The sequence below is a fragment of the Onychostoma macrolepis genome, chromosome 19 (assembly GCF_012432095.1).
Source record: "Onychostoma macrolepis isolate SWU-2019 chromosome 19, ASM1243209v1, whole genome shotgun sequence".
NCBI lineage: Eukaryota > Metazoa > Chordata > Actinopteri > Cypriniformes > Cyprinidae > Onychostoma > Onychostoma macrolepis.
Genome location: NC_081173.1, coordinates 1,204,068 through 1,335,236, shown reverse-complemented (window position 1 = coordinate 1,335,236; position 131,169 = coordinate 1,204,068). Strand labels below are relative to the sequence as shown.

General features: G+C 38.9%; 6 protein-coding genes, 1 long non-coding RNA gene and 4 other non-coding genes across 17 annotated transcripts in view; 9 read left to right on the top strand and 2 right to left on the bottom strand.

Annotated features, from left to right (window-relative positions):
- Positions 1-10,885: 10,885 nt before the first annotated feature.
- 42sp43 (P43 5S RNA-binding protein) lies at positions 10,886-13,977 on the top strand. The gene is made up of 9 exons (XM_058753880.1): positions 10,886-11,107; positions 11,223-11,323; positions 11,588-11,684; positions 11,790-11,875; positions 11,964-12,037; positions 12,537-12,617; positions 12,745-12,974; positions 13,196-13,249; positions 13,539-13,977. Exons 1-9 carry the CDS (start codon positions 10,970-10,972, stop codon positions 13,776-13,778), a joined length of 1,101 nt encoding a protein of 366 aa, XP_058609863.1. The 5' UTR covers positions 10,886-10,969; the 3' UTR covers positions 13,779-13,977.
- Positions 13,978-19,874: 5,897 nt separating this feature from the next.
- Positions 19,875-71,293, bottom strand: LOC131525111 (SH3 and cysteine-rich domain-containing protein 2-like). 4 transcript variants are annotated; one of them, XM_058752477.1, is made up of 12 exons: positions 71,271-71,293; positions 71,002-71,086; positions 64,847-65,147; positions 64,036-64,130; positions 63,290-63,362; positions 57,317-57,429; positions 56,922-56,997; positions 34,124-34,179; positions 33,463-33,542; positions 33,235-33,286; positions 23,169-23,306; positions 19,875-20,093 (listed from the first exon to the last, which is right to left on the bottom strand). In XM_058752477.1, exons 2-12 carry the CDS (start codon positions 71,062-71,064, stop codon positions 19,995-19,997), a joined length of 1,146 nt encoding a protein of 381 aa, XP_058608460.1. In that variant the 5' UTR covers positions 71,065-71,086; positions 71,271-71,293; the 3' UTR covers positions 19,875-19,994. The 4 variants fall into 4 exon arrangements, with proteins under 4 accessions (XP_058608460.1, XP_058608461.1, XP_058608463.1 ...); XM_058752478.1 differs by lacking the exon at positions 71,271-71,293 and having other exon boundaries at positions 34,124-34,173; positions 71,002-71,237; XM_058752480.1 differs by lacking the exons at positions 23,169-23,306; positions 71,271-71,293 and having other exon boundaries at positions 71,002-71,237.
- A 3,031-nt stretch (positions 71,294-74,324) lies between these two features.
- On the top strand, positions 74,325-97,179 carry cratb (carnitine O-acetyltransferase b). Its single transcript, XM_058753703.1, has 15 exons — positions 74,325-74,653; positions 74,854-75,069; positions 76,221-76,339; positions 76,562-76,615; positions 76,862-77,027; positions 83,181-83,355; positions 85,166-85,256; positions 85,386-85,473; positions 85,940-86,040; positions 86,305-86,424; positions 92,338-92,460; positions 92,556-92,691; positions 93,353-93,415; positions 93,496-93,633; positions 95,202-97,179. The coding sequence occupies exons 1-15, from the start codon at positions 74,603-74,605 to the stop codon at positions 95,403-95,405; spliced, it is 1,845 nt and encodes a 614-aa protein (XP_058609686.1). The 5' UTR covers positions 74,325-74,602; the 3' UTR covers positions 95,406-97,179.
- Positions 97,180-97,731: 552 nt separating this feature from the next.
- On the top strand, positions 97,732-107,038 carry ppt2b (palmitoyl-protein thioesterase 2b). Its single transcript, XM_058754489.1, has 8 exons — positions 97,732-98,080; positions 98,491-98,644; positions 100,763-100,858; positions 100,965-101,072; positions 103,668-103,751; positions 103,912-103,996; positions 104,117-104,171; positions 105,112-107,038. The coding sequence occupies exons 1-8, from the start codon at positions 97,940-97,942 to the stop codon at positions 105,253-105,255; spliced, it is 867 nt and encodes a 288-aa protein (XP_058610472.1). The 5' UTR covers positions 97,732-97,939; the 3' UTR covers positions 105,256-107,038.
- A 3,241-nt stretch (positions 107,039-110,279) lies between these two features.
- On the top strand, positions 110,280-116,291 carry LOC131526358 (uncharacterized). 2 transcript variants are annotated; one of them, XR_009267434.1, is made up of 7 exons: positions 110,280-110,749; positions 110,917-111,022; positions 112,495-112,569; positions 112,897-113,016; positions 113,293-113,352; positions 115,810-115,929; positions 116,196-116,291. It is a non-coding gene; the product is annotated as an uncharacterized LOC131526358 (long non-coding RNA). The 2 variants fall into 2 exon arrangements; XR_009267433.1 differs by having other exon boundaries at positions 110,914-111,022.
- On the top strand, positions 112,623-112,752 carry LOC131526480 (small nucleolar RNA SNORA3/SNORA45 family). Its single transcript, XR_009267468.1, has one exon. It is a non-coding gene; the product is annotated as a small nucleolar RNA SNORA3/SNORA45 family (small nucleolar RNA).
- Positions 113,081-113,210, top strand: LOC131526481 (small nucleolar RNA SNORA3/SNORA45 family). Its single transcript, XR_009267469.1, has one exon. It is a non-coding gene; the product is annotated as a small nucleolar RNA SNORA3/SNORA45 family (small nucleolar RNA).
- LOC131526478 (small nucleolar RNA SNORA3/SNORA45 family) lies at positions 115,537-115,665 on the top strand. Its single transcript, XR_009267466.1, has one exon. It is a non-coding gene; the product is annotated as a small nucleolar RNA SNORA3/SNORA45 family (small nucleolar RNA).
- LOC131526479 (small nucleolar RNA SNORA3/SNORA45 family) lies at positions 115,994-116,123 on the top strand. The gene has a single exon (XR_009267467.1). It is a non-coding gene; the product is annotated as a small nucleolar RNA SNORA3/SNORA45 family (small nucleolar RNA).
- Positions 116,292-119,542: 3,251 nt separating the features above from the next.
- Positions 119,543-125,577, bottom strand: ddah2 (dimethylarginine dimethylaminohydrolase 2). Of its 3 annotated transcripts, none has more exons than XM_058754744.1 (6): positions 125,432-125,577; positions 123,676-124,209; positions 123,419-123,607; positions 121,957-122,076; positions 121,713-121,856; positions 119,543-120,741 (listed from the first exon to the last, which is right to left on the bottom strand). In XM_058754744.1, the coding sequence occupies exons 2-6, from the start codon at positions 123,964-123,966 to the stop codon at positions 120,625-120,627; spliced, it is 861 nt and encodes a 286-aa protein (XP_058610727.1). In that variant the 5' UTR covers positions 123,967-124,209; positions 125,432-125,577; the 3' UTR covers positions 119,543-120,624. The 3 variants fall into 3 exon arrangements, with proteins under 3 accessions (XP_058610727.1, XP_058610724.1, XP_058610725.1); XM_058754741.1 differs by having other exon boundaries at positions 125,333-125,475; XM_058754742.1 differs by lacking the exon at positions 125,432-125,577 and adding an exon at positions 125,094-125,315.
- Positions 125,578-128,647: 3,070 nt separating this feature from the next.
- LOC131526090 (protein Bouncer-like) overlaps positions 128,648-131,169 on the top strand; it is a 6,865-nt gene continuing 4,343 nt past the window's right edge. Inside the window, exon 1 of the mRNA XM_058754199.1 lies at positions 128,648-129,462. Coding sequence (XP_058610182.1) covers positions 129,408-129,462 — 55 coding nt within the window. The 5' untranslated portion in view covers positions 128,648-129,407. The remainder of the gene's footprint in view (positions 129,463-131,169) is intronic.

Sequence of the window (131,169 nt, the reverse complement as noted above, 5' to 3'; positions counted from 1 at the left end):
TGTCATATCATCAGCTGCTAAATTCAAATCTGCGTTCCTGGCTGGCGCTGAGCCAGATACAGATGCGTTTTTACAGCGCTGCGCGTTATAACCAATCACACACACACTTCTGTTGAGCTTATGAATGCAGTAACCAATCAGAGGCCTTCAGATGAGTCATCGCTAAAATGTTTTCTTCACTAGCTGGCAGACTGAATACCTCTTTCTGGCGAATTCTCTCGTTAGAAACAACAAAGTGTAGATGTGTGTACGAATCTGTAAGATATTCATTTCACAGTGTAAACAGCTTCAGTGATTTTAATGGGAGTTTCTGAGAGTACTTGAACTGTCAGTGAAAATGTTCTTTGATAATGTAAATGTTCTTTGCTCTCTTTCTGTACAATGAAAGTGTTATGATTCGTAGCCTAACTCACAATGTTTGTATTCACATTAACTTTCAATGTTAAATTCACATTAAGTATAAAGTCAGTCGTATTTGTTGCATACGGAGCCCGGGAAGTCACCTGTAGGAGAAAAAAAAAACAATCGGTGCCGACGGTTTTGCAGTCCGTTCCCTCAGTTTATAAACCATACTCATGAATTCTTAAACTGAATTCCCTCGGTTTAACAAATCGTGCCCACGGATTAATAAACCGTACCTTCAAATTTCCAATCCGTGCGCTCAGATTTTGTAAACCGTACCTTCGGTTTTTGAATCCGTACCCACAGATTCATAATCCGCGCGCACGCTTTCGCAATCTGTTCCCACCGGTTTGTAAACTGTACTCACGGATTCATGCAGCAAGCTCCTAGGTAGCCTACGTGTTAAGGAATCATATTGTATATTGTTTTATTGCATATTATTATGTGGAATAGGCCTACAGCAAATTGTAACAGATAGGAGTTGGAATACAACGATTTAATAAGAAATCAAAATCTTGTTTAATTTGTGATCATATTAGACTTGATTTTTATTGTATAATAAACCTGGCATTGTGACTGACTTTGGAGTCATTTGTTACTCTTTTGTAAGTCGTTTTGAATAAAAGCTTCTTTTACTTCTAAATGCATGTAAACTAAATATATAACAACAATAATAATAATAATAATAGTTATTATTATTTTTATTTATATGCTAAATAAATGAGTGCACTTAAGACAGTAAAATGTTTGTCATAAAATAATTCATGAATGCTTTATTTTTAATACATTTTACAGTTTTGGAAATGTGTTTGTGTACTATTCATTCTTAACATGAAGACTTATTTTGGTGATTTTATTATACTAAGCTTTTTCCCCCAGAGTTAGATACTGTTATTGTGGATGTGCCAGAACTTTCTTCAGTTAAACAAGGAGAAAACTGAAGTCATCGCATTTGGAAACAAAGATGAAGTTCTCAAGGTGAATGCATACCTTGACTCTAGGGGTCAAACAACTAAAAACCAAGTCAAAAATCTTGGGGTGATTCTGGAGACAGACCTTAGTTTTAATAGTTATGTCAAAGCAGTAACAAAATCAGCATACTATCATCTCAAAAACATTGCAAGAATTAGATGTTTTGTTTCCAGTCAAGACTTGGAGAAACTGGTTCATGCCTTTATCACCAGCAGGGTGGATTATTGTAATGGTCTCCTTCCAAAGAAGACCATTAGACAGCTGCAGCTCATCCAGAACGCTGCTGCCAGGATTCTGACTAGAACCAGAACATTTGAGCATATCACACCAGTCCTCAGGTCCTTACACTGGCTTCCAGTTACATTTAGGATTGATTTTAAAGTACTTCTACTCGTTTATAAATCTCTAAATGGCATAGGACCTAAATGCATTGCTGATATGCTCACTGAACATAAACCTAACAGACCACTCAGATCATTAGGATCGAGTCAGTTAGAAATACCAAGGGTTCACACGAAACAAGGGTCGTCCACTTTTAGCTATTATGCCGCCCGCAGTTGGAACCGGCTTCCAGAAGAAATCAGGGCCGTATTCTTAAAGATTCTAAGAATTCTCTCAGAGAGCTCCTAATTTAGCTCAAAAATTTCTAACTAGGAGTCTTAGCTTAAAAGTGATTCAGGACCAACCTGAGAGCAACTCTGAGCGAGGAAAAGACAAAAACTTTTATCTCAGTGAGGAGGCTGACCCCGTTGCTAGCTATGACACAGTCTTTTGAAGACTGTGATTGGTTGCTTGTCCAAGAAGGAAATAAAAGAGCGCTTTTAAGAGTAGGGTCTACTAAAAGCCTTCACTTTGAAATTACAGGCGTATTTTTTCCTGTTTTACCGTACTCTCTCTCTCTCACACACACACACATTATATATGTATATATATATATATATATATTCTTATTTTTTATTCACCACGCTGACATACTTAACATATTTTATAGGAAATGAACAGCGACACAATAAGATTATGAAAGTGCTGTAATTGTTTCTCCTTTTTTGCTGTGCATTTGTTAAATGAGCACTGTGCTACTCTGAACTGATTGCACTATGTATAATTATTTTCCATTCTTAACGGTTTTAAATTCTTTTTAAATCAATTTTTATATCATTTTGTTTTTATTGTTGTGATTATTATTATTTTGAATGACTATTTCACGTCCTTTTATGTAAAGCACTTTGGAATTACCACTGTGTATGAAATGTGCTATATAAATAAACTTGCCTTGCCTTGATGTTATTATTAAATAACTAGGCCTATTATAACATTACATTCAGTTAGAGAGCAAAGGAATGACAACATAACCGGTACATTATTTGTTTTGTATTGCCTTTTACCTTCTTCTCTCAAAACTCTATTATATTTTAGAAAATTCAGGAAATTTTCTATTCTTATTTTTAGCGTTCATTTTAAGCTATAAAACACAGGCGGCGGTTTTTTATCCTATTGGTGACTAATGTAAAATAAACGCTAAAAAGAAGACTATTTTGTGAGTGTGGATCGTGGTCTCATAGGCTACTATGACAAATAATATTTAATAAACACAATACAGTGCATCCCGCACCTAAACAGGTGGCGTGGTTGAATCTGCCGGTGGGGGCGGAGCCACAAATCCGTGAGTTTTATCAAATCCGAAGGTACGGTTCATAAAATCTGAGCGCACTCAGATTGGAAATTCGTGGGTACGGTTTATTAATCCGTGGGCACGATTTGTTAAACCGAAGGAACAGTTTAAGAATTTGTGAGTACGGTTTATATACTGAGTGAACGGATTGCAAAACCGGCACGGATTTTTTATTTTTTATTCGAAACATTCCTCTGTAGGAATGTTTCGAATAAAAAGGAAAAAATAAATAATACATAAGTGCTATTGTGGCTGCTGTGTGTCACATGGCGACCCCCCACCCCCACGTGCCCCCTCAAAAATAATGAGCGCATGACGCCCCTGCTCTTCACACAGAGCTCATGAAGAGGATCTTTTCCATGCCATAAACATGCACAGAGAAGCTCATCATCAGCACCAAATATACTGTACACATAAAAACATGTTACTAAATTTGAACAGTGTAATAAAGAAACATTTTGCCTTTAAAATGTGCAGAACAGAATGTGTATCCCTCTGCTGGCTACACTCTAAAACATTCTGGGTAACTTTTTTTAACCTTCAGCCTGTTGGGTAATTGTATTGGGTTATTTTAAATATTTTTACCCAGGTGATTAAAATTGAGTGATGCACTATATTTACTCAATAAAATTGTGTCAACAGATTACAAGCAATATTATTAATTAAATTCAACACATGAAAATGAATTAGAATTAATAAAATGAGATGATTACAAATTAACCATTCAAAATGAGTAAAATAGCACAAAAAAATTAAGTAAAATTTAAACAAAAATATTGGTTTCATTGGACAAAAAACACTATGCTAATGATACTATGTTATGCATGTCAGGCCAGTAGTTGGCGATCAAGAAACACTGCGCAAAAACGTAATATGCATGCACATGACGTTACCTTTTTCACAAATTCATGTTTTTGTTGTTTACATGGAGATGATACAGGCATCTTGTTCAAAAGCTTGTGTTTCCAGGCCCCCAAAACTGAATTATTGAAGACACCTGATGTTAACACAGAATCACTGAAGGAGAAAATCATGTTTTACCATTGGGTCACCATCACGGTGGTCAATGTTTGCTCTAGTTGGGCTCTTGACCCTTGACTCTTTAACATTAGATATTGTTTGGCTGCTGTAACTGAGTTAGACAACAGTTAAGACAAGCCAAGGGTGGTGTTGGTTATGTTTTGACATCATCATCATCATCTGACCTGAATCTCTGAGTTGGATTTACTGTATCGATTTCTGCCATTCTGTGATTGTACAGTGTAGTATCTGGAATTTTCAGCATAAACAGATTTTTAAAAGCTCTCCTGATCAAATAATAAAAAAGCTTTCATCTAGGCACACAGACATCAAGTATCAGCGTGAGAACCTCAACAATGGTGACCATCAAATGTTGCAGTGCATTCTGGGTGCCACCAATCAAAACTCATCAATAGCTCCCATCATGCATTACATATTTTTAGTAGTTTGTTTTGTGACGTTCAGAGCTGATCTGTTTATCACCGTTGTTGAGATTCATACTCTGATTCTTGATGTCAGAGTGTGCCTAAAAGAACAATTTTTTTTTTTTTTGGATCAGAACAATTTTTAAGTCAAGTCAAGTCAAGTCACCTTTATTTATATAGCGCTTTTACAATACAGATTGTGTCAAAGCACTTAACAGTATCAAATTGGAGGATAGAGTGTCAGTAATGTATAATGATAAGATTAAACACTCAATTTTCAGTTAAAGGCATTTCATTATTGAATTCAGAGATGTCATTATCTAGCTCAGTTTAGTTTAAATAGTATCTGTGCAATCAAATCGGTGATAATCGCTAGAAATTAAGTGTCCCCAACTGAGCAAGCCAGAGGCGACAGCGGCAAGGAACCAAAACTCCCTCTGAGACAGAATGGAGAAAAAAACCTTGGGAGAAACCAGGCTCAGTCGGGGGGCCAGTTCTCCTCTGACCAGACGAAACCCGCAGTTCAAAAGTTTATATTTCTATTTTAATTTTGTTGCAATTTCTAACAATAGTAGTATTATGTAGTTAGGTATTTTATTATATATTAGTTATTTTGTTATTTTGGTTGATATATCTGGGGATATATCTCTGGGGGTCATCCGGGCGTCCTGGTCTCCGCCGACGATCAGGGCCGCAGACATCACCTCCCGGCGCCAACCCACCATCTGATCGGACACGGACCGAGAAACAGACTAGGAAAGAAACAGACAAACATTAGCGCAGATGCCATTCAACTTACGATGTAACGAGTACATCGTGTGTTATGGGGAGTGTTCCCGGTTCGGTTGATCTAATTAATGCAGCCTAACAATCCTTTAACGGATTTGAATAATAGAAGCGTATTAATGTGTTATGTGTAAGCCAGGCTAAAGAGATGGGTCTTTAATCTAGATTTAAACTGACAGAGTGTGTCTGCCTCCCGAACAGTGTTAGGTAGACTGTTCCAGAGTTTGGGTGCTAAATAGGAAAAGGATCTGCCGCCCGCAGTCGATTTTGATATTCTAGGTATTATCAAACGGCCAGAGTTTTGAGAACGCAGCGGACGTGGAGGACTATAATGCGATAAGAGCTCACTCAAGTACTGAGGAGCTAAACCATTCAGGGCTTTATAAGTAATTAACAAGATTTTAAAATCTATCCGATGCTTGATAGGGAGCCAGTGCAGTGTTGACAGAACCGGGCTAATATGGTCATACTTCCTGGTTCTAGTAAGGACTCTAGCTGCTGCATTTTGGACCAACTGTAGTTTGTTGATCAAGCGTGCACAACAACCACCCAATAAAGCATTACAATAGTCTAACCTTGAGGTCATAAACGCATGAATTAACATTTCTGCATTTGACGTTGAGAGCATTGGTCGCAATTTAGATATGCTTTTGAGATGAAAAATGCAGTTTTACAGATGCTAGAAACATGGCTTTCAAATGACAGATTGCTATCGAACAGCACACCTAGGTTCCTGACTGATGAAGAAGAATTGACAGAGCAGCCGTCAAGTGTTAGATAATGTTCTAGGTTACATGTGGGGTTTTAGGTCCGATAATTAACACCTCTGTTTTTCAGAATTTAGCAGTAAAAATTACTCGTCATCCAGTTTTTATATCGACTATGCATTCCGTTAGTTTCTCAATTTGGTGTGTTTCACCGGGCCGAAGAAATATAGAGCTGAGTATCATCAGCATAACAGTGAAAGCTAACACCATGTCTCCTGATAATATCTCCCAAGGGTAACATATAGAGCGTGAAAAGTAACGGCCCTAGTACTGAGCCTTGAGGTACTCCATACTGCACTTGTGATCGATATGATACCTCTTCATTCACTGCTACGAACTGATGGCGGTCAGATAAGTACGATTTGAACCATGCTAAGGCACTTCCACTAATGCCAACAAAGTTTTGTAGTCTATTCAAAAGAATGTTGTGGTCAATAGTGTCGAACGCAGCGCTAAGATCCAGTAGAACTAATAAAGAGATACAACCACAATCAGATGATAGAAGCAGGTCATTTGTAACTCTAATGAGAGCAGTCTCAGTACTATGATACGATCTAAATCCTGACTGGAATTCCTCACAGATATCATTTTTCTCTAGGAAGGAATATAATTGTGAGGATATTTAAGAAACCCTTTGGATTATATTGAAAATTTCAGATCTTATACTGTAGAATTACAGTACTGCTGTAATCAAAGTAAATCTAATTCAGAGATTCAGGTCAAATGATGATGACAATACATAATCAACACCACCAGACCACCTTCTCATTTGGCTTGTCTAACTGTTGTTTAACTCTGTAACAGCAGCTAAACAAAATCTAATTTTAAAGAATCAAGGGTCAACAGCCCAACTAAAGCAAACATTGACCACCGTAATGGTAACCTAAAAATTCAGATTTTCTCCTTCAGTGATTCTGTTTGTTAAAATCAGGTGTCTTCAATAACTGTTTTGGGGGCCTGGAAACACAAGCTTTTGAACACAATGCCTGTATCATCTCCATGTGAACAACAAAAACATGAATTTGTGAAAAAGGTGACGTCATGTGCATGCGTATTACATTTTTGTGCAGTGTTTCTTCATCGCCAACTACTGGCCTGGCATGCATACTATTCATTAGCACAGAGGTTTTTTTAAATTTTTTTTTATGCTATTTTACTCATTTTGAATGGTTAATTTGTAATCATCTCATTTGATTAATTCTAATTAATTTTTGTGTTGAATTTAATAAATAATATTGCTTGTAATCTGTTGACAATTTTATTGAGTAAATATAGTGTATCACTCAATTTTATTGAGTAAATATAGTGGATCACTTCTTACAGTGTGGGTTCAGCTTGTTGGGTCATTTTATTGTTTTTTTAACGCTGGGTTTTTTTTTTTTTCTACCCAACCGCTGGGTTGAGCTCGTCTCTGGTGAAACTTCTCAACAACGCAGTTGCTGAGAGCACAGGCTTTTCTTTAAGACCCCAGCTAAAACCAGCCATGACCAGCCTGACCAGCTAAGACCAGCTAAAAATGTGGTCAAAACCCTACTAAAACCAGCCTGATAAACCAGCTATGACCAGGCTGTTTTTTCAGCAGGGGAGAGAGTGTTTCTCAGCGTCCGCTACCGATTTGGTGCACTCTTTCGGGGAAATAAAGGTTTGTATATATTTAATTTAATTTATAAAGTCTTTAATGTGGTGTAAATTATATTATTTTACGGAACGCAACATAAGGACGAGATGTCGGTCAGCTGCGTTAGCAGCGGTCGTTTCACGCTGGAAACGCCTTTGCCTTGCATAACATAAATGGATTTTATTCATTATAATACGAAGTGTAATTTAATTTGATGTTAAAATATGTTCTCTAATCTCAGTACTGTTTGTTTTTGGGCAGGTTTCGGAGTCAGTCACGCCATCTCTCAGCTACGAGTGAAACGCGAGGCCGCGGTCTAAAGTTCGCAGTTCCCCCGCGAACAGCAGCCCTTCACCGGCTGAGATTTCGGGGACCCACCAGCACGAGAATTAGCACTATTTCGGTAAAAAGCGATTACAGAGAACGGTTGAATACACTTGTATTAAAATGCTACTTTTAAGTGTGCCTTTTTTATTTCTAAAATGCTTGTTAAACAAGTTTAAATGTAATATTGTAAACTATGCTGTATTCACCCAAATAAATTAAATTTGTCCATGGGTGTTCTTGCTTAATAATAAATATTCCTCCAGTTGCCTCTAATTGTTGTTTCCTCTAGTAATTCTGTGTTTTTTTTTTTTTTTTTACATTTCCAGCCCATTTTAAGCCAGCAAGGGTAAAAACATGCGTCAAAATAACCCAGCATGTGTTCTGTCCAATATTTACCCAACGCTGGGTTTCCAAATAACCTGCAGCAGCCGAATATTTTCCTTTTTCTGGCAGACCAAAATCCAGCCATGTCTCAGCCAAATAGACAAAATTTGCTTAGTTTCTTTTGGTTGGCCAGAGCTCAGCCAAATGCTGTTTTACACCAGACTGTGAAAAAAACAGTGCCAGATTTGGCCCACACTCTGTTGCTATCTAGGAAGTCTGTTTACACCAGGCATCCTCAAATCTGGCCCACTCCTGCAGAGTTTAGCTCTAACCCTAATCAAACCCACCTGAACATGCTAATCAGAGTCTTCAAGATCATTAGACCATCACACGTAGGTGAGTTTGATCAAGGTTGGAGTTAAACTCTGCAGCAGATTGGCCCTCCAGGGAAAGATTTGAGGAACCCTGGATTACATTGTTTAATAAACTGCATTTGGGTTCTCACTACGCTCGCCTTCAGTGGACTGAACCTTACAAAAATAAAAAGTGAAAGAGGGGGAAAATCACATTATGAAATAGGCTATATATATATATATATATATATATATTTCTCTAGAACACAATGGCCATAATTATTGGTACCCCTAGAAAATCTTATGATTAAAATATCTCTGAAGATACTCCCATTCATATTTGCAATTTTTTTTTTTTTTTTTTTTTAATCACACCAGGGTGACGACATGAAGCCAGCCATGGCTTTCTGTTTCAAAGGGATATAAATATGAAGGACCACAATGACCAAATTCCTTAATTATTCATCACAATGATTAAAAACAAAGAATGTATTTCTGATGTGCAGCAAAAGATTGTTGAACTTCACAAATTAGAAAGTGGCTGTAAGAAAAAAATCCCATTTCTACCATAAGGGCGATAATTAAGATTTTCCAATCAACAGATGTTACAAATCTACCTGGAAGAGGACATGCTTCTATGTTGTCTTTACAGCAAGGCTAGGACATTATTCTGAGAGGCCAAAGACCCTCCAAGGATCACAGCTGGAAAACTATAGAAAATAGTTGAGTTTTGGTGTCAGAAAGCCTTGATATATATATATATATATCAAACATCATCTCACATGTTTTTTTTTTTTTTGGAGTGTTTTAAGAAAAATCTAGCAAAGAAAATGCTCTCATCCAAAAACAAACTCCAGAATATTTATTTGCTAGACACTACTGGAAATTGACACGGGACTGGCTTCTACTGTCAGATGAAACAAAAACAAAAAAAAGTTTTTTACGAACCCTATAGAAAATGAGTGGGGTGAACTGAAGAGGAGAAGCACCAACATGATCTAATAATAATAATTCATTACATTTACAGTGCTTTTCTGCTTTTCTAAGCACTCAAAGCGCTCTACGTTGTCAGGGGATATCTCCTCATCCACCAGCATGATCTGGAAATCTGAGGGTTCTGGAGTGATTGTGGATGAAGGAATGATCTCTGATCTCTTGTCAAATGTTCTTCAAAATCTTCAGGCATTATAGGAAAAAAATTAGAGCTGCTATCTCGGCAACAGGTGGTTGCAAAAAGTATTGAATAAAAGGTTATGGTTAATTGTGGCCAATGTGTGTTAGAGAAAACAGTTATTTCTTCTTCTTTGACGTTTAATGGCGGTTGGCAAACCAACTTTGGTGCATATTCCACCACCTACTGGGATGGAGTGTGAGGCATTGCTATCAGAAGTATAAAGTCCTACCTTTCTATATATATTTTTTTTACATAAGTTTTATTGCTTTCAAAAAAGAAACAAGAGCTTTATTTCCTTTGTAAGAATTGCTAAGTACGTTCTGCAAAGTTAAAGATTCTATGCCAACAGAAATGAAATTATTTTTCAGTTGAATTCTTTCACTTTCATATGCCAAGCAATTGATTATTACATGCTCTACTGTTTCTGGAAGTCCATATTTATTGCACTGACCAGAATCATGTTTCCCTATCATTTGAAGTGATTTGTTGAGAGTAGAATGACTAGTTCTCAGATGAGAAATTACTATATCTTCCGACTTGTTTTTGTATATTGTACAGATGACGACCTTTATTTCCTTTATCCCACCTCTCCTGCCACATATTTTTAATAGCCGTTTTAATTAAACCTTTCATTTCAGATTTACCCAAAGGTATATCTAAATCAATAACATTATGTTTAAGGGCCTGTTTGGCTATCTTGTCCACATCCTCGTTACCCTCCACACACCAACATGAACCGGCACCCATAAAAAAAAAAACTGAAAGTCTTAATTGGCAAATTCTATACAGATTTTGAAAAATGTCTATTAATATATCTTGTCTGGAATCCGATTTTCCACTTATTAAACTATTAAGAACTGAAAACGAATCTGAGCAAATTACTAGAGCAGACGGTTTGACTTCTTCTACTCACTATAATGCTATCACAATAGCCACCATCTCTTAATGAGATCCCCATCTTATCTTATTACGAAACATGATTAGCGCAACCATCTGCAGGTGGCCGGAGTGTAGGCTATATAGCTCACAAAGCCAAGAAAATAGCTTGTTTATTAATGTGAATTGAACGAAGCAACGTAATAATAATCACATTAAAACTGCAATGATATAGTTACATACGCATTTAAAGATGATGAACGCACAGGTGGTTAAGAAAGAGGACGCTGTGCCGCGACTGCAGCTGTTTAATTGCTCTTACACCGATTGTGGCGCGACATTCACTCGTCAGTGGCGTCTTCAGGAGCACGAGACCGTGCATACCGGTGCGGTGAGTCGTATTCATTTCTTTGTTTTACTTAAAATAAAAGACCGCGGTTATCATTCTCTTTATTCTCTTTTCTGCGTTTGATCAGACTTCCTTTTTTTTTTCCTGTTTCCTTCAGCGGCCTTACAAGTGTGTTGTAGAAGGATGTGGACGCAGTTTCACCCGTAAATCGCACCTGAGCCGACATGCTTTCATACACAGCGGGGAGAGAAACCTGAAGTAATGTTATTAAAAACGGACCGTTTATAATTTTGTATATCCTGTAGTGAGACCTGTGTAAACTACTTATTTGGATGACCTACTTGGCTAAACACTCAGTAGTTTTAAACTTCGTTATGGGATCGTATTAATTGAGATTCTATGTGGAGTGTCTTTACTTAAAATGAACTGGCATGGTGGGAAAGAAAAGGGGTTTTACATCTGTGAATAACGTTTTTCTTCCTTTTTGTACGTCTGAGAATGTTTGTGCTTCTGGTTGAGCAGGTGCAGTACCGCTGAATGTGACAAAAGCTTCTTCACCGCTGATAAACTTAAGAGGCACGTGCGCTACGCTCACGGCGAGAAACGCGAATATTTCAAGGTCGGACTCTTATTTTCTTCCCCACCACACGATTACTGACCACATTTTGCTCTTCGCGTCAGCACGCTTTGTGCTTGTAATCAACACGGAGTCTGTTTTTCTCAGTGTGAAGATCCACAGTGCGCAAAGACGTTTAGGAAACGACGAGCGTTAAAACTGCACCTGGCGACGCACGGCACATCCAGTTTCAGGTGCCTCTGCACAATGTTTTAATAACAAATGCTCTGTAACTTTGACCACTAAAAGTAAAATATATTGAGTCTCTTAATTTTTCTTAAGATGCTTGAAAAGCGGCTGTGGATTGAGGTTTGAGTCTCACGTTGCGCGGAAAGCGCATGATAGAAGACATTCAGGTGAGAATTCCTCAATTCCGAAATGTTCATCTCCTGGCACGAACTCTTTAACCCCGTTAATTAATCACCATATAGTTAAGCTCATTAGATGTTCTGTTAACACATTACCCAGTGTTTAATCCCAAATCTCTTTACTGGTTCACATCTTGGTAAGTATTAATGCTGCCTTGTGTACTGAACTTGTTTAGTAAAAACTAAAACAATGTAAAACGCAGGGAAGGGGAGTGCATATTCCTCAATCTTTGAGGTACAAACTTTAAGATGCTTTAGAGTTGAGATTGATGGCAAAGCCATACTGGGACTTAAATATATTAAATTGTGTGAAATCCATTTTCTGTGAATCAGTGTAGTTGGGCCAAAACCATAATCAAAGACATATAAGAGTAACCTACTGAAATATGCTACCCACCATATTTTAGTGGGTAGTATCAGAAGTGCCCAAGTGAGAGACCACTTCTAAAACAAGTTCAAAATGCGCACCCAGTATTTGTTTCTTCAGGTTATCGCTGTCGTCATGCTGAATGCCCCATCAGTGTGCACACCTGGAGGAATTTACAAAAACACATGGCAAGTCACCCAGGTAAACTGCTGAAACTGTGTTTGCTGCTTTGATGTAAACTGCTCTGTTTTCCGTGAGGAGTGCATGTGCTTTTTGTGCCAGTAATGGCTTGCCCAACTCCTCTGAAGAGGTTTCCTTCTGTCAACAGCATCATTCCCCTGTATAGCATGTAAAAAAACTTTCAGGAAGCGCGATGCTTTGAGGAGACACAAGCGGACACATGCGTTACAGAAGCCGGTTTTGCTCTGTCCTAGTCAAGGCTGCCAGGCATACTTTTCCACCACCTTCAACCTGCAGCATCATATTCGAAAGATCCATCTACAGCTGCTCTCACACCACTGTTCCTTCCCTGGCTGCGGCAAGAGTTTCGCCATGCGTGTGAGTACATCTGTGGAACATGGATGGATAGGATGGTAGAATGATCTTGTGAGATTTTCACTCTTAAAGCCAAGTAACCAGTGGTTGAGTTCTGCAAGTCACAACTCCAGTTTTGACTTCATTTTCCAAGTTTGTGTATTTGTAGATGTGTTCATAGTGTTTTTAGATTTGTGATTTATATTGTGCTAGTAACCCCTGCCTCACCTGTGCTATTTCAACAGGAAAGCATCGTCCGCCACATGTTGCGTCATGAACCTGATGTGGCCAAACTCAAGGTAGTACTGTCCCTTAAAGTCAACATTTGAAGTCGATCAAAACTTTTCATCAGAGGTGTCCTAAAGCTAAAATGCGTTATTTTCTTAGGACGTGTATGTATGTGTGTGTATATATATATATATATATGCGCGCATGCATAATCTTTGTTTTTTTTTTGGGGGGGGTCCACTTCAAATTGACTACTATAGTAATTAAAGCTGCTTAAGTTTGATTAATATCATGTGTGCTTTACCACATTTTTATTAAACCACTTAAGCTTCATTTTTAACTCTGGTTATTTGTGTTAAGCACCCACATAAGCGGAGCAGCAAGAGTTGGCAGAAACGTTTGGAAGGGCGAAATCGTCGTCCTCTGGTTGAAGACCTTCGCTCTCTCTTCTCATTACGCATGAAGATCTCTCCGAGGGCCAAACTGGAGGCTGATCTGACTGGCCTCTTTAATGAGCGTAAAATTCCACACCATGTTGATCCTGAAGTAAACCTCCGAGATCTGTTCAGTATCCGTCCGACTAAGGTGCCTGCGAAATAGAATATATATTTTTTTTTTTCCTTTTGTGTGTAAACACAAATACTGTGCTGACATGCATTCAGTTTAAAGAGAAAATGTTTTGTTTCAAGTGTTAATACCTGAGGTACATAAATTTGTTTGAGATTGACTACCATTGTTTGAGAAACAATTGAAATTTAAGTTCTGTCTGAGATTAAAAATAAAGGATTTAGTTTTGTCAGTCTGGCTTCTGTATTTTTATAGTGGCTGGGGTTCTTGAGTACTGGTTGTTTACACTTTGGAAGTTGATTTAAACTCTGCTCAGTGAACTGAATGTTTTGATTCAAAACGCGTTTACACTTGTTTTAGGTTTTGCTGTACAACACTACCTTAAATGTTACACTGCAACTTCAGATATTAGTGCTTTACCTTTTCTGCTTCTGTGATTGTTCCAATTGCATGGCTATGGTGTACAGAAGTAAAAAAAATTGTTCGTGTTGCAGTGAGAAGTTAAGCTTTTTCTGAATTCACTGAACTATTTGCTCTGCAACTTGAGTCAATTTTTCAACATTCTCAACACCACACTGCCGTTACTGGCTGTGCATGATGCTGTAAGTGTAACAAAATACACCCCAAACATGACTGTATCTGCAATGTAGAAATATGAAGATTGTCTTACTAGGTAGGGCATTAACAAACTAGACCAGTTAGAAACAGTTAACGATAATACACAATTTTTGGTTTTCATGTAGATGCCTTTACGCAAGTAAGCATTTTGGACACTTCATTTTGCAAAAATTTGGAGAAGGGGACATAAGGGAGGTACTACATCAGAGACTGATAAAACTCAGCTTTTCTCAAGTTATTTTGGTAATGCAAACCTTGGTGGGAGAAAAAGCAAGCTTTTATTTATTTTTATTTATAGCGCTTTGTACAACAGAAGCATCTTCACCGTATTAAACAGGAAGGTAAACAAATGTAAACTTGCTTCCAAATTCTGCTGTAAAGCAGCTTCACCAGGACAATATATTAGTGTCATCAATCAGCTTCAGTCAACTTAGTGTTTGTTCAGTCCAGTTCAATAACTGTGAAGTTCATTATGAAGGGTTGAATTCAGAAATTGCTCCACTGAAAGAAAATCTACAGAAGACAATAGTATCATTATTAAGCCTGGCTAAGTTCAGTTTTGAATAAAATTGTTCATTATTCATGAATTTTGCAACATTGACACCAAATTGAATCTCGCTATAGAGCAGAACACAAGTGTCATCATTCATCTCAATTCAGTTAAAGTTTTGTTTCCATGTTGTAGTCATCAGTTCAATGATATGAGTTCCTTTTAGACCCCAACAAAGCAAGCTAAGTTCCATCTGGTGACAGAAATGGAGGAAAAAAAAAAAAAAACTTTTGGAGAGGCCAGGTTCAGTGAGTTGACCAGTTCTCTATCCTAAATGAAGAGACACAAGAGATTCAGGGCTGGATGGAACAGGCAGAGATGCAGGAGGCTAGGGAAGATCTCATCCACATCAAATAAATCTTTGGGGACAGCATACCTTCAGTAGTGGGAGTAAGGGCAGGGCTCCACTCAATGCCCTCAAACTCCACAAGAACGGCCACAGGAATGGGCCGTGTTGCTGGGTCTCACACCTGGTCAGATTCCATGATGAGCGTGGGCTAGGGGATGAAGAGGGCCTCTGGTGGTTGCTCAAGCTCCGTACAGTGTAAAAAAAAAAAAAAAAGCTGAGCCAACTTAAAATTTTAAGGTAACCAGCTTCAGAAGATTTTTGAGTTTTCTCATCCTCATGCAAGCTCAAGAGTCCCAAGTCCCTTCCTGTCCATAAGTCATATACTTATAGAATAAAACTATAAGTGTAGCCCGATAAAGATGAATTCATGACAACATTGATAAAGCACAACTTCCTTATACCTTCAGCACTCATAAATCCCTATAAAAGAATACACAATACTGACATCACAAACTTCTTCAAGGAAAACCTTGCCAAAAGAGGTAGGTTTAGACTTTTTGTAGTCTTGTTTTTGTTTTACACACACACATTTGTTTTTGTGAAAAGTGGGGACATCCCATAGGCGTAATGGTTTTTATACTGTACAAACTGTATGTGCTATTGCCCTACACCAACCCTAACCCTACCCCTTACAGGAGACTTTCTGCTATTTCAGATTTTCAATACACTCCATTCTGTGTGATTTATAAGCGTTTTGAAAAGTGGGGACATGGGGTAATGTCCTGAAAAGTCACGTTCTCCTTGTAATACCTGTCATACCCTCGTCATTATACAAATTTATGTAAAACGCACACACACACACACACACACACACACACACACACAGAGAGTACTTTTAATGATTTTTAAATGTTTTAATACTCACCAAAGTCTCACTAAGGCTGCATTTATTTGATGAAAAATACAGTATAAAAACAGTAATATTGTGAAATATTGTTATAATTTAAAGTGTTTTCTATTATGAAATATTTAAAAATGTTTTTTTTTTTTTTAGCATCATTACTTCAGCCTTCAGTGTCACATGATCCTTCAGAAAACAGTTGTACTACTTAATATTTACGCAGAAACCATGAAATACACCATTTGGTGTGTGTGTGTGTGAGTAGATTCTCACTGGATCTTTATTATCTTGTAGTGAAAAATGAGCTTGCACATTTATTCTTATTGTAAGTACTGTAACAAATGTAATTCTTACTCGTTATACACATTGTAAACAGTTGAGGACATTCATAGTCTTTCTATTGTTTTCTTTTGTAATGACAGCACTTAATTACTGCTGCACTGTGCATCCCAAGCACCCAATCCATTTTTACCATGGCTTTGTATTCTGTTTTATTGACGTATTGATGTATTGTATGACGGGAGCTGACAAGCTCACATGACAGATCCAAATTGAGACAATTGGAAGCAGATTTAGCATTTGATAAACAATGTTTGAATTGCGCTATATAAATGCCTCATTCATTCATTCATTCATTCAATTGCAAAGTATTAGGGACAGCAATCTGGACCACTCTTAGCTATACCTTATCACTGTTGAAAATTCTTTACATCTCAGTCTATATGAATATAATTCTGAAGCTGTAATACACCCAGTGTTCGATTAGGCTAAGTAAAGTGTTTTCATGCAAAGAAAAAAATTGTCGCTAGACTAATGGTTGTTAACTTTTTTATTATATATATATATATATTTTATTTTTTTTTTTAAATTTATTTATTTTTTATTATATATAAAGTTATATCAGCTGGCAAACCATTAGGCAGTAAAGGCTTAAGAGTCTGTTTAAAGGGAAAGATTGCGATGGGGAGTTTGGTCAAACTATGGCAGCGATACAGCGAATGGTTGCGCTAAATCAAAGATGGCGCCATCTGCAGCCATTTACTGTGTGTGCACTAAAACTTTAGTCTCCTGGCTAATATGTCAGAAGCAGCTATTCTAAAAATCCCCCCCCCTCCCCCTATCTGAGGGTTGTTCCCCCTAAAAATATCATTACAAGCGACTCTGTGTATTAAAAATAATATAATGGACATATACTTAAAATAATTGCGTGAGTAGTAAAACAAAATAAACGCAAAAAAACATTTTAAGTTCAGAAATGTTTTGATTCCCCCCTCCCTTGCCTTACAGTGGTTTGGTCCACTGCCTGCTTTCCTCTTTTACCGATACACACACACGAGTCCAGCGGGAGAGAGCAAGTTCCTCAGTAACAGTTAGTTATGTGTAAGTAACTTAGGCTGTCAAGGCTATTTTATTATCTTTAAACATCGGGTGAAATGATTCTCTCTCTTTAATACAGATGATGCTGGATCATTAATAAATTAGTCATGATAAAAAAAATTATGATATCCAATGTTTTTTCTATGAGCGATTATAAGGTTTACAAGCTTAATACCGTAGTTTGTCACCCACTACAACTAACATGGTGATAAGCCTGTGTGTGAACTGATATTAGGCTAATATTGTAGACCTACCGATGTCTTGGGTTTTGCTCAATATGATGTTAAGTGGCAGATCAGTGGGCTTAATGCGGTTGAATATCTAAAGAGACGTACTCGGTTTCAGACGAAACCTAAAATACTATGGATGACGCAAAATAATAATTATAATATGACCGCGTGGTGAACCATATGAACCGAACTCATATTTAAACACGGTCCATGCTATGTACACATGCTGTGTACGCATAGCTATCCTTACAAGTACAATTTTGGCTGTATTATTTGTGTCCAAAACAACAGTGGGGAACGGTACAGCGGTGGGCAATGTAATCATGTACGAACGAACACCATGTAAACACCTGTTTATGTAACTGCATCACTCTTGGTATGTGCCAAATCACGGGACAAGTGCTACATTTTTCTGACCGCCCACAGTAAAGGTAAAACTGCCCACTCCCGGTAGATTTGCATTGAGTCCCACGGGATGCCAATCCCAATGTAGCTATCTACTCTCTTGTAGGAGTCTTTTGGGTTGAGTGTAGAGTGGTACTTCCCTTCTTCCCATCATGAGTCCCCCACTCCGCCATGGCATTACATCTCTCAGCCCCTATAGGAAGTGATCTTTTTGTCTTAATAGCATCCCTTCCCGTTGGCAAGCACCTTCGGGAATGCTGGTCTCTGTACTTTTTTGCCATTCGAAAGGAGACTTCTTGGTTAGAAGTGTAACCCTGGTTCCCTAAGAAGGGGTACGAGGCACTGCGTTTCATTGCCATGCCCTGGATCTGCCTACGTTTCCTTCAAACAAAGAAGTTGATGATGTATTACTGGTGACCTTTTATACTGATGGTCGTACATCATGGACTGTTGTTCCACATCACATCTTCATCAGATGCAGTGTCTCGTTCCCCTTCTCAGGGGATCACGGTTACACTTGTAACAGAGACATTGAATTTTGAAAACAATGAAAAGCTGAAAAGCATTAAATAGAAGAATGATTCAGTGGGCTTTTTAATGCTTTTAATTGTCCAGAAATTACGTCTCTTTAAACATTTTGGTTTTGCATACTTACAAGCTGTTCAAAACTGCCTAATTTGCACCAGAAAATTCACGAGGGTGTACTAATTGTTGCAATGCAACATTTTGTCACTTTGATAAGAAAATCTTATTTCCTGTAGCCTATAATTTTGGCATGCTTCTTTGGTAACTGATCAAGCAGACTTGCTTAAACATTGTATCTCCAAAGAACACTAATATGTCTTCTAAATAATGACTAAGACCTGAATGTGTTAAGTTTCAGAGGGGGTGCACTCGTTTATTCTGAGTATTGTAGGTTCTGTGGGTCTATAGTCTGTTTCAGGTAAAACACCTGCTGTATGACAGAAATAACTAAAAGAAAATGTTAATGAATAATGTTCTCATGAGAACATCTCACTGCACTCTACTGTTAGGCACATTTCGTCATCTCTGAAATCTGCCCTACTTTAGTGTACTGATTACTAAATACACACACATACACACATAATGTCTGTCAGAATGAGGGCAGGCAAAAATAGATGTACAGCAGTGATAGTGAAAAATAGGTTGTAGTCTATATTCGCTGGTTTATAAGAAATGTAGGCCACTTTTGAAATGAAAGTCACACTTTTATGTTTATGATCTGAAAAAAAAAATGTTTTAGTCGGTGTAGTCATAAAACGATGATTTATAAATATTAGTAGTATAGATAATCAAGCACATTAAAATAAGTGTTTGTGTTTTATAGAAGGAAATCCAACGCTTTGTCTTTCTTTGAAAGGTGTATGTGTTCATTATAAATCTTACAAAACATAAAATATTATCTGCCATTTTCTTTTAGTATTGTTCCATGGTAAAGGAACTGAAGTCCATGTTCTTAAGATATTGTGAAAGTTTATGTTTGATGGATAAGAACAAAACTGAGACTTGCCCAGTTCATAATATTTTGCAGAGTAGTTCCATATTTCAGATTAACCCTTAATCTTCTCCAGGAGTTGTTAAATTTCTGTTCCACTGCACTAGGAATTATATATGCCAACAACATATCATTTTCCTGAATAACAGGAATAAACTTATTTTCCCAAAAACCAAAGAAACATGAACATGATGGTAGAGAAGCATAAATTATGAGGATCCAATCAGATTGAACAAACCACGGCTCTTTAATGCAGCTAATATTTGTGTATACATTTGACATAATACAAAAGGTTTATGTGGCAAATGATGTTGCTGTATCATGATAAATGCTGTTCATGACTGTGGTCAACTTTATAAGCTGTTATATCTCCTCCAGTGAATCAGTCGGGACCAGACCTCTCTTCTTACCACTGCTTAGCTTTAGAAAGCCATCAGTTTCTTCATTTTTACCCACACAAATCTATGAGAAAAAGAAATGTGGTTTGAAGATGAAAAGAACAACAGTAAAATAAACCGAAGACTTTACTTAAATAGATATATGCCCCCATGTTTAATTTTCCTACTATTGATTTCACTAAAAACAAAGACATTGAATCATATAATCTTTTCATCTGTGAGATATGTTTCATCTGATCAGCATTCAAATTAAATAATCACATTTTTGTCATTGGATTATAGTGATCTGTGAATTTATGTTGAATTTTAAACTTTTTTTATATTTGATTTGTCGACACAAAATATTTAGATTTGTACAGTAAAACATTTAAAGTGAGACCTTTGGGGGAAGATGACCCCCCTCAGATTTGGGAAGAACAAATAAACAGTATCAGGGCCCCAGAAATCCTAGCAATGGCCCTGTCCCACTAGAGTGGCCAGACGACACATTTTCATGGTTTTTTCATGTTGTGTTACAAAAAGTAAATTAGCAAAGATTTCCACTTATATATACACACACACACACACACATTTTACGTATATTATATACATACATACACTGTAAAAAAAATTCTGTAGTTTTTACAAAATAATTTTGGCAGCTGTGGTTGCCAGAATAATTTTGTAAAAAATACAGAAAAACTGTAAACACATTTACAGAACAAACTGTACAATTTACAGAATAAAACAGTAAGGAAATTTGAATGTAAACCAGTAAATTCAACAACACACACTGCTATTAAAATCTGTTTTGTACCTTTAACATACTGTCAACCACCATAATAGTGCAGGTGGTAAAAGAGAAAGCCACATGAAGAATCAAAGCTCATCACAAACTTCTCCACAAGAGTCATTCATGCAAACACAAAACACCATCATGGTAACACACGATACTTAAATAATGCAATAAACTGTAATTAAACAACAGAAGATGTAACATAAAGCCCAAATGCACATAACTGATAACAAAAAGTATTAAAAAACATGATTATTTAAACAAAATACTTTCAAATGTGCAGTGTCATGCAGGGAATTCTGGGAATATCAGTTTACAGTTTTTGACTAAATTGTACATGAATTTGTTATTTTTACTTCTAAAAACTGCCCAATTAACAGCATTTTACTGTAAAATTACATGAAATGTCTGGTTAGATCTTTTACAGTTTTTTCCTGTATATAGTACGGGAACTTACTATTAACCTATTAACAGTTTTTTTCCCGTAGTGTTTTTACAAAATTTTATAGTTAAAATTACACTTATTTTTTTACAGTGTACATACATATATATATATATATATACACACAGTGCTGTACAAAGTCTTAGTATTTTATTTTAAAAAAAAATGGTTTTAAGGTAGTTGTTTCTATAAGTTTTTAAAGACTTATTTTTGCCTTTATTTTGGTTGGACAATTGGTTTACAGGAAGTGAGGTGGGAGAGAGAGGGAGGCGGGACTGGGAAAGGTTTGCCAGACAGAACTTGAACTCGGGAAGCCTGAAGTGCAACGACCTTACAGTATATGTCAGCACGCTGCCCACAAGGCTATCTGCACCGACAGTTATTTCCAAACAATCCTTTCTCTATAAATTGTAATAATCCAGTGAGATTTTTGTCTGACAACAGCCAGTGCTCCACACACAGATCTGATCTGATCATCATCCAGTCTGTCTGGAAAGACATGAAGAAACAGAACTAAGACATAATAAATCCAGAAGAACTGTGATAGCTACATGAAAAACTATGCACAAGTGTACAGAGGACAAAAGCTGCTTTAAACGCAAAGGATAGTCACGCCAAATGTTGATTTAATTTAGTTAACAGAAGTTAATTGATAAATAAAATCTATTTATGACATTATTTTTGACAGCATACTCATTTTACAGCATTTGTACACAAGTGCCTAAAACTTGTAACAGTACTGTAGCTTTGTAGGTAGGTCTCTTGAAGAGTCTTGGAGACATTGCCACAGTTCTTCTGGTTTTAAGCTGGGCACACACTGTGTAATTTTTAATATTCCTTTACAATTGTTACTTGTCAGACTGTACATGATGATCATGTCACACTGTGGGATCTCAGTTGTCATTAATGTCAGACTGTACAACAGTCAAGACACGTTAAAAACGGGTGTACGCAAGAAAACTTGTCTGGAGATTTACATTATGAACCCATACATGTTCAGTGACTGCGAGCTGCATTGCGCTGTAATGTTGGCTATCATGAAAAGTATATGAATGGCGGCAATTGCAGCATATTTAAGAAGAATAGTGTAAGCAGCACTACACACCCACATGAAAACAGCGGCACAACCGGTGTTTATCAGAGCAAAGGCAAAATATCATATGAATTCCGTGAGCGGAGGATGGGAGCGCCGGAGTTTATAGGGGTTGGAAGAAATCTCTAGCATTAATTCTGAAAATTGAAAAACGGAGACAGTTTGTCGTTTGTCGTAGGAGACATCACACTGCAGGACTGTGCACCAACACCCATTAATCGGCTGCCGGTGAACATGTCAAACCAGGATTTTAGCCTAGGATTACAGGAATTTTTTTGGATTTTCAAAATTTGTCTCAGACAACCAAATCGTGGCCAAAATCACACAGTGTGAGCTGGGCTTTAGTCGGTCTCGGTTTTTTTCTGTTTCTTCATGTCACTCCAGACAGACTGGATGATGTTGAGATCAGATCTCTGTGTGGAGACTCCTTGTACAAACAAAAATCTCACTGGATTATTACAATTAATGGCTAAATGAATGTTTGGAAAATGTAAACCGATATTTCCTACTGACACACTACAGCAAAAGATATAAATAACTGACTTTAAACCATTTTTTAGCTAGCGAAAATATTAGTGGCTTAAGACTTTTGCACAGTACTGTATATATGGTAACACTTTATATTATTAAGGTCCAATTCTCACTATTAACTATTTGCTTATCAGCATGCATATTACTAGCATTTTGGCTGTTTATTAGTGATTATAAAGCACAAATGAATGCCTTATTCTGCATGACCATATTTTAGATCCCTTAATCACAACACAAACATCAACTTAAGAACTACCTTACTAACTATTAATAAGCAGTGTGTGTGTGTGTGTGTTACCTGAGCCTCTTTAACAGTCAGGTGGCCTAGGTCTTTGTTGCCATGGACACTTTGCGTCACCTTCCAGACACGTTCACCTGGACGCACTCGCTGCACAAAATTAGCTGGGAATAATCCAACTCTATCACCACATTTTCCCTGTACACACACACACACACACACACACACACACACACACACACACAAACATAATGATTCCATAAGCTAGTACTCATTTGGAGGGAAATCACAGACCTTCCTTTATAAGTATTCCTGATAGACATGAACATTAGTTCTAATTTTGCAGACATTGTTCTGACTAGAATTAACTTTGCAAGTACATGTCAACTTGTAAAGTTAGTAGGATGCAGAGCTTAATTTGTAAATTGAAAGGTGTAACCCAAAGGACATAGAGGCTGCAGGTTCCCAGAATGTGCACAGAACACGTTTAAAATAACTTGCCATGTACTCAAATGGTATGTTCAAGTCCTGTGAAATTGGTATTTATGAGTTGGCAAGTTGTAATTACATTGTCAAGTGCATTCAAAGTAAGTTTGGTCGGAGCATCACTGGATGTTCCTGCCAGCAGAGTTAGGACCAAGTCATTGCTTTTAAGTCACAAGCAAGTCTCGAGTCAAATACCAAGTCCTCAAATTTGGGACTCAAGTCCTAGTCAAGTCTTGAGTCATCAAGTCCACAACTCTGCTAAATAGTGTTAAAGTAAATTATCTAATTAAGGCAAGGCAAGGCAAGGCAAGGCAAATTTTATTTATAGAGCACAAGTTTAACACAACTGTAGTTGATCCAAAGTGCTTTACAATAAAAATAACAATTTAAAAGAAAAGGAAGGGGAGACAACAGGAAAAACAAGTATCAAAAAACAATTAAAATGTAATTTCATAAAACTTCAGTTAAACTATTCAAAATACCTATACAACATCACTCAAATGCTAAAGAGTAAAAATAAGTCTTTAAGCTAGATTTAAAAGCATCCAATGATGGAGAAGCTCTGATGTTGAAAGGTAGACTGTTCCACAGCTTTGGGGCCACTACTGAGAAAGCTCGATCACCTTTTGTTTTACAACGTGAACGGGGGACAGATAAAAGTAACTGATCACTAGATCTTAGAGACCTAGAGGCTGTATATGGCTTAATGAGAGCACAAATATAATCCGGGGCAGAATTACGCAATGCCTTGTATGCAAAAAGAAGGATCTTAAAATCGACTCTAAACTTTATAGGGAGCCAGTGCAATGAGGCAAGGACAGGGGTGATATGGTCCCTTTTCTTAGTTCCTGTTAAGAAACTGGCTGCTGCATTTTGAACCATCTGTAATCGTGACAGTGTAAATTGAGGTAGGCCTATGTACAAAGAGTTACAGTAATCCAAACGAGAGGAAATTAGTGCATGAATTACTATTTCAAGGTCATGACAAGAAAGAAAGTTTTTCACCTTAGCCATTGTTCTAAGATGAAAAAAGCTACTCCTTACAACTGCATTTATATGCTTATCAAATTGGAGAAGGGGATCAAAATGGACTCCAAGATTTTTTGCATGATTGTGAAGGTTATTACTTAGACAACCAAACTGTGTTTTAATGGAATTGTTAGTAGCAGCAGGGCCCAGTAGAAGCACTTCAGTTTTATTTTCATTCAATTGTAAGGAGTTTTTTGTCATCCAGGTCTTGACTTCATTAAGGCATAAAAAAAGATGATCCAATGAAAAGTCATTTCCTGGTTTGATTGGAAGATATAGTTGAAGGTCATCGGCATAACAATGATAATTAATGTTATATTTTTGGAGTATTGAGCCCAAAGGGAGCATGTAAAGGGAAAACAAAAGAGGGCCTAAAATGGATTCCTGTGGAACTCCACAATGGATAGGTGCAGGCGGTGAAGTAAATGACCCGATATTTACAGAAAAAGTCCTCCCCTTTAAGTATGAGGCGAACCACTCTAAAGCTAGGCCCTGAACCCCAACAACATACTCAAGTCGTTTCAGAAGAATATTGTGGTCAACAGTATCAAATGCGGCACTTAAATCTAAAAGTATCAGGAAAGCAGATGACCCAGAATCAATGGTCAGCAGAATGTCATTTGTAACCTTTAGCAATGCCGACTCAGTGCTATGCAGTGCTCTAAAACCAGATTGAAATGGGTCTAAAATATTAAAATTATCCAGGTACAAAGTAAACTGTGAGAGTGCAACTTTTTCCAAAACCTTTGAAATGAATGAGAGTTTAGAGAGAGGGCGATAATTGTTATGCACAGTGGGGTCAAGATGAGGGCCTTTCAATAGGGGCTGTACGATAGCATGTTTAAAACTTTCCGGAAATACCCCATTTATTAAAGAGCTGTTTATAATAGCTAAGAGGGTGGGTCTGATTGTGTCTAAAACCTCTCTAAACAGACCACCAGACAATACATCGGACTGACAAAATATAATTTTCATCTGAGAAATTATTTTGAGTAATTGAGATGAAGATACTGGCTGAAAATATGTGAAACTACAGGATGAATGAACCAGATGAGAGTGATCTAAGTCAAGAGGAGAGAAGTGTGATCTAATATCTTGTACTTTCTGAACAAAAAATTCAGAGAATTGGGTGCACGTCTCAAGATTGACATCAGGAACTGAGCAAACAATTGGACTAAAAACAGAATTTATGGTTTTGAAGAGAACTTTGGGCCTATTGGCATTTTTTGCGATCAAGTTTGAGAAATATTTGGATTTTGCCTCCTTAACTGAATTTTGATAAACAGTTAATTAAGTTAAAGTTAATGAGATAATTAAGTGACCAATTAAATGATTAAATGATGACTGTGCATTAGTGATTAGTGATGTGACTTGAGAGCAATGACTTGGTCCCACCTATACCTGCCAGTCTGTTTAACTTTTGTAACATAAGATATAATAATTAAATGTTTAGCTGCTTGCACCTTCATGTTCCTGCACCATGCAAACTGAATGCTTTTATTTTGACATTGATGAGTACTGATATTAGACCACTGAGGCAGCTCAGACTAAAACATAATTTTTTTAATTCTTTGTCATCACAACAGACAGAGTGCAACTCAATGGATAGCAATAAGTGAATGAAAACAAAAGTTTTAAATCTGAAAGTGCACCGTGTATAAAGTTATTGTCTCTCAAAAGAAAGAGTCGACTCTGAATCATTGAAACGAGTCGTTTTTAAAACGAATCCCAAGCCGTTTCATGTTGATGTCAACATGAAACATTAGCATATTTCCCGCCCACTGCGCAGACCTGGGAAAACTTGATTTTCCGTTGGTCTGAATGAAAATGCAAATTCATTCTTTGCCAGTAGTTGCCACTTTTGGAGCGTTAAACACTCACAAACACTTCTTTAAATGAAATTGACCAATCACCGCAGATTAGCATCACGCAGAGGAGCAGTTTGGAAAAATGAATCGTTGAGCGAATCGTTTGGGAGTCGTTGAGCAAATAAGGTAGAAATAAATACATATCATAAGAAAATGAAAGTGTTTTTGACCTTACATGCATGTCAACCTGTTGTTGGGGACTCCCAAAACCAAAATATGGGGCACATAATAACCCATAATAGGGGCACTTTAAGAATCTCAAATATTAGGGACATGTCATTCACATAATGATAAGTCAAGTCAAGTCACCTTTATTTATATAGCGCTTTTACAATACAGATTGTGTCAAAGCACTTAACAGTATCAAATTGGAGGATAGAGTGTCAGTAATGTATAATGATAAGATTAAACACTCAATTTTCAGTTAAAGGCATTTCATTATTGAATTCAGAGATGTCATTGTCTAGCTCAGTTTAGTTTAAATAGTATCTGTGCAATCAAATCGGCGATAATCGCTAGAAATTAAGTGTCCCCAACTGAGCAAGCCAGAGGCGACAGCGGCAAGGAACCAAAACTCCCTCTGAGACAGAATGGAGAAAAAAACCTTGGGAGAAACCAGGCTCAGTCGGGGGTCAGTTCTCCTCTGACCAGACGAAACCCGCAGTTCAAAAGTTTATATTTCTATTTTAATTTTGTTGCAATTTCTAACAATAGTAGTATTATGTAGTTAGGTATTTTATTATATTTTAGTTATTTTGTTATTTTTGGTTGGAGACACCCAATAGTTCTTCTGTGGCTTTATAGTTAATATTTTCATTTACACAATTTTGCAAAATCAAACAATATCGTGTCTAATATATATCATAATATTAATATTCTTATTGAAATGTTGTAAATAAATATCACATTTGCAACTAGTTAGTGTTCAAAAAATGCTGGGAAATCACTCCACGTAACCCTACAAGAGTGATTACTGATAGACTTTCTGAAAAAAAGTGTCATGTTTTAGAGACAAAAAACACCCACTGATTTTTAAAGCTGTACATGTACAAAAAATGTACATTTCTATCAAAGTACATTTCTAGCACTTTGATAGAAATGTAGTGGAGTGAAAAGTATGATATAGTTAAAGTCATAAGTTTCCAGAAAAAATAATACTCACAAAGTACAGATACTCAAAAAGTGTACTTAAGTACAATACTCAAGTAAATGTACTTTGTTCACCTCTGATGCCTCTGTTCACCTCTGATGACAAGTGGCGCCGCTGGTGTGCATACACTCATAGAAAATTATGTGTTTAACTGGTAAAGCCATGCTATAACATCACTTCTGACAAGAGATAGTGGATCTGAAACACAGACAGTCAAAAACTGAGAGGTCCCGGATCCTGTTCTGGCAGTAGTCCATAAAATACAAGTGTATGGGTCCCTCAAAGCTGACACTTCAAAAACCATGCAAAATTAATACAATAGTGATCCATCCCAGTGGATGAATGAACCTCTTCTAAAGTGAAACGATAGGAGTGTGTGAGAACAAGTACTAATATTTTAAAGGGGTCATATGATACGATTTTCAAGTTTTCCTTTCTATTTGGAGTGTTACAAGCTGTTTGTGCATAGATGAGATCCCTGAAGTTACAAAGACTAAAGTCTCAAAACCAAAGAGATATTCTTTATAAAAGTTAAAGGTCCCATGGCATGAAAATTTCACTTTCTGAGGTTTTTTAACATTAATATGAGTTCCCCTAGCCTGCCTATGGTCCCCCAGTGGCTAGAAATGGCGATCGGTGTAAACCGAGCCCTGGGTATCCTGCTTCGACTTTGAGAAAATGAAAGCTCAGATGGCCCGATCTGGAATCTTCCCTTTATGTCGTCATACGGGGAAAGGTTACCTTCCCTTTCTCTGCTTTGCCCGCCCATGAGAAAATGAGCTACTACCGTGCGAGGCGAGCGCAATATTTTTTTTCCTCGAGAGACATCATGGCTTGCAAACGAGCGAAGCATGGCAGTTACTCAATATTTGGATGTACAAATGAACACCGTAGTATTTTTTTAGTTCCTTCATCCGAGCCTATGGCTAGCATTAGCTACATGATAATAACTGTAACAGCATACATAAACAAACCAACTAAAGTACCGTATCCAGACACAATATTTTAAACTAACTATTCGGAGACGTCCTGCTGTAGCCGCTGAGTTGCAACTTCTTCATCCGGTGCTTCTCCATCCGGATCAGATTCTGGGTCAAACTGAAAAGCTTGAAGAACTGTGTGTCTACGAGCCATTGCGATACATCCACTGTCAACATTAGCGCATGGCAGCGCAAGCTGGTTAAGGCCACACACCCACCCTCCACCTTGCCCCGCCTCTCTCCTCCTCATTAGCATTTAAAGCTACAGACACAGAAATGGCACATCCTAAGGAAAGCTCATTGTGGGACTGGCTCGTAGTGGCTGAAATTCTGCACCAAGGCTGAATTTCGGGAAACAGACTACAGATACAGTACTAGGGACCACTTAGGCCTATATAAAAGCATCCAAAAAGCAGCATGTCATGGGACCTTTAAGACTCGTCCACGCCCCCCTAAAACAGCTAATTTAAACATGCCCCCACATGTCTACGTCACGGTGTGGGGAGATTTGCATAAAACCGCCCATACATTTCCAAATGTATCACCAGACGCATTGCGCGACTATGACATTGGTGTCGGTATCAGATACCGTACCAATGGAAAGTTGTTTAACTTGCGGAGACTGCGAGCCAAAACAAAAGTCCAGGCAGCCACCGCCCGTGACTTTCTCTTCGCTGATGACTGTGCATTAAATGCCAGCACTCAGTCTGACATGCAGAGGAGCATGGATCAATTCTCCAAAGCCTGTGATGACTTCGGACTTGCAATAAGCACAAAGAAGACCGAAGTGCTTTTTCAGCAAGCCCCTGCAACACCATACACTGAACCAACCATCATAGTCAATGGCGAGAAACTCAAAGTGAAACTCCCCAATTGTAAGTCGCTTTGGATAAAAGCGTCTGCTAAATGACTAAATCTAAATCTAAATCTAAAGTGGCAGACAAATTTGTCTACCTTGGCAGTACACTGTCCCGTCATGTCAGCATCGATGAGGAAGTCAATTATCGTATATCCAGGGCAAGCTCTACTTTCGGCAGACTTTATGACAGAGTATGGGAAAGAAGAGGTATCAGTGTGAAGACCAAGCTCAAAGTATATTGTGCAGTTGTCCTGCCCTCCCTACTGTACGCCTGTGAAACCTGGACAGTGTACAGTTGGCATGCCAAACAGCTCAATTCTTTTCACATGCGCTGCCTCAGAAACATCATGCACATCAAATGGCAGGACACAATTCCTGACACAGAGGTACTACAGAGAGCAGAGATGGAGAGCGTCTTCGCCATGCTCAAGTGCTCCCAGCTCAGATGGGCAGGTCATGTCTGTCGTATGTCTGACGAACGCCTACCAAAACGTCTCTTTTATGGAGAACTGAAGGAGGTCAAGCGCTCCCAAGGGGGACAAAGAAAGCGCTACAAAGACTGCTTGAAGGCATCCTTGAAATGCTGCAACATCAGCCCTGACTCCTGGGAAGAACTTGCACAAGAGCGCTCTGCCTGGCGCACCTTGGTCAGATCTGGGGTGTCGGGGTACGAGACAAGTCGCATAGCAGAACAGCAGCAGAAGCACCAGCATCGTAAGAGCAGACTCGGCACCGCATCTCTGACAAATTCAGCTCCAGAATTTGCCTGTCCATTCTGCAACCTTTCAGAGCGAAGATTGGACTCATCAGCCATCTTCACACCCACAACATCCAGTGATTTGAAGAAGTCATGGTCATCTTCGCCAGTGAAGGATGGTTGCTGCCGCTGGCGCCATGTCGTGGAGACGATGTGTTTCGTTGTGAAAGCGAAACTACTTTGTTTGGGCTCCCAAAAGAGGACACAGCTAGAAATCAGTGGTTAAGATGTATTTACAACACTGTTCCAGAACAGTTCAACCCAAATATTCGATTGTGTGCATCGCATTTTATGGAAGACAATTTTCTGAACCTGGGAGTAGCCTGCCATCTGTGCTCAAAGACTGTTTCTATAAAGTGGGGCAATTCCAACTTTGCAAGGACAGTCTGGCGCTTCTGAATCACAGCCTGTAAGTATGTTTTCATATTTAAAGAATTTGCCACTTATGATTCAAACGCGAGTTTTGAGCTGTGTAGAGTAGTGCCTGGCTCCTTATCACCTCTTCTTCCTCCAGCTCATTGATCCCTTTGTCTATAGTCCCTCTGGCTCTACCTTTGCCTTTGAACCTTCGGGCCTTTGGCAGCACCTGGGCCCTCCAGCCCTTTGCATCCACTGGGTCCTCCACCTTTGTCCTTATTCCCACCAGCTTCACCTTGGTCTTCTGAGCCTGCGGCTTTGCCCTGGTGCATTATTTGTCTAGTACCACCAGACAATCGCTCACAATCTTCTCGCCACTTTCTGAGGCAGAAGTCTCCAAACTTATCCTTTCCAATCACCCTACTACTTGTCCGCTTGATCCAATTCTATCTCATCTTCTTCAAGCCATTTCTTCTTCAGTTGTGCCTGCACTCACATAGGGCTGGGCAGTATATTGAGTTTGTACGATATATCGATATATTCTTTATAAGCGATACGGTATGAGGCAATACCATTTATATCGATATACAGTAGTTTGATACGAGCGCATCTGAAAAATATAGCAGATGACAGACTCATCCGCTGCGGAGAAAGTGCATAATCCAATTTGTTCTAAACATATGACAAGCTATATATTCTTCAAGGTATCTTGGAGGGATGAGGTGTCCAAGTCACAACATCTAGCTACCGGGGTGCATCAGGGCTCAGTTTTGGACCACTTCTCTTCTCTGTCTACATGGCATCACTAGGTTGTGTCATTGAGAAATAGGACTTTTCATATCACTGCTATGCTGATTATGGTTTCAGCAAACCCATCACTTCATTGCAATTTCACCATTCGGCTAGGCGCATCAACCATAATAAATTTCACAGACAATTTGCAAATTGTTCATCAATTTGCATTGGCTACGAGTACCTGCACACATAACATTCAAGGCATTGATGTTTGCCTACAAAACAACCACTGGCTCTGCACTACTTCAGACTTATATACCTCTAGAAGCTTGTGTTCTACAAGTGAACAGCACATTATAGTGCCATCCCAGCACAAAATAACTTCCATGGACTTTTTCATTAACTGTTCCCTCCTGGTGGAATGACCTGCCTAACTCAATCCGAACAGCTAAATCCTTAGTCATCTTCACAAAATGGCTAAAAACACATCTCTTCTACACTTGACCCTGTAACACTAGCACACTCTTTTCTATTTTATCTACTTGTTTTCTTTTCATTTATTTACTTAAAAACTTGACCCTTTAACACTAGCGCTCTCTATTCTATTCTTTATTCTAACTACTTGTTTTCTTTTTATTTATGTAAAAAAAAAAAACCTTTCTACATGTACTGTGTTAGACTAACCAAGACTTGTCACAGCACTTACATATTATTGCTCTTTTGTTAGTTTTGATTGCTTCTATTGTCCTCATTTGTAAGTCACTTTGGATAAAAGCGTCTGCTAAATGACTAAATGTAAATGTAAATCTAAGAGTAAAAAATGCATACCTGACCAGAAAGACAGAGCTGTGAAAATATGGTGAAAATATTCAAATCCATGGTGTCATCTGGCTACAGAATCACTGGGCCTTTAAATCAAAATACAATATTCTCCAAATGGAAGCGTGAAATAAAAATCTGACTTTGCATTAAACATACTAGACCTCACAGAAAGAAATGTGTATGAAAGACCCTTGAAAAAGGGATGCCTCCACAGTTGGCAAAATGAATGTTTCTCTGAACAGAACTGACTTCAGAATTTATTGATGGCATTTTCTTTTCATACTACCTCCATAAAATGACTAATAAAATAATGTTTATAAGTACAGCACTGCTTTGTGTTTCAAAACCATGTTGCTGTCTAAAGTTCAAAATATTTTAATATCAGAATTTTCAACTGCTGATTTAAATTTTTTCCCCTAAAAAGATTTAAAAAACATTCATGAGTATCTTTACCCGAGTAAAAATCCTATGCCATAATTGATTTGAAATACATTATTTCATGCTAAGTGTACTTCAAATCAATTTACATATTTATTGACATCTCACTTAAGACTTAAAGATATAAAATTATAATTCAATAATAATACAAGCTTTATTTGGAGTATTTCTTTATTGCACAATGCTTAATATTATGCCTAAAATGTGTTTAATATAATTTTTAATAAGGACTGTATGATGTCTGTATAATATCAGTCTTTAAATGCAAGATATTTAAAGTGTACGTGAAGTATGCTTGCAATAGTTCGACTTTAGTACAATCAAACATACTTCAGCATATCTTTAGTTGGACCTCAGTATTACTTCCGCCCATTTACAGTACATTAAGCACAAAATTAGATCCAGTTTAGTATACCAAATATACAATTGGAGTGTATTTTTATTAAGAACATAGATATGTAAATGTATTTGTATTATACTTAGCACAAAATAAATGTATTTCAAATACATTTTAGTATATATTTTTCACTATGGTAGAGTTGATCTCCCCCATCTTTTTTTACCTTTCTGAAGTTTTCAGGCATGATCCATTAAAAACATACTATTCTGCTGAGAATATAGAGCTCTTTGAAGATAAATACCCACCTTCCACCATTCTTCATTAGAGTCATCAATCACCATAACTCTGTCACCAGGACTGAGATTAAAACAGAGAGAAAAGCCAAATGTGATGTTTCAAAATCATCTGTGTGCTGAATATGTGAATGTGTTAATAATACACTTAAACACACAGACATATATTTTCTCTCTCTCTCTCTCTCTCTCTCTCACACACACACACACACACACACACACACACACACTGTTACTTACTGTAATTCTAAATCATTTTGCTCTTGAGGGAGGAACTTGTAAAGTGCCACATAAGTGTGAATGGGGTGAACTTTAGGAACCTTAAGTGAAAACACAAATCAATATATAATCAGTTGTTTATTACTTTATATTCCTTTAAAAAATATATCAGCTGTGTTATATTACTGTTCTACTAACATGTTTGACAAAAACCAAGGCATTTCAACAAAAACCTTTTTGTTTGTTTGTTGAAAACAGTGATCAAAATTAGAGAACAGTAACCACTGTAGCATGAAAGAAGATTACAACTAAAATGTTGGAGGGTTACAGCTGTAAAAATGAGTAGAAAGTGTAGAGGCCTTTGCTTTGAATGACTCCAGCACATCTGCGGCAGCAGGATATCACTAGTTTCTCACACTGTGCGGCTGTGATCTTGGTTCACTCTTCTTCTAGTCTCTTCCACAGTTCGGTGACTGTGGTGGGTTTCTTAGCCATGGCTTTCATCAAGGATTTTCAATAGGGTTTAGATCAGGACTCTGGGCTGGCCATTTCATTATTTTAATGTTTTCAGCTTCCAGGAACTGCTTTACCCATTTTGCTGTGTGCTTTACCCATTTGTGTTCTCTAATTTTGATCTCTACAAAACAAGAACTGTGACAAATATACAGAAATGTCACTATACCTTGGAGATCTCATCCAGTTCAGAGTTAATATCCTCAGAAAGTGAAACATCTGTAACTGAAAGTAGTGGAATGATGTATAAGTATGTTTTTATCAAGCAACGCTGGACATTGTGTTGTCAGTTCAATAATGCCTAATTTGTTTGTCTAAAACATTAAGAGTCTTTCAGGGTTGATCTAAAAATATTAGAATTATTTGTATTGTTCAGAGGCAGTGGTTCTCATCTGGGGAGTTGCAACCCAGAATTTTGGGTTATATTCATTGACAGCCGGGGGACTATATCAAATGTCAGTAAAATAATGAAGTGAAGTGTGGCCAAGTATGGGGACCCATACTTGGAATTTGTGCACGCGCACACAGTAGTGAGCACACCCAGAGCAGTGAACAGCCATATTGCTGCGGCACCCAGGGAGCAGTTGGGGGTTTGGTGCCTTGCTCAAGGGTCTCACCTCAGTCATGGTACTGAGGGTGGAAGAGAGTGCTGGGCCCTCATTTATCAAAATTATGTACGCACAGATGTGTGCGTAATGAGTGCGTAAGAACAGTTTCACGCAAAGTGTGGGATCTACCAACTTGTACTTATACGTAGGAACGTGTATAAATATAAGCACAACTTATAAGCACAACGCATGCTTACACAGAGAATCTAGTGATAGAATGGCAATACCAAACAAGGAACAACTGAACAGACTACAACTAAACTAGGGGTGCTAATGAGGGACAGACAGGTGAGGAGGATCAACTAATGAGTACACAGGTGAACTGACTAACATAATTAAACTGGGGGGAAACTGGGTCACAGAACACATGAGGAATGAAAACGCAACAAAACAGTATGTGTGACAGCTACAAGATTTCTAAGGTAGTCAAAGAAAAAGCCATATACTGTCACAGCAAGGAAAAAAAGTGGGCAGGATCTAGACACAGCAGTTACCTTTATTAGAAACTAATTTTCATCTAGTTAAAGTATCCTGAATATTTAGTTTCTTTGACCATAAATAACAAACCTAGGACAAGATTTACTAACAGCTTGCACCAGCGCAAACCGTCTTTTGGCGTTAAAATAGTACTGTCAGGATTTACTAAGGACTCGCAGTGAAGAATTAGCGCTAAAAAGGTGTGGACACAGTTATTTTTGCGCCTGACGTTATTGAATATGCATTTGTAGGAGTTTCCCTTTCAGACCAAAATTTATGGGAGGAGAGTATTAAAATCAATCATGCTATGCGTTTGAGCTTGTCACTGTTTTTTGCGCCATCATTTAGCGCCCCCAAAAAAAGCATGTCTTAAAGCAGGCAGTAATTTGCGCTGGTCATTATGGAAATGATCTGGCTGCGTCTGTGTTCTTTAATGTGCGCATTGTTCATAAATCACCTGCAGAATTTCCCTCTACCATCTGTGTTTTTATGGAATTGTGCTCTAATGCTAATTTGCCCTGGTTAGTAAATCTGGCCCCTAATTTTGACAAGGATATACAATGAACTGAAAGAAACACAGGGCTTAAATAGATCAAAGTAATATCAAAGTAATGAATGAAATGGAGGAAGGCTCACTCGATGAAAGAACTACAGTGTTAAATGACTATATTAACTTTTGTGTGGAGCTGGTCATACCTACAAAAGCGATTAAAGTTTATGTAGCATTTAAGTAGCATTTAAGATTAAGGATATTAGGGTACTTAAACGCAAAGAGAGTAAAAAATTTAACTAAAGGAAATAAAAGAAGCTCATAAGAGGCGTTTGGAGGAAGCCTTTAAGATTAATAACAGTTAAAAGGTTTGGAACATCATGAAAACAATGACTGGATTGTCATCTTCAAACAAATCTATTATAACTGATAATGAATTTCGTTTTGGGAATGAATTAAATACCTTTTTTTACCAGATTTGTATCAATAGGTACACATGTCAAATGCAATGAAATAACAGATACTGTGGCATCATCAGAAAACATAAGAGATTACATTTGGGTCTACATCTGATACTAATATAACACCTGTTTTTATTCATAATAGAAAAATCAGACAGGTTAAAACAAACAAGTATTTAGGAGTAATGATTGACAATATGTTATCTTGGTAAGATCATATTGATGCTCTCTGTAAAAGAACAAAGCAGAGAATCTACTTTCTTCGTCATCTTAGGTCATTCGGAGTAAGAATGCAGATTCTTTTGTTGTTCTTTATGTCTGTGCAGTGTTCCCAACTTAGCAATTTTGTTGCTAAATTTAGCAACTTTTCAGACTACCCTAGCAACTTTTTCTTCCAAAAGCACCTAGCAACAAATTTAGCTATTTTTAAAATTTATTTGGCAACTTTTAGCTAGCAACTTTTGAGAAGTGACTCAAATGATAAAAAGGAACATTTACCATTTAAATTACACAAAAAGAGAAAAACAAAGATGCCTAGTAGTGCACACATCACGTGAATTAAGTTATTAAGTTAGTGCTATTTGCAATTGTTTAATTTAATAATAATAGTAAAAAATAATTTCATAATTTAATAATTGTTCATTAATGATACAATTTGTTAGTAGCTTGTACTTGTGATTGTTGTTCAGTTAAGTACACTGTAAGAAAAATATCTAGAAAAATGGAAAAGTTGCTAATAATTTTCCAGGACATTATCCGTTATCTGCTGTAACCTGAAAACACAAAATGCAATGCGTAATTAAAAATGCAGGTAAAAAACCTGTGGAAAAATCAATACAGAGAATTCCTTCAACATAGTAGAGTGTGTGCTATTTTACAGACTTTTCTTAGAGTGTAGCACACTAACTAACTACTAATACACTGCTTAAAACTATAATGGTTCAGAATGTGTAGTTTTACTTGCTTACTAGCTAATAAAAAACCTTAAATTGTAATCATTCAAAAATGTGTACATTTTCAAAAATTTTACATATTTAAACAGTTATTTACATTTTAATATTATATTATGCATTTATACTATTTTACGAACAAATTTAACATATATAAAATGTATTTTTTGCTGAGATTTGATGCAGTGACACAATTTTGCATTGTGATTACGTAATGACGTAATTTAGCAACTTTTAGCAACAAATCAACCTTCCTTTAGCAACTTCCCTTGAACAATAGTTGGCAACACTGTGTCTGTGATAATGAGTGTACTGCAATATTGCAACTCCATTTGGAATGGGAGTTTGTCTGTTATGCTAAAAACAAAGTTGTTCAATCAATTAAAAATTTGCTCAAGGATTGTAGGTCAGCCCCTTGAGAAGCTATATGACTCAGCTTATTATAATAATTTGTTAAGATTGGCTAATAATATAGTTTCTGATCCTAGTCACGTCCTGCATAATGAGTTTGAGTTATTACCATCAAACCGGAGGTACAGAGTCCCAAGATTTAATAAAGTTAGGCTGAAACACTCTTTTGTGCATCAGGCAATCCTAGAGTTGAATAAGAAACTTAATCAAAAATCAAGAGCATTGTGAACATGGTGTAGTTGTAAGTGTGGTAGAAGGGTAAGTTATAATGTAATGTTTAAGGGAGTGTAATGTATAATTTGTTTTGTACTTGTGTGGATGAAGTGCATGTTGTTGTTTAAAGGATGTTGATTGTTGTAAACACAGATACTGTTATGCAAGACACATTTCAGACCTGCCTGACAATAAAGTGCTATATCATATCATATCAAATGAACACCAGGTGTATATAGTAATCAAAGCATAACTAAGTGTAACAAAGAAAGCAAACTGAAAACTGAAACATGTGATAAACCCCACAACCCTTACACTCAGGACAGGAACCAGAGGGAAGGACGAGCCTAGCAAAGCCGAAGGAATGGGGAGGTGAGGAGCAGCTCCTACTTCAGAATAGGGTCTAAAACAGTTCTAGGAACTACCAGTGGTGTAAGTGTACGCTGATTGTCCAAACACATACGAAAAACCGCCTACCTGGGATTTTTAAAAAGCCATGTAAAGTTTTCCTGCTTTTTCAATTGCATAAATTGTACATCTACATTCCATCTCCATTATCACGAAACCCACAACAAAGACAGCTGTGATCACGGCATCCTCCATTCACCAATTGTTGACGTATGCAAATAAAGACGTCGCTGTCGGCCACTTCAGAGTTCCTGTTGCTGGTCCGAATGCAACCAGGAAAATGGCCCGAGGGAGAAATTGGTTGTCTAGGAACAACCCTGCTGGCAAGTTCCTAGAACTACGCGGTGTGAAAGCCCCTAAAGTGGAGCTGACTGCTTGACAGGCTGAGTTGAAGTTATGGGCTTGGAGGGTCGAAGTGGAGCTCAATTGACAATTTAAAAATTTTGTTAATGGCTTTGGCATGTAGGCTAATGGGGCAGAGGTTGAATGCCTCACATTTTACCAATATAAATCTGTGATGAAATAAGGAAATCCAGTACAGTAGGTGTATTTAGCAGGAGCATTCAAGAAATTGAATGAACAAATATAAAAATAAAACAATATATATATTGATTCATTAAAGCAACTGTATTAAAGTTTTTCAGTCAAGAGTATAACGTTTCTATAATGTGTGATTATATCCCCTATAGCATTCTACAACAAAAGCAATCAGAGTGCCTTGTTATCACTAGTTTTATTTTGATTTCCCGAGTCTGCTATCAGCTTATAGCCAGTTAGCATCGCCAGCGTGGTTGCTGCTAATCTCGCTTACATTGCTAATACTCTATTACACACATTACCATTGTTTCACTGTTACTTGCTTAAATGGCGGATTTGTGTCCACCTCTGAGTGCAGGTGAGGACACGTTCGAGCTACATTCGGTGCAGCTGGAGCTGGAGGCCGTGGAGAAGCAGATCCGCGACCTGGTGGAGAAGCAGGCCCAGCTGAGAGGCGGAGAGCCGCTGAAACATCCCGGGCTGACGCTCACAAGTCCGGGGTAAGTATACAGCGCGCTGCTAACACTCCGACCACCTCTACTCCGTGTGTTTCTCTGCACAGGCCCTGTGTGCACCAGCAGCGGAAGACGCGAGCCAGGCCCCGGGTGATGACCTCTCTCCCTCCGCCGCCTCCGTTCTTCGAGATCTCCACCCGGAACCGCTTCGCTCCCCTCCGCGAGACGGAACGCGACGCTGTGATCGTCGGAGACTCCATCGTCCGGCACGTCCGTGCTACGTTACCTGAAGGTAAAGTGCACACTCACTGTTTCCCCAGTGCTCGTGTTCTCGATGTTTCTGCGCAGATACCGTGAGAGTAGATACGAGAGCATCGCCGCTGTCATGCTGCACGCGGGGGTTAACGACACCAAGCTGCGGCAGACGGAGACACTGAAGAGGGACTTCAGGAGCCTGATCGAGACGGTACGCAGCACATTGCCCGCGACGACGATCATTGTGTCAGGACCGCTTCCCACGTATCGACGAGGACACGAAAGGTTCAGTAGACTTTTTGCTTTAAACGAATGGTTATTGTCATGGTGCAAAGAACAGAAACTGCTCTTTGTTAATAATTTGAATCTTTTCTGGGAGCGTTCTAGGCTTTTCCGTGCTGATGGCCTGCACCCCAGCAGAGTCGGAGCGGAACTCCTGTCGGACAACATCTCCAGGACGCTACGCTCCATCTGACTAGTAAGCCAATTCTCAAATAACTGCTATGATGGCTTTTGCTCTACCCTCCTAAATGACAGAAGTACTTGCATTGTCCAATCTATACAGACTGTATCTGTTCCCCGAATAGTGAGGTCAACATATAAATTTAATGTAGGATCTAGAAAAACTCTGATCGTGATTAAACCTGAAAAATGCAAAATAAATGAACAAAAACAATTTCTAAAGCTTGGGCTCCTAAACATTAGATCACTCGCACCCAAAGCAGTTATTGTAAATGAAATGATCACAGATAATAGTTTTGATGTACTTTGTTTGACTGAAACCTGGCTTAAACCAAATGAATATTTTGGTCTAAATTAGTCTACTCCACCAAACTACTGTTATAAACATGAGCCCCGTCAGACTGGTCGTGGCGGTGGTGTCGCTATAATATATAGTGATTTTCTCAATGTTACTCAGAAAACAGGATACAGGTTTAACTCATTCGAAATACTTCTACTTAATGTTACACTGTCAGATATGCAAAAGAAATCTCTCCTATCTCTTGCTCTGGCTACTGTGTATAGACCGCCAGGGCCATATACAGAATTCCTAAAAGAATTTGCAGATTTCCTCTCAGATCTATTGGTTAATGTTGATAAAGCGCTAATTGTCGGAGATTTTAACATTCACGTTGATAATACAAATGATGCGTTAGGACTTGCGTTTACTGACCTAATAAACTCTTTTGGAGTCAAGCAAAACGTCACCGGGCCCACTCATCGTTTCAATCATATGCTAGATTTAATTATATCGCATGGAATTGATCTTACTGATATAGATATCGTACCTCAAAGTGATGATGTTACTGATCATTTCCTTGTATCGTGCATGCTGCATATTACCGATATTAACTATATGGCTCCGCTTTATCGTCTGGGCAGAACTATTGTTCCAGCCACCAAAGACAGATTCACAAATAATCTGCCTGATTTATCTGAACTGCTCTGTGTACCCATAAATACACGTGAACTAGACGAAATGACTAGCAACATGGGCACTATCTTCTCTAATACATTAGAAGCTGTTGCCCCCTCAATATGAAAAAGGTTAGAGAAGAACGTACTGCGCCATGGTACAACAGTTATACCCATTCTCTCAAGAAAGAAAATCGTAATCTTGAGAGCAAATGGAGAAAAACTAACTTGGAAGTTTTTAAGAATTGCGTAGGAAAACAGTATGTCCAGCTATAGACAGGCTCTAAAAGCTGCCAGGGCAGAGCATATCCACAAACTCATAGATAATAACCAAAACAATCCAAGGTTTTTATTTAGCACAGTGGCTAGACTAACAAATAAACAGACGCTACCCAATCTAAATATTCCCTCACAGTTTAATAGTAATGATTTTATGAATTTCTTCACTGATAAAATAGATAACATTAGAAATACAATAACAAATGTAGGTTCTACACCGTCTAGTACTTCAGTTTCATTCACCGCTCCCAAAGAAAAACTTCAGTGCTTTACAACTATAGGACAGGAAGAACTAATAAACTTATCACTGCATCTAAACCAACAACATGTTTATTAGATCCTGTACCCACTAAACTACTGAAAGAGTTGTTACCTGTAGCAGAAGAACCGCTTCTCAATATGTGATGTTTTATTAACAAGTTTCGGGAGGAGCACGCACAGATAATTAACGCAGCCACTTCATCATCAGCAATCACACCATCTATCCAATCAGCTCGAGAGAGAACCCCTATAAATAATCAAAGCAGTCTTACTTCCATCAGTTCTAGTCTTTCAGCATTCGGTTCGCTCCTTTGCCATTATATCACAGACCCAATTTTTTCCCATCCAAACCACGTGACCTATACTCAAGATTTTCGGATCCTCTGCAGCAAATCTGCCGGCCCCAGGATCACTCCTCCTCCACCAGTCATCGCCGCCGAGCCCCAGGCTCCATCGCGGCCGCCGCTCTGCTCGACCAGCCACAAGAATCCCCCGACACCAAGGTTTAACCTCGCCTCCACTGCCTAACTTCCATCTTCCCCAGCATCCTCGTATGATTCGGCTGCGCCAATAAATTCCTCCGATCGGAAGTGGTGAGTATTTAATCCAGAGGCAAACGCTGATGAATTCCGACGCTCCGTTCTCGCAGAGAACAAACAAACGGGTTTGTACGATCTATTCGTCACCCCGCAAATCAGCCAACCTCACTCCTAAATCCACTCCAGCCGCCAAGGCGACCAATAGATTGAGCAAGCCCCGAACTCGTCTCGCTTGACACCATCATTGTACCGCACAAAACCCGGCTCTCCGCGAGCATCGGGTCGCAGAAGCAGGCCTTCAACGAGCCTGGGCCGCACCCACTTCTTACCGCAGCAAAGCCTCACTCGCTTCCCGCTTCGGCTCAGCCTTCACCGCGGCTCTTCCGGCCGTTTGATAAATGGATAAGTCAGATAATCAACAGTGAAACTTCTCTTCCACTATTGATCTTAACCAGAAAACAAAATTAATCTCAGTGGACCAACAGTAATGAACAATCATAAGTACAAATGAAAAAATTAAGGCGTACCATAAATAAACAATCATTGAACAAGTGCAACCTGCAACTTAATTCATATGAAGTGCATATGCTAGGCACCTCCTTCAGTGTCTAACATTACCAGCCGATGTGCCGCTTAGCTGGCTAGCTGTTTCAATATGTTTTCCTTTTGTGGGGTTAAGAGAAAAACGCATGCCTTTTACCATTTTTATCACTTTTAAGGGTTCCAAATAATTCTTAAAATGGCTACATTTCTTGCTAGTTGCTTTGAAAACAAGTTGCTAGGGTAGTCTGAGAAATCCAGCAACACAATTGCTAAGTTGGCAATGCTGCAGACTACCCGGACATTTCAGCATGTCCCGCCAAAGTTACAAACCACTCCCCCTTTTTCCGTAGCTGACAGCTGCAGAAGCAAGCATGTGGCTGCCTTCGCTTGCAGACCCATCTCAAACTTTCCTTCTACTTCCCCTAACCCTTTCCTTTTCAGCAGCCTCCAGATCCTGTAGCAGGTACTAACGCGAGGCCGCCTCTGCTAGCAGTGCAGGCTGCACAGGCTTTACAGCTTTTCTCTCCGAATGCCACAAACCCCTGTGTCACGCAGCTACAGCAGCTGAAGCAAGCGCAAAGCTGTCTCTGCTGACACAGGCCCTCACATGTCTTTTTGTCTTTTCCTCCTGTTAAGGGGTGGTCACACTGCTCTTTTCGCTCCATTGACTTCCATTCTCACGAATGCGTCAGACCGGAATGCAAGCCTGTGCGAAAAGTTTTCGCATTTCGCTGCGTTCCAAAGTTCAAGCTTGGTGAACTCTGCCCTGCGAATTCGCATCACGTGACACCGTGAGATGGCAGATTGATACATAACAGCATGACTGAAATTCAGAAAGAACATGAATTTAAAACTGCAGCGCTGCAGGAAAGTGGAGTAGATTGCATGTTTTTACATTTTAGATGTATTACAATTTGTTACATGTTGAATTTAGGTTTTTAAAGAAAAGACGCTGCACAGCGTGACGTCATATCACGACCGTTGCAGCATGCGAAACAATTTCGCATGATCAAAGTCTAGTGTGACCGCGGCTTTACTCCTAACCCCTTTCCTTTTCAGTTGCCTCCAGCTCCTATAGCAGACGCTAGCGTGAGGCTGCCTCCGTTAGTGGTACAGACCACAGGCTCTTCAGGATGTAACAAACTCCACTCCCTTCCCATGAATGAGCCACAGCAGCCGAAGCAAGTGTGTGGCCGCCTCTGCTGGCAACACAGGCCCACATATCTTAGTCTTTTCCCGCCACCACTAATAAACCCTTTTCCTTTTCAGTGACCTCCAGCTTCCATAGCAGATGCTAGAGTGAGGCTGTCTCCGCTAGCGGTGAAGACCCTTCCATATCAAAGAAGCTCACCGAACCCTCATCAGCAGACCCCTTCAAAGCCAGTCCATCCCTGTTCACTTGACCCTCGGACCCGCCATAGCCATCCTCTCTAACACCACCAAATCCACTCATAGCGGCTCATCTCCACTTCAACCATCCCAGCAACACCCCGCTCCCGCAAGAGACTTATCTGATTTTTCTCCACTGCCGCAGCAGTACTCGATTCCGCAGAAGCCCTCTCTTTTCAGATGCCGTAGCAGTGACCGCTCCCACAGAAGCCTTCTCCTCTTTTCACGTACCGTAGCAGTAACTGCTCCCGCAGGAGCTTGCATCTGTATTTCCTGCTTCCGCAGAAACCTCCTTCTCTTTTCAGATGCCGCAGTAGTGATCATTTCCACAGAAGCCGCCTCCTCTTTTCAGGTACCGTAGCAGTAACTGCTCTCGCAGGAGCTTGCATCTGCATTTCCCTACTGCCGTAGCAGAGCACACTTCCTCAGTAGCCTCCTTCTCTTTTCAGATGCCGTAGCAGTGACCGCTTCCGCAGAAGCCTCCTTCTCTTTCCAGATGCCATAGCAGTGACCGCTTCCTCAGAAGCCTCCTTCTCTTTTCAGATGCCGTAGCAGTGATCGCTCCCGCAGGAGCCTTTTCTATATTCCTCCACTGCCGCAGCAGTGTCTGCTCCCACAGAAGCCTTCTCTTTTCAGATACCGTAGCTGTGACCATTTCCACAGAAGCCTCCTCTTTTCAGGTACCGTGGCGGTAACTGCTCCGCAGGAGCTTGCATCTGTATTTCCCTACTGCTGTAGCAGTGACCGCTCCACAGAAGCCTTCTCCTCTTTTCACGCATCGTAGCAGTAACTGCTCCGCAGGAGCTTGCATCTGTATTTCCTGCTTCCGCAGAAACCTCCTTCTCTTTCAGATGCCGCAGTAGTGATCATTTCCACAGAAGCCGCCTCCTCTTTTCAGGTACCGTAGCAGTAACTGCTCTCGCAGGAGCTTGCATCTGCATTTCCCTACTGCCGTAGCAGAGCACGCTTCCTCAGTAGCCTCCTTCTCTTCAGATGCCGTAGCAGTGACCGCTTCCTCAGAAGCCTCCTTCTCTTTCAGATGCCATAGCAGTGACCGCTTCCTCAGAAGCCTCCTTCTCTTTTCAGATGCCGTAGCAGTGATCGCTCCCGCAGGAGCCTTTTCTATATTCCTCCACTGCCGCAGCAGTGTTTGCTCCCACAGAAGCCTTCTCTTTTCAGATACCGTAGCTGTGACCATTTCCACAGAAGCCTCCTCTTTTCAGGTACCGTAGCGGTAACTGCTCCCGCAGGAGCTTGCATCTGTATTTCCCTACTGCTGTAGCAGTGACCGCTCCCACAGAAGCCTCCTCTTTTCAGATACTGTAGCCGTGACCACTTCCACAGAAGCCTCCTCTTTTCAGATGCCTCAGCAGTGACGGCTCCTGCAGTAGTGACCATTTCCACAGAAGCCTCCTCTTTTCAGATGCCGTAGCAGTGACCGCTTCCACAGAAGCCTCCTTCTCTTTTCAGGTACTGTAGCAGTAACTGCTCCCGCAGGAGCTTGCATCTGCATTTCCCTACTGCCGTAGCAGAGCACGCTTCCTCAGAAGCCTCCTTCTCTTTTCAGATGCCGTAGCAGTGACCGCTTCCACAGAAGCCTCCTTCTCTTTTCAGGTACTGTAGCAGTAACTGCTCCCGCAGGAGCTTGCATCTGTATTTCCTTACTGCCGTAGCAGAGCACGCTCCCTCAGAAGCCTCCTTCTCTTTTCAGATGCCGTAGCAGTGATTGCTCCCGCAGGAGTCTTTTCTATATTCCTCCGCTGCCGCAGCAGTGACTGCTCCCTCAGAAGCCTCCTTCTCTTTTCAGATGCCATAGCAGTGACCGCTCCCACAGAAGCCTCCTCTTTTCAGATGCCGCAGCAGTGACTGCTCCCTCAGAAGCCTCCTTCTCTTTCCAGAGGCCGTAACAGTGCCCTGCTCATTTCATACTTCCGCTGCAGTGCCCGCTTCCGCAGAAGCTACATTCTCTTTCAGATGCCGTAGCAGTGCCGTCTCAATAGAAGCCACATTCTCTTTTCAGATTCCACAGAAGTTCTCACTCCCGCAGGAGCCTGTATCTCTACCGCCCACTCATCTCTATTTTCCCACTGCCGCAGCAGTGCCTGCTCCCGCAGGAGCCTGTATCCCTACTGCCGCAGCAGTGCCCACTTCCGCAGAAGCCACATTCTCTTTTCAGATGTTGCAGCAGTGCCCGCTTCCGCAGAAGCCACATTCTCTTTTCAGATGTTGCAGCAGTGCCCGCTTCCGCAGAAGCCACATTCTCTTTCAGACACCGTAGCAGTGCCCGTCCCAATAGAAGCCACATTCTCTTTTCAGATGTTGCAGCAGTGCCCGCTTCTGCAGAAGCCAGATTCTCTTTTCAGATGTTGCAGCAGTGCCCACTTCCGTAGAAGCCACTTTCCTTTGTTTTTCAGATGCCGCAGCAGTGTCCACTCCCGCAGTAGCTAAACTCTCTTCTCTAAAGGCCACAGCAGTGCCGTTACTCCAAGCGACGTCCAGCACCCCACCAACATTAAGCTCTGCCGATTTTGGGGGGTATCAACACACCTCTTTGGCTGCTGTCCCGTGCTTATTGCATCTTTGGGGGGAACACTCTGGGTCCGGGCTAAAGGCAGAGCTCGGACCCCTCTTCCCGTACAGGGGGAGTACCCTGGGCTCGGGGGTAAGTACCAAGCTCGGAGCCCTCTCCCTGGACAGCACGCCAAATACGCATAAACCTTTACTCAGTTTATTATATGTAAGTGTGAACTCGTGAATATTAACTCATCGTTATCTTTAGGTCACATCCCAAAACCATTAAAGCTGGCGGTTATTAAGCCTCTTATTAAGAAACCACAACTAGATTCTAGTGAACTGGCAAATTACAGACCCATTTCAAATCTGCCGTTTATGTCTAAAATTTTAGAAAAAGTTGTGTCTGCTCAATTGTGCTGCTTCTTGCAAAAAAAGATCTCTATGAAGAATCTCAGTCAGGTTTCAGGCCTCACCATAGCATAGAAACTGCACTTGTTAAAATTACAAATGACTTGCTTCTTGCGTCAGACCAAGGCTGCACCTCATTGCTAGTTTTACTTGATCTTAGTGCTGCATTCGACACTATAGACCATGACATACTCATAGATCGATTACAAAACTATACAGGTATTCAAGGGCAGGCTTTAAGATGGTTTAGATCCTACCTGTCAGATTGCTACCACTTTGTTTATTTAAAAGGGGAGTCATCTCAACTATCACCAGTAAAGTATGGAGTACCACAAGGATCTGTCCTAGGTCCTCTGCTATTTTCAATATACATGTTGCCCCTTGGTGATATTATTAGAAAATACGGGATTAGTTATCATTGTTATGCTGATGATACTCAACTATATATCTCAACAAGACCAGATGAAACTTCTGAACTATCTAAGCTAATAGATTGTGTTAAAAATGTAAAAGATTGGATGACCAATAATTTCCTCCTATTAAATTCAGATAAGACCGAGATATTACTTATTGGTCCAAAAAACAGTACTCAGAATCTCTTGGATTACAATTTCCTCTAAAGTAAAAAAATCTGGGTGTTATATTAGACAGCAACTTGTCCTTTGAAAATCATATTTCCCATGTTACAAAAACAGCATTCTTCCATCTTAGAAACATTGCCAAGCTTCGAAACATGCTACCTGTTTCAGATGCAGAAAAGCTAGTTCATGCATTCATGACCTCTAGACTGGACTATTGTAATGCACTGTTAGGTGGTTGTCCTGCATCTTCAATAAACAAGCTACAGATAGTCCAAAATGCAGTGGCTAGAGTCCTTACCAGGTCAAGAAAATATGATCATATTACCCCAATTTTACAGTCTCTGCACTGGCTACCTATTAAGTTCCGGATCAATTACAAAATATTATTACTTGCCTATAAGTGTTACAGTCAGGTTCGGACACAGAGGTAAGTGGTGAAACAGAAATGTCGTTTATTGAACAGGTGAGACACTGCAGTGTGATCGGGTGATTTAGAGGTGCGTAGATGATCTTGAAGAGTGTTTTGCAGTGAATGATGATGAACGGTGACAGAGTTCTTTTCCCACAGTGTGGTCGGGATGACGAGATGAGGGGATCCGCCGCGACACACTCTGACGATTGGCGATCTAGGAGGAGAGGACAACACAAGGAGGCAGAACACAGGAGGTAAGGTACACAAGGTAAGTAGTAATCTTGGAAGGATATATCTCTGGGTAGTTAGTCCAGCGTTGAGAGAGTCCACATTATGATTAACGAGATCGGACAGAGTGGTGTTGTTGGTGAGGATCTTTTATGTGGGTGCTGATGAGGCTGTGATCAGGTGCAGGTGTGCGTGGTTAGTACTCTGGTGAGGTGGAACGTTGTGATTGGTGGGGTGTAGGGCCTGACAGATCCGTGACAGTACCGCCTGCTCCTGAGGGCCGCCCTTGGCGTCGTGGTGGTCTGCCCCTGCCTCGGGGTGCTTGGCGATCTGGGTGTGTTGAGTGGAACTCTTCGAGCAGAGTTGGATCCAAGATGTCGTCTCTGGGTACCCATGAGCTTTCCTCAGGACCGTAGCCCTCCCAGTCAACGAGGTACTCAAGTTTACCACCACGACACCGGGATTCCAGAATCTCCTTGACCCGATAGACTGCTCCTTCATCCAGGATTAGCGAGAGAGGGAGTTCCTCGTCTTGGTCAGGCCCTGTGGAGACAGGAGGAGAGAAGGGTTTGAGCAGTGATACGTGAAATGTTGGGTGAATTCTGTATTGTGGTGGTAATTGTAACTTATATGTGACAGGGTTAATGCATTCCAGGATGGTGAAAGGGCCAACGAATCTGGGACTGAGTTTCTTGCTAGGCAGGCGCAGCTTGATGTCCCTGGTTGACAGCCAGACCTTTTGCCCTGGTTGGTAATCGGGGTTTGTCGATCTTCGGACGTCGGCTGTCATTCTCTGTCTGCGCACTACCTGCTGGAGCTGATGGTGTGCTGCGTCCCAGACTCTCTCGCTCTCTCGGAACCAGTAGTTGATGGCGGGACGTCGTATGGTTCACCTGACCAGGGAAACAGGGGAGGCTGGAAACCGAGTACGCACTGGAAGGGAGTGAGTCCAGTGGAGTTTTGGCGAAGCGAATTTTGGGCGTACTCGGCCCAGCCTAGAAACTGGTTCCAAGAGTTCTGGCGACTATGGCAGAAGGTTCTCAGGAAGCGTCCCACTTCCTGGATCTTGCGCTCGGTCTGCCCATTAGACTGTGGATGGTATCCGGAGGAGAGACTGACGGTCACACCTAGGAGGGAGAAGAATGCCTTCCAGACTCGTGAAATGAACTGGGGTCCACTGTCTGACATGTTATCTTCCGGGATGCCATAGTATCGGAAGACATGGTTAAATAACAGTTCGGCCGTCTGGAGTGCCGTGGGAAGGCCATTGAGGGGTATGAGAACTTGGAGAATTGATCAATGATGACTAGAATGCAAGTGTTTCCATCCGAAGCTGGTAGGTCGGTGATGAAATCAACTCCTAGGTGTGACCATGGGCGTTGAGGTATGGGTAATGGGTGAAGTTTGCCGGCTGGGAGATGACGGGAACTTTTGGAGATGGCACAGTCTGGGCAGCCTCGCACAAACCTTCTCACATCCCTGGCCATATTAGGCCACCAGAAGCGGTCTCGTAGCAGCGAGAGAGTTGCGTTGGCCCCTGGGTGGCCAGTACCAAGTGAAGTGTGGGTGGTTCGAATTAACGGAGTTCGTTGGGTTCTGGGAACGTACTGGAGACTTTGAGGGCAGCCTGGCGGATTGGCGGGTGGAGTGGTTGAGGCAACTGGTGGAGAGGTCCATTGAATGGGGCTGGCTATGATTTTGGAATGCAATATGGTCTCGGGCTCATCGTTGCTGTCGTCTGGGTTATGGATATGGGATAGAGCGTCTGCCTTGACATTTCTGGTACCTGGTCGGTAGGAGATCTTGAAATGAAACCAGGTGAAGAATAAAGCCCATCTCGCCTGTCTTGGGTTGAGTCGTTTAGCGTCATGGAGGTATTGTAAATTTTTATGATCAGTTAGGACCAGGAACGGGTGTTTTGCCCCCTCCAACCAGTGCCTCCATTCCTCTAAGGCGAGTTTGATGGCCAACAGTTCCCGATTGCCAATGTCGTAATTTCTTTCCGCCGGGCTGAGTTTTCTGGAGAAATAGGCGCATGGATAGAGTTTGGGAGGCTTCCCCTGCTGCTGTGACAGGACGGCCCCTACGCCCGTGGTGGACGCATCTACTTCCACAACAAATGGCAGCTCGGGGTCTGGGTGTGCGAGGAGTGGTGCGCTGGTGAAGGCATGTTTGAGATTATCAAAGGCTTCTAGGGCTTTCGGGTTCCAATTGAGAGTCTTGGCTCTGCCTTTGAGTAAGTCTGTGAGTGGGCTGGAGACGGAACTGTAATTGGCAATGAAACGACGATAAAAGTTGGAAAACCCTAGAAACCTTTGAAGTTCCTTGATGTTGGTGGGAGTGGGCCAGGTGGTGACTGCTTCCACCTTCCCCTTGTCCATGCGGATGCCACGGTGGTCAATGATGTATCCAAGGAAGTGAACTGAGGGTTGCTGGAAAGTGCATTTTTCGGCTTTGAGATATAATTGATATTGTCTGAGTCTCTGGAGGACCTCCGCAACGTATTGGCGATGGTCGGCCAGGCTCCAGGAGTAGATGAGGATGTCATCTATGTAAACGATCACAAAACGATGTAAAAACGCCCGGAGCACCTCATGCATAAATCCCTGGAACACTGAGGGAGCGTTGACTAGCCCATACGGCATCACCCGATACTCATAATGGCCGGTAGGGGTTACGAAGGCGGTCTTCCACTCGTCTCCTTTTCTTATGCGGATGAGGTTGTAGGCGCTGCGGAGGTCCAGTTTTGTGAATATGGTGGTGCCGCGGAGTTGTTCCAAAGCTGCTGGGACAAGGGGAAGAGGATATCGATATTTAATGGTGATGTCGTTGAGTTTCCGGTAGTCAATACAGGGGCGTAGGCCGCCGTCCTTCTTCGCAACGAAGAAAAAGCTGGAAGCAGCAGGGGAGGTAGATGGAACGATGTACCCTTGTTGCAAAGCCTCCTCAATGTACTCCTCCATGGCCTTTTGTTCTGGTGGTGAGAGGGGATAAATTCTTCCTCGTGGTACTGGCTCACCCGGAAGGAGGTCAATTGGATATAAGGATATATCTCTGGGTAGTTAGTCCAGCGTTGAGAGAGTCCACGTTACGATTAACGAAATCGGACAGAGTAATGTTGTTGGTGAGGATCTTTTATGTCGGTGCTGATGAGGCTGTGATCAGGTGCAGGTGTGCGTGGTTAGTACTCTGGTGAGGTGGAACGCTGTGATTGGTGGAGTGTAGGGCCTGACTGATCCGTGACAATAAGGCACTAAATGGTTTATCTCCTGCGTACCTAACTAGTCTTTTACCACGCTACAATCCCTAAGGTCGCAAAATTCTGGACTTTTGGTAGTACCTAGGATAGCAAAGTCCACTAAAGGAGGTAGAGCTTTTTCACATTTGGCACCCAAACTCTGGAATAGCCTTCCTGATAATGTTCGGGGTTCAGACATACTCTCTCTGTTTAAATCTAGATTAAAGACACATCTCTTTAGCCAAGCATTCACATAATGCATCTTATAATCTTGTGCTGCATTTATATCTGATTAAATGTACATTATAATTCTTTAGATTGGGTTGAACAAATCATTTTTGCTTGAATAGAACAGCAGCTACGCTAATTATGTCTCTATCTGTTTCTCTGATTCTGCCACGGGATGTAACTAGGAATTACTGAAGCATCAGTCTGGATCCAACCCTTAAAAAGATCCGAGATGACCAAACACCTGAGAAGAGATGATGGCAACACCCCAGAGGACCACGGAGGATGCCAACCCTCAGACAACACATAATTACCAAGTTAAGTCTGTCATAACTTAAATATATTGGGTTTCTTCTGTGTGTGTATATGTATGTATGTATATATATATATATGTGCATGTGTGCGTATGTGTATGCATATATATATATAGTAGAAACTTAATTTCCTGTAAAGCTGCTTTGCAACGATTGTATCGTAAAAAGCGCTATACAAATAAACTTGAATTGAATTGAAGAGTAGTGAGTAGTAATTTTTCTCTTTGTGTTTTGGTGTTTTATTAACATTAAAGGAATAATTCACCCAAAAATAAAAATAGTGTTTTATTTTTATACCATCATTTACTCACTCAAAAGTTGTTTTAAACCTAAATGAGTTTCTTTCTTCTGCTGAAAATAAATGTTATTTTGAAGAAGGTGGAAAACCAAACAGTTGCTTGTCCACAGTGACTTCCATAGTATTTTTTTTTCCTACTATCAAAGCCAATGTGGACCAGCAACTATTTGGTTACCCATATTCTTCAAAATATCTTCTTTTGTGTTCAGCAAAAGAAAGAAATTAATAAAGGTTTGGGACAACATGTGAGTGAGTAAATAATGACAGAAATTAAATTTCAGGGTGAACTATCCCTTTAATGACAAGAGGCAGCATGTTAGTACTGTCCCATTAAGACCTGCACACATCCGTTTTCTCTCAGCTGTTTACTTTCACTTTAGACATAACCAACTGAGTCTATACATAAACCTTGTGTGTTTTGACAGTATTAGCGCTAAATATAATTTAGTTCAGTGATCAGGCGCTGTTTAACAGGTTTTTAGTGCATGTGTGTACATGCTCAGAAAAAGTGCACGTCAGACCAGCGCGTGAACGAAACGTTTAACCAGAAAGGCTTTAAAGCAGATGCAAATAATGTACTTTTGTAATTGCAAATAAGTGCAGTGTCCCGTGAGAGTGACTCTACCGCTGACTTAACACTGATGTGAAAGTATGTAGCATTGTACAGTATACTGATACGGCGGCGCCAGAACTGCAGCTGATAGAATGTGCGCTGTATATTTCTTCAAAAGCAGATCATGGAGACATTTTTATTGTCCACAGTCAAAAATCGTCATATCTCACACCCCTACATCCACCTACGTACCAACCCAAACAGAAGGTCTGGCTTTCCACAAGGGACATTTGGCTCTGACTTCCCAGCTGAAAGTTAAGTCCCCTATATATTTGTTCCTTCACTATATTATAATAAATAAATCCAGACACATATTTTAGGGTTGTACTTTTAGGGCTGTGCTTTGTGGTTAGAGTCCTGTGTACACTGTGCTGAACATCCTGGAATCCCTGTGCCAGAGGGGTTGTCTCAAGCACCTCTTGGACTGGAAATGGTACAGACCTGAAGAGAGGTTTTGGGTAGTTCGGGACTACACACTGGATCAAACCCTGCTTTTTACCTTCCACACATAACATTGTCACTGCCCAGCTCTGTGTGGACGCCGTTGTCTGACCCTGCTGGGTCCTCCCATGATCCTTGCCCTGCCAGCTCCAACCAAGCTCCTTGCCCTGCTGGCCCTACCTAAGCTCTCTGCTTTGCTGGCCCCACTCAAGCTTCCTGCTTTGTTGGCCCAGGAGCCTACTTCAGAACCCGCTCTGCGGCAGCATCCGCTTCAGTTCCTCTCTGGGCGGTGGCGCCCCCTCCTGAACTCTCAGTCTGCCCCGTCATGGCTAAGGAGACTGTTGCTGAACTGTCTGCCTGTCCTGTTATGGCCAGCAAGGCTATTACTAACCTCTCTGTGCGCTTCGTTGCAGTCCTGTCTGAGCCACCAGGGGTCATCTGCCTTGTCAGCTCCACTGAGGTGGTCATCGGCTCTGCCCTTGCTGCCTGCCAAGCTCCCGGCTCCACCCTGGTCACCCGCCCTGTGTTGCTGTTTGGCCAGAGCCTCACTGGTCTGTCCCTCCGGTCCCGTCCTGGCTGTCCGCTGGGGTTCCTGTTTGGCCGCAGCTTTGCTGGTTTGTCCTGCCAGCCCTGCCCTGGCTTCTTGATCTACCTCTATCCAGGCCCTCTTCCACTACACGGGCCTGGCTAGCCACCCCTCCCCCTGATCCACCTCCATTCCGCCTCCCTCTTGGATTTCTTTGACTTTGGTTTGAGCATCTGGAATCTGCTCCTTAAAGCGGGGGTCATGTCACAGCCATCTGCTGGAGTGCCCTTGCCAGCCACCAGAGCGCACTCTTCTGGAATATTGTTTGTTTTGTTCTGGACTTCATTTCCCATCACCCTTTGCTCTGTCAATCAGATGTCATTATTTCCAGCTGTGTGTGATTAGTCTTGTTAGTTCCTCCTATATATACCATGTTCTGTGTGACCTTTGTTGCTGCAGTTTTTATAATTTTTTTAATTTTTTTATGCATTTAGCAGACTTGACTTACAGTGCATTTAGGCTATATTTTTTTTTTTATCAGTATGTGTTCCCTGGAAATTGAACCCACAACCTTTTGCGCTGCTAACGCAATGCTCTACCACTTAGCCACAGGAACAGTTGTGTTGTGTTACCTTGTGTTCTGGTACGCCATGTTTACGTGTTCTGTTTTGTGGATCACCTTTTTGCCATTGCTTTCTGCCTGTTGCCCTGTTTTTGGATATTGTTTTTGGATTATTAAACTGCACTTGGATCTATGTTTTCACCAAGTGATTCCGTGACACCAACATTCTTCAAAATATCATCTTTTGTGACAGAAGAACAGAAGAAAGAAACTCAGATATGTTTGGAACAACCTGACAGTGAATAAATGATGACAGAATTTTAATTTTTGGGCGAGCTATCCCTTTAATACAGCTTTACTACTTAGAATAGATTTATACAACTTGAATAGTCTCCAATGGAATTGAATGGTCTTTTATCAGAACATCTGCAAATTGCTTCAGAGACCTTCTCTCCAAAACTGTCCACAGTGGTTTGATGATATTGAAATCAGGTCATTTGGTATGCCAGGACAGATGTTGATGTTCATCCTTTTTTAACAATTAGTCTGATGTTACCTGCATATGTAAGATCACTCACTGTGCAGGACCGTGATTGTTATTTAAATAAGTTAACTTTAACGGACAAAACCAGATTGGCCGGCCTGTACTCACTCAAAGGATGGACAATCTGACAGGATTAACGTTACCTCCGGTTGAGTGACTCACATCTATAGAGAAACCTAACGTGTAGTAACAGGGTTAGTAACAATTTGCTGGCCAAAATGGTGCCCTAAACAGGATTGTATTGTTGTGCCCCTCCTTCAAATATTATGGAAGAAACAAACACCTACTATAGGGATCAAAATAGAACTTTAATAAAATATAAAAGTATATAAATAAATAAATTGTAATTAAATTGTATTATTTACAAATCTCAATTGTAGCTCTAGACAGTTACCTATGGCTATTATTTTATTAATACAGTTGTCTGATTTATTTTATTATCTCTAACATTCAGAAATCACACAAAAGAAAATTAAGCAGTTTTACTACGATAAAACCATGGTTAATTTTAGGAAGGGTTGTGCTGTCCACATGTTTTTTGTTGAAAAAATTATAGAGGCTGTGTCATCTATAGCAAAAATGAAAGATTAAGTGGATATTTGAATTAAATGTTTAGTCAATAGCCTATTAAACAAGGATATGATCGTCCTGTAAGTGTAACAGCAGCAATTACCTTTGGCGCCCTTTACAGGCATTTATAACATGTAATGTTGAAAAAATAAATAAATAAATAAATAGACACCATCATAAAATTTATAATGGTTTTACTAGTTATAATGGGACTTGTATTGGTTTTAATGGACACATAATGGACCCTGTTGGTCTCTACTGGTAATTGGTCACCTTCGATTGGTGGCTTGTAAAAAAACAATAAATCCTAATGGAATATGTCCCAAAACACACTACAGAAAATCACTTTTGTAATGGTTTTAATGGTTAAAGGTTGATGGTTTGTAATGGTATTTGTGATTTATTTGTGATGGTATTAGAATTTTCTGTGATGGTTCTATTGTTTTTTTTTTCAGCAGGGTTGCCTCATTGTTTTTAAATAATGCAGTTTAAGTCATTTTAAAGGCTGTTTTTGGCTTAGGTTTGTTTTTATAACCACAAAAAATTATGATCTTAATACTTCTTTGTATATTATTATTTGAAGTAACAAAACCATGGTTAATTTTCAGTTACAATGCCTACAAGAACCATTATTATTATTATTATTATTCGTGTTAAAACCATGGCTAATTTTCATTAGGGAACATGGAAACTCGGAGAGAATATTAGATGCGTTGGTGGTGGTGAAATTATTACCGACATTAAAACACGTTATTAACCTCAGCACCCAAAAAAGTTTCACAGGATTATGAATGTAGCCTACATGAAAGTGACACACAGGCTTTGTTTTCATCTTTATTTTTTCTTGGCGCCGGATTTCTGATGTTTTTTCACGGGCATAGTTGTCCATCAATTATAATCATTTGCATTCAGCTGCAAACATGAGGTGTGGGCACGGATGCGGGAATGGCGCGTCACGCTTTATTTATTTAATTTTTTTTTTTGAGCAACTGGGATGGTGCCCCCTGGGAGTTGGTGCCCTACGCAAACTGCATACTCTGCGTATAGGGAGCGGCGGTACTGTGTAGTAAAGAGAAACTCACCTATGTCTATCTAGTCATGAAGATGTATATATGTATATATTTCAATTTCAGCAGGCAACTATTTTTACAGCTACATGAGAGTGAACCGGGTCAAAATACAAAAAGTAAGTTAAACATTCAATGTGATGGAAATATTATTTGAAGATGTATATGTCATGTAATGGCCAAATAGTTATTTTAAAGTATATACATCCTGTAAATGATGTAAGTTAAGTATACGGTGACATTACAGTACCTTTACAATACTTTACATACAGTACATTTAAAGTAAATTAATATTTTCTAGAAATAAAAATTCCAGAAACGAATTTTGAACTAATTATTCTTTCTTACCAAGTTCTTAGAAATTCCAGCCACTATCAATCACAACAATGTATATTACATATAAATCGTCAGTTTGTTGTTTTACACACATGCACACAGACATTTAATACACGACATAGTCGTGCAATGCATAAGAAATCTTTAGACACGTAACACAAACCATAATCCATAACAACAAAAGACAATACTTTATTTAACCTTTTCTGATAAGAAGTGTGCGCTGCAAACACAAGCATTTTTGGCGATCGTTTCTGTCAAGTTCACTCGTTTTATCACGTTTAACCACAGCTGTCATTGTTTTTTTGTGAAACCAGTTGAGAACCACTGATCTGTCACTGTGCAATGTACTGTATATCTCTCCATGCATACACTATTAACTTTGATTATTTTACCCTTCCTCTGGTTTTCAGTCAGTTTCTCCCCCTCAGTGGACACATACTCATCCTTCTGCTGACCGTCCTCTTCATCCTCAAAAGCACATAAAGAGTTTCAAACAAAAATGTTCAATGAGGAAGTGAATGTTAAAAATATAAGTTTCCATTCAGTAACTGATCTATTTTCTAACAAATGCATTTTTAAAGAAAGATAAAGAAGATACAGTAATAATTAGAACACAATTTGCAAGTTTAGGTGCTAAACAAAATGCTTGTAAAACATAAATTACATTTAATCATCAAAAAAAGTTATTATTTCTAGGTTTATGTTCAATACACCTTTATTAAATCTAAATGTCCAACCAGCCACAACTATGAAACCTAAACCCGCTTGTGGTATATATGGTACACACCAGGCTTTGGGTCGGAGATTCACAGAAACTGCCAAAGCTAGATCTGCTGGTGCTGGCCAGAGAAGTTCCAAAGCGGAGTGTGGCATACACAGGGTCCAGCAGTGCTTTTGACTCTATCATATCACAAACACATATGCCCAAAGAATGAGCTCTGTACACATACTCATGCTTGAATAGTTAAAGGCATGGGTAGTTATTTTTGGGACCCTATTTGCTCATGCATTTGTAGGAGTTTTACTTTTAGACGCAAAATTTACAGGGGAGAGTATTTAAATAAATTATGCAATGCGATTTATTGAGGTTAATTAACGTCTAAAAATAGCATGTCTTAAACCATATGCTAAGTTGAGCTGCTGTTAGTAGATTGCATTGGCCATTATGGAAATGATACGGATGCATCTGTGTTAAAGATAATGTGCGCACTGTCAGTAGATCACACACAGAACCTTCCACTCCCATCAGCGCTTTCATAGGATTGCGCTCTCGTGCTAATTTGCCCTGTTTAGTAAATCTGGCCCTAAGTGTAAAAGTAGTAAACTTTAAGTACACAACTTGGCATCTAACTTTTTGTGTATACTGTGAAATATGCTACAAGTAAACTTACAGGTATACTGAATGAGTACTATCTATACTTCTAGCCCGCTTTTTAGTTTTTGAAGTATACTGTGAAGTATACTCTCAGCAAACTAAATTAATAGTTTTTATATTGCAATTATTCTTGTAAGTTAAGTGAACTTTTTATATTCATAGTTTACAATGTATATTATTTCTACACTCTAAATTTACTATGTTCATATTTACTATACAGTAAGGTACCTATAGGTATTCATTTTTTTAATACTAGAAATACATCTCACTGTACTGTACTTGAAGTAGATTTGCAATGGACCCCTATGTATGGCCCCACTTAAGCCATACATAGGGTTTATGACAATGTTTTATGTATTACACAAAGAGACTTGCTCCTTTTGCTATTTGACTTGAGGTTTTGTATTGAGATTTAAAATGATTTATTCTGGTAATGGCTTATAATTGAAGCCAGTGTGAATGAAGAATGTTACAATACTTGCATACCTTTGTGTGAGAAGAAGAAATGTCAATAAAATTAGCTGAATGTTTATCTGTGTGGTTTAAGCGCTGTGTACAAAAGATCATGTTCAGTTCCACCCATGTACTAAGGGGGTTGGACAAAATAACGTGGAAACCTGGAAAACAGGCAATATTTCATTATTAAGATTATTAAAAGCTGTTTCACCACCATTTGCCTTTAAAGGGAAAGAAGTTATTTTGATGAATGCTTGCAACCAAACAGTCGACGGTAACCATTCACTTACATATTATGGAAAAAGAAGAAAAAATACTATGAAAGTCAATGGCTACTGTCACATGCCTGGTTACCAAAACATCTTCTTTTGTGATCAGCAGAAGAAAGAAACTCATATAGGTTTGGAACAACTTGATGGTAAGTAAATGATGGCGGAATTTTCATTTTTGGGTGAACTATCCCTTTTATACAGCTTTAATAACTTAGAATAGATTTATACAACTTTTTAATAGTCTCCCATGGAATATTTTCTATCAGAACATCTGCAAATTGCTTCACAGATGTTGAAAGAGGAAATTGCCAACTTACTCTTCTCTCCAAACCTGCCCACAGTTGGTTGATGATATTCAAGTCAGATTATTTGTTTGACCAGGACAGATGTTGAAGTTCATCTTGGTGCGCCAATTGTTCAGGCTTTATGATCATGACTCCATATTTTTTCACATTTTGTCATTGGATGTTTGTGAGTAAAGTTTTAGCAATTGCAGTTCTTTTATGGATACTGTAACTTTGCTACAGTAGTTCTGTGCTGTTTGGACACAATCCTTCTTAGTGTCTGTGATCAGGCATGATGGTAAAAGCAATTCTGCACAAAATGATGGCTCAGTCACAATAGCATGTCAGTGCAATGGTGTTTATTCAATCGTGATCCAATTTTCCCAAACTGACATACACAGTATTTCACAAAAGTGAGTACACCCCTCACATTTCTGCAAAAATTTTAGTATATCTTTTCAAGGGACAATACTATAGAAATGAAACTTGGATATATTTTAGAGTAGTCAATGTGCAACTTGTATAGAAGTAAAGATTTACTGTCCTCTGAAAATAATTCAACATACAGCCATTATTGTCAAAAAAGCTGGCAACAAAAGTGAGTACACCCTAAGTGATAACCGCTATAGATCGTTTAACCATGCAAAGCCACGTCCTATTCATCATGTTTATGTTTTTGTCTGCTTGACAGGACTATACCAATTTGTGTATCTTGTTTTAGAGAAGTTAAAATTTGGTGCTTTGAGTACAATTCTCTCATACTGACCACTGGATGTTCAACATGGCACCTCATGGCAAAGAACTCTCTGTGGATTTGAGAATTAGAGTTGTTGCTCTCCACAAAGATGGCCTAATCTATAAGAAGTTCGATAACACCCTGAAACTGAGTTACAGTACAGTGGCCAGGGTCATACAGAGGTTTTCCAAGATGGGTTTCACTCGGAACAGGCCTCGCAAGGGTCGATCAAAGAAGTTAGGTCCTCATGCTCAGTGTTGCCAACTTAGCAATTTTGTTGCTAAATTTAGCAACTTTTCAGACTACCCTAGCAACTTTTTCATCCAAAAGCACCTAGCAACTAATTTATTTAGCAACTTTTAACTAGCAACTTTTGAGAAGTGACTCAAATGATAAAAAGGAACATTTACCATTTAAATTACACAAAAAGAGAAAAACAAAGATGCCTAGTAGTGCACACATCACGTGAATTAAGTTAGCTGCTATTTGCAATTGTTTAATTTAATAATAATAGTAAAAATAATTTCAGAATTTAATAATTGTTCATTAATGATACAATTTGTTAGTAGCTTGTACTTGTGATTGTTGTTCAGTTAAGTACACTGTAAGAAAAATATCTAGAAAAATGGAAAAGTTGCTAATAATTTTCCAAGACATTATCCGTTATCTGCTGTAACCCGAAAACACAAAATACAATGCGTAATTAAAAATGCAGGTAAAAAACTTGTGGAAAAATCAATACAGAGAATTCCTTCAACATAGTAGAGTGTGCGCTATTTTACAGACTTTTCTTAGAGTGTAGCACACTAACTAACTACTAATACACTGCTTAAAACTATAACGGTTCAGAATGTGTAGTTTTACTTGTTTACTAGCTAATAAAAAACCTTAAATTGTAATCGTTAAAAAATGTGTACATTTTCAAAAATTTAACATATTTAAACAGTTATTTACATTTTAATATTATATTATGCATTTATATTATTTTACAAACAAATCTAAATTAACATATATAAAATGTATTTTTTGCTGAGATTTGATGCAGTGACACAATTTTGCATTGTGATTACGTAATTTAGCAACTTTTAGCAACAAATCAACCTTCCTTTAGCAACTTCCCCTGAACAATAGTTGGCAACACTGCTCGTGCTGTGTGTCAGGTGCAGAAGCTGGCTTCAAAAACAGATGCATGAGTGCTGCCAGCATTGCTTTAGAGGTTGCAGAGGCAGAAATTCAGCTTGTCAATGCTCAAACCATACGCCACACACTGCAACAAGTCAGTTTGCATGGCCGTCGTCCCAGAAGGAAGCCTCTTCTGAAGCTGGCTCACAATTAAGCCTGCAAACAGTTTGCTGAAGACAACCTGTCCAAGAGCATGAATTACTGGAACCATGTCCTGTGGTCTGATGAGATTAAGGTAAACTTGTTTGGCTCAGATGGTGTCCAGCATGTGTGGTGACGCCCTGGTGAGGAATACCAAGAAAATTGTGTCTTGCCTACAGTCAAGCATGGTGGGAAACATGGAGTCCAACATGTACTGTGACATTCTGAAGCAGAAGATGATGCCCTCCCTTCAGAAACTGGGCCAAATGGCAGTTTTCCAACATTGCTTGGAAACATTTGCCTTGCTGATGAAGCTGAAGGTGAAGGTGATGGTGTGGCCAAGTATGTCTCCAGACCTGAACCCTATGGAGCACATGTGGTTCATCCTCAAGCGGAAGGTAGAGAAACACCATGTGTCTAACATCTAGCAGCTCCGTGATGTCTTTGTGGAGGAGTGGAAGTGGATCCCAGCAACAACCTGTGCAGCTCTGGTGAATTCAAAATATTGACACTTGGGACACAGTTTTGACATGTTCACGTAGGGTGTACTCATTTTTGTTGCCAGTTATTTGGACAATAATGGCTGTATGTTGAGTTATATTTAGAGGACAGTAAATTTGTACCTCTATACAAGCTGCACATTGACTACTCTAAAATATATCCAAGTTTCATTTGTGTAGTATTGTCCCTTGAGGAGATATACAAACATTTTTGGTGAAATGTGAGGGGTGTACTCACTTTTGTGAAATACTGTATGTATGTATATATTATATATACTGTCGCTCAAAAGTTTGGGATCAGTAAGCTTTTTAATGTTTTTTAAGATAGTCTCTTCTGCTCATCAAGGCTGTATTTATTTGATAAAAAAAACAGTAATATTGTGAAATCTTTAGACTGATTAGAATATTAGACTGATTTCTGAAGGATCATGTGACACTGAAGACTGGAGTAATGATGCTGTAAATACAGCACTGCGTCACAGAAATAAATAATGTTTTAAAGTATATTAAAATAGAAAACTGTTATATTAAATTACAATAATATTTCACAAAATAAGTTTTTTTTCTGTATGTTTGATCAAATACAGATACAGCCTTGATGAGCAGAAGAAACTTCTTTAAAAAACATTCAAAATCTTACTGATCCAAAACTTTTGAGCAGCAGTGTATATATATGTGTGTGTGTATATGTATATATATATATATATATATATATACACACACACTTCTTTAAGCTAAAACTAAGGGAGAATGTTTATATAGCTATATATTAGTGCTGGGCAATGATTAAAATGTTTAATCAAGATTAATCGCATGATTTTCTGCGATTAAAGGGATACTCCACCCCAAAATGAAAATTTTGTCATTAATCACTTACCCCCATGTCGTTCCAAACCCGTAAAAGCTTCGTTCATCTTCGGAACACAAATTAAGATATTTTTAATGCATTCTGACAGCTCTCTGACCCTCTCATAGACATCAATGTAATTACCACGATCAAGGTCCAGAAACATAGCAAGGAGATCGTTAAAATAATCCATGTGACATCAGGGGTTCAACTGTAATTTTACGAAGCTACGAGAATACTTTTTGTACGGAAAGAAAACAAAAATAACGACTTTATTCAAAAGTTCGTCTCCCCCACGTCTCCTCCGCGTCACCTTAGCATCATTTTGGAGAGCATCCAGGACGCAAACTGCGTATGCTGTTCCGTGTCAGCTGCGCCATGCGGATACGTTTTCTTAATCTAAATTAAAGTACCCACCTTATTTTGCAAGGCGGAAGCTATTTTCTGTTAGATTTTCAATTTATTAGTCACCATAGGAAAATAACTATAAGAATAACAAAGTGTGGTAAATGGAAAAACCATTTGAGCTGCAAACCAGTGTGCTTATGATTACAATAATATATAAAAATAATATCATAACAAATACCAGCAGCATAATGGACTGTTTTTGTACAGCTAAAATAACTGGAAGCATATACAGATATGCATCTGCCCCAAATACACCCCAAGTATAATATAGCCATTTAAATATAATTGTGTTACTTTTATATATCTGATATATCTCTGAAGCACATAAAAGTAGACTAAAAACATTCTCCCTTAATTTTAGCTTAAAGAAGTAACAACACATTTGATTAAATCTTTTTTGTAAGAGCATAAATAACATCTCCCACACCTAAACCTAAATCCCAATTTAACCCTTGATGCTAAGTAGAATATATAATAAACACAACTGATCATTGCATTAATAATCATGCTATTTCATTATTTTACACATTAAATCAGGTTTTCACTCAAACACACATACCCTGTGTCTTCACAGCATATAACTGATCATTGGTCAGTACAGGTGTGCTTAAGTTCCTCTTGAACATGCCAGACTAGAAGAAAGAAAGAGAAATACACAAAAGAGAAAGAATTCATCTTTGTTTTACATTTTAAGCTATTAAATATCTCAATAGTTAATTATATTATTGCATATATGAATATTAATGAGCCAATCGTGTAATTATTAAGATTAAAAATATATACATTGATCCAAATTCCTACTCAATGCGTCATATACTGACATTTTATTAATACAACTTATCCACTACCTGGTAAGAATGTCACTAAACATGAATTACAATTAAGTAAACGTACGATGTTCATTTAAACACTTTTTTTTTTGGAGATTTGTAACATTTAATTAAAAAAAAAGAATTCCCACAAAAATATTAATTATATTTAAAAAAATGTATCACTGATTTTATTTGCATGCAATCTTGTGCATTCAGCCAATGAATGTATTACACAGCTAATGGCTCTATCAAAACAAAAAATAATGAATGATGTTTTTTGGGGGAAAACGCAACTTTGCTACCTCAACATGCTTCCTCAGATTTGATGGTGAACTTTTGAACCCAGACATTCACCTGATGAAAGTCATAACTGAAGTAGAACTGTGTGTGTGCTTGATGCGTGAAAACAGTTTGTAGTACCACACAACTGACAATAGCGCAGTAGAAATGAGAAACCTTACTGCAGATATGAACTAGCACAAGTCAAACGTACCTTTCCTTGGCATGGTTTCTCTGAGACTTCAGAGACACACCAAAGATGAGCTCCCATCTTACATGTTCTACAGCGCAGTCCCTGTTTAGAGTTGCCTAAAAAGACATGGGAAAGATACTCGTGTGCTTTAGAATTTAAAAGAGTCATTACATACCTTTTTATTGTTTTAATATGTTCCTTGAGGTTCAGTCATAATGTTAGTAAAGTTTGCATTTGCAAATAATTTTCCACCCTCAGAATTGTTTGTTATTGCATCATTCTCCTGGTCACCTAGCTGCTGGGCAGGCAGTGGAAATGGTCAGTAGCTGTTGATGTGTTATGGTAGAGATGGTCTGGTGAAAAGTGCTAAATGTACACACTTCTACTTTCTCATTCCAGCATGAAAATGATCCCACAATAACTGCACAAAACTCATCTTTCCTGGAAGGTATCTCAGCCAGGATGACAGATAGCCACAGTTCAGCTATTCAATACATCATAGTCCCTCACTAAAACTGAAACTCCTACTATTGTCTCATGGTGTCTTACTTTATTCTGTCCTACTGTAGCTCATACATTTTATGAGCAATTCTGGAACATTGAATTGTGGCACTTCTGTTACTGTCTTTATGAATCACTTACGTTTGTTGTAGTATTTCTTATTTTTAAGCTGCTTTGGACATAAGCTTCTGCTAAATGAACAAAAGCAAATGTAAATGAGAGTCTTATAGAGAAGGCAAAGGAAAGGAGGGAGGAAATGCCAAGTCTGGCAAGAGTTGCTAAAAAAAGGACAGAAGTGCAAAAATAGAAAGACTTTTCATTCCCTGCTTACCTGCAATAATGAGCTTGCACAGACTGCAGCTGGTGGGTCGACGGAACACATGCTCGAGGAAGGAGTGTGTTTGTGCTGCTTGCGGCTGCACACCAAATGGAGCAGGTCTAGAGCTGATGCTGGGGGAAGGCAAAACAGCACTGCTGTTACCAGGTGCAGGCCTGGTAAACAGACACGGGGAAGAAGGCAGGGCACCAGAGAAGAGCTCTGTCGGTGGGTAAGCATCGCTCTGAGAACGCTGGAAGAAGTTCTCCACACTTTTACTCCGCATAAATGTGAGCGAGCGTTTCAGACGCAGCAGCTACATATTAGAAAGAGAGAGAAAGATCAACAGATAGGATTATTAAACAAATATATTTAAAGAAAAGTAATGTCTTGATAATTAAATGTGTTACATAGCCCACTGAATCATTCACAGACTTAATGCAGGAACCACTTGTGAGAGAACTGTCAGGAGACTTATGTGTTTGCACAGAGGACAATGGTACAAGTAACACAAAAATTCAAAAACAACGGACTTATGACAAGGACGCTGAAATAAACGGGCCTTAACCATAAGCTTTCATTTCGTAATGCTTTTTTTTTTTTTTTTGTTTTGTTTATCTCACAGAGTAAGATGCAGCCTACAGAAGTGACATACATGGTTGTTGTCCACACCGAAAATACTCTCTGTAACAAAAGCACAAGAAACTCTAACAGATGTTGCTAGAGAAGGAGTACAGTGAGAAGTGTTCCTACAGTGAAGTTTAGTGGTAGTAAAGCTCTCATATAGGGATGAGACCACGGGAACCAGGTGAGTCCTCTGCCCAATCTGATTTTTCTGCAGCCTGGAATTTAACTGCTGGTTTGGTCTGACCCCCGACTGAGCCTGGTTTCTCCCAAGGTTTTTTTCTCCATTCTGTTACCGATGGAGTTTTGGTTCCTTGCCGCTGTCGCCTCTGGCTTGCTCAGTTGGGGACACTTAATTTCCAGCGATATTGTCGACTTGATTTGACAGATACTATTAGAACAGAACTGAGCTGGATGATGACAACACTGAATTCGATGATGAACTGCCTTCAACTGAAAATTGAGTGTTTACTATTGTCCTTTTGCATTATTGACACCCAATTTTCCTATTTAATACTTTAAAGCTGCTTTAACTCGATTTGTATTGTTAAAATAAATCTATCTGTCTTCTTTTTTATTAAAAAAAAAAACAAAAACACACACACACACACACACACTTTACCCTCTAACAATTGCATATTTATTCTCTAACTGCTAGCTTTTCTTGAAAAACTAACATAGCTTTCTTTTTTTCTATTCTATCTACTTGTGTCTTAAAAAAACAACAACCTTGCAACGTGTACTGTGTTAGGCTAACCAAGACTTGTTATAGCACTTGCATGTTGTTGCTCTTTTGTTGGTTTTGATTGCTTCTGTTGCCCTCATTTGTTAGTTGCTTTGGATAAAAGTGCCTGCTAAATGACTAAATGACTAAATGTAAATGTAAAAGTGCTATATAAATAAAGGTAAATAAAGGTGGCATGCATGAGTGCTGAAATGTGAGGGAGTTGTGCTTTATCAATGCTGTCATCATTCACACACCACTGTGTGATGAAATAAAAAAACCTGAAACAGAAGATCTCTCCTCATTCCCTGCATTGTTTTTTTTGTTTTTCTTCTTCTTCTTCTTTCTACATGACAATGGCTATATACATTCTCCTAACGTGTAAAAGCTTTTGTGGACAAGTGTTTCACCCAACCTTAACACTCTTGAGCACCTGTGGGAGATTGTGTAGAGACAATTTGAGCAACTCTCCACCACATTAAAGATCAGGAAAGTAATATGTATGCTAATAAGCAATTAGATAGTGAACAGTGTTCCATTATCTAAACTGTTACAAGTAGGATATTTATTAAAGTTATAGAGGACATATTAAGTACTACAATGTTATATGTTTGATTAATTTAACCAAGGGTTTGGCTAATTGGCTTATTTTACAGATAATAATGACATATATGTCTTGGTGTGTATTAAGTATTTAAAACATTTCAAATTTGCAATATTTCCATGAACCGTATCACTGATCATTAAGTACAATTTCTTAAGGTTTTTTTATTATTATTTTTTTTTAACCAAAACACATTATTCTGTGAGTTGAGAGAATCATCCAGCAGTCATTTTGCCACCCCTCTCATATATCCACTCTTCTACTAAATGTTTAGGAAATCAAAAGTGTAAATGCATCCGTTTGCATAGTTTTGTGATTCCCCTTTCATATCGTTCTCCTAAACGGCTCCTGAACATGAACTTCTCTTCTCCTGCTTCAATCCCCTCTATCTGGTCTCATAGATTAAGTACATGGAAGTCGTCCACTACGTATCGCGGAGTTTCTTTATCGTCACTAAGGCAACTAGAAAGGACCGGAGATGTCACTGTGCTTAACAAGAATGTGCAGCATTGTGGTAATTTTGCCCTGCTCAACACTCGGTCTCTAACTGGGAAAGGAACGTTTCTTGACACTTCATCTCTGAAAATAACTGTGATATGCTGATGCTCACAGAAACCTGGCAAGCATCTAATGACTTTGTTGAACTTAATCTGCTCTCTCCTCCTGGTTTCGGTACTTTGACTAAGCCCGAATCGGAGGAAGGGGTGGGGCTTAGCGGTAGTCTATCGCCAGAGTCTTCATATTGAGCTGTCTCCTTTCCACGAGGTGACATCGTTTGAATATTTGGCATTTAAAATCACTGGTCACACTTCACTGCTCATAATACTGGTGTATCGTCCTCCTAAAATGAACATACAATTTCTATCAGATATGTGTGAATTGCTGACAGTTGCTTCTGCCCAATCTACAGCTATGCTATTGCTAGGGATTTCAATATTCATGTTGATACTGATACTGTTCATGCCCTTGAATTCATGTCTGTCCTTGATTGTTTTAATCTGCAGCAACATATTGATTTTCCAACTCATGTACATGGCCACACACTGGATTTGGTTTGTTCTACAGGTATTGACATTATTGCCTCTAAAGGCTCTGACATAGGTATCTCTGATCATAAACTGATTGAATTTTCTTGTGATTTGTATACTCCAAAATCTGTTGCTAAATCTCCGATTGTTTATCGTGCTTGGAAGTTGGTTGATCCACTGTCATTCTCTGCTGCTCTTAGTGATTCCCCCCTTTCTGGTTGCTATAGTCTTTCCAGTGCTGAAGACATTGTTAATCTCTATGATGAAAGTATTTCTACTATTTTGAATCAATTTGCACCCTTAAAATTTAGACAGGTCCCTTCCTCGCGTTGCTCCCCTTGGTTCAATACTGAGCTTAGGGCAATAAAAACCAAAGGCCGCCGGCTAGAAAGGCTTTATAAGAAAACTGGCCTTGTTGTTCACTCCTTGGCTTATACTGAACACATTAAGCAGTACAGGAATGCTCTTAATGCAGCCCGTTCATCTTATTTCTCCACTTTTATTAATAAGTCCAAAAACAGGCCTAGAACATTATTTACTTCAATTAAAAAGTTAATTCAGCCTCCTTCACGGTCTCTAGAAAGCTCTGATCAAATGTGTGACGCTTTCCTGAACTTTTTTCAGAGTAAAACATCTTATACCTGTCTACACCCTACCTCTGCTCCCACTACTGAACTTCTCTCTTCAAGCCACGCTCATAGTCTCCCTAGTTTTGACTCTATCGCCCCACAGTGGTTGATGAGATGATCAGGCTGTCTAACTCCTCTACTAGTCTTCTTGATCCTGCACCTACCCTCTTACTAAAGAATTGCTTGCCTGCCCTGTCAATACCCATCACTCATTTCATTAACATGTCAATATCATCCGGAACTGTACCTTCCAAGCTTAAGATTGCTGCTGTCACTCCAGTTCTTAAAAAGCATGGTCTCGAACCATCTTCCCTAAGTAGCTATAGGCCTATTTCTAACTTATCCTTTCTCTCTAAGATATTAGAAAAAGTTGTTGCCTCCCAGTTACAGACCTACTTAACTGAACACAACCTCTATGAGCCCTTCCAGTCTGGTTTTCGCCCATTGCACAGTAATGGAAACAGCCCTGGTTAAGGTTATCAATGATCTTCTTTTAGCTTCTGATTCTGGTGCTCTTAGCACTCTCCTTCTATTAGACCTCAGCTCAGCTTTTGACACTGTTTCTCATGAGATACTCCTTTCACGACTTTCAGAAATTGGAATTACTGGCACAGCCCTTGATTGGTTTTCCTCCTATTTGACTGGGAGGCAACAATTTGTTATATACCAGAATCACAGATCATCTACCAAATTCATCAGCTCTGGTGTACCTCAGGGTTCTGTTTTGGGCCCTCTCCTCTTCACCATTTATATGCTACCTATTGGACAAATAATTAAGCAATATGGGTTTAACTTCCACTGCTACGCAGATGACATTCAGATTTATTTTAGTACACCTTCCACTTCAGTGTTTCCTCCGCCTTCATTAACAAATTGCATCAAGGAACTCAAGCTTTGGCTAGAGGCAAATTACCTTAGATTTAACTCTAATAAAACTGAGCTAATTCTGATTGGCTCTAAAGCTGTTGTGTCAAAGCATTCTAGTCAACTGCTGGATCTGGATGGTGATCTGATTATGCCCTCCACTAAAGTTTGCAATCTTGGTGTTCTCATTGATTCTACTCTTTCATTCAACGATCATATTGGTAAAGTGGTTAAGACAGCTTTTTCCATCTACGTAATATCTCGCGTATTCGATCCTCTCTCAGTCAGCAAGATGTTGAAACTGTTATACATGCCTTTGTTACATCCCAATTAGATTATTGTAATTCACTTTTTTGTGGCATCTCAGCTAATAATATCAAACGACTACAGTATGTTCAAAACTCTGCTGCTCGCTTGATTACTCACACTAGAAAGAACGATCACATTACCCCTATCCTTTATCATCTTCATTGGCTCCCGGTTTCCTTGCGTATAAACTTCAAGATACTAATTCTCACTTATAAAGCCCACCATAACATTGCTCCTCCTTATTTATCTGATTTACTTCTGCCATATGTTCCTGCCCGTTCATTAAGATCTTCTAGTGAGGGATTGTTAGTCACCCCTAAATTTCGTCTGGTGACAATGGGAGCTAGGGCCTTCAGTGTTGTTGCTCCCAGATTGTGGAATGCTCTTCCCAAACCATCCGTCAGGCATCCTCCCTTCTCTCCTTTAAAACCTCTTAAAAACATTTTTTCTGACTATTACTCTTCAAGTCATTGACTGTGAACTGTACCCTGTTATGGATGTTTCTCATCATTCTTTCTGTTTGTAATCTAATCTTGTAAGTGGTTTCTGTATATTACTCAGGGTTTTTTTTTTTTTTTTTTTTGTGTATTGATGTCTATTGTCTCTGTTCCTTAAGCCTGATTTGTAAAGTGACCTTGAGTGCTAGAAAGGCGCTATATAAATAAAAATTATTAATTATTATATATTTTAGTTTTCCCAGAACCAACGTGATTCGATCCCAAATGGTTTTCCCCTAAAGTGTAAATAGGGTCTGGGATTTAGCATTTAATGCTCCCAGCTTTACTACTAGGCCTACTAGCTTACTATTAATAATTCATGTTATAGACCTGATTAGTTTGACTAGTAAAAATTTCAGGCCTACATATCTGTAATTCAGTTATCACTGTGTCCACTGTCTTTTATTGATTTTTAATTTTTAATTTCGATGATTTTAGATATCTACAGTTGAGTTTTATATTTATTTATTTATTTATTTATTTTTAATGAGTAACAGGTCTAATCACGGGACTAGCAAAATTTAATTAAAATTAAAAGTATATTAATCATAGTGGAAAAAGATGTAATTAGGCTATGTTTGTAAAATTCCAAAATTATGATGACAATTTATTTTAAGATCTCTACAAGTGAAATCATGACTAGTCCTATAGCATTACATATATCATCAAATTAGCCATTGCTTTCAAATGTACAATAGGTATTTTAGTGATCTGCACTGTAGACACAACGTAAAGACAGTCTGGATCAGGCTATATGTTCTTCATTAAAAGAATAATAATAATAATAATCCTGCTGGAATGAGAGCATTAAGATCAATGTTGTCTTGACTCACTTGAGAGGCAGTCGCTTCCCAACTTTCGCTAATGTGATTCGGAGTGAATGCGGTTTACCTTCTCCGCGGGAGTTCCGGAGTCTGCGGTCCGCTGCTCGCGGTCTGTGCCGCTGCAACTCATCCACGATCCGCGCTCAACACTTCTGCCGAGAGACAAGCAGGCAGCTGAACCCTCAGCTCAGTGTGTGTCTCACTTCAAACTCAGAAAGCACCGATGGAAGACATGCATTTAAAATATATCACTGAAAACGTTGCGTGTGCGTGTGTTCTGGGCGCATCACTGCACTGAATGTAATGCAGCTAATGTAAAGACTAAAGTAAACTTACAGTCGCCTTTAAGTAAATGATCCAGTTTTCTTTAGACCACTCCTACCAGCTATTCTTATACTTTTGGCTGAAGCCATGACCAGTCTCTCTGTGATGAGAAATAGTTCAGTGAGATATTGATAGGCTACATTTATATTTTTGTAGGCTAGATAGATAAGACTGGGGTGTAAACCCCTAAAAAGCTCTTGGAAAGCAAAAGTCTACCCAGTAACCAGTATCCTGAATTTAGGTGGGACAGATTCTGGGTCGCATTTGAGGCTATATGACTAACTAACCTATGTTTCACATTCAGACTGAACACATGCAGAACACAAGTAGCAGAGGTCTGGTGACCCTGCGTAGTTCAGCCCGAGGGTGGCGCTCTAATGATGCAGGCTCTACACGCAGAAAGAATATTATCTTAGAATGCACACCTTAAAGTAGTGTGTGTGTGTGTGTGTGTGTGTGTGTGTGTTTGAATATTGATTTAGATGCGGAGCGCATAGAGAACTGGGTTATTTAACAAACAAACTAGGCTATTTACAGGCTATGTTTTATTTAAATTTCCTTACATACATTTCCATACAGAAAAATATGAGTTTAATAACTCAAGTCGTTTAGTCATTCTTATGCCATCCCAAATGTATGACTTTCTTTCTTTTGCAGAACATCAAACTAAGAAAAGTACAAATCTCATCTCTGTAGATCCGAAAGTGAATGAAGACCCAGATGGAAGCTCAAAAATCAAAGGCGGCATAAATGTAATCCCTACCTATGGCTTCTGTAGGCTACTGAAGAAAAATACAAAAATAAAAGAAAAAGAAAGAAACTAGAAACATTAATAAACTGTATTGTTTATTTAAAGTGCATTTTTACCAAATAACACTGCTCATACATAAAGAAATAAAATAATTTTTTGCTTGACACAGGCTTATGAACCCATTACTGACTGGAGAAATTATTGCGGGTTACTGTTTTGTTTTGTGTGTACATAACATAAAATATGGGGCATATTTTTTAAAGAGATAAACATTACAATATGTCACAATAAAAATTAAGGTCTTCATAGTTGTTTTTATTTATAGTATGAATGAATGAATGAGGCATTTTATATAGCGCTTTATTGTGTATTGCAATACACCCAAAGCGCTTTACAATCATGTGGGGGTCTCTCCTCAACCACCACCAGTGTGCAGCATCCACTTGGATGATGCGACGGCAGCCACAGGACAACGGCGCCAGTGCGCTCACCACACACCAGCTACAGGTGGAGAGGAGAGAGAGATGGAGCCAATCAAGTGGATGGGGATTATTAGGAGGCCATGATTGATAAGGACCAGTGGAGGCAATCTGGCCAGGACACCGGGGTTACACCCCGACTCTTTACGATGAGTGTCATGGGATTTATAATGACCATAGTAAGTAAATATTGACTAACAAAATGTTTTAACAAAAGCACATTAAACTCATTTATTATTTTCCAAGGCCCATATTTACAAAATATAGACAGCTGGGAATCCATACTCTGGTCTCATGAGACCAAGTCCTTCATTTTGGATCTAGCAGCATCTGAAATGCTATGGTGCTGCTAGAGGTACAGTGAGAAGCGCCTGGTTCCCTAACACTGGAAAAAATGATTCATTGAATTTAATACATTTTTTAAGGTAAGTGGTTGCAATCAATTTATTTTAACTACGTTTAAATAAACAAATTTAGTTGACTAACTTTCAACATTTTATTTTTATTTAAATGTAGCTAAAATAATTGTTTTGCAACCACTTACCTTACATTAAAAAAAAAATTAAGGTTAAGGTTATCTTTCAGGATGATGAGACAGTTTGTCAAAAACTTGTAAAGAAAGGTCAGAGTTGTAAAATTACAGAGGATATATTAAGTACGAGAAAACTGTATGTAATCGAGGGCGTACTCAAACCTTCATTTAAACAAAATTAGCTAATTTAGTTATTTTACAGGTGTTAATGATATATTTATCTTGTATTAAGTATATCTTTAATATAAATATATCAATAATAATATATATATTTAATTTCAATTTTGCCATCTTTGCACGAATGATCATTAAGAAAAATAATCTTTTGCATTTGCTCAGAGGGCAGTCTGTATCTCTTTTATTAATGTTAGTTTTCAGGTTCTTACACAGACAGGTCATTTAGCTTCAGACAACCTCAGTATATTATCAGGAGTATTTTTATTTTTATCTGCTTTATTTATTTATTTTATTTTTTTGACTCTCAGTGTTCATTGACTCAAGGACCATAAATAATCTTTAGTGTTCTGCTAAGGAAAGTCACCTGTATCTTCAATGACCTGAGGGTAATTTAAATAACAGCAACATTTGTTTATTTATTTATTCATGTGAACATTTTCTTTAGCCCTGTTTTCTAATGTTAGCCCATCCCTAACCCAAAACCTTAAATGTGGGAACCCAGGACCCTATATCATTTGTTCATTATTCGCCATAAAAATCATGGGAAACACAGGGCTTTAGAAACATCTCTGACCCTGCAGCTCAAAAGCAGTCATAAGCAGCACAGCTATATTTGTAGCAATAGCCAACAATACATTATATGGGTCAAAATTATCCATTTTTCTTTTATGCCAAAAATCATTAGGATATTAAGTAAAGATTATGTTCCATGAAGATATTTTGTAAATTTCCTACTGAATATATGTATCAAAACGTATTTTGTGATTAGTAATTTGCATTGCTAAGAACTTCATTTGGACAACTTTAAAGGCAATTTTCTCAATAGTTGTATTTTCAAAAAACATATGAGTGGTTTTGTCCAGGGTCACATATATTGTCGGGCATATATATATATACTGTAGGGCATTTCAGGTCACTCAGTCCTCATTCTGAATTGACAGGAAAGCAAGTTCCCTTATCACTTATCATCTTTAATTTTACTTTAATATACTATAAGATGAACAGTAAAAAAAACACAGTGTCCTGATGTGGTGATATGTCTGGAATACTGACAGAGGATCCGTGCATGCTTGCCTCAGCCCTTGTCTTCAGGCTCTGAATGGATGTCCTTGTCCTCTCTGATTGTTTCTGCGCACACACACGGAACAATACGGCAGTCCGCACTAAACACAGCACACGTGTTTGCGTCCACACCCCGAGTGCGTGCTGCAGCTCACGAACTTAAGCCGAACGGACAACACTTCAACTGTCACAATAGTTTACTGCCGTCTTGTTTTGTGCCTTAGAAAAACGCGTTATCTTACCGTAATATCATCGATGAAGATTCAGAGTCTCCGTGACGTTCGTGTTTGCGCAAGTTTGAGTAGTTTGCTACTTCACCGCGAGCAACAAACAGCGTAGAGCAATGATTTTAGTGAGATTACCAACAAGAATATGCTCTTTAATCATACTCAGGGTAAGTGTTGTGTAGTATGGTGCACGTGCTTTTGTGGGTGTTAAGCACATATACACATTTAAAAGGCATGATTATTAGAAACAAAACTTGTAAAGCATTTATTTATTAACACACAGATGCTAACTTCTGTCTTTGAGTGCATAAGGATATGAGGGAAGTGACTTTGAAGTGAGAAGCTGAGTTCTGTGTTTGTCCATCAGGCCGCGCTGAGGCAGGCCCACTCCTCGGTTCCGCCGCAGCCGGTGCCTCCGCTCCTCCAGACGCTGCAGCGCTACCTGACGGCCCTGGAGCCGCTCCTGCCGCCGGACGAGCTGCAGCACACCCGCAAGATCGTGCAGAAGTTCGGCTGCCCTGGAGGTCTGGGCGAAAAACTGCAAAGAGAGCTGAATAAGAGAGCAAAGCACTCTCACAACTGGGTGAGAAGAGAACAGCACTAAATAACAATAGAACACGTCAATATCATGATTTATTTGGATAGACTTTAGTACTGTGGTACTTTTTTTGTTTAAATTAGAAATACCATAATAGGCCTAGTGGGTGCCTTTCAGTTCTTAAAGGGGTCATGACATGAGAAATCAAATTCGCCTTGGTATTTTGGCATATAAGAGGTCTTTGTACCATTAAAACATCCTGCAAGTTTCATAGGTTAAAACCTCCTCCTCATTACAAAGCATTTAGGTGTGAATCCTCACTGGTTTCAGGATTCAATTCGATTATGTCAACAATTCGATTCAATTTGATATCACAATTATATCAAATTTATTTTGTGTATTTTTATTAAATTATATAAGCAGGCCACTTTTTAAAATAATTACAAATTAATAATAAATCAAAACAATTGTTAAGAATTTAACCAAATAAATATAGCTTCAAAACATACAAGCAAATACAAAAAGTACTTTCAGTATCTGAAAGTTTACAGACAAACATAGTTATGTTTTTTTTTTTTTTTTCCTCGGTATAAATGCTGTTTGATTATTGCTGAAGAGATCATCAGCTTTCACACTAATGCACAGATTGTGTGTACATCAGTTTCGTGTCACAGAAGTATTCGGAGATGCGAGTGTATTTAACCGCTGCCGCGATCGAGCTTCAGGACAAACAAACACAAAGAGCTGTGAAAGTCTGTCAGTGCATGAGTTTTGTGCATCGAATCCGTGCTGCATTTCCAACGGCAGAAATGAAAGCGTATCTACAGTAAAACACAATTTATGTGTAAGAACTTTATTGACATCATAAGTAAACATATTAAAATAGGAACATATCAAGGAACATATTAAAATAATGAAAAAATCCATGTTATGACCCCTTTAACCTGTGCATCCTTATCTTCTTTCCTTGGGTCTTACCTTCTCTATTTTAGGAGGATGCAAGGATGATGGCATTATAAGAAGAGTATTTGTAAAAGAATGTCTGTCTCTCAAAACCGAATGAACCGCCTCATTTTTGGCATCACAGTTGTGTGCAGCAGTTTTCACTTGAGATTGTGATTGTGCATGTTTAGTTTAGGCGCATTAGCAGGTTTGATCTGGTGTATTTTGTGAGTGTGTGTCTTGACTTTCTGCAGATTTCAGATTGGTGGGTGCAGTGGGCATACCTGGAGTGCAGGCAGCCCTTGGCAGTGCATTCGAACCCTGCCATCTCTTTGCCCAAACGTGACTTCACTGACTGGAGAGGTCAACTAGTGTACGTGACAGCCAGAATCTACACGCACTCAAACAAACACTCTTATAGAGCTACTGATATAAATGTCCTCTCTAGTGATCTTAAGTTTCCTTTCGGATGGTTCAGATAATTGATTGCACCGTAAAAGCATTAAACAAGCTGTTTTATCTGATATGCTCTTTGATCTGCGTATTTAATCTACATGTGGGTAATTTCTATGTGTCTACATTGTTTCCTGTACAGGTTTGCATCGAAGCTAATTGCAGGAGTGTTGGACTTCAAAGCTCAGGTGGACAGGTCTGGACGATATTAACATACAGTGGCAGATTTACCCATTTATGTCCGAGCACCTGTGCTAATTTAACCACTAACCTTTAACTCACGCTGGTCTGCATGTTTCAGTCAAGCAGTGCCAAACACTGGAACTTAATATCCTGATATTATTTCTAAATATATCATACTGTTGCTGTCTGTAGTTCAATGTGACTCCTATCTCTATTTTTCCCTTGATTTCTGTCCACATGTCCTCTCTTGCTCATCCAGTGGGAGGCTGGAGGTAGAGTACATGCGCGGACAGCCATTATGTATGGAGTTGTTTCCTCTGTTGTTCTCCTCCTGTCGAATCCCAGGACCCAAACATGACCATGTGATTCACTATGGACGTCCACGCCGTGGCCCAGCTCACATTACAGTGGTCAGGAACTACCAGGTAACCTAGATTACCTAGTAAGATGATATGATCAAAATAGATAAAATCATGATTCTACAACTCAGCAAAAAATCTTTCCATATGTTTTTGTCACACATGTCCACACTAGGGATGCAGCGATTAACCGGTTTTACGATTAACCACGCTTTAAAACGTCACGGTTAATTAATCGTAAATGCTCCGCTACACCGAGTGTTTCTGTTGCACGGAATGGAACTGTTGAAACAAGAGCAAAACGAAAACAAAGTTACACTAGCGGTGCACCAGCTTAAAATGCTGTGCTTATCAGAGACACGGAGGCTACTGGATTAACTATGACAGAGGAACCAAACAGCGATCCTTTATTTCCACCAGAGAAATGACTGAAGTCGATAGTGTGGGAGCATTTCGGGTACACCAAGAATGACCAGGGCGTCATTTAAATAGTGCCGTAAAATTTGCTAAAGAGCGAATACTTAAGGGATAATGCACAGCTAGCCAACCTGTTCTCCTGTGCAGTAAACGATTTTAATGCACGACGTGAAGGCAAGGACCACCTGACGCAAAGTTCGTTAGCTCTAACATTCTGCCGCTTCAGAGATGAAATAGTGCGGTGAGAGAGTGTGTGAATTAGCCTACCTGCATCTGCGCGTCACTTTAAACAATGAAGATTTGAGTTTAGTTATTTAAACAGTCATTTTACCCCCTCTTTGCTGATTAATATAATGTAGCGATCCAGTATCTATAAGCTATTTTATTAATGAAAGTCGCTGGGCAGCGTTCACAACACGTTTCTGTCCTCCTAAATGTTTGTGTGGGCAGCTCGATCTCGATCTCACAAACCAAAATAATAGATATTTTCTCAGGCCTTATGTAAAATCAGATGAATAAATATTATTAAAATGAATAAGTATGGATGACAGTTGATTACAATAATAGTTTAGTTTATTCCCCTCATTAGTAACAGTGCCCTCTGTGGGATAAAGTTAATATTAGTCATCCCTGTTATAGTATTATTCACAAGTGAATTTATTTTTCACCATCTTTCCAAGTTCTGTACCTCAGGTCCAAAAGAAATGTAGAAAGAATATACAAAATGAAAACACCAAATACATTTGTGATCTATTTCCATTCGTTATTTTCAAAAGGGAAATACTGACATGGATGTTTACAGAGCAGAGGTCACGTTTTTTAATTTCAATGGGAGAGATGTAAATTTTTTTGTGCTGTATTATTGTTTACTGTGTTATTTCTGTTTCAAAAGGCAGCAATCAATAACACTTTAATATCTAAAGAGTGTTTATGTGATTTTATGTTGTGAAATGAATACATGCATAATAATCGTGTAACCGTGATTATTCCTCAGACTATAATCGTACCAACAAAATCTATAATCGTTGCATCCCTACTCCACACGTCGGCGGCAGTTTGCCTGATTCAGCATGATTGGTGCCGTCAGTGAGAGTGAGAACTCTGATTGGATGTTCAGTTTAACGAACGAGTCGGTGCCTGAGAATTAAAGCAGAAGCTGTTCTAATGTTTCATTATCTTAACCGAGCATTCCAGTTCACAAATATTTCCGTAACAGCATGAGCCCCTTAAAATGAAGAGAGTTACACATGAAATGTTTGTCACACTTAAAAGATTCAGATCATCAAACTTATTTTAATATTACACAAATATAACCTGAGTAAATACAAAATGCGGTTTTGAAATAATGATTTCATTTATTAAGGGAAAAAGTAATTGCCCCTAAATCTAAAAATAAAAATGTACGAAAAAAACTTTTCACAGCACTATAACTGATATTCAAAATGGTAAGCGAGCAATTTGTTTACGTTTTTCCGCTTCTTTTGATTGGCAGATATGTACTATTGATAGCTGCAGATATAGACAGTTAATTCCTCTCACGCAGGCGCAGAACGCACGTGTTTGTTTGCAGTCATCAAGCACAGATTTTTGGTCCAGACTCGGCCAACGCAAGGCGACAGCACCGTCAGCTTTCATTGCTGCTAGTTCTTTGAAGTCGGCTTGCTGTGTCTCTGGATTTAGGGGTCCAGGGGCTCTTGGGCTTGAGTCGGGCCCTACAGTTCTCAACAAATGAGATCAACTCGAGCATCACTTTGGAGTAGTACAAAATACACAAGAATACACAAGTAAACTATGAGGTTCATAGAAAAAAAATAAATAAATTCAATATGCTTAGCCCAGTCCAAGTTTAAACCTTGGACATTTTTGGGGCACTTGACTCACGTGTACATTTGTTTTGTGTACAACCTATTCTAGCAGTCAGCATCAAGTACCATATATCATTATAACCAGGAGAAGTTTCAGGCTTGCTAATTTAAGTCCCAATCTTGCAATTTTTTTTCTCTAAGAATGGATTTGCCAGAATTATAAGAAAAAATGCAAGCAAAAGTTTGGTGTTTGTTTTACTGTGAACTCAAACAGAAACTCCTGAAGTTTATACATTTTTCTTTAGGTAGTTATACTGGGATGTTTTACACATCCAAATGAAATTTTGTCTACATCTTACATTGTCTATGCAAGTTATAGCCATGTATTATTAATTTAGGCCTTTTTAACATGAAAAACAGGTCATTTATTTGCTGACAATATAAATAAACACAAAAGTTCATGGAAAAAAAAAAAGTGTGTATATATGTATGTGTGTGTGTATGTGTGTGTGTATATATATATATATATATATATATATATATATATTATATATAAAACACAGCTGGGTAGTAACTGATTACATGTAATCAGGATTATGTAATCAGATTCCAAAAATTAAGTACTTGTAATTAGTTACATTTTAAAATACTCGTAATCAGACTACAGTTACTTTTTTATGGATTACATATTATTCACACAATAGAAATATATTATTCATAATTCATTGATTCTCCCTAATTTCTCTTTTTCATCTTTTACATTTTCCTTTCTAAAATAGCCTACCGATTATATATATATGTATATATAGTCCAGTTTTGTGGACATTCACACAGAGATCAGTCATTAGTCAGGTGGTTAGGTCAGGTGACCACTGGATTTACAAAAATCATTTCGGGTTTAAGAAGGGTTTCATTGCATCAACTACTGATGAACACATTAATTTTTATTTGAATTATTACTCTGTAGGTTTTTTAACCATGTATTATTAATTATAACTAATTAAAATGCACATATTCACGTTATTTCTTAGTTACATGTAATGCAGGCATTACAAAACTTTTTTTAATCTAAACCTTATTCACCAAATATATTTGCTTTACCCTGAGATTTTAAAATAAATATTTCAATAATTAAGTATCACAAAATGAACTGAAACTCAGCATATACTGTATAGGCTAAGTCAGTGGTTCTCAATTCCAGTCCTGGGGACCCCTGCTCTGCACATTTGCATGTCTCCCTTACTTAACACATCTGATTGAGATCATCAGCTTGTGAGGGAGAGAGCCATGAACTGAACATACACCATAATGGCAATTATTGTCATAAATTATTATCAGTAGCTCATATTTAGGCAGTCGCATGGATTTTTATGTAAAACAAAGTCTATAGAAATACAAAGACGGTTCACTCCTATACTTATGAATGGGACAAACTGTAACGCACAATATGGAGGAATAGTCCCACCTTCTAAATGAAAGAGCCATATTTCCCATAGAAACCTGGGGCACATTCAAGCTCAAGCGCAACGTTTTGCTATGGTTTCTGGGTTGAACGACATTTTTCCTGGAAACAGTGTGCAGCGGGGTTTGAGATGTTTTCTCGAATTCGAATGCCATGAGTTGCGCGCTTGAAAACAAAGCCCCCAGATAGTGACCATGTGCTGATTCTGAATGCGTCTCACATAGACTGACAAAGGAGTGTACTTTAAACTTTGATTGATTGTGTTTATGCGGTGCGATATAACATGTCTTCGTGTTTCGTTTGTTAAAAAACGCCTTATTTTTCATATATTTCACCTTTATTGTAAGCCGCTTTCTCCTCTGTCATTTGAACGACCAGTTGACTTCCTGATTCTATGAAACCACTCCCTCAGAAACAGGCAATGGGCTCAGATTGGTTAGTTGGGCCAGTGTGTTTTGATTGGCTAAACTGCGTACTGCACATTGTCCGGAAACTTCACGCCCATTACCTTCACTGGGCGACAGTTGCACGTGCTCCGGTCAAATGTAAATAATGGTGTCAATATTGCAGTATCAGTTTGAGCCAGAATCAGACCCAGAAAGCGGTAATGAAGAGAGTCAAGCAGAACTTCCGCAAGCACGGCTCTTACAAAACGTTTCTGAATGAAAGTTTGCTGTTGTGATTACATAGAATTTTTTGAAGTTTGTGTTTGTCTTATACTCACAAAACTAACTGGCTACTATAACCAAACAGCGTTGGCTTGTGTTTACGTTCTTGATCAAATCGAAAAATTACGTCATAAAGTATACATGGAAAATACATTTACAAAATTAGTACAGAATTACAAATTCGGGTCCAAAATGTTTGTACGCGTTTGTCAAAGACACACGAAATAGCATTTAACTAACTGGCTACTAAAGCCAGCGTTGGCATTTGTTTGCGTCCTTGATAAAACTAAAACATTACGTCTGAAATTATACATGCAAATACATTTAAAATGATTAAATCTTACTTACAGGTTGTGGCCCAACAACTGCTGCTTCTGGTTTTAAAGTTGGAACTGCTCCATGTTTTAGTCATAGTTTCTGTGTGAATCCGGCATTGAACTCTGAACTCTCTTGATTCTGGAAGGTGTCTTCCGTAAAATGCGCAGCACAGAGAGCTAAATTAGGATTGTAATTGTCAGGAACATAATCAAACATAAATTTTAACCATTGTTGACGAACTACAGCATCTGTAGGAAGCCCAAACACAGAAGACCTGACAGCTGGGTGAAAATAACACCGTTTCGACGGCATGGCTACAACTCTCCACTATAACTCTTCCTCTTCGACAAAGCCGCAGAACATGGCCTTGCCCCCTCTTTGGCATGTTCCGGAGGGAGGGGTTGATGCAAATGTATGGGTTTATTACGTATGCAACCCGGGAAGTATCTCGTTGTAGTCCCATATGAGTCGTTTTTGTAGGCATTAAACTTCCTGATTTTTAAAAGACGATGTCTCCGCTTACTTTGAACTTTCGGCGCAGCAACTTTGCAGATACTGTTTATGCACCAACAGCAACATTACACACTATTTAAAATGAAAAAAGTGAAATCGCAGTAAACCACCCCTTTAAAGGCTTGCGCACTCAACTGCTTGCGAAATGGAGCTTTGTTCTCGTGTATCTTACCTCTCTCATTCGGCACAAATCCAAATATTCCATAATATTTCCATATTTGCGATGTATCTGAATGCAAAACTATTGTTTATTATGTAAATGATAGGCTTTGTACAACATGGAGGCAGGCGCGCTGATGTTTGGTTCACTGTATTTTATTTTGATAAAGTACCAACTGCGCTGTCAAGTTAGCAATGCTGGAACTGATATGTTTTGTGTGTCTGTGCACGATCACTTCAACTGTTTCCTTATACCAGCAGAATCCACTTTAAACACTCCGTCATTTATTGTCTTATTAATGCATCATTGTAAAAGGTCTACTTTTATTTGTGTACACTCACAATGAAAACAAAACATTGTGCTTTTGTAAAATAAAGAAAACAAATAGGATGTCACTTTCTGCCATTTGAGTTTCCTTTCTGTGAACAAATTAAGCGCGTCACAAAAATGAACTGAAACTCCGTATATACTGTATAGGCTAAGTCAGTGGTTCTCAATTCCAGTCCTGGGGACCCCCTGCTCTGCACATTCTGCATGTCTCCCTTACTTAACACATCTGATTGAGATCATCAGATGAGGGGAGAGAGCCATGAACTGAACATACACCATAATGGCAATTATTGTCATAAATTATTATCAGTAGCTCATATTTAGGCAGTCGCATGGATTTTTATGTGGAAATAGGCTAGGCTTAAAGTCGTAAAAATTAGCAGAATATTTGTTACCTTCTTCTGGGGAGGTTGGGCAGAAACAATTTGGCGCCTATGGTTCTTGTAATAAATCGGGTTATATACACATTAGAATTATATGAGTATACAGTTTCTTTAAAACAAACAAACATGTATATCTTAGTGATTATTGAGTGGTTGTGTGTAGTTTTTCCAGCTGGATGTTTACAACAGCGATGGAACACCATTGACAGAAAGTCAGATCCATGCTCAGCTGTTGCGGATCCGCTCTCAGTCATGGAAAACCGATAAGGAACCAATGGGGATTTTGACCAGCGAGCATCGTCACACCTGGGGTCAGGCTTACACGCGCTTGCTCAGAGGTAAACCTGACCTGCACACTCAACTACTGTTAAACATAACACCAGAAAAGATCCTTTAGCGAGTTATGCACAGTAGGGTTGTAATATACGAGGCTAGTCTCTGGCTTCACTCATGTGACCCATTGTGGATTTTGAGACCAGTTACATTTCACTCTTTACCATCTACAGTGGGGCAAAAAAGTATTTAGTCAGCCACCAATTGTGCAAGTTCTCCCACTTAAAAAGATGAGAGAGGCCTGCAATTTTCATCATAGGTATACCTCAACTATGAGAGACAAAATGAGAAAAAAAAATCCAGAAAATCACATTGTAGGATTTTTAAATAATTAATTGTTAAATTCCTCGGTAAAATAAGTATTTGGTCACCTACAAACAAGCAAGATTTCTGGCTCTCACAGACCTGTAACTTCTTCTTTAAGAGGCTCCTCTGTCCTCCACTCGTTACCTGTATTAATGGAATCTGTTTGAACTCGTTATCAGTATAAAAGACACCTGTCCACAACCTCAAACAGTCCAACTCCAAACTCCACCATGGCCAAGACCAAAGAGCTGTCAAAGGACACCAGAAACACAATTGTAGACCTGCACCAGGCTGGGAAGACTGAATCTGCAATGGTTAAGCAGCTTGGTGTGAAGAAATCAACTGTGGGAGCAATTATTAGAAAATGGAAGACATACAAGACCACTGATAATCTCCCTCGATCTGGGGCTCCACACAAGATCTCACCCCGTGGGGTCAAAATGATCACAAGAACTGTGAGCAAAAATCCCAGAACCACACGGGGAACCTAGTGAATGACCTGCAGAGAGCTGGGACCAAAGTAACAAAGGCTACCATCAGTAACACACTGCGCCGCCAGGGACTCAAATCCTGCAGTGCCAGACGTGTCCCCCTGCTTAAGCCAGTACATGTCCGGCCCGTCTGAAGTTTACTAGAGAGCATTTGGATGATCCAGAAGAGGATTGGGAGAATCAGATGAAAACAAAATATAACATTTTGGTAAAAACTCAACTTGTCGTGTTTGGAGGAGAAAGAATGCTGAGTTGCATCCAAAGAACACCATACCTACTGTGAAGCATGGGGGTGGAAACATCATGCTTTGGGGCTGTTTTTCTGCAAAGGGACCAGGACGACTGATCCATGTAAACGAAAGAATGAATGGGGCCATGTATCGTGAGATTTTGAGTGAAAACCTCCTTCCATCAGCAAGGGCATTGAAGATGAAACGTGGCTGGGTCTTTCAGCATGACAATGATCCCAAACACACCGCCTGGCAACGAAGGAGTGGCTTCAGAAGAAGCATTTCAAGGTCCTGGAGTGGCCTAGCCAGTCTCCAGATCTCAACCCGCTGTTGCCCAGCGACAGCCCCAAAACATTACTGCTCTAGAGGAGATCTGCATGGAGGAATGGGCCAAAATACCAGCAACAGTGTGTGAAAACCTTGTGAAGACTTACAGAAAACGTTTGACCTCTGTCATTGCCAACAAAGGGTATATAACAAAGTATTGAGATGAAATTTTGTTCTTGACCAAATACTTATTTTCCATCATAATTTGCAAATAAATTCTTTAAAAATCCTACAATGTGATTTTCTGGATTTTTTTTTCTCATTTTGTCTCTCATAGTTGAGGTATACCTATGATGAAAATTACAGGCCTCTCTCATCTTTTTAAGTGGGAGAACTTGCACAATTGGTGGCTGACTAAATACTTTTTTGCCCCACTGTAGCTGCATAGTTCCACTGTCTCGAGTTTTATGCTTGATGTAAACATTTCGTTTGTTTATTTTTATTTTTTTTTCCCTCTTCAGATAAAATCAATAAAGAATCTGTGAGGCTGATAGAGAAATCGATCTTTACGCTGTGTTTGGACTCTCCAGTTATGAGGATTTCTGATGACAAGTAAGAATTGATTGATTGTGGATGATACTGACAGTTATTAGAGCTAAGCAGTGTATTTTCATCTAACTGAAAACAAATCTTTACCGGTGATTGTTTGATGTGGTGCTAAGGATGTTGGTTGTTTGGCAGGTATTCTAGTCGAATGGCAGCACAGATTTTGCATGGCGGTGGGACTTTCTCAAACAGCGGCAATCGCTGGTTTGACAAGACGCTACAGGTGAGCTGCATGGCCAAGGCCTGGTCTTAATGCTCTGGCATTTAAACTAGGACTAAACAAGGACCGGCTCTCGTTAATAGTTAAGGATGGTGAATGACCCTTTTTTCAGGTAATTTATTTGCAAAGCAAACCCTGATGGCACAATTAACAAAGTAATTTGTGTATGGAGAATATATTAATCATCATTACTCAACATGTTTAAAACAACATGTTCAAGTAAAGATTGCTGTTGCAGTAATTTATGCTGTGAGTGTCATCCACACAAATTGCAGAACCTAATATTTAAACAAGCTTTTTTTTTTTTTGCTTGGAACTGAATTCAGTAACGAGTATAAACCATGATTAATCTCATTTAATATTTTAATCAGTTTCAGATTTTCTTAATTTTCATTAACCTATTTGTTTTTTTCCCTGTATCTGTTTATTTTTGTTTTATTTATTTATTTCCTCTCTGTTCTGTGTTCAGTTTGTTGTTGGTGAGGATGGGTCTTGGGGTCTCTTGTATGAACATGCGACAGCTGAAGGTCCACCTATAGCCACATTGTTGGATCATGTACTGGAATACTGGTATTTACAAACCTAATAATCATGCCTTAAGGCAAACTCTTCTATGCATTTCTAATCTCTGCATTGCTTTATTAGGCAGCATCTCAGTAGCCAAATTGTTTTGTTTAATGGTGTCACTCCTACAACGTTTTTGAAGAATCCTCGTCCTTGTCTGTTGGAGGTTTGTGAGGAGAGGTGCACATGCACAGACTCTCGGCTAGTGAGATGCCGCCCTAAAAAGAGATTAGTGTGGTAACAGTAACTGACAATGTTTTTCTCTGTTAGTAAGAAACCGGACAGAATGCGAGCTCCTTTGATTCCTCTGCCCATGCCCAAGAAACTCTACTTCTACATCAATTCTGAGATCAAATGGGATCTAGAGATGGCCAAGCAGAACCTGGATATGTGAGTTCAAATGCCTGTTACTGTTTTGGGCTCTTTTGGTTAGTTTTAAGATCAGACACACCACAGCAATCTGGTTTATCTGCAAAGGCTTAGCTGTGCTAGCTGGGAGTTTGGCCAGATATAGCATTTCAGTAGTCCAGTCTTGAGCTCACAGGAGCTTGGACCAGTAGCTAAATTTACTAAAGTAATAAAATGATTATCACAATACTGTACTTAATGTCTCCTAGTAGTATTGTGGTACAACTCATATTGTTATCAAAGTGCTATTCTGTTGCATTTACAGTTTACAGCAGTGTTGCCAACTTTACTTTACTTTATATAGTTTGCGAAACTTGCCAGTACGGCTCATGAGCACGAGGTCTTCCTTTCCAGTCACATTTACAATTTTTCTGTATCTTCTCTGATTTCTCTGTCTTCAATATGAGCTAGTATATTTTTTTTGCTCCATGTATATACAGGTGCTGGTCATATAATTAGAATATCATCAAAAAGTTGATTTATTTCACTAATTCCATTCAAAAAGTGAAACTTGTATATTATATTCATTCATTACACACAGACTGATATATTTCAAATGTTTATTTCTTTTAATTTTGATGATTAGAGCTTACAGCTCATGAAAGTCAAAAATCAGTATCTCAAAATATTAGAATATTACTTAAGACCAATACAAAGAGGATTTTAGAAATCTTGGCCAACTGAAAAGTATGAAAATGAAAAGTATGAGCATGTGCAGCACTCAATACTTAGTTGGGGCTCCTTTGCCTGAATTACTGCAGCAATGCGGCGTGGCATGGAGTCGATCAGTCTGTGGCACTGCTCAGGTGTTATGAGAGCCCAGGTTGCTCTGATAGTGGCCTTCAGCTCTTCTGCATTGTTGGGTCTGGTGTCTCTCATCTTCCTCTTGACAATACCCCATAGATTCTCTATGGGGTTCAGGTCAAGCGAGTTTGCTGGCCAATCAAGCACAGTAACACTATGGTCATTGAACCAGCTTTTGGTACCTTTGGCAGTGTGGGCAGGTGCCAAGTCCTGCTGGAAAATGAAATCAGCATCTCCATAAAGCTTGTCAACAGAAGGAAGCATGAAGTGCTCTAAAATTTCCTGGTAGATGGCTGTGTTGACTGTGGACTTCAGAAAACACAGTGGACCAACACCAGCAGATGACATGGCAGCCCAAATCATCACTGACTGTGGAAACTTCACACTGGACTTCAAGCAACATGGATTCTGTGCCTCTCCACTCTTCCTTCAGACTCTGGGACCTTGATTTCCAAATGAAATGTAAAATTTACTTTCATCTGAAAAGAGGACTTTGGACCACTGAGCAACAGTCCAGTTCTTTTCTCCACAGCCCAGGTAAGATGCTTCTGGCGTTGTCTCTGGTTCAGAAGTGGCTTGGTAGCCCTTTTCCTGAAGACGTCGGAGCGTGACTCTTGATGCACTGACTCCAGCTTCAGTTCTCTCCTTGTGAAGCTCTCCCAAGTGTTTGAATCGGCTTTGCTTGACTGTATTCTCAAGCTTGCGGTCATCCCTGTTGCTTGTGCACCTTTTCCTACCCAAATTCTTCCTTCAGTCAACTTTGCATTTAATATGCTTTGATACAGCACTCTGTAAACAGCCACACCTTTCAGTAATGACCTCTGTGACTTACCCTCTTTGTGGAGGTGTCAATGTTCGTCTTCTGGATCATTGCCAAGTCAGCAGTCTTCCCCATTATTGTGGTTTCAAAGAACAAGAGATACCCAGAATTTATACTGTAGGGATGGTCATTTATTCAAACTCAAATGTAAATATTCTAATATTTTGAGATACTGATTTTTGACTTTCATGAGCTGTAAGCTCTAATCATCAAAATTAAAAGAAATAAACATTTGAAATATATCAGTCTGTGTGTAATGAATGAATATAATATACAAGTTTCACTTTTTGAATGGAATTAGTGAAATAAATCAACTTTTTGATGATATTCTAATTATATGACCAGCACCTGTATACGTTCGATGGCTGTTTCTGGACGTTATGGCACATAAAGTTTAGAGGTCGACCGATAGTGGATTTTACCGATAGCTAGGTTGGACCACACTGGCCGATACAGATTAATCAACCGATAGTTTTCTAAATGGATACTGAAAGAAAGCTAGTGCTTTACTATTTAAAAAAAAAAAAAAAAAAAAAAGCAGTAACAGTACTGAACCATACTTTGTAAATGAATAAAAATATTAATATTATTTACTATATTGATCATTAAAGTTATTTCATAGTTTGCTAATGTTAAAAGAAGAAACTTTTAAAATTTAAAAATGTAGCCTATTAGTAGTTAATAGTGAATGTTGAAATGAACACACTAACAAGGAACAATACTTCTACGGTTTTCATTAATGCTACCAATGGACTCTTATTGTTAAGTACTACCATTTAATTTCAACAGTCATGCTTAAAGATGGCCATCTTTAAATATCAACACAAGGCCATAGCATTAAAATTACATACATATGGATATTGTATTTGTACTCACACACTTTATTTGCTTCTATTTTTTAACATTTGATAATTGTCTAATCCAAAAAAAAAAAAAAAGTTAGTCTAACACTAACCAAAGGCGCAGGGCTGCGTCTAGGAGAACTCAGAGGTATCACTCACACACACACCAGACGCTTTGCGTTCAAATCAAGTGGCGGTCTAAAACTATTTATTTAATCACCAAACGGACATAAGTTTGCTCCAAGAATGAACAATGTGGCATAAATGAGTTTGAAGTTCGGTGTTTAAAAAAACAGAGCAAGCAGAAAGAGAACGCGATCTGTATTACAGCTCTCTACATGAAGCATGCAGACTTTATTAGAGCCACAGAAAGACAAACGTTTTGCTGATAAATGCACAATGCATAATTTATAGCCTAGGGTGAAGTGATTATGTACATTCACAACGATTTGGGACAAATATAATGTAATTTAATAGAAAACTATGTGACTGGCGCTCTGTTCCGCGGCAGGCTTTTCTGTCGGCTGTGTTTAAATGCGAGTCTGGAGTTTCCCGCTCTGTGCAGCGCGCAGTGTCACGTGTCAAAATAAACAACACGTGCTGTCAGTGATTTCCGCCTCTAGAGGCCGCTCTCATACTGTATATGACAGCAGACCATTCTCAGCCGCTCCATCAACGGTTGGAAAACTATCAGCATGGATTTTTGCCGATAACCGATAGTTGCGGCAATCAACTATCGGTGCCGATGAATCGGTCGACCTCTAATAAGTTAACACTTCATGTTCGAAAAACTCACTGCACCAAAGCAGCTTTACAGTGTCAAACAAGAAAATGGTTTGTCAGTAATGCAAGAGGACAATAACAGTTATTTTTTCAGCTATAGTCAAGTCAAGTCACCTTTATTTATATAGCGCTTTTACAATACAGATTGTGTCAAAGCACTTAACAGCATCAAATTGGAGGATAGAGTGTCAGTAATGTATAATGATAAGATTAAACACTCAATTTTCAGTTAAAGGCATTTCATTATTGAATTCAGAGATGTCATTGTCTAGCTCAGTTTAGTTTAAATAGTATCTGTGCAATCAAATCGACGATAATCGCTAGAAATTAAGTGTCCCCAACTGAGCAAGCCAGAGGCGACAGCGGCGAGGAACCAAAACTCCCTCTGTGACAGAATGGAGAAAAAAACCTTGGGAGAAACCAGGCTCAGTCGGGGGGCCAGTTCTCCTCTGACCAGACGAAACCCGCAGTTCAAAAGTTTCTATTTCTATTTTAATTTTGTTGCAATTTCTAACAATAGTAGTATTATGTAGTTAGGTATTTTATTATATTTTAGTTATTTTGTTATAGTCAATTCATTGATTCATTGATTGTTATCATCCAGGTCATCTCTCTTCCGATAGTGCCTGTGCAATCAGTCAAGGGTCCCCAACTAAGCTAGCCAAAAAGCAAAGAACCAAAACTCCATCGGTGACAGAATGGAGAAAAAACCTTGGGAGAAACCAGGCTCCGTCAGGGGCCAGTTCTCCTCTGGCCAGACGAAACAGCATGGCGTGGTTTAATTCCAGGCTGCAAGACAGCTCCGATTGAGCAGAGGACTTGTCTGGTTTCCGTGGTCTTGTGCCGATGGTCTTCGTAGGGGATCTGTCTCTGGGGTGCATCTAGTTTTATATGTTTAATAGGGAGCCAGTTCAGTGTTGACAGAACCGGGCTAATGTGGTCATACTTCCTGGTTCTAGTAAGGACTCTAGCTGCTGCATTTTGGACCAACTGTAGTTTGTTTATTAAGCGTGCAGAACAACCACCCAATAAAGCATTACAATAATCTAACCTTGAGGTCAGTTTACATTTCTGCATTTGACATAGAGATATATTTTTTTAAGATGTAAAAATGGCGTTTTACCAATGCTAGAAACATGGTTTTAAAAGGAAAGATTGCTATCAAATAGCACACCTAGGTTCCTAACTGATGACGAAGAATTGACACAGCAGCCGTCAAGTGTTCTAGGTTATTACATGCAAAGGTTTTTGGTCCAATAATTGAAAGCTAACACAGTGTTCCTCGTTTAAAATAATGTATTCATCTGGTTTTAGCCAGGTTTCTGACAAACAGAGCACATCTAGGTTATGATCAGTGATCATAGGGATCTAATATTCAATAAGCCAAGCTTTATCGTTTGTTTATCTGTATCATATCTGTTTTTTTATTTGTTGAACAATTAAATTGTTACTATTACTTTGGTTTGGATGTTTTCTGTATTTTCTAGTTCGGGGAACAGACACAGTCTCTATAGTGTGATTATGTAGGTGAATGAGTTTCTATGTGCTGAGAATTAACTGACTTCTGAAACGTCTAAAGCTGATTTCCGGAAACTTTCCAAAAATCCTGGAAAGTTTTCCGAAATTTACTGGAAATGTTTCAGCTTTTTGCAACCCTAATGGAAATTACCTTTGCATTTATCTTTCTTGACATTTAAAACCTTGGATGGAGACATTCTCTTTATCTCTAATTTAGTGTGAAGACAGCACAGCACAGATGAAACAGTGATAGAAAATGATTGAAATGAGTGTACAGTATATTATATAATGTAATAATTTATGTAGTAATAGATTTTCATCATGTAATATGAAATGTGGCCCCTGGACCACAAAACCAATTTTTAGAAATTGAGATTTATACATCCATTGATGTATGGTTTGTTAGGATTGGACAATATTTGGCTGAGATTTTGAAAATCTGGAATCTGAGGGTGCAAAAAAATCTAAATATTGAGAAAATCACCTTTAAAGTTGTCCAAATGAAGTTCAAAAATGAAGTTTTGATATATTTACAGTAGGAAAATATCAAAATGGAACATGATCTTTACTTTGGCATAAAAGAAAAATCTATAATTTTGACCCATACATTGTATTTTTGGCTATTGCTACAAATATACCCCAGCGACTTAAGACTGGTTTTGTGCTCCAGGGTCACAAATAGAGTAGGCTAATACATATTAAATAGCATAATTTAAGTACAACACAGATGTAGCCTATGTTTGGTCTATGTTTCATGGCGCACACACATTAGGTTGCTATTAAAAATTCTACATTCGTCAGCTATGTTTGAATGATAAAAGCCAAAGCCAAGTCAAACATTAGTCTGTGTGTGTAAATATTTGCAGTTTAAAGAATGTTGGCCTCAGCAGTATTTTGAGGCTATAACGTGAAAACCTTCAAAACTGGCAGTTGTTGAGGTAGTGAGCACTGAATTTGAACTGTTCTGGTTGGTGCAGTACGACAACAACCCAGGTGTACCATAATGGATTGAGTTTTCTTTGCAAATTTGAGAATGACGTCGTCTCTTACATTTATTAAGAAGTGGAGGAAATCAAGAACTGAATGCTGATAATAATATGTATTTTTAAAACAAAATTCTTCCCTTAGTCTCATCAACGATTTGGACATCAAATGTTTTAACTTCCAGCGCTTTGGAAAAGAGTTTGTCAAACAACTTAAGCTGAGTCCGAACTCCTTCATCCAGGTGGCGATTCAGCTGGCCTACTACCGGTGAGGCTTTTAGAAGACGTTCAGGCGTCATCCAGTAACAACAGATGATAAAAGTGAATAAATGAAGTGTGCGTTTGGCTCCTGTTCTCTGCTAGAGTCCACAGTGAAGTGTGCGCCGCCTGCGACATCGCCTCTCTGAGGATGTTCCGGGGGGGAAGAACAGACTACATCCGCTCTCCGACCAATCAGATGCTGAGCTTCATACAGGCCTTTGACGATGATGCCGTTTCTGTGAGTTATGGATCAGTAGATCACAGTTACGTCACTCGCAGCTGTGCACGCATTGTGGTGGCAGAAAAACACTGATAACTAGTTGTATTATTGTGCCTTTGGATGTCAGAGTCGGAATGCGAATGATTTTTATAGAATACTGTCATCAAAGACTCCAAACGCAGATGTTTAAACGGACGAACTACGAATGAAACCTGCTATGATTACTTTTAAAGCATAAATTTGATTTAAACAATAGGTCTATATGCAGTTCATTGGGGACATATTTTATTTACAGTTACAGCATGAAATACTATTTAAACCTATAACGTTTTGCATCTATTTTTATTCTTGCAAATGCAAGTTTATATCTCGTAGTTCTGACTTTATAACTAGGTTTAACTTGAGAACAGCGAGTTTGTCAATTCTGAGGAAAAAAGCCAGAAGTGTTGGACATAAACTCATGATTCTGAACCGAGGGGAAAAGAGAGATTTTTCTTATCAGAATTGTGAGATATAATCTCTAAATTCTTTTATTCCATGGACTGCTACATTAAAACTGTCATTTTCTGCCACCAGATAGGCTCCAAACACCGAAATTGGTCTATTAGCATGGTGGAGAGGAGACCACGTGAGATGTAACGCTGGTCATTAAGTGTGTGTGTGTGTGTGTGTGTTTTAGAGAGAAGCTAAGGTGCAGCTGCTGAGAGGGGCTGTTGATGCGTACAGCATCCTCACAGAGCAGGTGAATAACATGGACACTTGTGACTCCCTGCCCACATCCTAATTTATGTTGACTGCATAATGAGTGTCATTTTTGATCAGTTGCTGATGGGGCAGGGTATAGACCGCCACTTGCTGGGTCTTAAACTTCAAGCCATCGAGGAGGGACTGAGCGTGCCCCGAATCTTCATGGACACGGCCTATGGACTTGCCACTCACTGGAAACTCCGAACAGGACAGGTAACTTTTAGTTACATTCAAACTAAAGCTGCCTTAAAGGGGTCATGAACTGAGAAACTTTTGACATGTAAGAGTCTATAAAAACATCCTGTAAGTTTCAGAACTCAAAATTTTCTCGTTAGTCTAAAAACAGCTTATATTGAAGGCAGTCTGCCAAAACAACAGCTGAAAGAAGGTGCCACTCCTCCTCTGCAGAAGATGATCAACACCTGCCTCTACATCACTGCCTGTTTAGCCCCGCCCACCGATTCTACATCACTGCTTGTTTAGCCCCGCCCACCGATTCGCGCACGTAGTGTAAATAATGAAAAGTTGAGGCGAACACGCAGCGCAGAAACCAAACGATAACGATGCTCTGAAGACGAGACGCTGTGCCAAGTTGTGGAAAAACGGTCTTTGCATTGCCTTCCTTCTGATCCCAACGTTAGGAAAGAGTGATTTAATTTTTTTTTTATGAAGATCCGGACCACGTCAGTAAGAACTCAGTCCTTTGTTTACTTAATTTCAACTCGGATTCGTTTACAAACAAGGCACAATTCGATGCAGGATTTTCAGAGAGATTGAACCTAAAAGACGATGCTGTGAGACTATATTGGATTGTGATTAACTGTTTTTATTACGTGATCACTATTGCTTTGTCTGTTAAACAGACCGTTTGATACGAGTATTTATGCGTTTTTGATCTAAATCACAGCAGCGTCTATCTGTGAGGAATGTAGGCTGTCAATCATAACTATTAGCCAATCACAGCAGTGGGCGTTTACTTCTGAGTCTACAATCCTCCACAGCTATTCAAACAGAGCCTTCTGATGAGGGGGCAAAAACAGGACAGAATTACAGCTTATTATTTCTAAATTATGTTTTGAGACGTAAAAATCTTGATAACATTAAGTGGACCTCAACTCAGAGAACAGTACAAAATAAAAAACAGAGGCAGTTCATGAGCCTTTTAATTCATTCTCAGATCATATTTCGGCATGAATGTTAGCACCAAAATTAAATAATAACAGTGCAAACATTTCATTCTTCTGGTTTGAAAACCAAAACTGAAGGAACGTCACAGAATGGAAGATTCATGTCTCTTCATCCCCATACTGAGTGCATTGCAGATCTGTTGTGTTGTGGCTTGTTACCCTCTTCTCACCATAGACTGTAAAAATGAGAAATGAAGCCAAAATATCCCAGATATGGCAGCTGTCATCTGGCGTGGATGATGTTGTTTGGAGCCAGAGTCTGCAAAGTAGTAAACTTGTGGAGCCGCGGTATCAAGGTCTTATTAGAACAATGAACACTTTTTTTTTTTTCACACGGAAACCATATTTGGGATTTATTCATTTACATTTTTTTACTATTATTAATTCATAAAATGTATATAGATTAAAAAAAAACATTAATTCGTTCGATTGGCTCAGGTCCCATTCGTTTACATTGAGGGGTGGGGTTTTTGACCTGTCCTGGCTGCACTTTTCGTTCCATGCCCGTTTAAATTGTTGAGTTTACACAGCAGGCCTAAACGTTGAAAAAAGGTCATAAAGTTAAAAGCACTTGCATGTTGCTTCTCCTCACAGGTGCCCTCCAACACAGACAGTGTGATGTGTTTTGGACCGCTGGTTCCAGATGGCTATGCAGTCTGTTACAATCCACAGCAAGATCACGTCCACTTCTCTGTGACTGCCTTCAACTGCTGTGAGGAAACCAACGCAGAGAAGCTGGCTCTCACATTGGAAAGATCGCTGCGTGATCTCCAGGAGTTATTTCAGCCCACCGTCTAGACATTCAGAGATGGTTTTAACACTCTAATCCAGCGTCGTGGCAGCTTCAGGAACACAGTCTTTAATACGAGGTGAACAGAATGCACTCCTGAACGTGCCAGGCTTTGTTAAACGAGTGGAATTCATGGAAGCTTGAATGAAGTACAGCACTTTTGAGCACCTGAGATGCAGGTGTACATGTATGATGGACCATTTGCTAATAAGAAATACATCACTATTTTTGGTATTTTAAGAACAGCCACGAAAGCTTAAACCAGTAATCTAATGTAATACCAAACTTAAAGGCGCTTAAAATATGAAATTATCTCATTTTGTGCATTTGGGTTCCTCTACAGCATGTAGTTTCAACTAAGTCTGATTTTGTGTGACATGTTACATACCAGCAGTTCAATTTGATGAACACTTCTTCCTCGTTAAATGTGTGCTTTGTCAGGAAGTGGCCAAATATTTAAATCACACGCATATGTTCGTGTGAAATGACTGATTGTCTTACAAAATCAGTTCTTGTTACTGTTTAAGCATACAGGAGATGTCTGTTACTCATTATGTCCTAAAAAAAAAATAAAAAAATAAGAAGTTTGTTGTCTGGTAATTAATTGAGTACAGTAACAAATGAGTTTTCTTTTAGAAACCTGTGCCAGAGTTCTCCAAATCTCAGGGAGGACAAGGAGTAATTCCTGCTAGTTGCACCAAAATGGTTTCCGGACCTGTTACAATATGGATAATCTTGCCATATTGATATAAAAATACAAAGTGTAAGAAAATATATTCCATTCATTTTAATTAACAATATTCAGTGCATTAAACATTACGTTATGTGAAGGTTTCTCAAAGGTTTGTAAAAGTACTTTTTTTTTTTTTTTTTTTTTTAAGTATTTTATTTGTTTACTTGCTTGTTATGTGACCATTAACCAACATCAGAGAACCATGAACATGCAAATGTGATAATTATTAAAATATGTATTTTGAATATTTCAGGGGAATTCAAGTAAATATATTAGGTGAAAGAGCTTCAGATTACAAAAAAGTTTGGAAATGCCTGGAAATGTTACATGTAAATAAGAAATAACATTAAGTGTTTGAAAGACTAGTGACATAGTAATAGATTGTTAAATGAGTTGATGTGTTCATCAGTAGCTGATGCAATGTTGAAACGCTTCTTAAACCTGAAATGATTTTTGTAAGTCCGTTGGTCAAATGCTGTGCAAATCCTGACTAATGACTATTGCGTGAATGTCCATAGAACTGGACGACTTTTTAAGTGTATTTCAGCTGTAGGCTATTTTACAAAGGAACATTTAAAAGAGGAATTAGGGAGAATCAATTCTGAATAATTTATGTAGCCATGTAATCAATAACATTTTAAAAACGAGTCTGATTATGAGTATTTTAAAATGTAATTTTATCTAGAAAGCTCTGCTGGCTTTCTCTTTGGGGTGTTTTGTAAAATGCAATTAAATCAAGAATCTGTGATTTTGTTCGTTCTCTTTAACTTTTATTTAATTGACTAAAGTACAAAGAAAAGATTTCCAGTGTTTTCAGTGGCCACCTTAATTTCATTTTGTAAATCTAAACAGATTTTGATAAATGCAACAGGAACAAACACACTCCTCACGCTTCTGTTCACAAAAAACTGTGCGCTCTTGTTAATGTTTTGGATATTTTAACAAATATTTAGCAAATACAGTCTAATCAATTCTCTCTTGATTTTGTTGACATTTTTTGCTCCTCCTGAGGTAAACATCTTAGAAATCATACTAAGTGATGTTTTTTTTTTTAGCTAAAAATGCAGAAAGTGTGAGGGGTAGATTTAGGGTAAGGGATAGAAAATTCAGTTTGTACAGTATAAAAACCTTTGTGTATGGAATGTCCCCATAAAACATGAAAACCCAATGTGTGTGTGTGTGTGTGTGTGTAATTCACATTTTTAAAAGGCAGAGCTGGGTAGATTACTTACAAATTGTAATCTGTTACTGATTACAGATTACATGAAAACTAGTTAGTAGCATAATCTAGGTTACTCATATTAATGTAATCTGACCACTTTTTAGACTTGCATAATAACTTGCATAATTATTTGTTTCATGCATGGTCTAATTGCTTTAGAGGTGTTTTCCACACCTCAAATTCAGAAGCACGGTTTGCAAATGTATTTACAGCTAAATGTTATGAGATTTTTAGAAAGGAAAATCAAAAGAGAAAAAAGAGGTATAATTTCCTTTTTTTTACCACAAAAATTATGAAGCAAGCCTCTTATTTGCCACAGAAGCTAGACTGATGTGCAGAAAGCTTCACCGTGTCTGGGAGGGCCACTGGGCACGGATATGACGTAGCGAACGCTTGTGTTGATGTACTAACCGGAAGCAACACAAACAGATACATATATAGACCTAAATATGAGAGACGGAGCCGAGCGCGCAGAGAGACTCGCGTACAGGAGCATACACATAGATCACTCATAACGTTATTATTTGGTTTTATTGTAACTGTTTTAGACGTTCATCTAAATAAGTCGTGTTTTTATTGTTATTGTTATGATGAAGGGTGCGTGTGTGTGGCCGCTGGTCGCGGTGTGTGTGTTGTGTGTGTGTGTCGCGTATAAACCGGTGATCATCATTCATGGGCTCTTCGACAGTCCTGCGGATTTCATCAGCCTTCTCCGATTCATCAACCTGGTAAATCATTCATCTGATAATATTATTGTGTGTTTCCTATCGTTACTCTGTTTCACATCTGTGCATTTGCACAGGGTCAATATACAGACAATAACTCCACAATAGAGACTTACATTAAGGACAAAAAGCCTCTTGCAACTCCAAGATATGCCAAAGCATATGTGGTTTACCAGTTATCAAAAATAAATAAAAATAGCATAGCCCTATTTATTATCTTCAATGATTATTAAAAAGATTATTTACTGAAATAAAATAATATAATATAATTTATTGCTGTTTTGTTGTTGTAGCTCATGACTGAGGATGGAAATAACATGTGACAGGATTCAAGCAAATCCACCACAGGCTGCAGAGCACAGTTTGTGGTCTGTTCATGTGTAACTGATTTGTGTGTTTTGTGTGTGTGACAGTCTCACCCGGGCACTAATGTGACTGTCCTGGACCTGTTTGACCGCAGCGCCAGCTTGCAGCCGCTCTGGAAGCAGGTGGAGGGCTTTACAGAAGCCATATATCCCATCATGCAGAACGCAGCCGATGGCATCCACCTCATCTGCTACTCGCAGGGTTTGTAGCCCACACACTAGTGTTAAGCTGAGTGCTATATTCTGAATATACACATGGCTGGAAGCCGCTGTTGTTAGGCACAATGTGCACCACACGCTGCTTTGCAACATCATGACATAATACTGCACATCAAACCATCGTGTCTAACCCCAGCACAGCAACAGATTAACTTTTTATTTTTTTTTTTAATCCAAATTTATTACTTACAAATGATCACACTTGCAGCCTCACAGAGCCATACATTCAGAAGAGAACCGTGGTCTGCAAACAAAAGGAGAAATGTTCTTCACAATTATACTGTATGTGCAATTCAAATACATAAATCTTATATTTAAGCCTAACCCTGAGATAATAAAAATATTTCCAGATGAACTACAGATTAATCTATATACCAAACAAATCTACCGAGAGGTTTGGAAACTTTTCTTTTGGTATCTTAATTGTTAAGGCCCTGTATGCTTCACTTGCAGAGAAACAGGGATTTCAGTGTGGCTCCTGGAGTAAATTGTTCAGTTCAGTCAAAAGCTAAACATGGGTCACTTTGCATACAGATGATACTTTTTTCTTTTAAAGAGGAATGTCTCAAGAACAAATGCTGATTAAATGTATCTTCTTTCCATCTATCAAAACAGCTGCATAGCACATAACTGAGTGCCACAAATATACTTTTCCCAAAGTTTGTGCATGTACCTCTAGAAGTATAATCTTTATTTATGACTTATTTGGGATATAATGCAACAAAGATTGCTAAAGTCAACAGATTTGACTAATAGACCTACCAGTCTCGGAGTAAAAATAACAATTTTGCTGTCATCTTTCTAAAGTCATTTTTACCTCCCTGTAATTTGGCTCTGAATCTTGGGTGAAAATTGTCATTTTGACCCTCTCTACAAAATAGTACATTTACTTTCTTCATATGCTTTCGTTTATATGCTTTTCGTTCTGTTTGTCTGTCTTCAGTATAAATAAATCAGATTAAATAAAAATGCTAATTATACGTCTGTGTATAAATGCTACAATTTTGCATTAAAGTAATGTGAATTTGGCTAATTGTGCTTAATTGTCAGGAAAGTAATATCACAATACAAACATTTTAATGGTCTTAAAAGTTTATTTTGTTTAGTCCTCTGATGCTCCTTGTCCACTTTTGCCTGAAAAACTTACATTTAGCAATAGCCAACAATACATTGTATGAGTCAAAATTATTGATTTTTCTTTTATGCCAAAAATCATTAGGATATTAAGTAAAGATCATGTTCCATGAAGATATTTTGTAAGTGTCCTACCGTAAATATATCAAAACTTCATTTTTGATTAGTAATATGCATTGCTAAGAACTTCATTTGAACAACTTTAAAGGTGATTTTCTCAATATTTAGATTTTTTTGCTCCCTCAGATTACAGATTTTCAAATAGTTGTATCTCAGCCAAATATTGTCCGATCCTAACAAACCATACATCAATGGAAAGATTATTTATTCAGCTTTCATTTAGATATTTGTATTTATTTATTTATAATTGGAATGGTGTGAAACTTGGTGACCTTTGTGCTACTTGCTATGTGAACATTGATGGGGTGAAACTAAACCATTGAGTGCAGAACAGACACACAGGCCTCTGGTGGTTACACCATACATATGGATATGATTTTTCTGTCCAGATAGTTCTTCGCACTGGATTTTAAATGCCTTTTAATCTTAAATACTGCATTAATGGGTGAAAAATAATAATAATGCAAATATATAACATATATTTTAAATAGAAATAAATTGTGTAATTATGAGGCAACACAAATATCGTTTAGTAAAATCCTCTCCAAATACAGAGGCTAAATCTAACTTTCTGTTGGAATTCTTTTGTGAATTTAACCTGGTCATATTCTTGAAAGTGTTCTTTGTATACAAATATTTTACTGCTATTACTTAACTCTGTTCTAAAGTTTTACATTTTTTGTGTTTGTCTATAAAGTTAGATGTGTTTTTAGATGGCAGACTCTGCTTTTCTGCTTTTTACTTATTTTTGCCACCGTCCTCATTTAGCTCTTACTCTTGGTTGTTTTTATGTGTCACCTCGGCTTATATAAACGTTACAGTGAGGGCTTGTCTGAATCTGTTTCAGGTGGCCTGGTGTGTCGAGGAATCCTGTCCACTCTTCCAGACCATAATGTGCACTCTTTCATATCTCTGTCTTCTCCGCAGGCGGGGCAGTATGGAGGTAATTACTTGCTGAGAAACACGTGTACAGACTGCTGTCCTGGTTAAACGCTGAACTGAAATGCCTCGACTCATTGAGGGTTTCTGGGTTTGCTCTTCTTTTGTAGACACAGACTATCTGAAGTACCTCTTCCCTCAGTTTGTCAAATCCAACCTGTATCATGTGTGCTATACTGCAGTGGGCCAGAAAATATCAATCTGTAACTACTGGAACGGTGAGTGCGTGAATGAATCAGAAAACAGACACATAAATCATGCTGGTACCCAAACTATTAATGGGGCTTGGGGCAAAATCCCACCAAAAAAAGCCTCCCAAATTCGTGATACAGGGACAGAAAAGTGTCCCTGCACAATTAAACTAAATTGATTGCCATTTTCAAGATTAATACTGATGGCGATTACATCATTGCATTTAAATCTGTTCATGTTGTATCAGATTCTTTACACACAGTTTTTTGCAGTGTTGCACATTACAGCACACGACATATGGTTGTGAGTGTGTGAACGCAGTGAACAATCAGAGGCGTTTCTTGCTAATTTCATCATCATAAATAACAAATTGCAGATACGCTGTTAAGTAAGAGATTTATTTTGCCGTGTAGACGCTTCAGTGATGGGGAATCTTTGGTCGCTTTTCTGTATTACATATGTATTTTGTTTTTTCAAGTCTTTATATTCCAATGCATAAAAACAAACCATTTCATAAATGGTTAATTTTTTTTGTTTGTGAAGCCTACAAGAATGACTTAGACGAAATGTACTCCGTTAACCATCTTTAATAATCATTATTACAAAATCAAGGGTAATAACTGACAATAATGATTAAGAAGTGGAATCAGGTGTAGCCAAGCTTCAGGAAGAGTTGTCAGAAAAAGCATTGTAGAGACTTGAGAAGAATTGCATATATGGTTCTTACAGTGTTAGGAGGTTCACTTAAAACAAAACATCGTTTGCCGTTACAAAAAAGTTATTATTAATGATTATTTATATGACTAAAAAGTATTTTAAAAGTATAGTAGCAATTTGAAGTTTAAGTTGAAACGGCTTCAAAACTATGCAGATTGAAATTAGAAAAGCTTCATAAACATCTTTTGTTGGTCTCGAGTGACGGTTAAAGGAATGATGTAGCCTGAAAAAGTGATTTTCTGAAAATGATTGGCTTTGATCCCTGAAGTACCATCATGCCTTACTTGCCAAACTAAAATGACTGTGAAACATATTTTATTGGATTGTACTGTTTTTAATGTAAATAGACAACGGTTTTATTCAGAGGTGTGTTTAACTGATTTATTTAAAAATGTATTACCTGAATGTGTTTTAGAATTATTGTCTAGAGTACATCTGAAATGTCTTTTATAACATTTTGTTAATTGTATACCTTGCATAATGTATTCTGAGATCGCCATGAAAATAGCCTTGATGCTGGCATGGTGTTAAACAGTGAATACATAAATAAAATAAATTGATCCCTGAAGTCATGCAGGTTTAGAATGACGTGAGATTGAGTAAATAATCGTAGAATTTGTTTCTGTGGGGCTGGAAGCGGAGCTCGTAATACAAATGCGCTGTTTGTTGCTTTCGCAACGCTAGTGTTTACATGCTGTATGAGATGTAAACAGTGACCACGTTATGGAGGATGATCAGATATTTGTTTAGAAACCAGACAACAAACGAGTGATTAATCCTGAGTGGCGGCTTCACTTCACGCACGGTTCAGCAAGGTTAACTACTGTACTGTGTAAAATACAATAGTTTACCTTACTTGGATATAATTAGTTATATTTACTTACTTGTTGTTATACTTACTAGGTTCTATTAAGTTACAGCTACTTTCAAGGCACATAAAACAATTTACTTACTGCTTTGAGTGACACTTAAAATATTCAAGTAGCTAAAAGAGGGACCATTGACATTAATAAACCAGTGAGAGGCAATAATATGTTGCTAATGCGCAACATAACAAAAGAAGAAAAGAAAAAGAGACTTTTCACTTATTTCCTCCATGTCTGCAGTTATCTTTCACTAGTTGCATTCACTCGTTTCCCAAAGACATCAACTGAAATATTTGAGAACATCACACTAGCTGACTTCAGAAATAGATTTAGATTTTCCTAAAATGTTTTTTTTTTTTTTTACTCACCATTATAGTGATTAGTGAATCACAACAATGGTAACAATTCAATTTTATTTTTATTAATTATAATTAACCATTTTATTTGCTCTTTTTGTTGTGCTACTACTGACACAAGACAGCAAATAAAATTGGCAAATAAAAACAACAACAGTAAAACAAAACAATTGCATAATTTATTCATGCCACAATGCACTCTGGGAGTCAGTGAGTAGCTATACTAAGCCATGAGTAAAGCTAAAGTAGAGGATCAAGTACCCCCTACAGTTCTTTTTTAGTTACTAGAACTCTTATGTAAGTATACTATACTATCTAAGCATTTGTCAGTACAGCATACTATTCCTATTTCACTTTACTTAGTTTTTTTTTTTTTAAGGCAGACGGTTTGCATGCTTTTTTTAAGTAAACCCAACTAATTAGATTTTACAATGAACTGTAATAACTCCTGGCCGAGAACAGTTTGTAATCGTGCTGTTGAACTAAGCTCAAGTGGAAATATAACTGAACCATTTCTTACTGTTCTTCGAGCCGTTCGGCCCTGCAGCGGAAAAGTGAATAACTGAATAACAACGCTCAAACATTATATTTTTGTTACAATAATGGTATTATTAAGAAGACTAGTGTTTCTATATGGTATCATGAGACATGCGGTGATGTTTAAGTGTTTTTTTGTCTTCAGACCCTCATCACAGAGACATGTACATCAACAGCAGCGACTATCTGGCCTTACTGAACAACGAGAGAGCGAATCCCAACTCTACTGGTGAGGAAACCGAACACATCACCTGCCTTTAGCTAAACAAGTATATTTTCTGTAAGAGCATGTGATTGTGATTGTGGTTTTGAGTGCTAGAGCTGGCTTCCTTTTTTCCCAGGAGAAAGTGTTTATTACTGGTGTGTGATGTAGTACTGTCTTTGCACAGCTTGGAAACAAAACTTCCTGCGCATTAAGAAGCTGGTGCTGATTGGTGGAGCTGACGATGGAGTCATCACTCCGTGGCAGTCAAGGTTGGTTAAATCACTTTTGTCATCTTCAACTCTGATTCATAGAAGCTTGAAATGTAGTGATTATTTTCCGTTATTCGTTGTGAAGAGATTTTTATGATGCCTCATTTTCTTGCCTTTCAGTCAGTTTGGTTTCTACGATGAGAATGAAACAGTCGTTGAGATGAAAAACCAGAAAGTAAGCTTCATTTCAATTCTTTGTAATTCAAATAATTGTGTGCTTCTAATTTTAAAGCAACAGTTTGGACAGGACCCTTTTCTATTCTAACATGACAATGCCTCTGTGTATAAGGCAAGGTTCAAAAAGAAATGATTGATTGAGTCAGTGTGGAAGAACTTGACTGGTCTGCAGAAAGCCAAGTCCTAATCCAAGCTGAACACCTCTGGTGTGACTTTAAATGCAGACCTTGAGCCAAAAACTCTTCACCAAACACCAATGACTCGTACATATGGGTTCAGTCATTTTAGACACTTTCAAAACTGTTGCAACAGAGATGGAAATACAATTTTTAAATGCATGAATTATGTTTCCATCTTTGTTGCCACAGTTTTGGAAGTGCATTTTTCTGTTCAAAAGAAGGGGGTGTCCCAATTCTTTTGGCAATATAGTTTATATTATGTAAACAAAAACTTTTATTTTGGATGCGATTTAATCGTTTGACAGCACTAATATATATATTATTATTAGGGATGCACCGCTGATATTTATCGGCCAATTTTTGATTATTTTTTAAAGCCGTCGGCATATCGGAAATAGCATGAAAAGGGCCGATACCCATGGTTTATTAATTAACTGCATGGAGACAATGAGTTGCATGAGTGCTGCATAATCCATCGGTTTTCTCTGGGCAAAATAATTAAATACTTGCCAAAACAAAATAAAATCTGGACAAAACATAGTTTGTCAGACAGCACAGTACAGCCTATTCAAATGTGAAATTTTTAGTTTTAAAGACCTGCTTTATGCAATTGACCAATATTGTTAAAATCGGTATCGGACAAAAAAATAAAAAATCCTATCGGTGCATCCCTAATATATATATATTGACGGTTAGGTTCTTCTTGTACCTGTAGCTTAGGTTTCCAGCTCTTCCTCATGACTCTGGCTTGTTTTCCAGGTGTTTTTGATGGACTTCTTTGGGCTGAAGACGCTGTACGCTCGAGGAGATCTGGTTCTGTGTTCGATGGCAGGTGTCACTCATGTCTTCTGGCACTCAAATGAAACCGTTTATAAAACCTGCATTGAGAAATGGCTTACATAGATACTGACAAACTCCCACAAAGACCCACACTTGACTTCAGATCTTTCTCTATTTTCTATTCATTGATACAGTCTTGCACATTTTGTTACAGTACACTAATGCATTGCATCAGAACATACATATCTGTTACTGTGTCCGCTGAATGCCTCTACGACAGAGACACACATTCAGTCAAATATAGGTATAGAAAGGTGAACGCTAAATATAAGGAATAACCATCAGTGCCTGAGGGATACATTTCTCATTTTGCAGAAAGATCTTAACCACTATTTTTCAATGTATGTAGATATTGTTCTAATTCTCTTTTGATTTATGTGGTGTGTTTGATGTTTACTGTGCTGCCGCCATAACATTTATGCCTTACATATGATGTGTTTGGACACGACTTTGTCTGAAATCCAAGTGCTACCAGTGCAATGAGAAAGGAGAAAAAGGGATAGCGTGAACGAATGAATCGGAAAGGGAATTGCATTTGTTGTATATAACATTACCTCTCACTTCACATCCTTCAAGCCTCAGCCTAACATTGCATGCTCGACCCTAAAGGGACTTGACAGCTCATTCATATGAAATACTTGTGTTAAGGTATTTTTACTGTTATTTTATGCTTATAGAAACCTGGTGTTTTATGCTTGAAGGTCATCTTGCTCTAACAAGGTGTTCAATTCACATAGTGTTAACATTTTTAGAACGATTCAGAAAAGGGATTCATAGAAGCACAATTTGAAAGAATGCATTTAGAAATCTATTCCCCCTCTCTGAGGTAAATGTATGCTATACAGATGAGTACTGTACAAAACATATTTTTCCATATTTATTGTTATCGTAGCAGTGTTATGTGTTTTGTTTTATGTTTTAGCTTGTTTTAACTATTTTGAATTAAATGCTTGACATTGGGGGTTAACGGCTAGTTTACCATAAAGTATAAGTATAGTGTCTGAAGTAGAAAATTCTTTAATACTGAAGTACACTTTTCAGCTAAATGTGGTTTTGTTCAATATTTCAACACCGTGAAACCTCTCCAGATGTAGATTTTGTAAAGGACTGGAGCTGCATACCAGTGTGCTTTACTGTTTTTACTCAAGTCAGCTTTCAGAATAAAATTTCCATTTTATGTTGTTAACGGCGTTGTCTGTTGTTAAATGTTGCCCATGCAGACTTTGAATGAATAGAAAAAGTTAAGAAATGTTTTAGAAGTGTGCGTAAGTGCAGCTGTCTAAACCTGGGTTCCTGAAATCTTGTCCTGGAGGGCCAATGCGCTGCAGAGTTTAGCTGTAACCCTGATCAAACTCACCCACCTGTGATTCTCTAATGATCCCGAAGACACTGAAAGACATGCTCCGGTGGGTTTGATCAGGGTTAGAGCCGAGCTCTGCAGGAACAGTGTTGGGGGTAACGCATTACAAGTAACGCAAATTACTTCATCTAATTACTTTTTTGAAGTAACACATTACTTTTTAATTTAGAAGGAAACTCCAGTTACTTTGTTTCTCATGTATTGAGTGACAGCTCTGGTGTTGAGAGAAATCAGGAGTAAGTGCAGAGCGTTGTGTGTGAACATGATCTTACTGTAGTTCTAGACTAAATATCAGCATGCGTTTACTCATCTCACCTGCACAAAAACACATTCAGTATTCCTCAAAAGAATAAAAAGTCAAATCCAAAGTCAGAATATTATACAAACCTGCAATAATGAAATATGTTAAATAAGACAAACACAATATATGTATTTAATCCCATTTTATTAACCAATGTCTTTGCTACTGAGCTTCGATGATCCAATTCAACTGTACTAATAAACAAAAATGACACATTTGTTTCATTTTAGTTATTGCTGAATAGTGTTGAACTTTCTTCTCCTGCGTCATATTCTTCATGCGATTAGTTTGAGCGGCGTCCTCTACTGTACAGACGTGATTTTACATTTCCTTCAGCCTGAGGCTCATTCATTTCACTTTTGGTGTGAAAGGGCTTTTACATTGGTACAAATTTTTATATTAAAAACAAACAAGCAAGTCCTGCCCAGATTTCAAAAGTAGCGTAACGCATTACTTTCTATAAAAAGTAACTAACGGAATTAGTTACTCTTTTAGGGAGTAATGCAATATTGTAATGCATTACATTTAAAAGTAACTTTCCCCAACACAGCACTGTGCAGGAACATGGATCTCGTGGGCCAGATTTGAGGATCCCTGGTCTAAACCATGTGGTGTTACATGTATAAGTAGGATGCATTTTTGGGGTAACCTGCCCTTGTCTCTGTGTGGCTAGTCTGGTGTGTTAGTTTGCCTGCTTTAGTCCAGAAGAACAATCCATCTGAACGACTAAAAGCACTCGAGTGCAGTTCATATGTGCCACTGATCTGAGTGAGTGTCACGTCTTGTTCGTGTTTCTCTGAGTTCAGGGAAGAAAGCAGGTTATGCAACATACCAGGGTAAGTTTATACAAGTACAAGTGATATTGCACCGTTCAAAATTATATCTCATAAATTCCTTACAATATGATGTACATAGAGAACTATGAACTGTGGCGTGGCCTGTTAAGCCAGTCTGGATGCTGATATAACAAATGAATAGATATAGAGATAGGAAATGGAAAGACAATCAGATTTTCACAGATGCATCAAAGGATCTGCGAACAGATGTGACAGGAGCTGGTTTTCCTGAGTGGATTTCAGTAAAATCACATCAGACTGTTTCAATGTTTACACTTTCCAATGCTTTACCGTCGACCGATATTTCAGCCGATATCTGGGATTTTTCAAATATCGGCATCGGCCGATAAGTTTTTCTGTTTGGCCAATGCGTTCGACGCTGGACTTTTATTTTGACATTCTCCCTCTTGTTCACTGTTATCGTTCTGTCTAATACGGAAAGAAGTCTGTCTAATAATCAGATAAAACGGTTAAACAAAGGAATTAAAATGTTTTCGGCTTCTCCCGATAAGGGGTCACCACAGCAGATCATCCGTCTCCATTTTGCTCTGTCCTATACGTCTTCCTCTGTCACACAAACCACTCGCATGTCCTCCATCACCACATCCATGAACCTCCTTTTTGGTCTTCCTCTTCTCCTCCTGCCCGGTGGCTCCATCCTCAGCACTCTTCTCTGCACATGCCCAAACCATCTTAGTCTTGCCTCTCTCACTTTATCTACAAAGTCTGTCCTACCTGCGCTGTCCCTCTAATATGCTAATTTCTGATCCTGTCCGTCCTCGTTACTCCCAAAGAAAATCGCGGCATCTTTAACTCTGCCACCTCCAGCTCCTTCTCCTGTTTTTTTGTTCGTCTGTGCCACCACCTCCAAGCCATACGACATAGCTGGTCTTGTAAACTTTACCTTTCACTCTTGCAGGTACGCTTCTATCACAAATCACTGCTGACACTCTTCTCCACCCACTCCACCCTGCCTGCACTCTCTTCTTTAATTCTCTGCCACACTCTCCAATACTTTGGACAACTGACCCCAAGTATTTAAACTCATCCACCTTCACCACATCTGTTTCTTGTAACTGTACCGTTGTGCTTCTCTCTATCCCCCTTTAAGCACATGTACTCTTGTCTTGCTGCTACTGACTTTCATTCCCCTTCTCTTCAGTGCATACCTCCACCTCTCCAAACTCACCTCCACCTGTTGCCTACTCCCACTACACATCACAACATCATCTGCAAACATCATAGTCCAGGGAGGTTCCTCCCTGATCCCATCCGTCAACCTGTCCATCACCATTGCGAACAAGAAAGGGCTAAGAGCAGATCCTTGATGCAATCCCACTTTCACCTTGAACCAGTCTGTCATTCCTACTGCACACCTCACCGCTGTCACACTGCCCTCATTCATATCCTGCATACCATGGTAGAACAGTTTGAATCCACCGCTGATGCTCCTGGCCTTACTCCCCTTCCACTTTGTCTCTTGCACACACAGTATGTCTACTTTTCTCCGCATAGCATAGTTTCCACCGGTACCCTGCTGGCTAGCAGTAGCACCTGTGGCGGTCGTTGTTAACCCGGGCCTTGACCGATCCGGTATGGAAATTTGGTTAATGATCCGCATGTTTAATTTGGCACAGGTTTTACGCCGGATGCCCTTCCTGACGCAAACCTCCCCATTTGTCCGGGCTTGGAACCGGCACTGAGAGTGTACTGGCTTGTGCAACCCCAATGGCTGGGTTCAAAGGAATTAAAATGTATATGAAAAAGTATTATAACGATTTCTTTCATATTATTAATAATAGAAAGGCAAACATTATAATACTTTCTCTTGCCATCAGCATTTAGCAAATACTCATTTACATCATTTAAACCAATCTTTGAATGTCTAATGAACATTTAATTTCACAAGCCTTGCAAACTTAGTCAAATCCAGCTGTGAGATCTTATAAAGTGTGCATTTGTATCCTGCATGATCGCGTGTTCTCTGTGTGATGGTCGATCAGTGTGAATCGAAAGCGGACAGGAGGAGAGTTCAGCTTCACTGGAGACGGGCAATCGACTTATGATTTCAAATTATGCTGTGCTTTATGCATTTGCCCGCTGTCATATTCATGTCACTTTCACTGTGTGCTGTATGTAAAAATGAGTGTTACCTTGACTTTATTGGAAAAAGAAATATGATTCCCAATGCACACAAACTTCCCAGAATACTGAGTGCCCTGTTGGTTGCAGTGTTTACTTCCTTTTTAATTATATTTTTATTAAATATTTATTTATTTGCGAAAAATACTTTGTCATCTGTAGTACAAGTATGTTTATTTTACACATTTATTTTTTAATCCATTTTCAAATGATTTCAAATTTCTTAAATATTAATTAAAATAAATAAAATTATATCGGCTTTATACTGCATTCCAAGATATCGGCATCAGCTGTCAAAAAAACAATATTGTCTGACCACTACATGATAGAGTGAGTTTTATTAATTAATTAATTATGTAATGTAATTAACTTCATAATTAATTAATTAATTAGGCCTATTTATTTAATTAATTTGTTTTTTTTGCTATGTAGTGATTCTGTATCTGGCCAGAAACCATCAGGACCCGCTTTATGAAACCTTGCTTACTGAATAGTCAGAGATAGTGAAGGAAAAACATTGCAGAAATGAGAAAACAGACAAACTAGCAAAGGAAGCAGTCCAAAAAAAAAAAAAAAAAAAGAGTGGATAATTTAAGAGATAAGGGAGCTAACAAATAGCAAATAATATGTAAGCTGAGAATGGGACATAGCAGACTTCACATAATAGGAAACATTCAACAGGACAATGAGATCAATGTTTTTAAGTTATGTGAGAAATTCATTCACAACAGAAAATAATTGATGACTAATTTACAGTAAATAGGAAGGATAGAGGGCAATATGAAAGAAAAAAATAAAATAAATAACATATCAGATGCCAGCTGTTGTAAAACTTGTACAAAAAGGGAAAGAAGGCTCCAGAGATGTTCTTACAGGGAGATCACGACCTCTGCAGCTACACAACTGGAGAAAGTGCGGGTAATGAGCAACTTAGACTCAGTAGTGTACTGTCTTTTTAAACTTTACACGTTTATCATTTACTGGGTAACAATTAGGAAACAGGAAAAAAAATAACCCTAAAAAACAGAATTATTGTTGTACAGTGTGACAGAATTACGCTATATTTATGTGCGCATGCGCAGTAGCCGGCTCCGGCGGCTCTTCCGGTGAACGGATGACTTCAGGGACACGCGCAGGCTGGACGGTCTTTTCCGTTTTGGAGAGACGAGGAGTGCGGCGACTGAGACATGAGTGAGACATAACGCTTGGTTTTAACGGAAAATGTTGATATGATTTATCATTCCATGCGTAATATACTTCTCTAACAATATTTGGCGCACAATAATCGAACACCGATATCTGTTGAGTGTTAGGAAATGCTTCTGTATGCGACCACGTGCATTAGTTTGCTCCACTAAGGTCTTCAACGATGTAACAGAAGCCTTAAGTATCATTTTAGAGACGTGGGTAAAGTTGGTTTTATATTCGCACATTCACAACACTCACTCACTTCCGCGTAAAATAACTTTCTAATTAGATGTACAATAAAGTTATTTTTTGCTAATTCCAAAACCAAATTTGGGGACTGAAAAACACGAATCGTAATGTGGACTAATGTGATTATTAAACTGTAAATGTGAGCAGTTCGCGGTCCACGAATACGTGCATTATGCCAAGCAACTGATAATGATTTACTGTCGAGGGATTTCGACGATCTGTAAGGTTTTATTTTGTAATGTGTTGTGGGAGTGCATGTGGAAGCAGTAAAGCATGGACGCTTCAAAATAAGAGTCCCTGTGCGTTTCTGGCCGTGCGCTCTTATTTTTGCATCACAACAAATGCTTACAAAAAAGTTATTTTCCGTGAATGTGTGAAGCTACTGATTCCTTAGCCGCTACAGAAAAATAACTAATGATATAACACAGTACAGAAAACTATTTGGCAACAAAAGTATTTGATATCGATAATGGGCCTTTATCACAGTCGTCACATCCGGCTCCGATTAGTAGCGTAAAGGATTTTCCGCCTGCTTTATTGTCACTGGACAGACGCCAGTTTGTCAATCGTTGCACGCAATCACGGAGAATAACTCGATTAAGATGATCGAACTTGCTTTTAATTATCGTCTGTGGGCTGGAAATATTTCTTTATTTGAACAACTTAAATTTGATGCAATTCTAGAGGATTGTGAAAAAATGAGAGCATTATGATTAATACAACTAGTTTGCCCTAAACTTTTAATTGAATCCTTCTATACAGCCTTTAGTCATAATTAATATTTTAAGCTTTGGCTAATTCTAATGCTTATTAATGTGATGTGGTGTTTGTATAGTTTTCTCGCTGTTCTGTAATAAGGTGATCAGACTGAAGAATTGCATACAGTATGGCTCGATAAAGGCCTATAGTTAAAAATGTGATAAATGCCGGTTTACAATATTAAGTTACAATATTGTGTTTTGTACAATTGAAATAACCACTGACTCTATGATAGTCATTATGTACATCAGTGGAAATAACTGAAAGCTAATGAAACTGGAAGCATTTGTTAGAAAATTGCCATGCCTGTTCTTACTAAATATAAGGTGAATAAGTTGGACTTTGTGTGTAGTTTTTCCATCTGTTCTGAGTGGGTTGTATCTGCTGACATGTTAAGGAATCATGCCATTCTGAACTATTGAAAGGAAGCTGCTGTAAGAATGATTCAGCTGTTGTTGTTTTGACAGCGTGGCCCCAGAGATCCTCAGGAGATGTTGCTCCGTCAGACGGAGGATCTCTCTGCTTCAGGAGACGTTTGCCAGGTGCCCACTCTCTGCTCATCTTCAGTGCTTATAATATCCCTGATTGGTTCAGAAGCGAGACTAGAGTCACGTCCTGATGCTGCTCGTTGTCCTGATGTGCTAAAGTACTCGCAGAATAACTCTCTGCTTATTCATTGGCTGCTGCTTTTTATTGCCCAGCCAATCACCAGCTCAGAAACATGCCAAATATTGTGGCCTACCCTTTCTCTTAACCAGGTGCAACGCTACAAGTTTGCAATGCCAGGTCATTTGCTGCTTGTCTCAGTTGATTAAAGTCTTCAGATTATTCGTTTGTACTGACTCTCATTTCTTCATTGGATCAATTAGTTATTTGTTCTTCGATGATGGTGTGATGCTGAATGAGACGCGTGCCAGCTGCTCTCTTCAGTCTGAAGCGTGACCCTGATAACAGCAGCTGATGACCGCAGGAGACGTCACACGCTGAAGGTACTGCTGCTGTTCATTTCTCCGATCTAAATTATTCCTGCTTCTATGAAAGTAACGTGTGAAGCGCGAGACTAGAGTCACGTCCTGATGCTGCTCGTTGTCCTGATGTGCTAAAGTACTCGCAGAGTAACTCTCTGCTTATTCATTGGCTGCTGCTTTCTGTTGCCCAGCCAATCACCAGCTCAGAAACAGATCCCTCTTCATCGGACCGTTGTTGGTTCTGTTATATACTCGCTCAGCAGTGGTTGAAGTGTAACGTGTCGTTGTCTCTCAAAGCTCCTGCAGATGCTGGTGAATGCGGTCATTAATGGCGTATGGGTCAACAGTGCTGTCAGGGTGAGTTTGCTTCTTACTGAATAACTTCTGACCGAGACCATTATCCCTGAGTGGTCTAGACTAGGGCTGTCACCATTCCTCGATTCAATTCGAGTACTTGACTTTAAAAAGTCTGTGATTGTTGCCTGTGAGTAACCAGCAAAATACCAGAAGTGATGCAATCCACGGACGAGAATCCATGAAACACATTATTAGACCGTTTTCCAAGGCTGCATGATATTAAACCCATTTAAAATCATGATGAAGCATAATGCTGTTGTGAATTCACACATGCTACGTCTCAACTAAATGTTGCAGGTTTAACACATGCACTTTAATCATATGGTATTTTGAACGAAACTAAAACAATCGCTTGCTTTTGATATTTTATTTGAACTAATTATTGCCTCATTGCTATTATATACAGGTGCATCTCAATAAATTAGAATGTCGTGGAAAAGTTCATTTTTTTCAGTAATTCAACTCAAATTGTGAAACTCGTGTATTAAATAAACTACTTCAGTCTGTGTGCACTGAATTTAAGTCTTTGGTTCTTTTAATTGTTGAGATAGTGAATTGGTGGGTTTTTGTTAAACGTGAGCCAAAATCATCACAAATTATAATATGGTGACATGCCAATCAGCTAATCAACTCAAAACACCTGCAAAGGTTTCCTGAGCCTTCAAAACAGTCTCTCAGTTTGGTTCACTAGGCTACACAATCATAGGGAAGACTGCTGATCTGACAGTTGTCCAGAAGACAATCATTGACACCCTTCACAAGGAGGGTAAGCCACAAACATTCATTGCCAAAGAAGCTGGCTGTTCACAGAGTGCTGTATCCAAGCATGTTAACAGAAAGTTGAGTGGAAGGAAAAAGTGTGGAAGAAAAAGATGCACAACCAACCGAGAGAACCGCAGCCTTATGAGGATTGTCGAGCAAAATCGATTCAAGAATTTGGGTGAACTTCACAAGGAATGGACTGAGGCTGGGGTCAAGGCATCAAGAGCCACCACACACAGACGTGTCCAAGAATTTGGCTACAGTTGTCGTATTCCTCTTGTTAAGCCACTCCTGAACCACAGACAACGTCAGAGGCGTCTTACCTGGGCTAAGAAGAACTGGACTGTTGCCCAGTGGTCCAAAGTCCTCTTTTCAGATGAGAGCAAGTTTTGTATTTCATTTGGAAACCAAGGTCCTAGAGTCAGGAGGAAGCGTGGAGAAGCTCATAACACTGGACTTCAAGCAACTTGGGCTAAGTTTCCACAGTCTGTGATGATGGGGTGCAATGTCATCTGCTGGTGTTGGTCCATTGTGTTTTTTGAAAACCAAAGTCACTGCACCCGTTTACCAAGACATTTTGGAGCACTTCATGCTTCCTTCTGCTGACCAGCTTTTTAAAGATGCTGATTTCATTTTCCAGCAGAATTTGGCACCTGCCCACACTGCCAAAAGCACCAGAAGTTGGTTAAATGACCATGGTGTTGGTGTGCTTGACTGGCCAGCAAGACCACCAGACCTGAACCCCAGAGAGAATCTATGAGGTATTGTCAAGAGGAAAATGAGAAACAAGAGACCAAAGAATGCAGATGAGCTGAAGGCCACTGTCAAAGAAACCTGGGCTTCCATACCACCTCAGCAGTGCCACAGACTGATCACCTCCATGCCACGCCGAATTGAGGCAGTAATTAAAGCAAAAGGAGCCGCTACCAAGTATTGAGTACATATACAGTAAATGAACATACTTCCCAGAAGGCCAACAATTCACTAAAAATGTTTGTTTTATTGGTCTTATGAAGTATTCTAATTTGTTGAGAGTGAATTGGTGGGTTTTTGTTAAATGGTTCTTTTAATTGTGGTGATTTTGGCTCACAAAGACTTAAATTATGAAACTTGTGTATTAAATAAATTCAGTGCACACAGACTGAAGTAGTTTGAGTTGAATTACTGAAATTAACTTTTCCACGACATTCTAATTTGAGATGCATCTGTATGTATTAAGTAATTTTAAAGGTTATTGTTCACTTGGGTCTATTTTTATTACCACAAAAAAATTAATATCAGAATAATCGACTGATTACCAGAATAATTGTTCTAACAGCACTAGTCTAGACTATAACGTTATAATGTAGTAAGAAAATGAATTGCTTGTCTGCGACTGATTGTGATTTGTTTTTGATCATATCTACTCGATCAAGTATTCAAAGCGAGACTAGAGTCACGTCCTGATGCTGCTCGTTGTCCTGATGTGCTAAAGTACTCGCAGAATAACTCTCTGCTTATTCATTGGCTGCTGCTTTTATTGCCCAGCCAATCACCAGCTCAGAAACATGCCAAATATTGTGGCCTACCCTTTCTCTTAACCAGGTGCAACGCTACAAGTTTGCAATGCCAGATCATTTGCTGCTTGTCTCAGTTGATTAAAGTCTTCAGATTATTCGTTTGTACTGACTCTCATTTCTTCATTGGATCAATTAGTTATTTGTTCTTCGATGATGGTGTGATGCTGAATGAGACGCGTGCCAGCTGCTCTCTTCAGTCTGAAGCGTGACCCTGATAACAGCAGCTGATGACCGCAGGAGACGTCACACGCTGAAGGTACTGCTGCTGTTCATTTCTCCGATCTAAATTATTCCTGCTTCTATGAAAGTAACGTGTGAAGAGCGAGACTAGAGTCACGTCCTGATGCTGCTCGTTGTCCTGATGTGCTAAAGTACTCGCAGAGTAACTCTCTGCTTATTCATTGGCTGCTGCTTTCTGTTGCCCAGCCAATCACCAGCTCAGAAACATGCGTCATCATCTGATGCTGTATAATCTCAGACAAACACAAGCTGATGTCTAACAGCTGTTCTTTATTGTCTTAGGGATCATCACACCACCGCTGAAGATGAGCTGGAGAGTGTGAAGCCCAACTGTTAAACATCTGTTGCTTTATAAATAAATAAATATACACACACACAGCTATTGTGTGCAGTTGTGGTCTGTTAAGAAGCTGTACTCACTTCTGTTATACACACACACACACACACAAAGTTTGGCCTGTTATGCTGTTGATGCCAGTATATGTAAAATATACAATTATTCAGTGTAACAACGAGTTATTACATCCATTTTAGCAATGTTTAAAGAGTGTCATAAATGTAAGTGCTGTCATAGCACTTCATGTTTACAGGGTAGTTTTGTTTTTAGTTTGTTCCAAAAGTTTTGTGAAATTTCAGTCGCATTTATAAAATGAGGAAATGTGGTATAGAAAGAGCCCATTTATGTATCTGGTATTTTCTTAATAAAAATGTATTTTGTGTGTCGATTTCAAAAAGTCTTTAAATATTTTAGTTTTTTTTTTTTTTTTTCTAATGGCAATGATTTGTTGACAGGCTGTCAAAAGCATGTGTTTTTATTTCCTCACAAAAGCATTTTTAGCAAACTGAAGCCTTTCCTTCAACATCTGTTCAAAAATAGATGGCCTCATTGTCAGTGTACCACTGCATTAATTTATTTTTTTCAAACCTTGGAGATTTTGTTTTATTAGAACATAGTGTATATACATAGACATTCTGTGTATACATGTGTATAAGTTAACATAACATCCACTCATTAATCAGTAACTGAAGTTATCTTCATATTATCAGAATTATCCATGCATTTTACAAAATGCTTCTCCTTTGTAGCAGGGGTCACCAAACTAGATCCTGGAGGGTTGCAGAGTTTAGCTCCATCTTGCCTCACACCTGCCTAGACGTTTGAAGTATACCTGGTAAGGCCTTGATTAGCTGTTTCAGGTGTGTTTGATTAGGGTTGGAGCTAAACTCTGCAGGACACCGGCCCTCCAGGAGGGTCGCAGGTGAGGAAACACCCTGGACAGACAGACGGCCCATCCATCACATTCACACACTCGCACCTGTGGGCAGTTTGTTTCCAATTCACTTATAATGCATGTGTTTTGGGGAAAGCGGAGAAGCTTGCTGTGAAACGACTCCCTGTAAGAATCATAATTCTGATCATACTGAAATATTCATGAAAAATGCAAGGCATTTTTTATTATTATTAATGTTGTCCAAACAGGTGCTGTAGACCTTTGTCTCCTGGAGGAAATTAATGAAATTTGTCCTGGACGCTGACCCAGGGTTTCCGCGGGTCCTTAAAAAGTCTTAAATTTACTTTATCAAATTTAAGGTAATAAAAAGTCTTAAATTGTACAAGAAAGTCTTAATTATGATTTCAAGAGGTCTTAAATTTGGGTACTGACCAGAATCACGATGCAGCTTAATGTGACGATTAAACTTCAAAAAGCTATAAATAAATATGAGCGCAGCACGTTTCAAAGTCCGGTGCTGCTTTGTGTTCTGCCGTTACCGCGGAAACCGTTCGAAAGCGCCTCCTGCTGGCAGAGAATGAATGCGCATGTTCAATAAGGCTGTTGTTGTGAGTAGTGTATTCATGCAATACCGGAGGCTGTAGTTTCAGAACCGGATTTCTAGGACCCTATAGTTTTTTCTTTTTTTTTAATTATTTTATTTATTTATTGTATGTATTATGTCAGGTCTTCCAGACAGTTCTATCAAACCTTTACAATTAATCCAGAACGTGCAGCAAGATTAATTTTTAATGAGCCAAAAATAATGTAAGAAAGAATGAAGAACATCACACCTCTGTTTATCAATTTGCACTGGCTACCAATAGCTATGACCTCTGGCTCTGCACCCCTTTACCTAAATTCATTACTTCAGACTCATGTGCCTCTAGAAGCTTACGTTCTGCAAGTGAACGTCGCTTTATTGTTCATCCCAAAGAGGCACAAAATCACTTTCACTGACTTTTACATTAACTGTTCCTTCCTGGTGGAATGACCTGCCCAACTCAATCCCAGCAGCTGAGTACTTAGCCATCTTCAAGAAACGGCTAAAAACACATCTCTTCCATCTTTATTTGACCCTCTAACTCTAGCACTCTCTATTCTAATTCTATTCTTTAAAAAAAAAAAAAAACCTTGCTACGTGTACTGCATTAAGCTAACTGAGACTTGTTATAGCACTTGCATATCATTGCGCTCTTGTTGATTTTGATTGCTTCCATTGTCCTCATTTGTAAGTCACTTTGGATAAAAGCATCTGCTAAATGACCAAATATTAGTGGCTCATATTATTTTATAGCACTTGCTATTCAATTCTGTATATTATTATTTTTAAGGAATTATGTAGTTGTTTAATTGTATGCACGTAATTATTGTCCTAACCCTAAACATACCCGTTGGTAACCCTCTTGAAATATTTAACCTAATTTATTTCAATATATTCAATATATTCTGGTTTTAAATTCAGTTTTCTTGGAAAGAAAGACTTGTGTCTGTAAGAGACTTCAGTTCATTAGCCGCAGCGCTTCACGTCTGATGTGTGACAAACTTAAAGTGCAGTAAATGGTAAAACACTTGCGGTACAAATTGGTGTGATTATTAGTACTTTAATAAATGTAAAATAATTTGAATACAAATACTAATTTACAACATCCAGCATCACAATGAACTGTTTTGTACAGCTAAAAAGGCTAAATGGAGATTGCTGACTCCCCTTCAAACTGTTCACGCTAGCTCTTACATTAAAAATAAGATGGAAAGATAAAAAATAAATAGTTTCCATGGATCTAGTCTTTGCATCTGTTTGTTTAATGTTTGAATCAGGTCTCCTCTGTTGGAGTAGACAGCGCTGTCCCAAAAAATAGGGTCCTAGAACTGCAGGAACATTAGGTTTTTTGTTCAGACCAATGTGAAAATCGACCCATGTTTTTACCCTGCAAACACGCAGAGCTGTAAATGTGAACTGGTGGGTCAATAAGAAGATAATTCATTATAAAAATCTAAACGGTAAAATGTGTTTGTATGTTAGTTAATTAATATAATAATTTATTGATAATTGTTTAAATTAATATAATAATTTATATTTTTGACTCATCCATTTTCTTAAAAAATGGTTTAAAGGCTGAAATGTGAAGTGTATCATTTTCTAAAACTTTTTGTTTTCCTGAAAACTTGTATCTGAACTGTAAATCATGCTTTTTATAGTCATTTTACAGTTTAATAGTTTACCATAGACATTGCCCTACCCCGCTCATATGGTATTAATTTTATTTGTGCAGGTCTTAAAAAGTCTTAAATTTGAGCTTAAAAATCCTGCAGAAACCCTGTGACCCTTCTTGCATATGTTATACAAGACAAGTTATACAAGATGATTGAAATTATAACTTTTATTGGTTTAATACATATCAAAAATATCTTACAACTGAGCCTTTTTGGAGATGAAGGCATTCGTGTTTCCTTTTCCTTTGCTGTAAATGAATCATAACTGCTCATGATATAAACCACTGGGAGAGCAAACAATCATTTTTCAATAGTGTCAATACAATTGAGGGGAAAAAAACCTACTAAAGTACTTTTTGCATTAATGGAACAACGGAAAAGCACATTACACTGACATCACAACATATAGTAACGATGCTGCTACCTTGAAAAAGCCATTTGTGGCCTCGTATATCACAGCCACAACATACTCCACATTCCCACAAGTTAACGTATGTGGTGGCCTCTACATGCTATGCTGTTCTGACAGGTTCATATGTGGGTTTTGGTTTGGGTTAGATCAGCACAGTAAAAATCAACCAAACCCATCCCTTCCCGGACACCTCAATGAACAAGAGCCTGGTTCTGTGCTTGACGTTAACTCTGCCACAGTACAGCTATCTGTATAATCTGATTTGTCCACTAACATGCACATCTTAATTGGGCAGAAAAGCAATTAAATTATTGTACCTGACTACCTTTAATAGCAGAATATACCGACCGAAGCCATGAAACTACACGTCTTGTAAGCTCTGGACCTCGAGGTCCACAGTCCTGATCGAGCGCACATGAACAAGCTGATCTCGGTGTTCAGGGCTGATAAAAAGGCCAGTGTGTTTGGTCACGGTTGAAGCTTGAGGTCCAGAATTAAAAACCCCTGAACTGGAAAAGGAGTAAATAACAGAATTTATTCTTGGGGTGAGCCATCACTTTAACCTCTCATCTCACTGTGAGCGAACGGTTCATCTGTCGTTTATTTCAAGGCCATTTATTATAATACTCTCATAATGTGTGTCCATTCTACAAATCTAAACAAACCTGCATATAAGAGAGCTAAGAAACGAAAGCATTAGAGAAACATGGATAGTGGCAGCCCCTAAAACCTCAGGCTGAAGTGAACGCATACGAAAAGGTAAGATGTAAAGAAAGTAAATGTGATTATGCAGTGATTGTACTCGAGTGTCTCAATAGTTGGGTTTCTTGTTGATAAGCAGGCAAAGGGAGGACAGCGCCGCCCCGAGTTTGGAGGCTTCGCTGCAGGCGGTGGGCAGCAGGGTGTAGTCTGTCAAACGCTGGAAAGCCTGAAACAGAGAAGAAGAAAATATAACAAACACAGCTCCAGCCAAACTATCATACAATCAGCTGTGAGGAAAGCAGCTTTCTTTGACTTCTAGAAACACTGTCAGCTGAAGCTAATGTGAAGATTTGCATTTACTCAGATATGTGTTAGCGTCCAGCAACTAGTTTGACAGGAAAGAAAAGTCAGTAGACATCCCACTAACTAGAAGTAGCTTTTCAACTACACTTCAGTTAACTCTCATTCGAGTATCAGTAGCCCGTTAGGTTAGGGTTGGGCTTGGAAGAATAAGTTTGTGTACTTGTAAACTTACTTCAGTCAGTCGAATGTCCATCATAATAAAGTGTTAGCAGACGGTCTACTACAGTGCATGCATAATTATTAGGCAAGTTGATATTCTTATATTTTTCCAAGCACATTGATTTGACCAATTCCAGGCTGGAAGTGAAAAACACTTTATATTCAGGTGTGAATAATTAAGCAGGTATTCTTTTACCTCAGACGGAAAAGTAAGAAATTATTAAATCCCCAAGAGAAATATTCAAAACTAATGCAATACTAGAATTTGCAAAGTTGAGGCATGACCATTGGACAGCTCATCGAGTGAATATCAACTTGCATAATAATTATTAATGACTGCTAGTTGACGTGGAGTTGCAAAGTTACGGATAGTAAGTAGAATGTCTAAAGTGGAGAACAGCACTTATTTCAAATGAAATCTTCTCTAACATTATAAATGCCTTTAGTGTCACTTTTGATCATTTTAAATTGTCCTTGTTAGAAGTTTTTGTAAAAAAAAACGTATGTTTTTGAACGGTTTCCACTACACAATACTGAGTTGTGCTTCTTCATATTTTTGAAGCTACACTAAAATGAAAATACTTAGAAGAATGGTTTTCCATTGATGACAAAAGCCCAAAACAGGCTTGTGTTGCTGATTATTGTGTGTTTTACTGCACATGCTCTGTTACTCACAGGAACACTGTTGGGACACTCCTCGGCTGTGGGGTGCAGGAGGAAGTCCACTTTAGCAGGACCTCTGACATAAATGCAGTTAGCAGCGACGTCCTCGGGTACAGACAAGATCTCATAGTGATGGTCAGTCAGCTGCTCCATCACCTGAAACGAAAAGCTCTCTTAGATAACGTCATCATCTCCTCAGAAAAGCTGTACGTCACGAAGCGATTATGTCCCGTATTTGACTAGCGCACACACTCACTCGGAGTGTTTTCTTGGCCCCGTCGCTGCTGCTGATGATGATGGTATCGGGGCCGGCCATGGAGCAGATGTTCTTCAGACGAGAGCCTCCACACACAGGCACAGTGGACACCGCAAAGTCCTGAGCACACACAGCACCAGACCACTGTTATCTGCTGTTATTAGTAGTGCTCCATAAGGCAAACCCTAAGTATTAAATGTTAGCATCCCATGCAATGGACATGAATGATACCTTCAGTTCTGCAGCTTGCTGAGGAGAGGGATGTTGTTACCTTTCTGAGCAATCAGACTTGCGATTACCTACCTGCACTAAAAAGGAGACCCAAGCCATATCCACAGAGCAGAATATCACAGGCTCCAGGCTGCTCTCTACACACTTCAGTCAGTAACCACTCACAAGCCACAACATCCAAGCACTGCAATGCCGTTTTTTACTATAATGCTGTTATACTCTGTCAATAATCCACTTTACACATTCTACTAACTTTGCAACTACATGTCAACTAACTCTCGTTAGAGAACGAGTAGATGGTTAGGGTAGAATAAGCTAACATGTAGTTGCAAAGGGGAGACCATCCAAATAAAGTGTTCGCAGACCGTCTCCTAATGACTGCGAGCGGATATTCTTACGGCTAGGAGAACGTCTAAAGTGCACCTAGTGATCATTCGACAAAACAGCAAGAATTCAATTCAAAGCACTTAAGAAATTAAACTCATTCAAAAAGAATAATTGATGAGATAAGTGTCTGCTAAATGATTAAATATGAAATAATTGTTATAATGTGCACAAGAGTCTTGCATACACACAGAGGTTAAACTGGGATTTGTTATGTGTGGGGCTCTGACTAGGGCCGTATGAACTGGGTTTTAATTTTTCCCCAATTCCATTTTTTCCATTTAAATTTTTCAGGATTTTAATGGTTAAATTAAGTTTTATTAACCAAAAAGCATGTCTAATTAATTGAAATCATGAAACTTATACAAGTTTTTTAACTTTTTTAAATACTTTTTTTTTTTTTTAATTAAATTAATTTTTCTATTTTGTTAACAAATTCTGTGCTTTCCATTTACATTTTTCTGGATTATATTTTAATAACCAAAACCTTTTTTTTTTTTTTTTTTTTTTTACAATAATAGGGCATCTGCACCATTCATTCACACAGACATGCAGAACATGCAGGATTCGTATTTAAACAGTATTTTGTGGTTCAATATTCACAGACACTAGTCCATATCGCCATTTGATTTAAGTGTATCGATTTATTCATTCAAAATCGGAATCCGAATTAAACAGTAAATTCCATTTTTATGACTGGATTCTGAGATTCTGTCAGTGTTTTCCGCATCACGGTAATTACAGGGCCCTAACTGAATTCGGCCCCGGCCCAATTTAACCCCTGCATGTGCAGCATTCTAATCAGCCATCACTAAGAGACCCAATTCAAGCGAATCACAACGCTCACCTTGAAGGTGTCGGCCAAAACCTCTGCCCCACGGTGATTGGTGTGTTTCGAAATGCCCACAAAGAACTCTTTTCCAGTGAAGAGGACGTCGCTTCCCTCCAGAGTGGCTCCAGCAGAGCCGCCCTCCTCGTCGCCCATCTCCAGCACCGTCAGCTTCAGCTCGCTCAGGACGCGCCTCACGGCCTCCGCCTGGAGAAAACACAGCGCTGAGCCCCAGTCACGCCCGAGTGTCCCGCAGCCCCGCGAGCGGCCCTTACCTCAGCGCGCCTCTGCTGTTTGAGGGGTCGTGTGACGAGCGCCGTGTCGCCCTGGATCACAGCCACGTCTTCGATCCGCCAGCTCTCGGGCAGCTCCGAGGCGGCTGGGATCTCTATCAGCTGCAGCCCCACCTTCTGCCTCAGCGCACCTGTCAGCACCCCCATCTGACGCTGAGCCTTGGCCAGGTCCGTCTGAAGCCCTTCTCCACCCTCCGCCAACTTCCCAAAGGATTCTGGGATACCTCTGACCACAGCATGAGTGAAGCAGCCGTACGGATATATGTTGGCCATGACGGCGTGTATATGAATGGTGTGTGTTTATGACAAGCCTGAATGTTTGTGTGTGTGTGTGTGTGTGTGTGTGTCTGTGAGGGACTCTGATTCACAAACTGAGCAAGTCTGAAGTCTATGAAGGACAGTCTTGGAGTGGAAGTGATTGGAAGCCAACAGCAACTGGATCAGCAAATCATTCTCAACGTCCCTGAATCCCCAGAGCAGACACCTCCAGGAGTGTGTTTGTCCCTTTAATACTGCCTGAGACAGAGAAAATAAATTGAGAGAAATAATTAAAAAAAGCATATTTTGAAGAGCTATAGACCAAAACAATTAACGCGTGAATCTTTGGGTCTCAGAACCTCCAGGATCTGATATGAATCAACCTGATGCCGTTTGAGAGCTAAACTGAAAACCCTTCAGCGATCAAACTGAACAAATAATGTCTTTGCACCTGGACTTTAAAGTGGACTCAAAGATCATGTTATTTTTCAGTTGTCACAGTGTCTCATTCCACATTAGTTTTATCAAGTAAGCAGCTTTAAACCATTCAAGTCCATAACTGCACTGAACAAATAATTTCAAGTTTTTTTTTTCTACCTTGTATCTGTTATAAAATGTTTACAGCTCTGTCTGTGGATTATCCACATTAACTGTTTTCAAATGAACTTGGAGTAAATGTTATGCATACCATTTTAGCATATGTGTGTGTGGCACAAATTATATCACGTGTGTGTATATCCCAAAAAAAAACATGCAGCAACATTTACTTTGGTTCTAGCATGTAACCAGAGCAGTAGCTACTGTATCCACATTGTCAGGAAAAACAAAACTGATAAAACTGCCGAATCTGGAAGTGTAGTCTACTACAACCAATCAAAATACACCACCGGTAGCGTCCAAACACAGACGAGAACACCCTACGAACAACACATTTGTTTGTTTGGGTAACATCGGTCTTCACCCAACGGTGCAAACATTAACCAAACTCGGATTCACTGCACTTTTCCCGAGACTCGAAGAAATGAAGTGTTTGTGTAAAGTCGCCGCTGATACACAAAAGCGGTTCAACAGTTGTCCAGTGTCTCGGCTGCCAAAGTTGACGCCCTGCTGAAATACGACGAACTCGAGAAACAAAACCCTACCTTATGAGTCGATGAAGCGCGTTAATTCGGTTTGTTTCTGTGAACGCGCTGAGCTGTTTGACCGCCGCGCACTAACACCACACCGTTATTCTCCTCTTTCCCTTCCCCCTCAGTCCATCATCCTGTCCAGTCCCTTTCCTTTCCTCCTGCCTGACCAGAAGCGATCCTGGGGATCTACTCATCGCGACTCATAACCAGGGGACGCAGTCTTCCTACATTGTTTTGTAACATTAGCCTACCTCAGAGCCAAAGTGAGACGGCGCTTCTTCAAATTTGCCAAACCCCGATCCGCATTAAAAACATTCCTGACCATCTTTCAGGATCTTCCACTTACTTACCAGTCCTGTCGTTTACAGTGCCACACCCCCATCGCTCCCTGTGGCTGGACTGGAAACTTAATTAAACAGTTCATAAAGATGGGGGGAGTGTGGAGGCACTCATTCATGCTGAATAACGAGTGTTCAGTGAGTTCTGAGCTATGACACAGTTAACCAGCCCTAGTCTGCAGCTGTTCTCTAATCCACTCTTTTAATATGTAGGTCAGGTTTAGCTGTGTCCTCTGTCTCATCAAAATGCAGATTATTTGTGAAGTGTATCTGCCATAGATGTTGTTTTGTTATTATGGGGTGGTGGGTTGACCTCAGACCCTCAGGAGGATTTGGGGGAATGCGTTCCTACAATGAAATCTCTTTTTGTTTGTTTGTTTGTTTTTAGTTAAATGCATCTTCCGGGTGTATTTAACAAGCAAAATTAAGAGGCCATACCTCTTTCATTGACAAAACTGAACATATTGTATGCCTTTATACACTGATCACTGACACGGAAATGTGCCTTTAATTTTACCAAGAAGATTGTTGTAGGTCATTTTAAGTTTTATTATACTTTTTAATTTTAGTTTTTACATTAAAACCATCATTTTGTTCATTCAGACTGTTCGAGAAGGAGGGATTTATCGCATGAACCAACCACTAATCATATCCAATCATAACACAATGGAGGCATTTCCTCCCCCCCTCACATGACTTTCCCCCATTCATTCTCTATTACCCCACCAAACCCAGCAGGGAAGATAAGTACACAAATACATCACATTTCTCCTGCCTTTGTACTGTGTTTTTTGTACTTATTATTCTCTTATTGTACCCTCTGCTGTCGCTTTAGCAAGCACGTTATACATTTTTAATGTCATATTTTGTAATATTTGCATTGTTTTATTTTTGTGCTATGGATTATTTTGTCGTCCAATTGTTTGAGGAGGTATTGCCTCTGGCCCCTTGGAGGAAACACCCCTGCTGAACTTTAAAGGGGACTCAAACATCTTTTTAGTTGTGATAGTCTCAGTCCACATTTATTACATTTATTGTACATCTGTGTCTTAAGATTAAATAGTACTATCATAGATTAACTATGTAAAAAGTAGGCTATTGAAGGAAACAAGTACTTTGGTTCTGATATCAAGCAAGATGGTGATGGTGAAGTCAATAAAGCACTTATCAGATGAACAGATGGAGCATCGCTCATGTCCCAGTAAAAAGAGTCTAACAATGCCCTTGGCGAAAAACTGTGCATTTATTAACGTTTATTTCATTAAAATGAAGTAACAAGAATTACATCAGCCAGTGTTACAAAGTTACAGTACATTTTTGTCATTACAAGAGTAAAATCTAACTCGACAAAAGCAGGCCTACATGGTTTCAATGTAAATGTAACAGAATATAGCATTAATACCCTCTTTTGGTACTAAGCTCATGATTTCATGGTTTTCGTATTTTTGCCAAAACAACGTCACAAAACTATTTTAGAGATGAAAAACAAGTTTGGTTCATTATGAATCTGTGACATGACAAATTATACGAGTCGCCACAGTCTAGATAATTAATGGGAAACTCTGAGGGTCCTAAACACACAAAACTTTGTGTAAAACGTTTTCTCACTCGTTGCGCATTATGATGCATTATTTGTGCTTCATCAGCCCTCGTACATGGAATGGGTGGTTTTTAAGAATTGGTAATAGTTTATAGACCACGTGAAATTCATATATGGGTTCAGTGGCTTTTAGTTCCTGTGTATAGGGTGTACATAAGCTGATAAGAAAGCTTTTAACACATTTCAGTCTTGAGGTGATGATACACACCAACATTTCTCCGTGTATCGTCACCTTTACTCTCCCTGAAAATCTGACTAAAATTGCTCTCATGTTCTCTCATGCACTTGCGGGTGTGTCCAAATTTGTACAATAAAATGTACAATAAAAAGCTCTCATACATGAATATCACTCCCTGTAATATTAGCTGCCACTGACAAGCAGCAAACAATAAAAAAGTGGTTCATGGCTGTGAAGTAAACCAAATCCTATAGTCTAATTAATCCTTAGCCCTTCACTGTGTCTCACCCTATTTCAGAAGAAAATGCAGTAAAACAGTGGTTTTCAAACTCAGAGCCACTGCACATTTTTAACCCAGATCAGATCTTGGAGCGTCTGAGAAAGGAAACATCCACAATGTGCAGCGCTGGGAAGATGTGAAAAACCCTGCAGTAAACAAAACTGCACCCAGTAAGGCAATTTCACAGTATTATACACAACAAGTTAGCACTGGTGCTGATACGGTCCGATAGCAACAGGACGTTTTACTGTTTGCACATTTCAGACAGGCTGATTTTTTTTCTGCTGGTTACATCATTGTGCCAGAAGGTGGCATCTAGTGACTTAAGGTCCGTTACGTAACACCAAGGCCGATAATGATAACGATAACTATAACGTTAACGATATAGTTTTAAAAATCATTTTAAATTTAAAAGAACAGCCGAGTCCACACCACAACGATAATGACAATGGCACTGAGGAACAATATCATTGGATTCACTTTCAAAACAATTTTTCCCAGCTAATGAATGATAAAAAACATTGACAGCTAATCAGAATCCATCCTGCTTTAATGAGCTTGCGTTTGGTTTGTAAATCATTTTCTATGCATGCTGTTGTGGTGCGAAGCTTTGTTTCTCCCAACACTAACTTCTTGTTTATTGGATTGCTAAAGCAATAAAAACAATATACGAGCAAGTCATGCTGTGGGTCTGAATCTGCTTGTTAAGTTTTGAGGTATTGAATATCTCAACAGCACTACTTTCCGCTGATCATTTAAAAACTTTATTTTACCACAGTTTTCTGGACACCAGCACTTTAATGATTCTTTAATGAATCACTGCCTGTGATTTCGCCACAGAGATAAAGGTTAGGATCAAGATTTGTCAGTAGTAGTACAGCAGTGAGAGTATAGTAGCATTTTTTCTTGTTTGTTTTTAGGATCTGAAGGAGGCCGCTGATACACAGACAGCTCAGAATACACAGCCAGGGGAATGGAGCAACAGATCGAGACAAAGAGAGAGACAGAGACTAGCAGAGGATAGACAGGATTAAAGAAAAGACCATCTGTCCATCCCTCGTTTCTCAAGCAAAACCAGCAAACAGCCTCACGCAAGCCACACAGTCATGTCCTCGTTGGCTCCACATGCATGTGCTTGATTCTGTTGGGAGTGAGCAGTGTCAGTCCAGCAGAGGCGACTGAAATATCTTCATGCTGTGTCTGAGATTTGCAATGGTGTGTGTTTGTGTGTGCCTCTGGCATAATCACTAGTAAACCGTTTATCGTGACTGTATGTCACGCTTGTGTCACAAGGTTGCTGTCATTTGATTTCCCTGCTGCGCTGCATGCCTGTAATTTGGAACAAACAGGCTGTGCATTTGTTCGTTGTTGTGCTCACAAACACATATATACACTGCTTTTTAAGCCGCAGTAGTGGCGGCACCTCATTATAACAATTATGAAAATGTATAATTTGCCTGTCTTAAAAAAAGATGTCAGATGTTCTGTGTTTTCTAACGGCCAATTCACACTGCGCCGACGTCCGCTGGGCTTTGTCTGATCAGCGTTTGTTTTCGTGGATTGATCGTGTTGAATCTGCATTTGTGGGGACTTGTTAGATCTGTGTCTGTCGGTGCAGTGTAATTCGGCCTTTAATTTAGGCCCTGACTCCAGTTCAGTTCTCAAGTGATCGTCACTAAATCAAATTAAACCGCCAGGGTGGAGTCCAAGCTGGTCAAAGCCCACCACAATCCCACTGTGATTTCAGATCTAGACAACAGCAAACCAAAAGCTGTGGGAGTTTCACAGTGGCGTCCGTTTAGATTCTGACTCCATCGTACTCAATATTACATGCCTGGAATTAGGAAAGGGAAACTGCTCAATTTGACTTGGAAGAATAGGAAAGGTTGACTCTCCTGGCTTTTTGGTGATCAGAGGGAGACACACCATCATGTTGAAATCTAAAGGATCCCTCCTCATCCTCATCGGCTGTCTGCCTTTAGCAGGTAGGATGCATCTAAACATGGAGATTATTATTCATTCAGCCTAAGAAACTCGTGATACTTATCATTTTTATGTCGCCTCTCTGAAGACGATGTGCTTGGTTGGTGTAGTGCAGAATGTAGGCTTTAAGCTGGAGCTGTTTTCTAATTATAAAAAAGCATCACTTCAAGACCTAATGAATGAGAGTACAGACTAAGATTCGGATATATTCCTAACTTCATCAGTATCTTCTTAATTCACATGTTTGGAATGAATCATGCACAGCTATATCCTGTAAGATTTCAAAAGCTTGATTGCATGTGGCTATTCAGATCTAGTGTCCTCTAGAAGAATTAGGACTTTTTTAAACTACATATGACCCCCGGTCTCCTCTACTTTGGCTCTCAACTCTGTGTCAGGAGAAACCTTAGATTTTAGCTAAAAGAGGTGTAGACACAAAAGCATGGGTGAGGAAGGGTGAACGGGATCAGGACTCAAACCCTGCTCCCCATGTGTTAATGGGGCACACAGACCACTGCACCACTGCTCTGACATCAGGGACCAGTTGCATAAATTGAAAAGAAAAGAAAGAAAAAGGATTTACTAAAGACGTGCAGTCAAAAATTAGCGATGCAAAGGCCTGTACACATCTGTGCGGGTGATCTTATTGCATATGCATTTGTAGAAGTGTCCCATTCAGACGCCCTTTCAGGAAAATATTAACAAGAATCACGCAACATGATTTACCATAGTTTGCAGTAGTCCATTCAGTATTTGCTCCGCTATTCACCACCCAAAAGCCTGTGTTAACCCATTTTGCGCCTGACAAGGCTGTGATTGTTGATGCCAGAAGGAGGCACCACAGAGGAGAGCGTGATAGAAGGGAGAGAATGAATTTATTTGGAATGCCAGAGGAAGACATTATCTGAATGTATACTTATGCAAATTTGCACTGCTCTTGGTTTTGCATTGGTCATTATGGAAATTTCATCTGTGTTCTCAGTAAATAACCTGCAGAACTTTCCACTCCCGTCAGCGCTTTTATGAGACTGCGCTCTCACGCTAATTTGCCTTTTTGTTTTTGTAAATCCAGTCCTTAGTCTCTGTTACGACTGTGTCTTAAGAAGTAGTCTGACCAACTAGCAGTTCACCAAGGGGTAGTGTGTCTTATTATTCAGATTAGACCAGATTAGAAGTTTTTAGGTAACCAACTTAAATTATGACCCATTTTAAAGGGGTCATAATTCCCTTGATCTTTTGACATGTAAGGGGTCATTGTAACTATAAAAATATCCTTTAATGAGAAAGTTTTGAGTTCTGAAACTTAGTCTAAAAACAGCTTATATTGAAGCCAATTTGCCAAAATGACAGCTCGTGCCACTCTGTGATGTAATAGTGTGGCTAAGCATCGCCTCCGCAGATCAACGCCTGCCTCTACATCACTTTAGCCACACCCACCAATTTTACATTACTGCCTGTTTAGCCCCACCCACCAATTTTACATTACTGCCTGTTTAGCCCCACCCACCAATACTACATCTCTGCCTGTTTAGCCCCACCCACCAATTTTACATTACTAACTGTTTAGCCCCACCCACCAATACTACATCTCTGCCTGTTTAGCCCCACCCACCGAGAGAGGCGAATGCACAGGTCTACGCAGAAACTAAAATATAGTGCCAAGCCATGGAAACCTTCCGATCCCAATGTTAGGAAAGAGTGAATGAACT

What these genes read in the sequence shown, in the direction of transcription:
- 42sp43 (XM_058753880.1), top strand. Translation starts at nt 10,970, where the DNA reads ATGATGAACGCACAGGTGGTTAAGAAAGAGGACGCTGTGCCGCGACTG. An exon ending in AGACCGTGCATACCGGTGCG is followed by an intron (nt 11,108 to 11,222) that starts GTGAGTCGTATT and finishes TGTTTCCTTCAG; the next exon opens with CGGCCTTACAAGTGTGTTGT. An exon ending in AGCGGGGAGAGAAACCTGAA is followed by an intron (nt 11,324 to 11,587) that starts GTAATGTTATTA and finishes CTGGTTGAGCAG; the next exon opens with GTGCAGTACCGCTGAATGTG.
- LOC131525111 (XM_058752477.1), bottom strand. Translation starts at nt 71,064, where the DNA reads ATGAGTTGCAGCGGCACAGACCGCGAGCAGCGGACCGCAGACTCCGGA. An exon ending in GTGCAAGCTCATTATTGCAG is followed by an intron (nt 64,131 to 64,846) that starts GTAAGCAGGGAA and finishes ATGTCTTTTTAG; the next exon opens with GCAACTCTAAACAGGGACTG. An exon ending in TGACTGTTAAAGAGGCTCAG is followed by an intron (nt 20,094 to 23,168) that starts GTAACACACACA and finishes TTTTTCTCATAG; the next exon opens with ATTTGTGTGGGTAAAAATGA.
- cratb (XM_058753703.1), top strand. Translation starts at nt 74,603, where the DNA reads ATGATTTTAGTGAGATTACCAACAAGAATATGCTCTTTAATCATACTC. An exon ending in CAGTGGTCAGGAACTACCAG is followed by an intron (nt 77,028 to 83,180) that starts GTAACCTAGATT and finishes GGTTGTGTGTAG; the next exon opens with TTTTTCCAGCTGGATGTTTA. An exon ending in TTACACGCGCTTGCTCAGAG is followed by an intron (nt 83,356 to 85,165) that starts GTAAACCTGACC and finishes TTCCCTCTTCAG; the next exon opens with ATAAAATCAATAAAGAATCT.
- ppt2b (XM_058754489.1), top strand. Translation starts at nt 97,940, where the DNA reads ATGATGAAGGGTGCGTGTGTGTGGCCGCTGGTCGCGGTGTGTGTGTTG. An exon ending in CCTCATCTGCTACTCGCAGG is followed by an intron (nt 98,645 to 100,762) that starts GTTTGTAGCCCA and finishes AATCTGTTTCAG; the next exon opens with GTGGCCTGGTGTGTCGAGGA. An exon ending in ATCACTCCGTGGCAGTCAAG is followed by an intron (nt 103,997 to 104,116) that starts GTTGGTTAAATC and finishes CTTGCCTTTCAG; the next exon opens with TCAGTTTGGTTTCTACGATG.
- ddah2 (XM_058754744.1), bottom strand. Translation starts at nt 123,966, where the DNA reads ATGGCCAACATATATCCGTACGGCTGCTTCACTCATGCTGTGGTCAGA. An exon ending in AACAGCAGAGGCGCGCTGAG is followed by an intron (nt 123,608 to 123,675) that starts GTAAGGGCCGCT and finishes TGTTTTCTCCAG; the next exon opens with GCGGAGGCCGTGAGGCGCGT. An exon ending in TTTTGGCCGACACCTTCAAG is followed by an intron (nt 122,077 to 123,418) that starts GTGAGCGTTGTG and finishes GTGTGTGCTCAG; the next exon opens with GACTTTGCGGTGTCCACTGT.